This window comes from Heloderma suspectum, chromosome 3 (assembly GCF_057233095.1).
Source record: "Heloderma suspectum isolate Gila_16-S chromosome 3, 16-S_ref, whole genome shotgun sequence".
Lineage (NCBI taxonomy): Eukaryota > Metazoa > Chordata > Lepidosauria > Squamata > Helodermatidae > Heloderma > Heloderma suspectum.
In genome coordinates, this window is record NC_139460.1 from 131,158,461 (window position 1) to 131,275,576 (window position 117,116).

Below are 117,116 nucleotides of genomic sequence, written 5' to 3' on the forward strand. Positions count from 1 at the left end.
GAGTAGTTTTCTTACCATCCTCCAACATGTCTCCATGCCAATCGCAACAATGAAGTACAATAGCATTTCTGTGATTTAAGTGTTATGATAAACTTGAGTTTGCCAGTTTACAGCTACCATGCCTTGTGTTTTCTAGCAGCTGCTGCTTTGTTTTGATTTTTTACCCAAATATACCTGTTCAGAATGTCAGCATTCTGTCATTCTTCTCTTTCCAGCACTTCAGCTTTTTTAAAAACCAAAGTCAATAAACAAAGCAGTAGTTCGGATTAGTAAACCTGGGTCCCTACTATGTTCCTAACGTTCTTTTATATTGCTTTCCATGCTCTAAATATTTTGTAACTACGTTTATTGCAGCCCGGAAGTGTTTCCCACATCTTTGTTAACAGCCTTCTGTGTAAACATAAAATCTGAACAACCACGTAGTTGCAGGAAATAAAGCAGTAGCAGAGCCAAGGAAAAGAAAAATGAGGATGTACTTTGTAAAATGTAAAAACACTAAACTTATGCCCCATACAAAGCTTCATGAAAGCTCCCCCCTTTTTACACACTTCTGTAAATATAAGCTGTATATCGTTTTTACATTTAACAAATAAAGGTTAATATTATCAAGGCAGTTTTACTAATATTAGATAGAAAGACAACAGGCCACTCTACTGCAGACAGAAAATAGATGGTTATATTCATACAGTGGGTAAGAAGTTAATATGTATAAGATTTGTTTTAACTAAAACTCAGATATTAAAAGTTAAAATAAATCTGTATTGAATAGGTTTTTTATATTTGCTTAGATTTAGGTTTTGTAATACAACAGTAAAACACAAAGAAAATTCAATGAATGCAACCCTTATTGACAGTAATGCAGGGATTTTAATTTGCAGATGTCAGAATAGTATGAGGGAATTTATATAATTAATCAATGTACTAATTTTATGCAAAGCATTGTAATAAAGATATTACTAACAGTAATCACTCAAAGGTCAAAAGCTCCTTTGGTGTCTTTTAAACATATACTCTTTTGCATATCCTGCAAAACCAGCAGTTACAATCATCAGTTTACATACTTTTCTTTCTCTAAATTTCAGTCAACTTCCATATAAACAATATGAAACAAGATACTTTCAAAATCTGTCAGGACAAACATGATGGGAACAATCCAGTCCTCTGCACATGCATGCACAGTTCTGGGCATATAGGAGGAAAGCAGTAGGAATCTTCTCTCATATGCATAGTTCTGCAAATATAAGAGATATGGAGAAGGACTGGATTGCCCCTTATATCCTCACAACAGGGCTATAAAGCCTTTAAAAATACTTTTAAATGTTCTATGTTTATGCTACATTAACTGCCCTTGTGCAATTCTTAGTGTAAAACTAGATTATCCTGTAGTGTTACATGAAAGCTTACAAACAAATATTCTGGACTAAGAAAGTGCTTATTTGATTCACTCTCATGTAGCCAAGAAGGCAAAAAAAGTTACCAATGAATATCTTGAGCTAATTAGAAAGCTCAGCTAGTAGAGTTTATATGCAGTCATCCTCTTGGCACTTGATCTATCTAAACAGGGATAAAGTTTAGAAAGATGTGAAATAAAAAAATCAAATAGAAATACTAAAATTTGTTTGCATAGTTAAAAATTCAGTGTACTCAAAGACCACTGATTGTTCTACAACAGAGTTTTAAAAGGAAATTCATATAATCCTTGAAGTTAAAGAATGCAGCATAAAGATTCTTTATGATATGCAAACACACACAACCACCCTAATTTCTTCAGGCCAAAGAATTACATCATAGAGGACTGTTACATTGAACTCCAAAAAAAAATTGAACAGAATTCCCAAAGTAATCAGGAAGCAGATCTAAAAAGAAACACGTCTTTGAATACTGCCACAAACTCTGGTCAAGGATGTTTCAAGTATCAGCAGGGCATGCAGCTGATTAACCAACATCATTCCCAAATCTGCTAAAAGTACGGTTTAGGAACAACACAGGTATCCACTGTTGGGAAATTAGTGTCCTTTTTTTAAATAAAAAGTTTCTTCCTTATCATGCAACATAGTGATATTGATTAGGGTTATCTTTGTCTCTTTCCATATAGTCTCTGTCTATGAGAGATTCGATCCGCTTTTTCAAATCTCCAGGCTGTAAAAAGAGAATACATTAGCATTGTGTTTAGCAATGCAAGGACAAAGAAAAGAAAATACAATATACATACAGCAAATCTCTGAAAATGATACCATAATTATTCTGTGACCATAGAAACTCTACCATGGCTGTGTAACCCAATTTCTATTAAATATGGCTTTATTTATTGTTTTTCTTTGAGGGGAGGGAAGGTAAAAATATTAATATTTCACTCACCTTTACTGGAAATTTTAGCTGATTATATAACTCTGAAACAAGAAGATTATGACCAAGTGTCTTCCTCATCTTCATTATTCGTACTATGGCAGCATCAATCTGATACTGTCTATCCTGAAACACCCTTTCAGTTGTGCTGACTTGTTCCTCGACCTAAAGAGCAAGAACAGAAGATCTGCATCCCTCTTTCTCTCTCACACGTGTGCTTGTGCTCATACACATATACACACACCTTGCTGTTGGTTAGTTATAATACGGCTGTATATGGCCAAAGGACTTGATCCTCCAAAGCAAAAATCACATGGAAAAGTCACAAGGTGGCAATTTCATCTTGTATAAACTGAGTTATCCTGACAACGTTTAGACACTGTGTAAATATTTCATAGCAGCTGCATAACAGCAGAGCTGATCCATATGAAGTAGACATACTATGAGCCAAATTACATTTTAAGAAGTGTAAAGATGAGATTTTAGATAACAGATGTCCAACATGCTGCATTCATGACAAATGTATCCAGAGAAACAAAAATGTACTAAGGTGCAAAAAAGGGTGCCTGGTTGCATCAAAAAGGTAGAAATCAGGAGTACTATTCACATGCTGGAGGAGTCCACTGTTACGGAAAAGTTAGACCCCCATATTTAGAATTTTAAAAGTGCTGGCTTTGCCTGTAGTATCTGTTTGATGGAACCCTAAATGTCTCTGTGCATTACTGCATTCTTATTGTTCCTTGGGATATATCTGTTGTGAATACAGCATGTTGGACATCCATTGTAGTAACTGTCTTAAGTTGAAACTGTACTGTTTCAATTTTCAAGCAGAATTTCCATGTTTTATGAAGAAATATTTATCCTACAAATCACCATTGTGGTTTAAGTGTGATGTAACACAGTTTGTAGGAGAAATACTTCTTCATTCACAAAAGGTGGAAATTCTGTTTGAAAACTGAAACACCACAATTTCAACTCAGCCAAGAGACACTGATAAGCAAGCCACCTTAGCCCTATACAAAGAGTATGTCAAGGAGAGGTCAGTATTTAATACATACGGTTTCCTTCATCTGGATTTGATTGATTTTTATTCTGAACAACTTATGCTTGAAATCACCATTAAAGGTGAATTTGTCACCATCTTCTACATCCTTGCTTCTTGGACTTTTATTCAGTACTCTTGCTTTACCACAGGCTAAAGACTGCAAGGTTCTTTTTAATTCACTGTCCTCTGCAAAAAAAGGTAAAACAGCGAAACACAGTGGAAATACATTTATGATTATTAATGATCATAGGAGAATACAAATAAAAAGCACAGGCTGAGAGAAGTATTATATAACTACCAGGCATACACTGTCGAGATGGGGCCAAGTAGAGATTGTTCCAGTTCAGGCCCAAAATTTTGTCATCAATCATAGAACAATCCTATGATCCCTGGGACAGCATCCCAGGGACCACAGGATTGTTTGTAAAATCCTTCCAAGGCCAGAGACAGCATTTCAACCTTGGAAGAAGGAGCCAGGGATCCAACCTTCTCCCCTGCCCTCTTGCAGCCAGCATGGGAGAACCGCACTTGCTGCCTCATCAGAAACTTAACCTTGGAGATGGGGAAAATGGAGCATTCTGGTTGGCAGGAAGGGGAGGAGACCAGAGAGGCTAGGATACGACTTATCCTGAGCCTCTTCTAGCTTCCTTCCCTCCCCCTCCAAAGTGACCTTGCTAGATGAGTTAAAAGCCCAACTAGCAAAATCTGCAGGGCAGGAGGATGGGGATGCGAAGATCACCTGTGCTGCTCCTGCTGCCCTGCATTGGATGCTTGGATGCCTCAGGACTTCTGATCACTGAGGATGGAATCAACAGGATTGTGCCCTTACTCACTTAGGACAGGCTAACAATATCCAGAGTGAATAGCTAGGTTACAAACTGCTTCTGTCTTCTGCCATAGTGCTGTGCTTCTGGCTTTTAAGGCCAGAAGAAAGAAGAGACACAAGTGCAACTACCATAGCATTTTGCTGCATTCCTTCACTTAGGGAAACACAGCAACCCTACCATGGCTGCAAGTGCCTCCCCCTGCCCCTGTTCTCTTCTGCAGTTAAGGCTAGAAAAGAAGAGAGGAAGGAAGGAAGGACGGAAGGAAGGAAGGAAATGCCTCGGTGCAATGCTGCACCGCTCCAACTAGGGATACATTCATGTCAGGGTCATACTTTCAAAGCCACGAGACACACGTGTGTACTCACAAACTCCTACATACCTATAAGAGTGGCCATTTTAATTTCTTCAAAACTGAATTCATCTTCTTCATTGAACATTAGAAGCACTAATGTTTGAAAAAGTGATACCTGAAATTCCTTCTTCCCCTAAAATGGCAAAAACACCACAATACAATATATGCATATATACACAAACATACACATTTGCTTGACTGTGATAATCTTGTTCTCCTCTATGCTGTGCCAAGAACCAAAAGCCATGTGACACATACAAGATATCTAACAATCTGCAGTGAGATAGAATAAGTGAATTTAAGAGGATACTATAGCATCAGTGTTATATCTTCACATACAATGCTAAAGAAATGGGGGGGGGAGACTTAAAGCTCAAGCAAGACACAGGGTTGTATCCAGTTGTGTCATTCTGCTAGCACAAATGATGCTGTGCTAGTGGAAACCAAGTTCTAAACTACGTGCAAGGGGAGAATCCAACCAAATTTCTGCTTGCGCAACTGCTTGCAGATCTTGAACTTACTAAGTGGTCTGCTAGCACCTGTGCAACTGCTTGTGCATCAGGAAAAGGCAGCGGAGTTCCACTAGTGCCGCAGTTACTTCCGCTAATTATACTTCAGATTTAGGCCACAGTTCTACTTAGTAATGAAGGTCTTATTAAGAACTGTTGCCTTTTTCCCTCTTTCTCTTTTCCTTTTGTGTCATGTGTTTAGATTGTAAGGCTGAGGTCAGGGGCTTTCTTGTCTTGTTTTGTATTGATCTCTAAGCCTTTTCAGCTGAAGGGCAGGGTAAAAATACTTTTAAATAAATAAATAAATAAGGCTCAAACTGGGGCTAAATTTAACTCCTTCAAATTCTGATTGTTTAAAATAAATTCATATTACCATTTCTGAAATGGTAAACATAAGGGTCCCCTTCATGGATCACTGCCTTGTGGCAAAGGGGCTTACGTAACTCAGTGAAGCCATAAGCTATGCTGTGCAGGGCCACCCAAGACGGACAGGTCATGGCAGAGAGTTCTGACAAAATGTGGTCCACTGGAGAAGGAAATGGCAACCCACTCCAGTATTCTTGCCAAGAAAACCCCATGGAACGTATCACAAGGCTAAAAGAGATGACGCCGGAAGATGAGCCCTCAGGTCGGAAGGTGTCCAATATACTACTGGGGAAGAGCAGAGGGAATTTCCAAGTAGCGCCAGAAAGAGTGAAGCGGCTGGGCCAAAGCTGAAAGGACACTCAGCTGTGGATGTGTCTGGTGGTGAAAAGAAAATCCGATGCTGTAAAGAACAATATTGTTTAGGAACCTGGAATGTCAGATCAATGAATCAAGGTAAGCTGGAGGTGGTCAAACATGAGATGGCAAGATTGAACATCGACATCTTGGGAATCAGCGAACTAAAATGGACAGGCATGGGCGAATTTAATTCAGGTGACCATCATATCTACTACTGTGGGCAAGAATCCCTTAGAAGAAATGGAGTAGCACTCATAGTCAACAAAAGGGTGGGAAAAGCAGTACTGGGGTACAATCTCAAAAACGATAGAATAATCTCAGTACGAATCCAAGGCAAACCATTCAACATCACAGTAATTCAAGTCTATGCCCCAACCACTGAGGCCGAAGAAGCTGAGGTTGATTGGTTCTATGAAGACCTACAACACCTTCTAGAACTAACACCAAAAAAAGATGTACTTTTCATCATAGAGGCTTGGAATGCTAAAGTAGGAAGTCAAGAAATCACCGGGATAACAGGCAAGCATGGCCTTGGTGTACAAAATGAAGCAGGACAAAGGCTAATAGAGTTTTGCCAAGAGAACACGCTGATCATAGCAAACACTCTTTTCCAACAGCACAAGAGGTGACTCTACACATGGACATCACCAGATGGTCAATATCGAAATCAGATTGATTATGTCCTTTGCAGCCAAAGATGGAGAAGCTCTATACAGTCAGTAAAAACAAGACCTGGAGCTGACTGTGGCTCAGATCATGAGCTTCTTGTTGCAAAATTCTGGCTTAAATTGAAGAACATAGGGAAAACCACTAAACCATTCAGGTATGACCTAAATCATATCCCTGATGAATATACAGTAGAGGTGAGGAATAGATTTAAGGGATTAGACCTGATAGACAGAGTGCCTGAGGAACTATGGACAGAGGTCCGTAACATTGTTCAGGAGGTAGCAACTCAATCCATTCCGAAGAAAAAGAAATGCAAGAAAGCCAAGTGGCTGTCTGATGAGGCTTTACAAGTAGCTGAGGAAAGAAGGGAAGTGAAAAGCAAGGGAGAAAGGGGAAGATATATCCAACTGAATGCAGAGTTCCAGAGAATAGCAAGAGAGACAAGAAGGCCTTCTTAAATGAACAATGCAAAGAAATCAAGGAAAACAACAGAATGGGAAAGACTAGAGATCTCTTCAAGAAAATCGGAGATATCAAGGGAACGTTTTGTGCAAAGACGGGCATGATAAAGGACAAAAAAGGCAGGGACATAACAGAAACAGATGTTAAGACGAAGTGGAAAGAATACGCAGAAGAACTATAAAGGAAAGATCTTAATGTCCCTGATAGCCATGATAGTGCTATCATTGATCATAGTGATAGTGCATGATAGTGCGGTCATTGATCTTGAGCTGGACATCCTAGAAGGTGAAGTCAAGTGGGCCTTAGGAAGCATTACTAACAACAAAGCTAGCGGAGATGACAGTCTTCCAGCTGAGCTATTTAAAATCCTAAAAGATGATGCTGTTAAAGTGCTGCACTCAATATGCCAACATATTTGGAACACTCAGCAATGGCCACAAGACTGGAAAAGGTCAGTTTACATTCCAATTCCAAAGAAGGGCAACGCCAAAGAGTGTTCAAACTACCGTACAATTGTGCTCATTTCACATGCCAGCAAGGTGATGCTCAAAATCCTACAAGCTAGGCTTCAGCAGTATGTGAACCGAGAACTACCAGAAGATGGGTTTCGAAGGGGCAGAGGAACCAGAGATCAAATCGCCAACATTCGCTGGATCATGGAGAAAGCAAGAGAATTCCAGAAAAACGTCTACTTCTGCTTCATTGACTACGCTAAAGCCTTTGATTGTGTGGATCACAATAAACTGTGGCAAATTCTGAAAGAGATGGGAGTACCAGACCACCTTACCTGTCTCCTGAGAAACCTGTACGAGAGTCAAGAAGCAACAGTAAGAACCAGACATGGAACAACCAATTGGTTCCAAATTGGGAAAGGAGTACGACAAGGCTGCATATTGTCGCCCTGCTTATTTAACTTATATGCAGAATACATCATGAGAATCGTCAGGTTGGATGAATCACAGCTCGGAATTAAGATTGCCGGGAGAATTATCAACAACCTCAGATACGCAGACGATACCACCCTAATGGCAGAAAGCGAAGAAGATCTAAAGAGCCTCTTGTTGAGGGTGAAAGTGGAGAGGGCCAAAGCTGGTTTGAAACTCAACATTTAAAAAACTAAGATCATGGCATCTGGCCCCATCACTTCCTGGCATATAGAAGGGGAAGAAATGGAAGCAGTGACAGATTTTACTTTCTTGGACTCCAAGATCACCGCAGATGGTGATTGCAGCCATGAAATTAAAAGATGCTTGCTCCTTGGGAGGAAAGCTATGGCAAACCTAGACAGCATAGTAAGAAGCAGAAACATCACCTTGCTGCCAAAGTCCGTCTAATCAAAGCTATGGTTTTCCCAGTAGTAACGTATGGCTGTGAGCGCTGGACTATAAGGAAGGCTGAGCGCCGAAGAATTGATGCTTTCGAACTGTGGTGCTGGAGAAGACCCTTACGAGTCCCCTGGACTGCAAGGAGATCAAATCAGTCAATCCTAAAGAAAATCAACCCTGAGTGCTCATTGGAAGGACAGATACTGAAGCTCCAATATTTTGGCCACCTAATGCGAAGAGAAAAGTCACTGGAAAAGACCCTGATGCTGGGAAAGACTGAAGGCAAAAGGAGAAGGGGACGGCAGAGGATGAGATGGCTAGATAGCATCACCGATGCAATGAATATGAAGTTGAGCACACTCCGGGAGAGAGCGGAGGACAGGAAGGCCTGGCGTGCTATGGTCCATGGGGTCACGAAGAGTCGGACACGACTTAACGACTGAACAACAACAACAAACATAAGGGTGGCATTCTTCCTCAGAATTCAGAGGCTCAAATGCTCTTGTGAAGTAAGCCCATGTGGCAAGAACGAGTGACCACACCCTAAAACCACACTAGAAATAAGCAGTTTTTAAGATACATAACTTGTAATCTTTGCTGGGACCATTTTTGCATACACATTTGTTGCATAAACACAGAGTGAATGTCATATCTGCTAGAGCGGCATATTCCAAATCCAAATTGGTAATTAGGTTCTACAGTCCACAGAGAAGATACTGCTGCTAGTGGGGGTTTGAAGATAAATAGAGGGATGAGCTGCCTTTTCCCCTTTCTTGATAAATCCCTCACACCATTCTAGGCCCCTGTTTGTGGGAGAGATCGTTTTAAACCTACAGACTTAAGACTTCTCCACTGATCTGAGTGGTTTGTCACTGATGTATGAGACTGTAGGACTCGGACAAAAAGCATACTTATACTAAAAAATGTTCAGTTTTAAACACAGAATTATTTGATCACATCAAACCTGAGAAAGCCGCTTTTGTTCATGCAATTCTCTGGTCACAGTATAACAGAAGTAAAATAGACTACAGAAAGGAAATAAATAATTCAGGATCCCCAAAAGCTTTTTTGAAGCTACAATTTCCCAGTCATCTTATTGCTATGTGAATCTTTAAGACTAAAAGTTTAGATGTCTTTCAAATGCAGTTACTGATCTAAAATACCAAGTAAAGATAAATGGAAAGCTATATTAGTATTTCAGTTATTTTATACTTTTGTAATATTGCATACATTTGCAATGTAAGTTATTCATCATGTTGAACTATATCTTGTTTTAAAAACATCAAGAGTTCTTTCCATCCACTCTTTAAAGAACATAAACAGCTTGTAACCTCACTGTGTTTATACTTCAATTCAGCAAGATCCCTGTTTTCTCCTAGATGGCTAACTTGGGAGTTGATGTTATAATACATAACATCATAATAATACATGTATTATTGCCAGTTAAATGTGGTGATGGCTTGCCAACAAGCAAGGTCCAACCAATTGGTCCTATTCAGCAAGACTAATTGGTGATGAGAGCATACCTTGCTTCAGAACTTTTTTCCTATGTGGTGTGCTTGAGCGGACAGAACGGACAGGAAGTGGCTCAGTTTGCACGTAACAACAACCTGTGGATTGTTTAAACATGGGTTGCTGGAGCTGCGCAGGATCAAGCAAATGCTCTGCCTCCCACCTTCTTGCTTCTTGCGTTTTGCATCCAGTTTCATCAACAACCCTGGGTTGTTTGATGCAATGTGCAAACCCCAAAATCTGGGCTGCTGATGAACAAACAACCCAGAGTTTGAAACATGGTTTGTTGTTGGGTTAAAACTCTGGGTTCTTTGTCCTTCAACAACCCAGAGTTCTGCATCTGCAGATCGCATCAAACACCTCAGGAACAGGGCATTCCTGGGTAGTTGATGAAAGCGGATGCAAAGTGAAAGCAGCAAGCACCTGGGAGACAGCACAATTGCTTGCTCCAGCATGGCCCTACCAATTTCATGGGTTAAACAACCCATGAACCGGTGTTACGTGCAAACCAGGTCAATGACTGTTGTGGTAGGTCTGCACGTAGTAGCAAATACTATCTATACACTGAAACATTGCCTGAGCTATGAATAAGAATTTAACTATTTCTGCTGTGACTTGCACTCTGTGGACTCACTGGTCTTCAGTGCACGTGCTTGTGGCCCTCTAGGTGTTTCAGCTTATAAGTCCCATCATCCCTTACCACTGGTTATGCCGGCTAGAGCTGATGAGAACTGTAAGCCAAAACATCTGGAGGGCCACACTGCTACTTTAGGCAGTGAGCTAATGGAATACAATTTTCAGATTTCTGGTTATGTAAATCCACCCATATCGACTTGGAATGGGCTGGGCTTTTCCCAGCCTTTTTGGAGAATTCCTGAAGTGTTTAAAAATGTTCCCCTTGTTCACTTCCTGTTGTTGGCCATTGTATATTTCCAGATAAAGATATCCTATACAAAATATACCTCATGTTGCACCAAGCATAAAGCTAGTTAAGTTGCCAAGCCAGTGTTCAACTGAATGCAGATCCAGTTCTGCTCCATTCACTTTCATACAGATGTCTTGAGCTTTTTCTGCTCTTAGGCTGCAATCCTAGGCCCTTGTACCTGGGAGTAAACCCCATGGAACTCACTTCTGAGTGGACATGTATAGGATTGCCCTGTAACTGTGTAAAATAGAGATTCCAAATTCATATAGAAACTAGTTTGGAAACAGCCCTCAGCTTAACTCTGGGAACTATGTTTTTTTATTCCTATTGAGAAGAAACAAAGTTCAGGTCAGCAGAAACAGCATATAATACAAGTACATATTAGAAGCGGCCTTTAGCTTTAGCTTTAAGTGCTACTTTCCCTCTTCCCGTAGCCCCAACAAGTCAGTAAGTATGGGAAAGGAGGGACACTGATACAGATGAGAGGGCTGGCATTAGGAACAAAGGTAAAATTTGGCTTGGGGATTTCCAAAATCCTCCACCCCCATTTCCAAAATTATTTTCCACTCCAATTTATAAACAGAATCCCAGAGGATATTGATCCAGTTCAGATAATACTCTCCTTTACCTGCTCCCTATATGCACAGGGCAGGAGCAAGATCCTGGACATCTATGCATGGTATAATATTTGAATACAATGTACATAAATAAAATCCAACGCATGTAGGCCCACATCACATGGCTGATTTCTTCCCAAATCTATGAATGGATTGCAAGATTTGGACTTCCACACATTGAAGGTTACATGTCTATACTCCATTCAAGTGTTACTCCAATGCACAAGCAAAATGGGCAAGCCCATGGGCAAACAGGCACAATCTCATTCCACCGCTATGCATAGGCAAAACATAAGGAGGAGTATCACTTGAACCAGGTTATTCTTCATGAAGACTCTGCTAGTAGATTTTTACTTCAACAGCAGCACTGAAGTCAGAGTCTACAGTATAATCTCCATAATTTGGACTGGTAAATAATCTCATAGAATGACGCCTAAAGCATGCCTGATACTTATCACATAGCTGGTGACTAGCTTTCTGCAGTTTCAGCACATGGCCTTTTTGAGCCCAATTTTATAATCATTGCCCACCTATGAAAGTGTGTACTTTGCAGATTGTGGTGCAGGAGTTTACTGACAAGTCAACACCAGAAAATCCTTTTGGTCCCCAGGAGAGTGAATTCCTTGTATGTAAGGCAATGAACAAGTTTATATGGTTTATCTAGATAGATATACTGGCTATCTATTATGGAATATGAATATCTATATTTGAATTGTTTTATGGTCTTTTCTGAAAGATATTTTAGCTTTTCAAAAATTCCGTGTAGGAAAGGGACTCCTCCGTACAATGACAGAAGTTATCAACTTGTCTAATTAGGTAAGTAGTTTGAAAATCTAGCAAGTTACATAGTTTAGGGTACAATCCTATGCATGTTTAGAGAGAAAAATCCTACAACTTCTAGCATTCCCCAGCTAGCATGGCTGGCAGAGGAATATTGAGAATTGTAGGACTTTTTTCTGTCTAAACATAAACCTTTCTATTCCAAGGTGGTAGCTAAATCACTAGACTACATCTTTTCAAAAATAATCTAAATGTAGCAAATATTAAGCACACCTCTTTAAACTCCGCTTTCAGGACAGCATGTCCTAAACTAGTCTGCCACTGAAGTTTTCGACCACTGTGCTTTCCAAGATAAAATGTTTTAAATACTTCTTGAAGTTTAACCATCTGTAATAATATAAGGAAAGGAGAGAGAAATAAATACCATCAAATGCACAGACACTCACATCAATCTAAGGCTTAGGCTTTTCCCAGCCTCTCAGCACCTTTATGCTAAAATCTATATGGCCTAAAAGCTACATACAAGTAGTATTTAGAAGTAGTGTTGCTCTGGTAAAGTAGTTTCTCAACAAGCAAACTAGGCAACCAAACACTGCATTGTAACCAATAAGCAGAATGCAAATCTGTACAATTTGCATTATTGTTCACATTGTAGGATTTGAGCTGGATTCAATACTCTGTCCTTTTATATTGTATTTTCTGTTGTATTTTTGTGGTTTTAATTTTGTGAACTGCCCAGAGAGCTTTGGTTATTGGGCAGTACAAAAATGAAATAAATAAATGAATAAATAAGACCACAGGAGGTCTCGAGTTTCTGTCTGAGTTTGGAAAGAGTACAGATACATTGCCTTTACTTATACAGGTAATCCAGGTTTTTTAATTTGGCCTGAAACATTCTCCAGATCAGATACGAATGGGTTCTACTGGGTGAAGAGAAGCGAATTAAGTATAGTGAAGAGACATATTTGGTCAAAGGAACTCTATACTTCATGCAGAGCAGATTCAGCAAAAATACACACTACACATTACTCTCTGGGATGAGTGTATTTATTTATTTCTCTTTGAGACTGTCCTATAACCAGAGTTCTCTGGTGGTGTATCACTTCAGACTGCACAACGTCTGTGTGCATGTATCGTGGGGAGACTGGATGTTTGCATACTTCCCTGTGGCAAAAAGCTTCATGTTTCAAAAAGGGTTTCTCCCTAATTCAATAGCTTTCCACATACAGGGAGTTTCTGACATGGGAGTACATTCAAGTATGCATCCCCTCCATCTGAAATCTTAAGTCCCACATTCCTGGAAAGAATTACCATATGTATCTGCTGCACTACTGAGTCAGTTCTATGAGGTGGGACCGAATGACATCTACAGACGGCACAGTCTTCATTCAGCAAATAAAACTAAACCTTTATGGGAAAGTGCCTGTCCCTTAGGACATGCTTGCAAGGCTGAAGAAGTTATCAAAGGGGTGAAACACTTCTGAAAATCACCAAGATATGCAGTGCTCTGGCTTGCATATGTGGGACTGCAGAACCGTAGCTTGAGGGGTCCCAACATTTTAGGTCTTCTTGAACACTTACCTCTGGAGGTAAAAGGACATCCATAGGCATATAAGTTGGCCAGTATCCCATAGTAAGTATATTTACTGTCAAATCTATATTGCCTGGGTCACTTTGATTCTGCATATACTAAGATATAAAGAAACAAATGGATTTGAAATGATGCTAATATGTAAAGTTAAAAATAAAATCATAATACAACTGATAGTTATTTTCTACATAAAGATCAATTTTATCTAGTGAATCAATTTCTATGTAATAGTTATAGCAAAATCAATAATCTAAAAAAGCAACTGGGTGAAATACATCAACTAGTATTTAACAACCATCAAATCCAGTGGCACATGCCGTTGTTTAAGGCAGGGATGGGCAACTTCACAAGCTTGGGGAGCCACACTGGATGCCCAGAACTTTCTGGGAGCCTCACTGCTCCCCCATCACAGCAGGGGGAAGTACTCTCTGCTACCCAGTTTTGCATTTTCATCTACTGAAGAACATACTGAAGAACAACATTCCAAAATAATTCTGAATTGACTGTTCAAGAACTTACTCCCAGAATTATAATCTTTGCATTTATTTCAAAATCAAAGAATGTAATATATCTATACAACATTTTCTAAGAGAACCACCAGTAACAGCATTTCAAAACCCTGTTAATAAATCAGAATATCCTTGTCCCAGTTAAGATGAATGCAACTGACTGGCAACGTCTTGTGGCAGCACATCACATACGTTGATTATGTGTTGTGTACTTTCTTTGCACATAATCTACTAACAATAAAAGACGATTAGACTAATTAACGGAGGATATGTCTATCAATGGCTGTTAGTCAAGAGAAATGGGACCTGCCACATGGCTCCAGGCAACCTAGAACAGGAGCCTCAACTGCCATTCAGGCCTCTTGCTGTGGAGTGAATTTTAGCAGTGGGGACGGGATAAAGGACACCTCCCTCCCATGCCTATCCTAGTAAGATATAGTGCTAGAGGGTTGCTAAAGCTAAAGCGGAGTATTTTATAGCACTGCAGTCCTCAACATGGTACCCTTGAGACCCACCAGGCTCCCTGTCCCTCCTGATTTTTAGAATTTTTAAATGATTTTTAAAAAACCTAGGAGGCTGGCACACTGCAAAGTGATGCGCCAACCTTGAGCACCATCTTTACTTCCAAGAATGCCTCTGGGTCCCACATGAACCAAAAGGGATTCTTAGAAAATGAAAATGGTGGGCAGCTGCAGCCCAGCACTGCATTTGAGACACTCTCAGAAAAAAGAAAGGCAAGCTGCAGAAAAGTAACCTGTAGGGCTAGGCGTTTTGCACTGGGGGGTGGGTGGGATGTTTTGCCTGGGGGAGTGTGTTTTGCCCACTTTTTGCTTGTTTTGTCTTGGTGAGTACTGCGCGTTACCCAAATTGTTCATCTGTTTGGGTATGGTGTGTGCTTTGATCATGTATATTTTCCTGGATTTTTTGTTTTTGGTGTGTGTTTTGCTGTGTGTGTGTGTTGCCTGGTTGTTGTTTTTCTGCCTATATACTGAGGAAGCCCCATCCATTTTGCTGTGGAAAAGGAAATGCAGCCTGGCATAAAAACAGAGCATTTGCTACTGAGATAATATCTTTGCTGCTGAAAATTCACTGTACTATCCCAACCAAAGTTAAAACGTACCTGTTTAAACTGAACCATAATGTCTTTGGAAAGTTCCATATCCTTAAACATTCCTTCCAGTTTACTAGTGAAAGCAGCACCACATTCTATTATATAAACAAAAACAGAGAGATACCATGTATGCAGTGATTTTGGCTGCCATTTAGACACACAGTGAAGCCACCAAACACTTCAGAAGCATCCAAAAACAAACAATAAGATGTAAATATTTAACATTCTTTTTTAAACATGGGCATTTTTATCAGATTCTAGATTTAAGTGAGATTCTCCTAGCAGATATGGGAAAATAGTGATCTATATGAGGATCTCTGGGAGAGGGAGTAGAGTACAGATGGTGGAGAATTCGGTGGCAGTGGTGGGGTCAGGGCACCCTGAGGGTGGGGGCTGCAGGTTATGACCCCTGATATTAATGATTTCAATGTAGAATTCAAGGAAGAATATTTGCAAATGCTTACCATGCTTAAGCTTAGATAACATAGATTTCTCAGCATCTACTGAAGCACTTTTTCCAACTAGCAGTCTTTTGGCCAAATCTTTTTTATAAAATGCTTCAAACACATCTTTACCTGTATGGATAATATTGAGGGAAACGGGGAGGAGACACACCAAAGCACATACAGTGAAACTTGAAGGTTATTTTCTTTTTAACTACAACGTAAAAACATCATAAAAAGAAATTTGGCAGGAAAGTGTACATATGATGATTTTAAACTCTGAAATAATTTTTAAAATGTACTGGAATACTTTTTTCTCCCTTCCTGATATTTTGAAGTAGCTCCCACCAGGCCTTGGTTTATGTCTTTAAATGCTCTCTTCCTGTCTGACTGTGACAATCACAGACGTATACTTTGCTCTTCCTTCAAACAGTGCTTCCTTTCCTATCTTATATAAAAGGGACCAAATACTTTTTCCAGAAATGCATTCTTATGTACACCTTCCCAGCCTTCTATAAACCTTTCCTTAGTGTCCATGTAAATGGTCCTTTGAAACACATTTAGGTTATATAGGCCCTACAATTTATTTATTCAGTACCTTTAATCCAGGGTTTCATGACCATATACACAAATTAAAACACATAAACCAATGATAAAAGCATACAAACTCCTCAGCAGATAAAAGCAAAATTAAAAATCAAGGCGTTTAAAATGTTTAAGACAGCAAAATGTTTTAAAACGCCCGGATAAATAAAAAAGCTTTTCCTGGAACCTAAAAGACAGCAAAGTTGGTGCTAGGCATGCCTTGCGGAGGAAGGCATTCAGGAGAATCCTTAGTATTGGCATTCCATTGTTGGGGCGCCACTACCAATACTAGGTATACTTCTGAAAGTTAATCCACCCACATCAATGCAGAAAAATGAATTCTATCAGGTAGGCTAGAATTAGGTGGTCTGAGAATAACTGTTTTAGACCAGAGATGGGCAACATGGCCCCTGCAGCCCCACGGTACACCCCTCCAAAATTTGGGGGACCCCCCCAAATTTAAAATCATTAAAAAAAACCAAAATGGTGTCCAGAGCAAGCTAATTTTGACCCTTTGGGTGTTTGGATGCCATTTTGTTTTTTAGTTTTATCCCCCCCCCCCGCCCCACTGGAGGGTGCAGCCCTTGTGGGGTCCTGTGGGTGGGGGGAATGGCCTCCAGACCTCCTGAAGTTGCTCACCCTTGATTTAGACACTATGGCTTGCAACCAAAGAGCCTCTAGCACCTTTCAGTGGAAGACGCATCTGTCACCAAAAGGTGAGGGAGAGGGACTCCCCAATTCCCACCAATGCTCTGTGCCAGCTACAGCCAAGGCCACATTCCATTCCATGTAGGTGGGTCCTTGGATTCTCAGAAACAGCTTTTTGGTAGGCTCAAAGGGCTGCAGTGGGTAAGGGTCCCCAGAAAGCCTCCCTGTGTGAACAGGATTCTGCTTGCAACTTGTTGGAGATAACTCTTTCCTTAAAAGGAAGCAAACTACTCTCCAGTGAGCTTTCATGTGAGTGACAGTCAGTGGTCTTTGTCATAACCTTATTTCCCTACTGCTTTTCTATATACATTATGCTCAAAGTGGTTCACAGCACAGCAGGACAAAGAATGACAACAAACACCACCAGAAAAAAAAAACCCCAACCCCTCCATCAAACTCTATCTTACTATCTGTAATAATGTCAGGGTGGACACTGAGCCCATAGAATCTCAGAGTAGTTCTGATTCTGAGGAAGAGGAGTCGCTCCTGGGAGAGGAGCACGCTCCTCTTTCCCAGGGCCAACAGCTGACGGAGATTCCTCCCACCAGCATTCCTAGCTTAGATAGCAGTCCTGGGAGTGACAGAGCGTGGGAAGCAGACTTGATGGACGTGCAACACCGACGCAGAGAGCGACGCCAAATGGAGGGCGCAGAAAGGAGGCGTAGTGCCCGGTTGGCGCGCAAACAACGGCTGCACCCAGAGGATCCAAGGGAAAAGGGGAGGGACTCTCCCTAGTCCTTAAGTTCAGGGGTCTGCCAGTAATTCCCTTTCAAATGGGGACCAACTGTTCCAACGTAGGGCATAGGTACTCTGCTGCTCATATCTAGTTGTTAACAGTAGAGTTGTTAAGTTGTAAAAGAGGAATAAAGCTTTGAAAATAATCCATTTGTCTGTGTCTGGACTTGGCTACTGGATTAGACTGAGAGAGGCCTCCAAGGAGCCCTTGACAGCTAAAAACAATTCAATAAGATTCATAATACTACACTAAGCAACAGCAAGATCAAAATATTAAAAATAATGAATAATTAAATTAATAGCAGCCCAGGGAGCCTTCTTGAAAAGCTACAGAGCAAGGTGGGACTAATCCTCTGTCCCAGGTACAGGGCAGGATGGGAAAGACTGGGTTTTTCCAGACAAGGCTTTTATGATGCTATCACCCTGCCTCATTTGCAGAAGTTGTGTGTGTGTGTGTGGGGGGGGGGGGGGCTCCAGACTTTGTTGCGTTTTACTCATAACTCTCCTGTGTTTTTGCACCATTTCTTCCGCAGGAAATCCATTAAGGCAAAAAAGATGACATAAGCTGTACAATGCTTTGTGATCACTAGCCCTAGGAGCCCTCTGTTTGCCACTCTCTTGACAAAGGCCGCTTCCAAAGGGAAGACTACTAGCACTCTATAATTGTTGCTTTTCTGCTGAAAGCTACAAGCAGAATTGCAAGGGACTATCCACGCATTGAAGGGTGTAGCACTTTTTTGTGTATAGATTCTGCTATGATTTGTCCACATCACTAGAACCGGTCATTGCTGTGTGGGCGAGAAATGGACAATTCTACCTCCTCTTCTTCCTCCCTTTCTATCGCAATTGCAGGCTCTGAATCAGATTGGCTCTGCTGTTCTAATTTTTTTAAAACGAAGACCGAGATGTATGCTGCCCCCTCCCCACTCTCCCAGTGTACATTGCTGTGATCAGTTGCAGAGTGAGCCATGCAGGTAGAAAGTGGCAGTTCAAGGGAGCAATTTCTTTGTTGTTACAAGACACCAGGACTTCCTGCAGCACTCAGTCCAAGAGGTTTGAAAAACAGTGTGAAGAGTCTCAAAGCTGAGTGTTTCTGCCTCTCCCTGTCTTCTCCAGAATCTCTGAAAGTTGCAAGAGGTTGGACTGCTTTTCAGAGAAGTAGATTCCCCCTTCTCAGCGACACAATCTCTCGCTGCTTTCTAATGACACTGGTGAGCCAAGAAGCATTTATCCTCTTGCTGTTAGAAAGCCTCGGTGCTGCCACCCCCTCCGATTATTAAGCACTAGTAGCCCCAAGTGTTTTTGAAAACAGTTTTTATAGTACTTCGTAACTCTGTTTCATTGGAGTTGTGATCAGATAACAGCTATTTTTAAAAAAACCAAAGAGCATTATAGAATGATAGGAAGTCATTAGTTACTTTGCCTGTTAGGGATGTTAAGGCCAACTCATTCTGGGAGTTAACAAGTTCAGGAAGTAATGAATTAAGGGGCTGTTAATGTTGACAGCCAAGAACCAGAAGCAAAGCTGCTTTTGATCAACCAAATGCATTAATTTTTTTTAAAAGAGTAAGGAAATGATTTACAAGGATTAACACAGATAAAAGGCAAAACACTTTTGGGAAAAGCATGTATGTTGGAAATGAACTACAACCAACAGAGAAAGGAGGGGACTCCTCAACATGTCATCCACCTTCCCCAGGGATGGCAACTCTCACTGGAAACTAATTGCATATTTTCCTGTTCACATCTGCTGAGAAATTGTGCTGCTATTCTGCTCTTTCCCTCCTTAACAGATTTTCTTCAGGAAAAAGACAGAAGGGCACTAGAAAAACATGGGAGAATGGCTGTGTTATGTGGATCCCCCATTAAATGTGAGTGAACGGGGCATGGCAATTTCACTACAAATGCCTTGTCTGGAAGCACCCAAGATGGTAAAAGATAACAGCAGAGCTCTCTGCTCTGGAGGCAGTAGTCTAGTAGCAGAACAGTGAGCCCCTTTGAAGAGCTGTGGTGGTTGGTTGGTTATTTATTTATTTGTTTTATTTACATTTCTATACCGCCTAATAGCTGAAGCTCTCTCGGTGGTTCACAACTGTGTAGGCAAGGAAATTTCCCAAGCTTTTAGGGAAATAGATTTTTTCACACGATCTCCAGCTGGATGTGGTATTTCTGTAAATGCTGGTGTTGGGAGTCATTGCTCTTGAAATGTGAGGCCTGGGAGTTGAGCACCATCCTTATTCACTCTGTTCCCAGCGGCCAAATGGGTAGGGATGTCAAGCTTACAGGCAGTGAGACATCTGCAGGCAGAATCTTTCTAACTAAAGAATCACGTGACCAGGAGGAATGAATCATGGCATGTTTCCTCCCAAGTAAACTCTGCTGAGCCCGCTGTTTCAATTAAGTCTCAGCAACAAAGTCACTGAGAGACACCACGTGCCTGCTACTCAGTGACTTCCAGTAAAGTTTTACACAATTTAAACTTTTCAACACAATGAAGATTTGACTAAAAAAACAATCAAACCCACAAGCATTTTGTTAATTCAGAACTTGGCTCTCCAAGTCTTTTCCTGCAAGCCCCTTTGCACAAACATAACTTGATAATTTCTATGGGCCACATATATCATGCCTTCGGTATAGTGGCTAAAAATTCAGTAGTGCAGAAAAGTATGCCATCCTTTACACAGTTGCTTAAAAAGTGACTTCTTACCATGAATAAATCTGAATATTATCATTATTTTGTCAAGGATTCTTTCCAATTCTTCATCTGTTGCTTCTTTATTGCCAGCTCTTAACTTTGAGTCCACATGCTTTGCTAAAAATGTTAAAAATAAAAAGGTTAAAACTAATCCTGAAATAAGCGATTTGGTCTTCCACATAGTAAATTAGTTATAAAGCACCAAAAGCTATGTTAGGTGCTTTACAAACATTGAAAGAAATCACTCCATGCCAAAAGCTTATAATCTAATAAAGATATGACACCTGAAGAAAGTTTGGGGGTGGCGGGGTGCGGGACAGCAATGCCAACTTAATAACCAAAGTTTAAAAATCAGCAGTGGTGGTTTTCCAACTGCGGTTCTGCACACGGACAGGTCAGTTTAATTGACTTCAATGACATGTATGCAGCCTGTGTACAGGATTGCATTGTCTACAGGGTTTTAAAAGCTCAAATTAGTATTTGACTCATGGGGAGAAGAAACTCAATGCAAGGAGGAGAGAAGCTAGAAGAAAAAGATGGGCTTGCAAAAACACTTAATGGAAGCATGACCAATATTTATGGCCAAAGAGCTCCAGAGATATATGAGAGATGATGGAGAAGAAATACAAAGCTTGGACAGAAGCAAGAGAAATAGTGATGGTGAAGAGATAAAAGAGAAATAGAATAATATAATACACCTAACTTGTTTAAATAGTAAGAATGAACAGTTTGAAATTTATACATGGATGTACAGCTGGCCAATAGAGAGAACAATAAGGAGATATGACATAAGCTACTTAGAGTAGACCCATTGAAATGAATGAGACTTACGTTAGTTATGACTAACTTGTCCCACTTATTTCAATGGGTCTGCTTTTAGTGGGTCTTATGTTGGATTTTACCCCATGTGCATGTATCACTGGGCAAACAAGGGAGCTATCCTATGGCCATCTAGTCAGCAGCTGGACGGCCACAGGATACGTCGGTTCCATGAGAACCGACCTTCCACCCCTCCTGCACTGCTTCACAGGCAGCTCAGAATGGCTCCGCGCTTGGAAAAGGAGCATGGAGCGGTGACAACGGGGTGCTCCAGGGCAGGGAAGGCGGAAATGCTGGTACGACACATCCTATGTGTTGTCGAGCAGCCACTTCCCCCACTCTGTCTTCCAACGGCTAGACAGCCGAAATCAGCTGTCTAGCCACAAATGCAGGGCAGCTAAAGCGCAGAGGGGACAATCCCCTCCACGCATCTCCTGCCCTGCATTGGATATGCAGTCGCTTCCGAGTTTGGAGGCAGCCACCTTTCCCCATAGGATTGTGCCCTAAGCAAATTTATTACCATGATAAAAACAATTGTCACATAAATGGGTAATTAACTGGTGGCCCAGAATGAGACACAGCATGCACACTGATGTTAGAATTCTTAAGGAAAGTGTGTGTATGTCTTTTCTCCCCTCAGCTGAACCCTCTCTCTTCTCCCCATTTTTTTTAGCTCTAGTTAAATCCACTGCTGTTGGGAATGCAAGCTATCTGGCCTTCTATGTTACTATGGCCGGTCAATATATAGAAGAAAGCTATCTTGTCTCTCCGTTGCGCTAGGGGTCAATGGGGCAACCTTTATGGTTTGCTATGGTGTTGTTTAGATGTGTACGTGGTGGGATGTTTTTTGGCTTCTCTCAGGACCACTTATTTCGATGCCTCTGTTCTCTCCTTTTCTCTTTCACCTCACTATACCCAATAACAAGCAGCACAACCTAAATTGCCTCTGCCTCTTTTAAGTTTCCTTAAATAGTATGGCATCATAACAGCACTGTTATTTCCATGTAATTTTCTAAGCAAATGGCACTGCAGTCAGTCAGAATAAGAGCAAGCACAGATGCACAAATAGCAGAAACAAATATGCCTCTAAGTATGCAGTGAACCTCCTTATCAGAGCACACACACAGAAGTACATATATGTGTGGAACAGATACTGTATTGCTGTACTCTGGCATATTTAGCAATGCAACCCTATCACTATGGGGTTTAGAAATAATATTTTTACAGAAAAGTATTGATACCTATCAGTTCTGCTGGTTTATTTGGCCTTTTGTTGATAAATGTTTCAAAAGATTCCTTCATCAAGTTTATACATTTCTCATTTTTCTGAAAACACACTTCTATGATATGATCCACTTTGTCCTTAAAATCTAGCAGCTCTTGCACCATATCCTTGTCTTTTTCAGGATTTACCACTATTGATGTCCCAAAGTTCTGCAAAACAAACACTTTTGATAATCAAATATGTCAGTAGTACTTACCTCTCTTATCTCCTAATATTCCCCGCTCTTGAAGAGTTTTAGTGATAATAAAAAATAGTTCATCACAGTTGCTTTAAAGCAACTGAAACATTAAGGGCACCAAAATATGAACGGCATCATATTTTAAAACAAAATTAAACAAACACTGAAATGGACTAAGAACAGCCAATGAAAGCTTTTCTACCAAGCGATGCTAAATAAATAAATACACAATAGGACTGGTTTGGACTTGCATTACAAAAATGAGCCTACTTTCTCCCAGGGCTCATGCACTCCTCCCTCCTCTGATGCGGCTGTGAGATCAGAAGCTTCTGGTTCCAACTAAATGCAGTTTAGCATGTCATCGAAACCCTAAATTGTGGTTAATCTTAACTCTGGTTAGTGGGCACAGATCAGCTGGCTTGTTTGCACTAGCCATAGTTAAGATTAACCACAATCTAAGGCAAAGGTGGACAACTTTGGGTGGTCTGGGGGCCAATTTTTATTCTTGGATCCTGCTGGGTACTGCATTCCCACTGCTGTGCCACTGAAATTTGGCAGCATAGCAGTAGCCACCAAAGTGCAGCACAAACTTCTATGGAGACTCAAAATGGCCATATATAGCTTGAAAACAAGAGAAATTAGGCACAGTCTCCATAGTGGTTTCTTTAGCCACCGCTGCATCACTGAATTTTGGCAGTGCAGGGGCTGCACTTGAGACCATTGAGCCCGCAGCCCACACGCTGCTAACCCCAGGTTTACAGTACAAACAACACACTAAACTGCGGTCAATCAGGAATGGAAACTTCCAATCTCCTCCTGTCCAACTGCACCAGAGAAGAGGGAAACACACAAACCTGGGTAGCGGGGATGGGGTGGAAGCTAGGCTCCTTCTCGTAATGCTAAACATTGGTTTAGCTTTATGTCTAAACACAGCCATAAATTAGTAAACAAACAATAATATGAATTGTGATAATATGTACAAGGAATATTAAGAATAACAGTACTCTTTGGAGAACTTCTAAACAAACCTTTAATTGCTACAGGCCTTTAATTGCTACAGACCTTTAAATTCCCAGATGGTGAATCCCTGCTTTGTAGATCTTTCTATTCTCTTGAATGAGAAGGGAAATGCACACAAGGGCCACATGTATCACGTTACGCAAATGCATCTTAAATAATTAGAACATCTAGGAATAAATCATCTAGACTCTGCTACTGAATAATAAGTATTACAAGTGGGACTTGAAACAAAATGTTGCAGTTTATACTCATCTCCTAGCAGGAATGCTCCTGTTTAGGGTCCCTGCCAGCTGGCCATGCCTAAGTACAGGATACTAAAAGCTGAAAGGAGCTGAAGCAGGGCATACCACTCCCCCCCGCCCTCCCATAACCTTTCCATTTTTCTTTTCCAGTTAACACTCAGCATTCTGTTGCTACTGAGCATGAGCCCTAAACAACTTAGGACCAGGTTACCTGAAAGATTGTCTCCCCTTATATAGACCCGTTGGACCACAACAATCTCCAGGGGAGGCCTTGCTGTCTGTGCCACACCTTGCAGAGTCCCATCTGGCAATAACATAGCAATGGGCCTTCTCTGTGGTAGCACCCCCCCTCTGGAATAACTTCCCCTCTGTGATATGCCAGGCACTGATGATCATGTGCTTTTGACAGTTACTAAAAACTTTCCCCAACCTTTAACTTATCTTAACAGTTATGCTTTTGATGATGTATTGTTTTGTAACATGTTGTGAACGGCTTTGAGATTTTTAAAGTGGAAAGCAGTATATAAATGCTCAAAAATAATAAATAATCAATCAATCAATCAATCGTCATGGGCACTGCTTGGGCGGTGTCCTCCTAGGTTTTGTTTTTAAAGAAAATATTGCTTGTACTTCTACAAAACTCAAGGTCCCCCCAAGTATGCCGATACCTCCCACATTTCGCTTCCGTTTCTGTCAGCGCTCACCACCTGAGTCCAAATCGGAGAGAGTAGTACAAATTAAAACAATTCTGGACAAAGGTGACCTTTGTTATGTTGCCTTCACACTTATTGCATCAACTCCACCAGTTTCTAATCTTGTACCTAGATTAATCTTGCACCTAGACCAATCTAGCAATGGGAACTCCAACTTCCTTTTTTTAAACTTTATTTTTATTTAATTTTAAAGACATTACCATTTAAAGGTTTAAAGTTTACCCAGCATTGTTTTATGTTTAATTATATGATTAAAGCTGCATTTTAAAATTACCCTTTCCCAAGTTTTATTTATTTATTGAATTCCTTAATCGCCCATCTGGCCGGTCACCCGGCCACTCTGGGCGATATACAGCAATACAATTTTAAAACAATAAAATTCTACTTTAAAACATCATATTTCTAAAAATACCCTAAGCCACCCCAAATGCCTGCCTGAACAACCACGTTTTTAATGTGTGGCGGAAGCTCATTAAAGAGGGGGCATGGCGGAGTTCCCTAGGGAGGGAGTTCCACAGAGTGGGGGCCACCACAGAGCAGGCCCTCTCCCTTGTCCTCAACAGCCTAGCTGTCCTGGCTGATGGGACAGAGAGAAGGCCATCTGAGGCTGATCTTGTTAAGCGGCCTGTCTGGTGTTACTGGAGGCGCTCCTTAAGACAGGCTGGCCCGGAACCATATAGGGTTTTAAAGGTCAAAACTAACACCTTGAATTTGGCCCGGAAAACAACTGGTAACCAGTGCAACTCCTTTAGCACCAGAGTGAAGTGATCACGCTGGTGGCTGCCTTTATCAGGTGAGCCACTGTGTTCTGTACCAGCTGCAGCTTCCAAACCGTCTTCAAGGGTAACCCCACGTAGAGCGCATTACAGTAGTCTAGATGAGAGAAGACCAGGGCATGTACTACCGACGGGAGCAGATGGTCGGGAAGGTAGGGGTGCAGCCGCCGTATCAGATGGAGTTGGTATAGCGCTGTCCGGCTCACAGCTGACACCTGAGCCTCCATGGACAGCTGGGAGTCTAAAATGACCCCCAGGCTGCGGACCTGGTCTTTCAAGGGTAGCTGTACCCCAATCAACACCAGGTCGACATCCCCCAACCTCCCACCAAAAGTACCTCGGTCTTGTCAGGGTTCAGCTTCAGCTTATTCCTCCCCATCCAGCCACTCACCGTCTCCAGACATTTGGACAGGGATTCTATGGCTAACCTTGGTGAAGATTTAAACGAGAGGTAGAGCTGCGTGTCATCCGCATATTGATGACACCACACCCCAAACCTCCTGATGATAGCCCCCAGCGGCTTCACATAGATGTTAAATAGCATCGGGAAGACGATGGAAGCCTGTGGCACCCCACAAGTGAGCAGCCACAGGCCCGAAACCTCCTCTTCCAGTGCTACCCTCTGGTACCTGCCAGAGAAGAAGGACCAGAACCACCGTGATACGGTGTCTCCAATGCCCAACCCCTCCAGGTGGTCCAGGAGGATACCGTGGTCAACGGTATCAAAAGCCTCTGAGAGGTCGAGGAGAACAAGGAAGGAGCATTCGCCCCTATCCAGAGCCCTCCTCATATCATCCACCAAGGCGACCAAGGCCGTTTCTGTCCCATGCCCAGGCCTGAAGCCCGACTGAAATGGATCTAGATAACTGGCTTCTTCCAAGTGTGCCTTCAAATGCATCGCCACCACCCGCTCAATCACCTTGCCCCAAAATTGCAGATTCGAAACTGGGCGAAAGCTGTTCAAAACTTGGGGATCCAAGGAAGGCTTTAAAAGCGGTCTTATCACTGCCTCCTGAGAGTTATGGCATCACTCCCTCCTCAAGGGAGGCGTTCACCACCACCCTGATCCCCTCACCCAGCCTCTCTCTGCAGCTCATAATGAGCCAAGATGGGCAGGGATCAAGTAAGCAGGTGGTCGGCCTTACAGATGAAAGCACCTTGTCCATCAGAAGGAAGAAGCTGGAACCGATCCCACAAAATCAGTTTGCCACAGGCCGCCTCTCGCTCGCTAACTGTATCCATGGCACACAGAATAACACTCCTAATTTAATGAATTTTATCCTCAAAGTGCCTTGCCAAGGCCTCTCAGGAGGCCTTAGAATGTTCCAGCGGTTCCAGAGCAACTGGACCGACCAGGCTCCAGACCACCTGGAACAGCCTTCTGAGACAGCACTCTGCAGATGCGATGGGGCAGCATAATATTCCTTTTTTGCTGCCTTCATTGCCACGTGATAGGCTGAAGATACAGCTCTAGCCCGTGTCTGATTGTCTTTGGAGCGAGACTTCTGCCACCGGTGCTCTAGCCGTCTTACCTCCTGTTTCAGAGCTCGTAACTGCGGATTAAGCCATGGTGCAGTCCGAGCCCTGTTCAGGGGGACAGGGCATTTCGGAGCCACCCGATCTTATGCCCCAGTGATTGCGGCATTCCACCCACCCACCAGGGTCTCAACCAAGTGGCCGTTTGCATGTTCCAGAGAATCCCCAAGCACGTTCAGGAATCCATTCGGATCCATAAGATGCCTGGGGCGGACTACTTTAATGGGTCCTCCACCCCTGCGGAGGGGTTGTGGAACCGAGAAGTCCAATGTCACGATAGTGATCTGACCATGACAAGGGGGTAGTAGATATACCCCCGACTTCCAGATCACTCCCCACTTCTCCAGAAACAAACACAAGGTCTAGCACATGACCAGCTACATGGGTGGGCCCAGTTGGAATAGGGTGCAGCTCCCAGGAAGCCATGGTCTCCATGCAGTCCTGAGGTGCCCCTGTGAGGATGGCCTTTGAATGTACATTGAAGTCCCCCAACACCAATAAGTTAGGGGACTGTACACGCACATCGGAGACCACCTCAAGCACCTCGGCCAGGGAGTCAGTCGTGCAGCGGGGTGGGCAGTACATGAGCAGAATCCCCAGACTGCCCTTCGGGCCCAACCTCCAGTACAAGTTTTAAGTGATCCACTTTAAAATTATTTTAAAGTATTGTTGTTGCTGCTTTTAATTTTTTTATTGTTTTTGGATATGTGTCTTATCACTGGTTTGTTTTTATTACGTATGTTGCCCTGAGAGCTTCAGCTATAGGTGATTCATAAGCTGGATGAAAAGTAACACCAATAGCACTCTCCCCCCGGCAATAATCTTCTTTACATTAAGATGAGGACATAAACCTAGGAGTAACTGATTGTCAGTGTGCTGAGCCTTTCCTAAAGAGTGATTCTTTTCTCATGTTAGCGATTCTTCTGCTCTTCTACTATCAATAGTTCTGTAATTCCAGCCAAACAGGAAAAAGCCCTGAACCTCTCCAGTGGGTCCAACAATACTCCATACTGTTCTCCAGAGTTGTTTTAGTTATATGGAAGTGAGTCAGATCTTTCTCACACAGATCCTCTCTAGGAAGCTGAGCCATATTTCAAATGTCCCAAATATTTTTTTTCTAAATTGAAAATTACACTGATTTCTTAAACAGACAGCTAACTGCTCCTCCCTGACCACTCCCATGGTTCTCCCATGGTTTGTATTCCCCCCCAATGTGTAAGGCAGCCCTCCTGAGGCTAGGCTGCATGCAATTTGGGTGTGTCTTCCTCTAGCCGTTGACTCTACTAGTAGGTGGCTAGTAATCAAATGGTTTCTGTTGCTTAATGCAAGGAGATTTTCAAAATATTGCAAAATCCAGTAGCCAGAATTCAAAGATGGAATGTTCCTTTTCTCACCCCAAAGTAAATTTTTCCACATGTGAAGTACAACACTATTTTCAGCTCTGTCTTGACAGTAGGCCAAAAGTAGGGATGTGTGTACAAGCAAAACTCAAGTTCATCGAAGTTCTCCAGATTCCACCTCAAAGCTCATTCCATGTTGTGTTGGTATCAGATTACGATATTTGTTTCTCTCTTTCCACATATTTTGTACATATTCTTGTGCATATTTTCCCAACTGTGCACATCTTTGAAATGTACACATTCTTCTCCCACCGATTTCTGTGCATTTTTGAAAAGTATGCATCTTTTCATGCACATTTTTGAAATGCACGCATGCTGCCAGATGCATTTTTTTGGTCTGCAAATCAGATTGCAACCTTGGAAATGTACAGACTTTTGATTTCAGATTGTGTTCCGTGTTTAGTCTGGAAGGTGCAAACTGGGTAAATCCCGATCAAAAATGAACTGAAATGAATTTCTCATACGTCCCTAGACAAAAGGCAGGCTATGACACAATTATGTAACAGACATGACTGTTGCTCAATAGTAGGGAAATGGGAAGTGGTCAGTAGTTTATCAAACTTCAAGGACCTAAAACTATATATACATCTACCCTGTTTTGAATTAGGTATGCCCGATTTCTGATTTGATTAAAAAGGGCTTTGAGGTTATGAACCTGTTCAAATTTTTAAGATACTAAGGATGCAACCCTATGTTTAGACAGAAAAAAGTCCTACAACTCTCAGCATTCCTCAGCAAGCCATGCTAAACATGCATAGGATTGCATCCTAAGTATTCTAGATCAATACTAAGCTATTCACTTCCAACTAACTTTTAACTCTGCAAGAAAACAAAACAAGACAAATTTTAAATACCTTGATGTATTCACTCCACGACTGCAGAAGGAGCTGTTGCCCACTTTTTACACGGCTGAAAAGCTGGCACATCTGGGTGAGGTCTGCAATTCTGTTTTCATCAAGCAGATTATTAAGTCCTAAAGTAAGAAAAACATAATAAAAGAGTGGTAGTATTAGAAAAAAAGAGCAGAGCCTTCCCACAAGTTTAATCAACAGAAGCTCTACATAATAGTTGCTGTAAACATGTAGACTTTGCTTTGTATTGAAAAGAAGAATAAACATATGACTGACAAATTCTCTCCTGAACCAGTGCTTGGACTCGGTAATGGGCTGGATAAGGGCCGATAAACTGAAACTTAATCCAGACAAGACAGAAGTTCTGTTAGTAGGTGGTTTATCTGTCTGGTTAGGTGGCATTCAACCTGCTCTAAATGGGGTTGCCCTCCCCCAAGAAGGAGCAAGTTCGTAATATGGGGGTGCTCATAAATCCAGCTCCATCATGAGGCCCAAGAGGCCTCAGTGGCATGAAGTGCCTTTTACCAGCTTTGGCTAATACACCAGTTATGACCCTACCTGGACAGAGATAGTTTGGCTACAGTTATCCATTCACTGCTCTCATCTGGATTACTGCAATGCATTATATAAGGGGCTGCCTCTGAAGATGGTCCAGAAACTTCAGTTAGTGCAAAACAGAGCAACGAGGCTCCTTACAGGAATGGGCCATTGCAAATATATTACTCAAGTGCTGCATCAACTGCACAGGTTGCCAGTCAGCTTCTGGGCCCAATTCAAAGTTGACCTTTCAAGCCTTAAGTGGCTTAGGACCAGTCTACTTGCCTTCTCCCAAATGTTCCTGCCCGATTGCTAAGATCATTTTCAGAGGCTCTTCTCTGGGTGCTGCTGCCCATGATGGTGGCTACCAGGGAAAGAGCCTTCTCTCTAGTAGCCCCCCATCTGTGGAAGGCCCTACACAGGGAGACCCGCCTGGTGTCTTCACTGCATATGTTTAGAAGCTAGGTTAAGACTTGGCTCTTCCAGCAGCCATTTAATTTCTAATCTGGTGCTCTGATTATTAAGATGGCTCTTTAATATTTTAATATTTTCATTGTTGCATGTATTGTTTTGGTTGTTATTTTGTTACTAGTCTTTTCCCCCTTTTTTTAATGATTGTAGGCCTGAGCACATCTCCCAGTTGGGTGGTATATAAATGTAATATATAAAATAATATTTTGGATGGAGAAACATGATGTAAATTTTCTTAGACAAAACACTTTGCATTAAGACCTGGGTTATTCAAGCCATTTTTAAAAAGACTAACAGCTTGAATCAATTAAAAGGTGTTATTCTTTCAATATGTTCTGTGCCTTTGAGCAGCATTTTAACTTTTCTATGCTATTCTTGGTAGCTATTCCAAATTGACAGTCTGACAGATGTCTGACAGATGTTCTGATAATAGCATCACCTATTTAAGGAGGAAAGGGGTTTCAGAAGTGGATTACTGACTGGATAAAGAAAAAAGACAACCACCAACAATCCCTACTTCCCAAGCACCAACAAAAGCAGTTGTGAAGATATGCCATGATCGGAACAGCCATGATCAGATTTCTTTTGTTTTAAGATAAAAGTCAAGGACACTGGCCTGGATAGGCTTTTGGTTTTATCCCATTTTTGTGTGAACTGCCCAGAGAGCTTGGGCTATTGGGAGTATAGAAAATAAATGAGTAAGTAAGTAAGGAAGGAAGGAAGAAAGATAAGGGAGTGACAGTTCTGTTAAAGGCTGTAACTCAAACTTTATGCCAGTGTTCCCAAACCTGGTGTCCTCCATATGTTTTGGACTTCAACTCCCACCAGACCCAGCCACCATGACCAATGGTCAGGAATGCTAGGATCGTAATCCAAAGCATCTGGAGGGCACCAGGTCGGAGAAAGTTGTTCTATGCTTTATTTTAAAATTGCGAAGGAATGACGTGTAGGGGTATGATAAGTAGGGGAATTATAAATTTTCTTACAGGGCAATCCTACCTTGAATTTCAGAGTGCTCAGACATCGGAAACATTGATATATCCTAAAACAGCCTACCAGACTCATGCTGACAGGGGGGAAGTAAGAGAGGAGCAGCATTGTCCCTTCCTTCCTGTTTAGCCTATTTCCCTCCCATTGCAAGCAATGGGAAGGAAATTATTTATGCAAGCTCCAGGGCTGGCATAAATTCTCTCCTGTGTTGGGGGCATGGCTGGGGATTCTGCAGCTCCAACACCTCCCCCAATCCACGCCATGCCCCCAATCCACACCCTAATCTCTCTCAATGTTTTAGCTCCAGCATCGGGAAGTGGTTGTTGTTGTTGTTCAGTCGTATCCGACTCTTCGTGACCCCATGGACCATAGCACGCCAGGCCTTCCTGTCCTCCGCTCTCTCCCGGAGTGTGCTCAAGTTCATATTCATTGCATCAGTGATGCTATCTAGCCATCTCATCCTCTGCCGTCCCCTTCTCCTTTTGCCTTCAGTCTTTCCCAGCATCAGGGTCTTTTCCAGAGAGTTTTCTCTTCGCATTAGGTGGCCAAAATATTTGAGCTTCAGCTTCAGTATCTGTCCTTCCAATGAGCACTCAGGGTTGATTTCCTTTAGGATGGACTGATTTGACCTCCTTGCAGTCCAGGGGACTCATAAGAGTCTTCTCCAGCACCACAGTTCGAAAGCATCAATTCTTCGGCGCTCAGCCTTCCTTATAGTCCAGCTCTCACAGCCATATGTTACTACTGGGAAAACCATAGCTTTGATTAGATGGACCTTTGTTGGCAAGGTGATGTCTCTGCTTCTTACTATGCTGTCTAGGTTTGCCATAGCTTTCCTCCCAAGGAGCAAGCGTCTTTTAATTTCATGGCTACAGTCACCGTCTGCGGTGATCTTGGAGCCCAAGAAAGTAAAATCTGTCACTGCTTCCATTTCTTCCCCTTCTATATGCCAGGAAGCGATGGGGCCAGATGCCATGATCTTAGTTTTTTTAATGTTGAGTTTCAAACCAGCTTTGGCACTCTCCTCTTTCACCCTCAACAAGAGGCTCTTTAGATCCTCTTCGCTTTCTGCCATTAGGGTGGTATCGTCTGCGTATCTGAGGTTGTTGATAATTCTCCCAGCAATCTTAATTCCGACCTGTGATTCATCCAACCCGGCATTTCTCATGATGTACTCTGCATATAAGTTAAATAAGCAGGGCGACAATATGCAGCCTTGTCGTACTCCTTTCCCAATTTTGAACCAATCGATTGTTCCATGTCTGGTTCTTACTGTTGCTTCTTGACCCTCGTACAGGTTTCTCAGGAGACAGGTAAGGTGGTCTGGTACCCCCATCTCTTTCAGAATTTGCCACAGTTTGTTGTGATCCACACAATCAAAGGCTTTAGCGTAGTCAATGAAGCAGAAGTAGACGTTTTTCTGGAATTCTCTTGCTTTCTCCAGGATCCAGCGAACGTTGGCGATTTGATCTCTAGTTCCTCTGCCTCTTCGAAACCCAGCTTGTATTTCCGGTAGTTCTCGGTTCACATACTGCTGAAGCCTAGCTTGTAGAATTTTGAGCATCACCTTGTTGGCATGTGAAATGAGCGCAATTGTGCGGTAGTTTGAACACTCTTTGGCGTTGCCCTTCTTTGGAATTGGAATGTAAACTGACCTTTTCCAGTCTTGCAGCCATTGTTGAGTGTTCCAAATGTGTTGGCATATTGAGTGCAGCACTTTAACAGCATCAACTTTTAGGATTTTAAATAGCTCGGCTGGAATACTGTCATCTCCGCTAGCTTTGTTGTTACTAATGCTTCCTAAGGCCCACTTGACTTCACTCTTGAGGATGTCCGGCTCAAGTTCAGTGACCGCACTATCATGGCTATCAGGGACATTCAGATCTTTCCTGTATAGTTCTTCTGTGTATTCCTGCACCTCTTCTTAATCTCATCTGCTTCTGTTAGGTCCCTGCCTTCTTTGTCCTTTATCATGCCCATCTTTGCACAAAACGTTCCCTTGAGATCTCCAATTTTTTTGAAGAGATCTCTAGTATTTCCCATTCTGTTGTTTTCCTCGATTTCTTTGCATTGTTCATTTAAGAAGGCCTTCTTGTCTCTCCTTGCTATTCTCTGGAACTCTGCATTCAGTTGGGTATATCTTCCCCTTTCTCCCTTGCTTTTCGCTTCCCTTCTTTCTTCAGCTACTTGTAAAGCCTCATCAGACAGCCACTTGGCTTTCTTGCCTTTCTTTTTCTTTGGGCTGGATTGAGTTGCTGCCTCCTGAACAATGTTACGGACCTCCATCCATAGTTCCTCAGGCACTCTGTCTATCAGGTCTAATCCCTTAAATCTATTCCTCACCTCCATTGTATATTCATCAGGGATATGATTTAGGTCATACCTGAATGGTTTAGTGGTTTTCCCTACGTTCTTCAATTTAAGCTGAAATTTTGCAACAAGAAGCTCATGATCTGAGCCAAAGTCAGCTCCAGGTCTTGTTTTTACTGACTGCATAGAGCTTCTCCATCTTTGACTGCAAAGGACATAATCAATCTGATTTCGATATTGACCATCTGGTGATGTCCATGTGTAGAGTCGTCTCTTGTGCTGTTGGAAAAGAGTGTTTGCTATGATCAGCATGTTCTCTTGGCAAAACTCTATTAGCTTTTTCCTGCTTCATTTTGTACACCAAGGCCATGCCTGCCTGTTATCCCAGTGATTTCTTGACTTCCTACTTTAGCATTCCAATCCCCTATGGGAAGAGGACATCTTTTTTTGGTGTTAGTTCTAGAAGATGTTGTAGGTCTTCATAGAACCGATCAACCTCAGCTTCTTTGGCCTCAGTGGTTGGGGCATAGACTTGAATTGCTGTGATGTTGAATGGTTTGCCTTGGATTCATACTGAGATCATTCTATCGTTTTTGAGATTGTACCCCAGTGCTGGTTTTCCTACCCTTTTGTTGACTATGAGTGCTACTCCATTTCTTCTAAGGGATTCTTGCCCACAGTAGTAGATATGATGGTCACCTGAATTAAATTCGCCCATGCCTGTCCATTTTAGTTCGCTGATTCCCAAGATGTCGATGTTCAATCTTGCCATCTCATGTTTGACCACCTCCAGCTTACCTTGATTCATTGATCTGACATTCCAGGTTCCTAAACAATATTGTTCTTTACAGCATCGGATTTTCTTTTCACCACCAGACACATCCACAACTGAGTGTCCTTTCGGCTTTGGCCCAGCCGCTTCACTCTTTCTGGCGCTACTGGGAAATTCCCTCTGCTCTTCCCCAGTAGTATATTGGACACCTTCCGACCTGAGGGGCTCATCTTCCGGCGTCATATCTTTTAGCCTTGTGGTACGTTCCATGGGGTTTTCTTGGCAAGAATACTGGAGTGGGTTGCCATTTCCTTCTCCAGTGGACCACATTTTGTCAGAATTCTCTGCCGTGACCTGTCCGTCTTGGGTGGCCCTGCATGGCATAGCTTATGGCTTCACTGAGTTACGCAAGCCCCTTCGCCACAACAAGGCAGTGATCCATGAAGGGAGGGAAGTGGTACACAACTTTAGATGAGGCCTGGGAGGGGGATCTGACCTTTCTCTCCACCCATGGAGCGGAAAATCCAATATATGTATGGCCCCTGGGATGCCCTTCCGGGCACCACAGAATTGCAGCCTTAAAAGTGCAGGAGAGCACATACCTGTTAGTTGGATTAAAGGTATGAAAACTGTGATGAATTATATAGAAGCTGTGTTACACATTAGGCATTGGGTTGGTAGAATTCTGGACTGTACCACTTGAGATTGCAAGAGTGTGTTTGTGTGTGTGATTTCCGGATTTTACTCCAACATAAAAATCTTTCTGCATGTAATAAACTATCACATCATGGAGAAAGGTTTAGTGTAGCCCTTTCCCTGATGTGCTAGCCATCTATATGCAGGAAGCTTTTTATATGGGGAAGCATTCAAAAATACGTCCCCCTCTACCCTCATTCTAAAGTGGAATTGTCTGTAATTATATCCGATGTTAATTATTGCCACTATGGTATACTATGCACTTTTAATTTATTAAGCAATAAAACATACTTTTAATTACATTTTACACATATTTATCTGTAAGCCCTAATATTTATCTGTTGAAAACAGGGGGGCTTACATCCAAACACATATACGATCTGGCTGTGAATGTTTTATAATCAGTTTGCAGCAACAATCATAAGGTGAATCAAGTAACCAAAATTTTCCTAGTTCTAACACTGTAAATACATATGCCCACATTTTCTTTTCCACTGAAGTTGTGAAATGCATTCCCTGAGCATTGCTGTCATCTAACTAGCTAGCCTAAACACCAATTCTTCCCCAGACCATATATTTAACTTTTATATGTCTGATTTGGGAACGCAACTGATTTTAACAATATATCTTCATTTCAAAATATACAACTCAGATTTATCTAACTCTGACTTGTATACTTTGAACTTTTGTTAATTATTAGATATCTAAATTAGCAAAATTCATTAGGTAGTGGATTTTACTTTGACGATTACCATAGAAATTAAAACTTCTAGTCCTGACAGACATTTGAAAATGGCCTTCTAGTGCAGGTTTTCACATTTCGCACATTATACAGCAGTTATATGAAGACGCCAAGCCACATTTTATTAGCATCTCAGTATTACGTATTAATGGGACTGCGGTGGCTTAGTGGTTAAGATGCTGAACTGCAGACTGGAAGGTCGGCAGGTCAGCAGTTCGAGACCCGAGTGCTGCGTGATGGAGTGAGCTCCCGTCTTCAGTCCCAGCTTCTGCCAACCTAGCAGTTTGAAAGCAAGAAATTGCAAGTAGATAAATAGGTACCGCCTCGGCGGGAAAGGTAACAGCGTTCCGTGCACCTTGGTGTTCAGTCATGCCGGCCACATGACCACGGAAGCGTCTTCGGACAGCGCTGGCTCTTCGGCTTAGAAACGGGGACGAGCACCGCACCCTAGAGTCGGACATGACTGGTTGGGGACACCTTTACCTTTTTATTACGTATTAATAGCATGGAACATCCATGTTACTTCTTTCCATATTCAGTACTGCTTCCAAAAGGCCAAAGTCCATTTAGGTTCCTTACTTTTCTTAAATTCAATAAGTACTTGATACATTATGGAATTTATATTCGGAGTTTTCATTAGAAACTAGTTTAACAGGTATTCTTTAGTCTTAGTTAATGCTAGCATGTATAGCACATTAAGCAGCATACTCATTTTTCTTCCTTAATTAATTAGTTCTATGACTAAGAATTGGAAGGAAAAAAATAGTACTGATGTATGGGAAAAATTAAATTGAAAATTAGTAGTACCCATTCCTATACATTTTTTTATTCAGAAGTAACTCCCACAAAATTCAGTGGTGCTTACTCCTAAGGAAGTGTCCATATTATTCTGGGCTTACAGTGCAAATCTATACACATCTGCTCAGAGATAAGGCCCAATAAGTTCAATGGGACTTACTTCCAGGTAAGCATGCACAGGGGTGCAGCTTTAGTCTCTAATTAGCAGTAGCCATTACAAAAACTGCCTAGAATAGACAGATAGTGATGCATTTTTTAAAAAATGGATTTATTTGAGATATTAATCTCAAATAAATTATGTTAAAAATATTAATCTCCTTCTCAAAGGAGAAGATGCAGATAAGAGCGTGCTCTACTAAATAAGATAAAAAATACAGGATTAGTATTGACTAAGCAAGCACAGACAAGTCTGTCTTGCACGATCTTTTATTCTTTAGCCATCTGACCAACCACAGCACACAAATGCTTCCCAAAAAGGGCAGACATAAGAAATTGCACAATCAGAATAGTCTTAAAACTATTGCCCCCCCGCCCCTCAATAGATTCACACACATCTATCAGTGGCAATGGTAAGAATACAAGAAAAATTGTTCATGTATATGCCCTGAAATGTATATGCTTTTCAAACTGATTACAGCACATAGGATGTTTTAAGTGGTTTACAACGTACTCAGGATCAAACAAACAAAAAAAGATTATGTAAATCAGTACATACAAGACTTACTGTTTTATTTTACTTCTTTAGTGCAAATGTAGGTGAGTTTAGTGGAAAAACCTGTCTAGCAGCATGGGACTGTGAAAAGCAGAACTAAAATAGTAAATATAAATGTATACACCATTTCTAAGAATGTATTCAAGAAATTTTGGATCTATATGGTCAGATTACACTAAAAAAGGATGGCCTGCTCCCAATCTCTAAATCCAGGTTCCTTCCAAATGCAAAGTGACACTCTTTCCCTATTTTATAATGGTTTTGAATTTACAGCATCCACATGGATTGGTTGTGGAAATTTACACCGTACCAGGGCTGTTCATCACAGAAACATATATGTGTGAAAGAGCCACTACACAAACTTGTTTGATGCCATTTACATACTGATATGGTCTATTATATCTCAGTGAAGCCATAAGCTATGCCGTGCAGGGCCACCCAAGACGGACAGGTCATGGCAGAGAGTTCTGACAAAATGTGGTCCACTGGAGAAGGAAATGGCAACCCACTCCAGTATTCTTGCCAAGAAAACCCCATGGAACGTATCACAAGGCTATAAGATACAACGCTGGAAGATGAGCCCCTCGGGTCAGAAGGTGTCCAATATACTACTGGGGAAGAGCAGAGGGAATTTCCAAGTAGCACCAGAAAGAGTGAAGCGGCTGGGCCAAAGCTGAAAGGACACTCAGCTGTGGACGTGTCTGGTGGTGAAAAGAAAATCCAATGCAACTATGTCTCGATTTTTAATTTTTTTGACAGTTGGGGTCTGATTTTTATTGGGATCTCAGTGCACAGGAAGGGGCGGTTTAAGCGTTCCCTCTTCAGATATAATTTTACTGATAATTGGCAAACCATTCAACATCACAGCAATTCAAGTCTATGCCCCAACCACTGAGGCCGAAGAAGCTGAGGTTCATCGGTTCTATGAAGACCTGCAACACCGTCACATTGTTCAGGAGGCAGCAACTCAATCCATCCCAAAGAAAAAGAAATGCAAGAAAGCCAAGTGGCTGTCTGATGAGGCTTTACAAGTCGCTGAGGAAAGAAGGGAAGCGAAAAGCAAGGGAGAAAGGGGGAGATATATCCAACTGAATGCAGAGTTCCAGAGAATAGCAAGGAGGGACAAGAAGGCCTTCTTAAATGAACAATGCAAAGAAATCGAGGAAAACAACAGAATGGGAAAGACTAGAGATCTCTTCAAGAAAATCGGAGATCTCAAGGGAATGTTTTGTGCAAAGATGGGCATGATAAAGGACAAAGAAGGCAGGGACCTAACAGAAGCAGATGAGATTAAGAAGAGGTGGAAAGAATACGCAGAAGAACTATACAGGAAAGATCTGAATGTCCCTGATAGCCATGATAGTGCAGTCACTGAACTTGAGCTGGACATCCTCGAGAGTGAAGTCAAGTGGGCCTTAGGAAGCATTAGTAACAACAAAGCTAGCGGAGATTACAGTATTCCAGCTGAGCTATTTAAAATCCTAAAAGATGATGCTGTTAAAGTGCTGCACTCAATATGCCAACACATTTGGAACACTCAACAATGGCTGCAAGACTGGAAAAGGTCAGTTTACATTCCAATTCCAAAGAAGGGCAACGCCAAAGACTGTTCAAACTACCGTACAATTGCGCTCATTTCACATGCCAACAAGGTGATGCTCAAAATCCTACAAGCTAGGCTTCAGCAGTATGTGAACCGAGAACTACCGGAAATACAAGCTGGGTTTCGAAGAGGCAGAGGAACTAGAGATCAAATCGCCAACGTTCGCTGGATCCTGGAGAAAGCAAGAGAATTCCAGAAAAACGTCTACTTCTGCTTCATTGACTACGCTAAAGCCTTTGATTGTGTGGATCACAACAAACTGTGGCAAATTCTGAAAGAGATGGGGGTACCAGACGAAGGAGATCTAAAGAGCCTCTTGTTGAGGGTGAAAGAGGAGAGTGCCAAAGCTGGTTTGAAACTCAACATTAAAAAAAACTAATATCATGGCATCTGGCCCCATCACTTCCTGGCACATGGAAGGGGAAGAAATGGAAGCAGTGACAGATTTTATTTTCTTGGGCTCCAAGATCACCACAGACGGTGACTGTAGCCATGAAATTAAAAGACGCTTGCTCCTTGGGAGGAAAGCTATGGCAAACCTAGACAGCATAGTAAGAAGCAGAGACATTACCTTGCCAACAAAGGTCTATCTAATCAAAGCTATGGTTTTCCCAGTAGTAACATATGGCTGTGAGAGCTGGACTACAAGGAAGGCTGAGCGCCGAAGAATTGATGCTTTCAAACTGTGGTGCGGGAGAAGACTCTTACGAGTCCCCTGGACTGCAAGGAGGTCAAATCAGTCAATTCTAAAGGAAATCAACCCTGAGTGCTCATTGGAAGGACCGATACTGAAGCTGAAGCTCAAATATTTTGGCCACCTAATGCGAAGAGAAAACTCTCTGGAAAAGAACCTGATGCTGGGAAAGACTGAAAGCAAAAGCAGAAGGGGATGGCAGAGGATGAGATGGCTAGATAGCATCACTGATGCAATGAATATGGACTTGAGCACGCTCAGGGAGAGAGCGGAGGACAGGAAGGCCTGGCGTGCTATGGTCCATGGGGTCACGAAGTGTCGGACATGACTGAACGACTGAACAACAACAACAAATGGTCTATTAGAGTAGATAATTATATGTGGGAGATTTATGCCAGTGTGTTTCGTATTGCAACAAAAAGGCTAAAAGCAGAAGTTCTCTACAAAAAAGCAAGGCCATTTCGGTAGAGAATAGGTTCCAAATATGAAGATGTTCTGTTAAAACAATGTACACAAGACTTCAGTGCACTGTAGAAGGGGATGGCAAAGAACGAGAAAGTCACAGACATCCTCGATATCTTACTATAACTAAGCCACAGTATATGTACCTGAAATACTAACACATTTGTTGCTCATTTATCCCAGCCTCTGTTTCCCTTGTGTCTATTTTTAGATTGTAAGCCTCTTGGAGTAGGGACCTGACAAACTTGTTCTCTGTAACTGCCATGCACATTATGGCACTATAAAAACACAGAAAACAGAAACACTTTTATAGAGTATATAATCATGCACACACACACACAGAACACAAACAGAAATGGTGTGCAAATGACCCCAAATATTTTAGGAGACCACTGGCATAATGTCAAACTACTACTGCTATTCTACATTTGCTTAATGACAACAGTTTCGCAAATGGGAGGGTGCTCCAGATTATAGCCCTTAGCAGCTGCCATTCATTAAAGAAGCACATTCATGGGAAAGTTAAAGTTTAGCTCTTTTTGTCTTATACAAAATTGGACAGGTTTGTGACCACTGTTACTGCTTGATCTGCTGATTCTATTTATTTATTAAATTTATTAATCGCCCATCTGGCTGGTCACCCAGCCACTCTGGGCGATGTACAACAATAAAAACAGTTTATACAATAAAATTCAACATTAAAAACATCACATTTCTAAAATTACCCTAGCCCACCCCAAATGCCTGCCTGAACATCCATGTTTTTAATGCATGGCAGAAGCTCATTAAAGAGTGGGCATGGCGGAGTTCACTAGGGAGGAAGTTCCACAGAGTGGGGGCCACCACAGAGAAGGCCCTGTCCCTCGTCCTCACCAGCCTAGCTGTCCTGGCTGACGGGACAGAGAGAAGGCCATCCAAGGCTGATCTTGTTGAGCGGCCTATCTGGTGTTGCTGGAGGCGCTCCTTGAGATCGGCTGGGCCTAATATAGGGTTTTGAAGGTCAAAACCAACACCTTGAATTTGGTTTGGAAAACCAGTGCAGCTCCTTCAGCACTGGAGTGATGTGATCTCGCTGGCGGCTGCCTTTAATCAGGCGAGCCGCCGTGTTCTGTACAAGCTGCAGCTTCCGAACCATCTTCAAGGGGAACCCCACCTCACAGGAGGCCTTAGAATGCTCCAGCAGTTCCGGAGCAACTGGACCGACCAGGCTCTGGACCACTTGGAACAGCCTCCTGCGACAGCACTCTGCAGACGCGATACAGGCAGCATAATATTCCTTTTTTGCTGCCTTCACCGCCAGGTGACAGCCTGAAGGTACAGCTTTAGCCCGTGTCTGATCGCCTTTGGAGTGAGACTTCCGCCACCTCCTGTTTCAGAGCTCGTAACTGCGGATTGAACCATGGTGCAGACCGAGCCCTGTTCAGGGGGAGAGGGCATTTCGGAGCCACCCAATCTAATGCCCCAGTGATTGCAGCATTCCACCCACCCACCAGGGTCTCGACCGAGTGGCCGCTGGCGTGCTCCAGAGAATCCCCAAACGTGTTCAGGAATCCATTCGGATCCATAAGACGCCTGGGGCAGACTATTTTAATGGGTCCTCCACCCCTGCGGAGGGGTTGTGGAACCGAGAAGTCCAATGTCACCAGATAGTGAACTGACCATGACAAGGGGGTGGTGGATATACCCCCGACTTCCAGATCACTCCCCACTTTTCCAGAAACAAACACAAGGTCTAGTGCATGACCGGCTACATGGGTGGGCCCAGTTGGAATATGGTACAGCTCCCAGGAAGCCATGGTCTCCATGCAGTCCCAAGGTGCGCCTGTGAGGACGGCCCCCGAATGTATGCTGAAGTCCCCGAACACCAACAAGTTAGGGGACTGCACACGCACATCAGAGACCACCTCAAGCACCTCGGCCAGGGAGTCAGTCATGCAGCGGGGTGGATGGTACACGAGTAGAATCCCCAGACTGCCCTTCGGGCCCAATCTCCAGTACATGCACTCAGCAACCTTGGTCTCCTGGAGAGGGGGTCTGGTGAAGACCAAGGACTCTCGATAGATAACAGCCACTCCCCCTCCCCGATCCCCAGCCCTTGGCTGCTGTGCATACAAAAATCCGGCTGGACACATGGCTACAAGGGTTGGAGCAGCGGCCTTGGCCAGCCAGGTCTCCGTAATACATGCCAGGTCTGCACCCTCATCCAGGATCATGTCATGGATGAGGGAGGTTTTCTGGGTAACAGACCTGGCATTGCAGAGCAGCAAAGGAAGATGAGAAGATGGAGTCACGCCCCCCCCAGCCAACCTTTGGCTCTGGACAGGCCTGGAGCAGGGGACAGATACTACACATCTCCCCCTTGTTCCCCTTACCTGGCGTGGCCTGCCCCTAGCGCTCTGCCAGCACCTGCCGCCCAGCCTCGGTATGTTCTGGCCCCCAACACTCCCCCCACTGCCTCCATCAGGTGGACACATGCCCCCTCGCTCCCGCCTATCAGGCAGGCTACCCACCCCTAAAAACACAACAGACTCCCCCCAAAATTTAAAAACAATTTAAAATCCCCTTTAAAAATACTGCCAGGCAGGAGTCCACGGTGGTGATGGTGGTGGCGGCGGCAGCAGCAGGCACACCTCTTCCCCGGTGGTGGTGACTTCTCCTGCAGGCCCTGGCTCTCCCAGGCCACCTCAGCCAACCAGCTTATGTAGCCCCTCCAGGAAGGGGCAGGTGGAACAGTCAGCACAGCTGGCTCAGTACCTGGGGGTCTCCCTCTACCCAGATGAACCTATAAATCATTCCCACGCAGCATTTTACATATTCTATGGATCAGGCAAATTCAGTTCATATGAATATGTGACATAGCATTCCTGATGATTAATGCCTTCATCTGCCCCTTTCCAGGCTGCTCTTTCCTAGCCCTAACCATGGGTTTCATCACACAAAGCTTTTATCCTGGGATTGAGATTTTTCCTTCACTGAAGTTTGCGGGCTCTTTACATGACGCCATGAACCTGCCATGACCCTCCTGCCCTAAATGCCCTTTGTTCCGTTTTTAAATAGATCACAGATAATGAGCTATCAAATTACCCCTTTGTGTTCCGCTTCAGTTTCCTCCATGAAAAGACTTAAAGCAGCAGGAAGAGGAGCGAGATCAATGAAAGATAATGGAAGACTCAGATATGGGGTGGGGGGGGGGGGAGCTCATGTAAAGGGAGTCAGTGGTGATCCTGCATTTAAAACGGAAGCAGAAAGCCCCGTTTTAAATGCAGGATTTTAGGCTGGTGTAAAAATGCCCCATGTTGTAGGAATTGATAAGCACCTCCTATCACAAAAGTTGCAAGACTTCTGTATCCTTATCCAACAACCCACTCAAATATAATAGTGCTGGATTTGAAGTTAGAATGTTGCTTGAGAGAAGCATCTAGATTCATACAATCATGTCCTTGTGCGGGCAGCCAGGCCTGCTGGTCCCGGTGTGCACATGGCTGGTCCTGCCAGCCCTGGCACATGCATGACCCCTACCACTGGTGGCTGCAATGTAGCACTTCCAGGCGCTTCCGGTTTCTGCTCGTTTTGAGGCTTGCCCCTGAAGTGCTACATCACAGCTGCCAGAGGCAGGGGCCTCGCGCGCACCAGGGTTGGCCACATATGCAAAGTCATGATTGGATCCTGCCCACAGACCCTAGGTTCTAGAAGCCAGATTTTAGAATTTCTCCTAGGATGTTGCTTCTTTTTATTGCTTCGTTTATTCCATGCTATGTTGCCTCCTTAACAAAAATTGCAAGGTTTTGGAATAGAAAACTAGCAAAGACGTTCATAAAGGAGGACTTGAATTCCTTAACATATTTATTAAGTTAGAATGCAGTTTATAGAGAACATTCTCTGTTAGTTCATGTCTCCTTTAAACCTTACCATTTTAGCTCATGCCCCCCTCAGACCTCACCATATTCTGAAGTGAACACACAGCTTTAGCAGGGATTCACCACCACAAAATGTGGAAGATTTCTGTTTCTTACACAACAGCCTGGCCCTAATGCAAATACCGCCCTAATGCTACTATCAGCCCTACTAGTTTTCTTACCAAGTTAGAATGTTGTTTCAGAGCAGCAGCTAGATTTTAACTCATGGGATACAAGCCAATCTCTGCTACAGCACTAAGAAAGTTGTCTCTCCTTTTCAGAAGAGACAAAATAAGCAGTTTTCAGAGCATCACCCATGATACAGTATTCCTGGCAATTTGTTTATATACAATGTTTGTGATTTTTAATGGATGATTTTTATGAAAAATGTGTACACATTTCTTAACTTTTATTGCTCTGAAAGGGGTTCATTTACACTGTTTGCAAATAATTGCATGGAGAATATTTATGGTCATTATGTTTTAGGAGCAGGATAAATATATATATAAAAGCAACATTTGTTACAATGGTTTTTCCAAGGCCAAAGAGGCAGCTGTACAATCTGTGTTCAATTTCCCATAAAATGCGAGCAGATTATGCAGCTGTTGGCTAAAAAAGCTAATTAGAAAAAAGTACCTTTTTGCAAAATAGCTGCTAAGTGTTCTCCTAACAGCTGCCTCTCCACACAAGCAATGAGTGGCTTCCTGTTTAAGGCAAGAAAAAGAACCTATCAATACCTGTACAGTTTAGGAGGAAGAGTCTTCCATAGGTGTGCAGGTTATACTCTTGGTTACATATCCAAGAGGGAAAAATGCACTATAATTTTAGACAGATATATACAAATCTTAGGTTTGTCACTTCTATGTTAAACTAAATCTGCAGAGGAATTAAAGTGTTAAGGAAACAACTTAGCCATAATTTATGTGGCATCACTATTCATTTTAATGGGGCTTATACACTAATCAAAAGGAAAACAACATTAATATATGAGAAACAAGGTACTTACTTTTGTTACATACTGATCTTAGAAGTATGTAGTGCTGAGACTGGTATAACTATAGACTCCATAGTATAGAGATATCCTAAAGGTTTGCAAGGCTGTTCTGTTATGATGTACATATCTCTAGTACCATTAAAATGGGTGTGCATATCAAAATGGAGCTTAATTGACCATTAAGATGAACAGAAGCAAGTGGACATCTGGCATACCAAAGGCTTGTGCTTATACTCTGCAGACTGCAGAGTATAACCAACGTGTGTGTGTGTGTGCGCGTGCATATCTGGAGATTCTCCTTGCCTGGGGATGGCCCCATTTTGCTGCCCTACTGATTGACATGAGACTTAGCTTTACCATTACAGGGAATAAATGGGAAACTCCAACAAAATATTACAGTATCCTCAGTAGCAGTATATCCCCAAACCCTTACAGGAGTACTTCGGACAGCTTGGAACAGGAACTTTGTAGTAGTGTTCAGGTCTTGGGGGGCGGTTTCAGGGGCAAAGGAAAAAAGAATGCCTTTTTTCTGTTCCATCCTCCTAAAACCTTTCCCTAATGTGCTATTTGGTACAAAAGGGCTCAGTTTAGGGCTGGCTACCAGCCTTGAACCTAAGTACTTTATTGCTATGAAGCAGTGGGATTTCTCTGGTGAATGGGAAAAGAAAAAAGTGTCCTTTTTCCTTTTGTTCCTTTCAGGAAGGGAATTTTAAAAAAAAAATCTCATGGCACATTCCCCTGCACAACGCTATTTCCAGGATATTAAATGCTGTTAGTTGTTCTAAGAGACCAATCTCTTATCTACTCAGCCCATTTTCCATTTTTCCCCCAACTGACACCTTCAAGATGCCATTGGCCCTCGAAGCCATTGAGCAAAAGTGGTTGGGACATGTTTCTTTTAATTTTCTTTTAATTTACAAACTAATATACGTACTTCTACATATTACACGAGTCTTAAGTATACAGAAACCATTATCTTATTTTGGGTTGGCCCCACTCACCACCAAACTGAGAGTCACCAGACGAGCCAAATTCAGTATCAGAAGGAGTGATGATATTCAAAACTTGTTTTAAATACTCAGAATTCATTAAAAATCTTTGGAGAAGTCATCCACATAACATCCACAAACATCAGAATGGGATTTAAGAACAGTAAAGTGCTAGTTTACAGCTACAGTAAGCCAAACTTCCTCCCATATCTTTCAAAACAATCTGAAAAGATCATCCTTATAGAGGCTATCATTAAAGTTAGCTTTTCATGTAACTATAAATGTATAAAAGATGGTTTCACCAATTTTCCTCTTGGATATCAAGAACGTAGTTTTCTATGGAACCATTTTTAAAGCAACAAGAAACAAAGGAAAGTAAAAAATATATAAAAGGAACTTACTGTGTGCTATGGTCTAGATACGTTACTACCCTATCTGCTTCTTCTTCTAAACGTTTGTTAACATGGTGAAGATATTCTGGGATCTGTCAAATGTAAAGATATATATTTGGAAGGGAATTCTGTATTACAAAAACACAGGTGTAGCATTTAAAAATATCAGCTCTTATGAGTCTAGACTACTAAACAGGAAAACAACATGCACCATGCTCTCATCTAACTTTACCTCATGTAATCATGTAACTAGTAGGCACTGATGACTCTGCTCATTTAGTTATTTACAGTAATTCTTACCCACCGTTTGTTCACAATAGACCCCCAAGATGGCTAACAACAACATAAGGAAAAGTGAAATGGTTAAAATGTAGGTGCTTTGCTATCAGTTGTGATTTTAGACATTTTGTTAGGAACCAAAGACAATTACTGTAGTAATGGAGTCTTCAAATACACAAAAAACAGTTTAACTCTAGCTAGGAACTCTCCCCACCCACCCACAAATGAATGTGAAGACAGAGGTTAACATCTGTATAGCGGGGGGGGGGGTGATGAAGAAGTGCCTACGCTGCATTCAGTCCAAACACACTTTGCAGCAGGCTGCGCACAGCCCTGATTAACTGGCATTCATGGTATCATCAAGAGACTTGTCTCTGGAGAAATTTTGCATTCAACCATGCTTCGTCAAGATTTGTATCTGCAACGACTTCAGCCTCTCTTCAGAGAGCTAGTACACATTTTATGTTTTTGAAAAGTACTCTTTACCACAGTATTGATGTGGGGGGGATATTTAAGGTCCCTAACAGAAGTACATATAAACAAAATTCTTATATATTTTTTATGCATTGTCATCATTTATTTTTGATATAATCCCTCAAATATCATAGAAAAATCTCTTATATATCCACAACAAGTATTTAATAACTTAGTTACCAAAGACAACTTAATACATTATAACCCTTCAGTTCATATGTGCATAGAAATTTAAGCAATTCTGCCAAATACACATCGCACTCAAGCGCATGCTATTCATATACGAGAGCAATTCCTACTATATTTTAACAGGAGATCAGGTTCCTTGAAATTACTTCAAGAGAAACTCAACTTCATACCTCTCTTTCTTGCATTAACCTTTGGCCTTCTGCAGTATATAAACGGTTTGTATCTTCCAAAAACCTTTGTTCAAATGAGCCTCTGTAAACCTATTTAAGAAAAATATTGATGTAGTTTATTAAATTTGTATCTAGGCACAGCAACGTGGCAGTAAAAGGTGAGATGTAATTTCTAAAGATTTTTTCACATACATCTTGTTTTATAATTGTTATCTTATTCATTCTCAAAACAACCCTATGATATAGGAAATATTTCTATTTACAGATAAAGAATTAATAGTGAAAAAATGTCACTTGGTTTTACACAATGTCTGGATTTGGACATAATGCATTTAGCATTACATGCCTGAGCCTTGGACTTGTATACTCCCTGTTCACCTCTACTCCTCCGATGCAGCTGCAAGAAGGAAACTGAAACCTTTCATTTCCGCTATCTATTAAGTGTGATTTGTTGTTATGTGCAAATCTGGAACTATGGTTAATCCTTACTAAACACTAAATCATAGTTTAGCCTTATGCTTGAATGCAGCCAATATGTTCAATAATAAAGCTGCAATCCTAGGTACACTTAACTGGGAGTAAGCCCCACTGAACTGTGTGGGGCTGATTTCTAGATGAACATGAATGTGATTAGGTGGCCCAAATAGAAGGGATTTCATTACAAACCCAATTACTTCCATTACCTCACTAGCAAGCACTACTGGAATAAAAACAATAACATGTTTTTAATGAATCCTAACTGCAGAATACTTTGTTAATGGTAGCTGATATAGACCAGTGGAAGGTCTATGATTATAAAAATACCCAAAAAAATCTGCTTCAGAAATAGGGAATAAGCAGTGAATATTCAAGAGGACTTTATATTTCTATCTCAAAACACTATCTTGGGGAGAATAAAAGAAAGTTCCCACCTTGGAGCAGGTCTTCTTAATTCAACATGTCATAAAATAAGGTAACAATTTTCTTGTAATAAGCACTGCTACAAATACCATGCCTTGGAAATCTGACTTTTCCATGAGCTGTTTGCTGAGCACTTGGGCTGGGAGGGAAAGCCTCATCTTTTTATTCTCATCCAGGAAAGCAGAACTATACAGCAGTATCATTCTTGCCTACCTCTAGTGTTGTACATAGAAAGCTTCTACACTTACTTGTAAATCAGACAGCATACTTAACAGACTTCGTAACAAGCTTCTATCCACAGCTTCACCATTCCGTTCTCGTTCAATCAACAGTAAAATCCCATCAATGGTTTTAGTTTGAACTAATTTATCACTAATAACATGGTTTCTAAAGAGTTCTAATCCCATATCCCTATAAAAATATAAAAGATTAATTGGAGTACAATTTGTATACGGCCTAGATACTTTTTTTTCAAAAGCTGTATATATTTACAAACATTGCATACATCTATTATGCTTGTGTTCCACAGAATGTCTTGGCTTCAAGTGTGTTCCAAAGTATAATTCAAGATAATTTCATAGACAGAAGCCAGTTTGGCTTGGGAACTGGTTACCTCAGTAATTGCCTATTCCTTTACACACTTTAACTGGCATTTACATTAGCTGGAATTCTGTACCTGCAATCTTAGGACTGGGAAGCCAATAGAAGGGGTGTAGCCAGCTGAAAAGGATAGGACTCCTATACCTTTAAGAGCTGTGTAGAAGCATGAATTTTAGAGGATGGAGATTATTATGCAAGTGCAAGAAAAACATCACCTGCTAAAATTCATTCTTTTGAACAGCTAAATAAACATACAGGAACTCTGATAACTTTGTATCTGGTATTCTCAGAGCCATCTTTGTAGTGGCATGAAGAACAATTAGACATCCTTATCAGTCTCGGCCCATAAGAATCCAATTTGCTGATCCTCAGAAAATGAAGCATGACCTTCCTATTTTTTAGGTTAGATTAATGCAGGGGAGAACAATCTCTAGCCCATGAGCTTAATCTGGCCCACAGATGTTCCCAATCTGGCCCATGGAGGTTTCAGCACCCTCTGTGAGCTCCTCCCTTTGCCCTGCCCCTGGCCTGGAGACGTCTAGAGGAAGTGGGGAGAAGAATCCCCACGTTATCTCCAATCTGTAATCAAAGATAACAAGACGACTCCCCTGTGAGCCACTCGCCTTCCCAATGGGAGGCCAAGCAGCATGAAGGTGAATCCATTCTCTCATCAGAAGTTAGAGATAACAAGGAGATTCCCCTGAGCCATTTCTGCAAGTGTCTGCCGAGTTCCTTCCCGCACCCGTCACGGCTCAATTGGGATGCGAGCAGCATGGAAAGAAGGTGCCCAACCCAGCTAGCACTTGCAGGAGCACTGCAGCTTAGCAAGCTCCTGCAAGCGCCAGCTAAGTCCTTTCTCTGTGCCTCTCTCTGCACGGAAGAAAGAAAACAAGAACAAAAAATGGGTGAAGCCAGATGATGTCATGGGAGGGGACAGAACTCGTGGCACGGCCCTTCCCCCATAACGTTATCTGAGCTGGCGGTTTGGTCCAGCCCCTGGACCAAATGTGTTTGCCTGCCCCTGGCCTAATGTTAGTTAACTGCTAAGGACCTCTGTGGGTATAGCTTTTTCAAATTTGAGTTTTGGTTTTAATCTAATCGAACCTATCTATATATTAGATATATCTAGCATATCTATGTGACTCAGATACTGTACCTACCATATAGAAGGTAGCATTGAATTCTGAAGTACATAGGTACGATCCAAAAACAAAAAAATGCTTCTAATCATGATCTGCAAACAAAAATTAAAGATAGAATAAACCTTCTCTGTTTATCTTTTACCACATCCATATGTAATATACATTTCCTGATTGTCTATCTTCCACCAATACCCAGATAATTATTCATTTAGAATGCATCCTTAAATTGTTTGTCCTTTGCAGTAAACCTACAGTCAAGTAGTTTTCCCAAGGATAAAAATCTTCAAGTACTACTTTACATATGTTTATCTGCACACAAGAATTGTAAGGTGTTCTCTTATATATGGTTTCTATAGCCAGATAGTGGTAACCATTTACTCTGGAAATCAGTAAAATAGGCCAGCGCAGATGTAATGCTTGCTGACTTTAATCATGATTAGGGGATTAGTGGTGGGCTATGAGATCACATGGTCACTCCCTGCAGCCCCTTAATCTTAGTTAACTTTATTAATTGTATTAATAAAGCAAGTTTAACACAAATCTAGAAAAAACAATAGTGAGTCTTGACAGCCTTAAAGACAAATAGATTTATTGTAGCATATGTTTTTGTAGACTAGTATCTACTTCATCAGATGCTATCCTCAGCTGGCATGCATATATCACATACATACACATAAGGAGAGAGAATATTAAGTAGTGGGGCCAAATGGCCATGAAATGTGGAAGCACAATCTGTGAAAATCCATTTAAAGCTTAAATGTATATACAATAATTCTCAATAGTAGCAACTGGTGATAACTACTTCTGTTATATTATTTAACACCTGTGGTGTGACAGGAAACCATTGGATGGATTTGGATGTCAAATGGATGGATTTGGGAATGAGATGCAGCTAACCTTAGGTTTGTATCCTTTTCCCTCTCCAATTCTCCAGCCCCAAGGACAATTTCAGAAGCTTTCACTTCAGTTTTCTATTCAACACAGCTTGCCATGCCATCCGAACCCAGACAATGGGCAGGTTCACACGACACGACAACCCACCCTGCGACTAAGCTACACAGTGTGAGTTCTTTTTGGAACAACCCACGGTGTGACCAACAGACGACTGGGCTCACTGTGGGTTGTTCTCCCTCTTCTTCCCCCTCGGACCTCCAGCCAGTATCCCAGTGTCCTTCACGGCAGAACCTGTCTTGTCTGCCCATCCTGTCCCCCTCCCCCCTCCAATTGCAACCCCCTTTTGTTCCCTGGCTATTTTTTTTAGGCTTCTGAAATTTGCGCAAATGGGACTATAGTATATATATTTTAATTATTTTTTCAGCCCTGGGTATTTGCACAAATGTGTTTGTAATTTTTTTTTTTGTTCTGGTCAGTCCTTTGGAGGTGTGAAAGTGCACACTTAGGATGACACATATGTATAGACTTGCATATACTTGTCAATGCCCTTGTATGTTTCAGCTGTCAAAGGGAATGAAGTGTACTAGGAAACATAAACGGAAACTGACAAGACAGGACTGCATATAGGTTAATTAGCACACAGTTTACAGTGACAGGTCGGAAAAGTAAGTGCACCAAAAAGGGGGTGGGGAAAAGATTGGCCACTTATCAAGGTGAACTTCTGGGTTTAAAGTGTTGAACTGAAACTTGTCAGTGTCCTGCTTCCGTTCAACACTTTCCCGAGTTCCCAGCTACTCCAGAACTTACCCCCCACACACACACACCATTTCTGAGACTCCCATTCGAAGCAGTTACTCCAGTGGTTACTGCAAATGGGATACTGGGGATTCCTCCCACCAAGGTCGGAGATAGCACTCTGACTTTGGAAGAGGGAGTCTGAGATCTGACCTCCCTCCACCACCCCCCTTGCAGCCGGCATGGGAAGAACTGCATTGGCTGGCCTCCAAGTTTGGAAAAGCAACCTAGGAGAGGTGGAAAAGGGGCATTTCAGTGGGCGAGGAAGGAGGAAGACCGGAAAGTTTGGGGGCTTCCGATCAAAGGCACAATCAACAGGTTTGTGCTTTAAACATTATAAGTTGTAATGTAAATGTAAACATATCACTGCCCAGACCCTAAGATTATTTTCAGAGGCCCTCTGCCAGGTGCCCCCACCTAATAAAGTGAGGCAGATGGCTACTAAGGAGAGGGCCTTTTCGGTTGCGGCAACCTGGTTGTGGAATGCCCTTTTGAGAGCCTAGTGCCTACATTGTGGTCTTTTTAGTGCCAGGTGAAGACTTTTTATTTATTCTCCCAGGCATTTTAGTCCTTCAGGGTTTTTTTTCTTTTAAATGCAGTACTGTATTTTTAGATCTTTATACCGCTGCTGCTTTTTAGTTTGGTATTATATTGTAGTTTTAAACATTTAGAACTTTTATATCCTGTTTTATCATGTTGTATTTTATGATTTTAACTTCTGTGAACCACCCAGAGAGCTCCAGCTATTGAGCAATATAGAAATGTAATAAATAATAAATAAATGGCAAGGTAAGTCATGTCTTCTGATTCTTAATGGAGGCTTCCTATTGAACCCAGGAACTAACGAGTCATGCTAAGTGCTGGAATCCAGGCAATGCCATTCTATATCTCACAAGGATCATCCATGGTACGAATGATGTTCTACACTTATATAATCTATATTGCCTGTACTCAGCAATGTGTTTAGTTCTAAAATTATTAACTAAATTATTCTACCAATCAAATGACATGGACACTTCCTACTTCTTCTCATGAAGAAACACTATTTGCCCAGAGACTATCATCCCTTACTTTTGTTACATAAACAAAGTTCTATATATGTTCATATGGAAGTAGGCCTCACTTTTTTTTTTTAAAGGGACTTGTTTCCAAATAAATGGGCATAGTATTGAAGTCTTGGTGTTAAAGTAAGCGATCTTGCTCAGTATCCTTGCATATGTGCAGAGAGCTCCAAATATTTTTTTTTCTGTTCTCTTTAAGAACAGAAACATGTTATGTTTTGCAGAAACATAATTCTGCAGTACAAAGGGGTTGTGGGCTGCATGGCCGCAGGTTTTGAATTAGGCTCCTAGAATGTATAAAGACTATTTAGCTGCAAACAAATACGTTTTCAATTGTTATAACAAGTTAGCATGGCTGCTTTTCAGGAAACATGAATTTGAAATGGGAAACTTAATTTAAATGGTACTGATTAAAAAAAACACTCCACCCTGAACTGTTACAAAATTGAAGCTTGTGTGCACTCATTTTAATTGTTAAAAAAAATTACCATACTCAAAAGTGATAGATAATAAAAGCTAAGGCTGTTAATACATTTTCTTGATCCAAAGTCCAACAAGAAAGAGAACACAGCTAGTTTCCACAGTTTGTGCAACTAACCTGAAAAAATTGAGAGCGCTACAGCAAATCATCCACCAGCAAGAGTACACCTTTAACAATTACTAATTTTAAAATCCAAACACAAGGCAATGATGCCTTTAGTTCCTATCACAAAGGCCCTCAGAACAAATGAGCAATGTTGGTGATTTGCTACATATTCTTATATCCAATTCAATGATAAAAAAAACCTGCCAGTTTAATTAAGAGCTATCTCATGTTGGCTCAAGCTGCGCAAAGCCAGGAAAACAGCTAAGGCTGATGCTTTGACAGACGTGCCTCATGATCAGTAACGATCTTGTGCAATGTCACAAATTGTTCATGCTTACAACATATCCCCCATGCAACCACTTTTTCTTGGCCTTTCAGGCCCAAATCCAGATGGGGAGGATGGAGTGCTTGGGACCAGCACAGATGGCCTTATGACACATCTAACCCTTACTGTATTGCTAGAGGAATCCTCCACTGAGCGGAACCATGCCCATTGCTTTTTTATCATTGAATTTCCCTGGTTTTTAAAAAGGAAATGCAGAGATGGCCTTTCCATGAAACAGGTTGAAGCCCCTGCCTCAGGCGGCAAATCCCAAAGGGCGGCAAACTACACCCCTAGGAGAACTGCATGCCCCACCCAGCGCTCCAGAAAGCTGTGCTGGCCACACTCCTGGAGTGCCACCCACCTGGCTCCTCAAGCACAGCATGGGGTGGTACAGCTGTCTGGGAAGCCCCACCAGCTACTTAGAAGAGAGAGTGGCCAGCGTGGCTCTCCAGAGAGCCCAGCCCAAAAGTCTTGCTGTGAGGGATCCTTCCTCAGAACAAAGCATTGGCAGGAGGCGGCTCTGGAGATTGCCTGTGCTATCGTGGCACAGGCAGTCTCCAGGACCACCTCCCCGCCAATGTCTCACAGCAAGGCATCAAAAGAGAGGCCTGTGACAATGTCCTGAAAAAACACACAAAACACAAACAAGTCGTTAACTAGGTAGATGTGTACATGTAGATGAATATATGTCTCCCTCTATGTTCAAAAAGGCTTACTTCTGAGTAATTTTGCACAGGATTCTAGCATAGCCTTTTCTTTTCCCTGTCTTCATGAGTGATCTGTCAGGCAGAATGACTCCCACAGCCCTGAAAATTACCTCACTCTTGTCTTAGTTTCCTGCTACCCATTCCCCATTGTCAGAATGTGGTCGGGAGAACTACACTGGGCAAACCTGACTTATGTCAAGCATCACGATTTTAAAATCTCAGGGATAATTTCCCCAGACAGAGGAGGCTCTACTTCGCAGACAGTCAACCTCCAGATGTAGAGGGCAACAAGAACAGCAAAGGAGGGGAGGGGAGCTAGTGGACTCACTCCTACTCCCACTCCTAGTGTAGAATGTACACACAAACAAAATGACTGAATAGCACTAGATTCCCACAACCATCTTAATGAGAATACGTAGGGTGTGAACACATGTTCAATATAATGTGTGAATACCCTGGGTGTGAGAAAGGATCCTTGCACATCCTTTTTTCTTTCTTTCTTTTTTTACCACACGGAATAAAACACCAAATATTGGGGCCTTCATATTATCTCCCTGTCTTCCGCAAGACAGCACATGGGCCCCAATCCCCATATTTCTTTTAAGAAAGGAAGATCAAGGTCCTTGTGCTGCATTTCTGGTTTCAGAAAGGTGATGCGAGGCCCTGAGCTACTGCTTCCTCCACCTGTGCATTCCAAAATGCCCACAGCCCCAGCAAATTTCCTGAAGGTTAAGATGTTACTTTACTTTAAAGATGTAGCTAGGTTTTTTTCCTTTTTCACTCAAAAGTAAGTGCATGGGAACTAATATAGATCGGGACCCGGATGGGGGGTAGGGGGCTTCAACCATGTGCTCTGCAACTGCAATTTACATACAATGGGATGCCTTTTTGGCAATGCAAATTGGAGGCACGGGGGGGGGGGGGGGGCTGAACCAGATTGGGACCCTAAACAGGAGAGGGAGAAAGGGGTAAAGTCCCCCTAAGTGCCCCCCCCATACTAGGATCCTGATCTGAATAGTAACTTGTAGCCTGACCTTCTGAAGTCAAATTCCATAACAAAAAGGATAGGCATTGAACATAGAATACCATAGATTTTCTCTGCAAAACTCCTTGAAAACACTGAAGTACCGGCAGCATTCTAGCTTCGGAGGGTGTGTTTCCACCAGTGATTTACTCCAAGCCGGCTGTGTGTTGAGGTCGTTAGGGATACATGACATCGTGGCCATCCAGCAGGCACCCCGGAGCTTATCAGGGAAAACCTGGATTTCCTGAGACTTCTTAAAGTCTGATTCTTTTCCTCAAGTCGACTTCTCTATGGTATATTTGCTGTGTGCCCCAACCCCCGCACTGACCTCGGGTATGCTAGGCCTGCCCAGAGGTGTGCCTTTCACCATGACCTGGGTCAACGGGTGTTTCCTGTGTGTTTCTTCAGAAGTAACTCCGATTGTGGTCAATGAGGCTTGCCCTCTGAATGCCCACATCAGTACTTACAGAGATCCTCCTCAATTGAAATGGCACAGTTTGAAGTCCAATTCCCTAAGTGAGGTTAAGCACGATCTCAAGGCTCCGATTCTCCATTGTTTTCTTTACTGCCTTAGGAAGTAACTAATTCACAGCTTCTTATAGAGATCCTGCGCAGTATCTGGTTAGAAAGGGGGCTGGTTTCCCATCCCTGTGTTCTCCCTCACCCCTCTTTCCCAGCACAGGCATATGTGTGTCTACTCAGAAGTAACACCCATTGTGTTCAATGAGGCTCGTTGGGAGGCTTTACAAATGCGCACCAGAGGAAGTAACTACTATGCACCTTCCTTATGGAGTGGGGGGGAGGGGGCTCTCTTACTGGTTGAGCAGCCCTTGCCACTCAGATAATGTTGACTCCAAACCCTACCCCTCATCCTACCCAGAAGGAAGTGATGTGAACTCACTTAGAATGGTGTGATATGGAGTCCTGCCCAGACCAAAAGCGGCTCCTACAAAAATGTGGGTGAGCCACTCCTCCCTTCTTCTTCTGTTGTCCTGGAAATAGGGCCAGAATGAAACTGACAATGCATGACATACCTTTGCCAGCAGTTGCTGCCACAGGCTATAATGGGGAATGAAAATCTTAACAACTGTTGAACCACTGCTCAGAACTTCACCAAGCCAATGAAAGGCATATCTCCTCAACAAGCCTGAATGATTTACATCAGTAGTTTCCAACAAAATTTGAAAGAAATATATGATATGTCATGCCAAAGACTGGAGTGAAAAGGGTAAATGTGTCAATTTTAGCACATTTTAATTTGCTGTACCTGTGGCAATTTTTATCAGACTGATAAGACATTTTTCACAATTGTAGACCTCATTGTACAGATCACAGATGTCAAGTTTCAAGTTATTAACTCAAGAGGTGTCATTTTTATAAGAAACCGGTTTGGGGGTTATAATGACAGAATCTTTTGCTTGTTACTCACCTTAACTAAAGGGGCACACTTGTGCCCCTTTAATAAGGGAACTAAAAAACTGGAATAATTAATATTATTACAACTGCAATCCTAAATACTAGAGCAGGGGTCCCCAACCCCCGGGCCGTGGCCTGTTAGGGAACGGGCCGCAGTAGGGGTGTGGGAACCCCCCCTTACCTTGGGTCCGCGGGGGGGAGGCGATCCGTCCCTCCCCCCTCCCCCGGAATCCTCGCCGGCCCTGGACAGCTCCGCTGCACAGTGAGTCCGCAGAGTTGCCAGCTGGCTCCGGCCCTGTTCTTTGCAGTAATAGCCTATTACTGCAAAGAACAGGGACGCAAATGGAGTCTGCTATGCGGACACCATTTGTGTCCCAGTGGTCGGAAGTCCTCCCCTGGCTGGAGCCAGCTGGCAGCTCCGCAGTGAGTCCAGGCCGGGGGGGAGGGACGGATCGCCCCGTCCCCAGTGGACCCAAGGTAAGGGGGGTTCCCACACCCCTACTGCAGCCTGGTCCCATCCCCCCCCCTCGGTCTGTGGAAAAATGGTCTTCCATGGACTGGTCCCTGGTCCCAAAAAGGTTGGGGACTGCTGTACTACAGAATAAGCCGAATTAAACATACAGGGATTTAATTATTTGTTTTAAATATATATAAGCTGTCTTTATGGAGAAAGTCCACCCAAGATATGTCTGAATAAACATGCTTAGGATTGTGCTGTTCGCCGACATTCCAGATCTTTCAAGGCTACTAATTTTTTTTTAAAAATATGCAAAATGAAACTTGAGAAACAAGCAGGAGGGTGATCAGGGAGAAGAGATCAGGACACCTCTCCTGCTAGCCTAACCCTCAACTCTGAAAAAAGTGTCCTAAAGAAGGAGTTTGTTCTTCTACACATAAACATTTGCAGTGTTCAACAGCACTGTATTGAGACGTGATTTCTGTGTTCTTACACAAATAGCTAGGGCATAAACACATACTACTAATTCCAAAAGAGATTGTGTGGATGCCAGACAAGTGGACTATACACAAAAGTGGCATCCCTTATTTCTGCCAAGAGCTGCACAACCATTGACTCATAGTGCTTCACAAACTCAATCCACTGTTCTCTAACACACTGTGCCAAGGACCAGCAGGCTTTTCCCAGTACAGCTTCAGTTTCAGCAGCTGTGGCATTCTTTTCCCATTTCTTGTCTGCATAAGTCACAATAACCTTCCACATATCATGCAAGTCACCAACCTGTGATTGCATTTATCATTTTCTCAGCATGTAAAGCTCTGTTTGTACAGCATTTCAGTTATCATGCACACAGTTTTAGGATTAGGTGGTCCAACTGCATGTCATTGCCTTGCCATAAATTTCTATGAAGTCTTTGCACTGTTCTCTGACCCTTTCAGGTAGCACAGAACATAACATCTCCATTGTATCCCACCCCTTCTTCCTCTGACTTACTGTTTTTCAGAAGTCTGGTCATCTCTTCCTCTATAACTTCATAGAAAGATTCTGCTTGACTTAGTTATTCTCAATTGGTTCTACCTTTATTACATACTACATAGATGGCTTTAGCCTGCTCTACAGTCCAGAAAGGCAGAGCATTCAAAAAAGATCAGAATCCAACTGTGTAACAAATATCCTATGGCTCTATATGCATCAACACCTGGATAGCCAACGCCAAAAATTCAGAGATATAACCCTTACACCAGGGGTGGGCAACTTGTGGTCCTCCAGATATTTTGGCCTACAATCCCTATCTGCCCTAGCCAGCATAGGCAATGATGAGAGATGATGGGAATTGGAGGCCAAGACATCTGGAGGGCCAGAAGTTGTCCACCCCTACCTTATATTGATCAACCATCAACTCTTGTGAACCAAGACAATGAAGGATTCCTCAAAGAATGAATTGTTCTTCACCGTTTTCTGAAGTTACGTTACTAGCTCTTTACACATTTCCACTCCCCTGTTGCTTGGGATTGCCCAGAGGGTAAAGGAAAAGTCCTGAAGAGAGATGCCACTTCAGAGAAGCCTAGCTCAGAAGTCTTGTTAGACTGAAGCTGCTTCTGCAGTTTTATTGCTGCCAAGTGCTTCTGAAGTGACTACTACAATCAAGCACCTCAATGATCATACCCAGAATGCTTGGCAAGAGTGAGCATCCATTACCTCCTTGCAGTGAGATTACTTGGCCTTCCTCAGGGAAACGTACTTGCCTTATTCATACAGGCATGGATTTCTCTGTGTGTGACATCATTATAAGTTATTTAAACAAGGTTAGCCAACTCCAACTTTTCATTGTAAGCTTGAATCAGGAAAATGTTCTGCAAGATGATACAGCAAATGTCTGACACTAACCCTCAGGACCTTTTGTTCAATCCTTCTGCCGTAAGAGTTTTTTTGTTCAATCCTTCTTTTAAGCTCTGCCATCTCCAACACCTACTAAATTACTTATCTCTATTATCACACTCATTTACTTCCAAGTCCTAATTATTTCAATGGAATTTACTTCTAAGCTAGCAGGTCATAGGCCTGGTTAACAGGCACAAAGCTTCAAAACAGCAGTGTCAGACTGGGCACCATTTTCTTGTTTGTATGCAAAGGAAAAGAGTGAAAAACGTTCATAGTATGATCCAAGTATTTTCCAGGTCTGAATTAAAACTCAAGAGTACACTTCTACCTTGAGCCAGGAAATAAATTTCTACAGTCTCTTTGCCCCTCTAAGACTTCTTTCCCTTTCTTTTTCTGTTCCTAGCAGCAGGTTATCTTCTAGGTTTTAGCAGAAAAGCTCATCCTTTCCCTTAAATTGTCCTTGGATTGTAAAGAGGCCCCCCTCTTGATTCTAGAAACTAACCAGTGGCTTTAAAAAAATAATGATGAGGTTATCCAATGTATCCAACATCCTACCACATGTCAGCCTTGAATACAGTCCCTTCCTGCAGCCTTGTCAAAGCATTACTGCTTGAGTAGAAGCAACTTTATATAATTCAAACACTTAAGGAAACTTCACACATTCCCCATAGTCAAATAGCTAGTTCCTAATAAGCTGTAGCAAGGTGAAATTAAGCTTTGAAGCCAGCCTGCTGAAGCCTACACCACAGTGTTATGTAGCCACTTATTTGTTGCACAAAGTAACAGCTCAAGCACTCTTGGCTTAGAAAAGCCTGTTTTCTTTTAACCCCTCCCCCTCAAACAGGGATGCAATCCAACTAGGAAAGTGAGTAAGCTGAAGCTTCAACATCTTTGAACTAAATGCATCTCTTCTGCAACGCACAGAGAACACCTCCTTTACCCATTCAATCTCACTAAAGGCTTTCTTCATAAGCAGCTGCTTAATTTTGTTGGAACCCGGGGATATATCCCTTTTATAGTAACTGTACTGAACTAAGGAAGAGCTTTTCCTGTGCCTAAAGCTATAGAATCTTGTCAAAAGGCTACAACGGTCAATGCTGATTTAGCAGTGTCCTATAAGAGTATAACTGGCTTCCGTTTAATTTCTGTAAGACATTTTCAAATTATATATGTAGTTAATTTAGCAATTAATAATAGTTAAATTGAAGGAATTGTAGCCTGTGTTCTGATATTTGTGTACTTGTCTGTGTATTTAACTTGAACGGGTCTAAATGACTGTAATAAAGACTATTTGATTTGAGTTAATTTAGCAGAGAATCAAAAGTCAAGCCAAGTAAATGCTTCTCCAGTTCTCCTCAGTTAACCATGTCCTTTTCCTTGACTTTATTAACTGAAGACTACAGAACCAAGTTACCACTAGTCACGTCTTAGAAATTCTTAGGAAAATGCATTATGAACTTCACCTAACTTACCATTTGTCTGCAGTGATCTTGCCAGCATTTGTTTATTTTCTTTAAAAACAGAAGGCTATCAAGAGAATCTGTGCTGCAAAAGTTAAGGAAAGCTATCTGACTATTTCTGAGTCAAGATATCTGTGGTTACATTTGTTCAGAAGAGGCACTCCAGAAAAGTTAGGATTGTAGCTTGAATTCTAGCTATAATTTCTGAAAGGAATTAATGCCTCAAATTAGGACAAGGAATACTTAGATTTCCACTGTAATGCCCACATCAAGTCTTTAAGACAGGGTTCAGCAACTTCCACTGGTCCAGGGAAATCTTTGTGAAAATCTCATATAGACTATGGGTTGTATCCAATGATGCCATTCTGCTGGTGCAAAGCTTCTACCATTTGTGGAAACCCTGTTTTTAGCCTTGGGCAAGTGTCAAACCTAATACTTTGATAGTACTTGTGCACAAGGCATTACACAAGCCATTGTACAAGCTGTTCTGCAAATCACTGCACAAGACATTCTAAAACCCATTACGACTTCAGCAGATTATTTGTTGCTTGTGTTAGTTGTGCAAGTTCTGATAGTTCTTGTAATTTTTCCACTAGCATAATGTTGGATAAAACCCAGAACTAGCAAGCAACACCTAGTCTAATGAAGTCATAATGAGTTGTGCAATGTCTTGTGCAACAATTTGCAGAATGGCTTGTGAAATGCCTTGCACACTGCTTGTACAAGATCTTGTGCAAGCAGACTCAAAGTATTTGATTTGAAATGAGTGCAAGGATAAAAACAGGGCTTGCACAAGATATAGAAGCTTTGCACTAGCAGAATAACGCTAGTGGGTACAATCCATTATCCCTTATGCAGAAGATGATCTCCTGACATCAATATATATTTAATCTGAAATCAATGCTTCACAATGAAAACATGCCAACATACTACAAACCTAGACCATAAACAGACTTCTACATTTTACAATAGCCTAACTTTTAAATATAGTAAGTCAAACCTTGAGATTTTGAGGATATATATTCTTTGTGTAGTAATTTTACTTTGCAGATATTACATTCTTTAGGGTGCAATCCTACCGAGATAGACGGTCACCTCCAACTTCTTCTGAAGTTGGAGGCAACCAGCTATCCAATGCTGGGCAGCTGAAGCACGGAAGAGAGGATTCCGTCTGTAGGCTGGCTGCCCTGCAGTTTTCCTTAGATGCCTTATTTTGGGCATCTAAGTGCAGCTTCAGGGATGGGGCAGGAATCGGGCTGAAGACCACATAGGAAGCTGTCTAAAACAGCTTCCGTGGTTTCCTCCCCTTCCCGCCCCTGGGAATGCCCCCTTTTCACCCTGTCCGTGCTCCGTGTAATGAGCACAGACAGGCATGCAGGGCAGCCACTGTGGTTCTCTCTGCCGCAGCTACAAGGCAAAGGAGGCAGGGAGCATGGTTTCTCAGTTATGAGCTCGGAGCGCTATCTATGAGCTTGAAGCTGGGAAAATAAAAAATCCTATCTCCCCCGAACACTATCTAGGGGACATAGGATTGCTCTCTTATTACCACTGATACTATTAATACAGTTTGCTGGTTTTTTGAATATAAAGAAGGATATTCTCTAAACTGCAGTATTTGTGTTTTCACATGATCTTCACAGACTTGTCTTAGCTGTCTGTACAGGGTAGGTGATGCTTTATAAGAACAGACATTTTCAACAGCCTAGGGAAAAACACACACAAAAAAAGTTCAACAAAGTCAAAGCATCCTATATAAATTATAATGCCAAAGGGTAAGCAACTTCTATAAAGAAAGGCAGCCTTCAGGATAAACCTTTCATGTCAACGTCCAAAATCTTTATTTTATATTCAAATAAAATTAGTACATTAGATCAACATTTCTCCAAAACTACCATTTTAGCAGAAACTTGTAATGAAAGTTTCTACTTCAATTTTAACTGCTGGTACCTCTTTTCTGCAGATGGCAAAAAAAAAGCCAAGAGTAGGAGAGAAAATACTAGAGAAAATTCAGGAAAACAGAACACATTGGAAGGCAGTAAATCTGACTGTGTGAATGAAACACAGTGCAAACTCCAAGGTTTTCAGAAGTACAAAAAAATAGCACAAAAAAACCCTAAGTGGGGGAAAAAGCCCAAAGCAGCCAAATGAGGACTAAGCATGTTCAGGAGCCACAAAATCCTTACTAACTCTTGCAAGGGGAAAATGGGGGTGGAGGAACAGTATGGGTGGCTGGCACTTTGAACAGGTGCATTCCACACTGTAACACTTGGTTGCAGATTCCATCTGTATATTCATAAATATATCAGAACACAATACTCTTGTCATTTAAGAAAAGATACTGTCAATTTTGAGCTACTCATCAGAAGCACAGACTACATAAAAAGCACATCATGTGATAAAACTGTTCCTGGACTGTTCCACTTAATACTGCAGGTGGGGTATAGCATGACCAAATGCACCCTCCTATGAAAACGTCTTTGTATATAGATAAAGAGGTGTCAGGGAGAAGGGTTTTACCTCGACTTTGCCCTGAAATGCCAGGTTTTAACATGCAGCCCCCTGCCTACAGTCTGAAGTGTCTGAATTGTCCAGCAGTAGTTTTTCTATATGATCTGCTATTTGTTTAAACTAACACATATATTCCTAAACCAGTGTAACTAAAATATCCATCTTGTTCACATAATTTTTTAAAATTAACTTGTAATTCTTACTTGGTAGAGTTCTTCAAGATTATATTTAATGGATGTACTACTCTGTATCGCTCTGACTGCTTCATGAAGCTTCTGCCATGTGTCCCGAGTGTAATTATCAGCCAAAGTGGGTCTCTCTGCATTAATGGACAAAGAACAAATGAAAAAATTATACATTCTATCCAAACTTTTTATTTCAAAACGAATAATGAACATTCAAGTGTTGTTTTTAAATAAAGAATATTATGCTTTCATTAGAGGGCTGGGAACATCTGCAACAGACAACATAAGGAAAGTAAAATTAAAATCTAATATTAGAATACAATCTGGTGAATAAAAAGATCACATACCCTTTTAATGTCATATAAATTAGGACAATTCCATAGAAGGATGCACTGAACTGTGTAAAAATCCACCACATAGCAATCTTCAACCACCACTTTGATTATATGCAGGAAAGGGTAGTTAATAGGTGTAAATGATTAAGTACCCTTACCCGCATTAAAAGTATTCTGCACTACTGTATCACAATCTTTCACAAAGGCTTCAGACGTATGCATACTTACTTGCTTACTTGGAAATAAGTCCCATTAAAGGATTTACTTCCAAATAAACATGCATAGGGTTAGGCCAGCCTCCTCCAAAGGCTGGTGCCCTCCACATGTGTTGGATGGCAACTCCCATAATTTCCAGGCAGCATGGCCATTGGGAATTGCAGCCCAACACATCTGGAGGGCACCCGGTTGGGGAACACTGGATTAGGCTGTACATGTAGTTCAAGGGATAAGTGTAGTTTGTACTTTATCCCATTTCCTGTCACTTGACTCACTGTGATTGTCTCACTAAAGAGATACTAGCCACCCAAAGCTACTTTGGACCAGCATTTCATGATGTCTTTTACATCAGCTCCTTTATTGTTGGTCTCTTTTTTCTTATTTAAAAACATTTAAGTTGGTTTTGTGCATCTACATCCATTCATCACAGCTAATCCATTTCTTCAGCTGATTTCAATATGTGAGGAGATAGTGTGTGTTCAGACTATGCCCAGTCTTGGCTACTTCAAGCCCTCCCATTTTTTAATACCACAAAAGTGTGGATTTGCCAGTAGGTGCAAAAAATGTAACGGCTCATATTTAGCATTATTTTTTAAAAAGCCAATAATCCCCACGGAACGAAGCACACATGAACTAAGAACACAAAATGTTTATTATTTAAACAAGGCATAAACAAAGGCTGGAATCCTATGCACATTTATTTGAGAATAAGTCTCACTGAACACTCTGAGATTTCTACCTGAGGACATGTTCATAGGATTGCCTTAAACATATAATAATTGTTGGTGGAGATAGACCCTAAATAATCATGAATATATGTATATTCCTGAATTTGTTCTCCATTTCTATGTGCCAAAAGGGGAGAGAAGACTAACAACTTTTAGACAAATAAGTGATGTCCTATCAAAGTTATGAAATAACCTGGTTCAGAGGAGTGAAATCTGTCATTTGGAGATTTTTAACTGGAGGTAGAAACGGAACAGGTGTTTAAGCATGTAAGCTTTAGATTAAACAGATTGGTTGCTCCTTTGCACATTTTAACTACTTCATTCTTTTGGGTGATGCTTGAGAATTCTAATTTGTTAATGACGGAAAGTATGAAACCACTGGGCCATAGTTAAACTGAATTAACAAGTAGCAAAGTAACTGTACACGTGTGACTGTCCATAACAGTTGTCTGTGACTTAGTGGAGTATAAACAAAAACAATTCATCACAATATCAAGCAGCAGATGAGCCAAAACTACTACTGTGGTAACAGCAACATAATCTAATTTTACTCCAAGAGGGGAAAGAACTACAGAGAGGCTCAGTAGTCACCAAAAGCTCCGATATGAGCCTTCCTGAAATTTGTATTTGTCATCTGATGCTGTTATATGTTTCATCTCCTAAACAGATGAGGTTAATGAGTACTATAGACAGGTCTGTTTCTGTAGCAGCACCCAGGTTGTGGAATTCCCTTCACAGGGAGGTTGGGTTCACGTCTTCTTTAATATCCTTGAAATGGCTGGTGAAGATGATAATGCTCCTCAATGCTTTTAATGGCTAATGTTGTTCTGCAGTTTATTGGTGGTCTGTTTTTATTGTAACCTAGTTTTTCTGGTTTGCCTACATTCATTTTTTTGTACTTTGAATGCTGCATTTTTATTCTTTCTATTATTTTCTATGTACATCACATGGACCACTCATCAAGCAGAGGAGTGATCCAAAAATATACTAAATAAATAAATAAAGTGAGGAAAGGGCAGTGAATGTCACCTCTCAGCACGCAGAGAAGCCTATGCTCCTGATTGGCTGCCAGATCTGACCTAGACAAAATGCCAGGCACCTTCTCTTCCATTGCTGCATGTCAGGCAAGGAGACACCTTGGTCTGCCTAACGCAGAGCAACCAAAACAACATAACACAGTGTGTGTGTGTGTGTGGGGGGGGTGTATTTACACCACTCCTTTGCATTCAGGCATATTTATAAGTGAGCACATACCATTTCAGGTACCAGATAAACTCTGTAAAAATTAGGAACACTCTTGGACTTGTGGCTACTCAAATAAGTCGACAGCATTGTGTTCAATGGAAGATGTGAGCCTCCAGAATACAGATACAGAGAAGGCTGTTTTCACAAATCAGTTTTAGCATTTTGTGTGTGTCTGTAATTCCTCTGAGGTAAAACCTATATTCTAGAATGTGATTAGTGTATATTTAGCTTGAAAAGAGCTAAATATTTCATTTTGTGTATCTGCCATTAATAATCAGAATAATGGCATACTCAAAAGCACTTTTAATGTTACCTATGAAAATGTTCTAAGCCTGCCTGGGGTGGCATTCAAAAGATCACACCCTGTTACTACACATGGGTTATATCTAATATTAGCCCTACTTAAAGTAAACCTACTGAAATGAATGCGCCTTGAGCTAGTCATGACTAACTTAACTTCAATGGGCCTACTCTAAGTAGGACTAACAATGGACACAACCCATGAATTCTTATGGAACACCACCTCATGGGTCTATACTTATTAGAAGTCAAGCTTCACACATAATAACACAGTGAGAACATTGGGGCAAAAATGTATGTTTTCACCCATAACCACCTGAAGTATGACTAAGGATGTAATCTTAGGCACACTCACCCAAGAATAAGCCCCACTGAGTGTACAGAGACATGCATCGTCTTCTACTGTAAAGCAACTTGTATAAAGATGCAAGGGGTAACCCATCCACATTGTGATCTTGACTTTCTAAGATTCCCAGATGCAAAGCAGGACAGTGCGATTATACTTTTAAATATTGTGCAGAAGACACCATTTTGGCAGATCTCTGTAACTTGTCATCATGCAGGCAGGGCAAGAAAAGGGTGCACCAGTAAAAAAAATCCCTCTTCGACACAACTTTTAGATGTACAAAAGCCCTGTCTGTCTTCCTTTACATCTGTACACATCTAGATACATCTGTGGGGGAAGGAATATTTGAAAGCGATCCATTAGTGAGCTATTAAAGAGTGAGGAGCAAAACTACGGATCTGTCTCAACTGAGGCACATTCCTTTTTAAAACCAGATGGGACAGGAGACTAACATTTTTTCTATCCCTTTTCTCACACATCCTGCACTCCAACCCTCTCTTCCACACCCACCTCTGAAGTTCTTGATCACTATTTTCTTGGAAGTGCCCCCTCCGCCAGCACCAGCAGCAGCAGCTCCAGAGCCAGCCGCCCCGCTCCGGGCTCCGGCTACAGCTGCCAGGGAAGCGGGCTTGGTGAGCCCGTTGGTGTGGCCCACCAAGGCCGACAAGTGCTGCTTCTTCTGGGTCTCGCCGGCCATGTTCGCCCCAGAAACGGGGGGCGGGGAGACTTCCGTAGGCCCCGTCCCCTCCCCTCCTCGCAGGTTTAGATGAGGCAAAAAGAGGGGGAAATGCTTTTAAAAGGGGGGGATCTTCGCTGCGAATGGGACGGCGTCGTCACGCCGAGAGGGGAGCCGCATCTTGCTGTCCCGGAGACTTGGGAAGGTCCACGATGCGCTTGAGGACGGCAAGGCAAGCAAGCGAAGTGTCCCGACCGGCGGGTGAAAAGGCCGAAGCAGCGCCCCTTCCACGACCACAGGACTCCGGGCGGAAAAATCTAAGCAGAGAAGGAGGAGCCGCCGCCCCCTTCTCTACGTCGCCTCACAAAATGGCTTCTTCCCGGTCAGCCTGGCGTAGCCAAGGCCGGAGCTGTTCCACCACGGCGAGACAGTCGAAAAAGCGAGCGAGGGTTGCGTCTTTCCAGGCAACCGGCAGGCGGGCACCTTCCTCGCTGCCTTAGGGGAGGGCTGTCTCTGCCTCCTGCCGCGGGGCTCAAATGGGGGCAAGGCAGGGCGGAAGCAACTGGCAAAGGAGTTCAGCTGGTGCCCTAACCCTGGCAGAGGGACCAGACGGATCCTCGGCAGGCTAAGGCTGCGATCCTTCGTGGACCCCGGAGTAAGGTCCGCAGAACTCGGTGGGGCTTGCTTCTGAGGCGACGCGCAATAGGACTGCGCCGTTCAAGACGAACAGGCGTATTCACAATTGTGGCATCAGTCGCCGTGCACTCCTGGGTCCACTTCATCACGTGAATCAACGGTTCATGCTTTTGGCGAAGTGGGCTCAACTCCAGGAGAACATGCCACAATGAATCTGTAAGTCTCGAAGGGACCTAATAAAGATATTGACCAACTATGGAATTTGGATTTTTTCCCCCATGGACTAGCACAGCTACCTTTGTTTTGTCTCTCTGTGTGTGTCTACAACGCGCGCGCGCTCACACACACACAGCTACCCCACCCCTTGGAACTGAAATTTGCTGAACTGCATGCAAGCCTACTGAAGTCTATAGGGCTTGCCATCGTAGGCACACTTACTTGAGAGCAAGGCCTATTGAACTCAGTGAGACTTGAGAAACATGCATAGGATCACATTGCTTTTAGCCAATTGCTTTTGCAAAAACGACACATAAAATGATAGCTGTAGGTTGTAGTTAAAAGGATTAGCGTAGGAAACTCTCCAGACTAATCAAGGGTTTATACATATTTCTTTTGCTCTAGACCCTTTTGGGGGACTTTGATTTAGCTACTGCAATTCCACTGCACGAAATTATATATAGATGATAGGCTGAATCCAGATTTAGTTATACTTAGCGTATACCTATTGAAATCAACGGGACTTCAGTCAGTCATGACTAACTTAATCCCAATTGGCTTCAAAGGTTCTAAAGCATCTCTAAGTCTGGATCCAACAAATTATTTGTCATTTTATATGTACATGTAAAATGAAATGTAATTTTAAATGTTAATGCCTAGGACTTAGACCAAAACAGCAAATGAAACAGAGCAGCATGAATTTGACACCATCCATCCTGTCGTTTACATCCTGTTACCCACACAGGAAGTATGGGTACACTAACAGACCAAAAACTCAAATAGGACCCCTTCAACCCTAAGCCAGTGGCGGCGGCTAATTGGCTGTGACCACTGGTCACAACTCCGCCCCCGTTCGAGGACTACGCTGTAGATTCTACGGTAAAGAGCCAGCAGAGGCCACGCCCACTTCGTTGAGCTCGCGAGGAGTCGTTTCGCAGATTGTATTGAGGGGTATATCACGTGGTGGGGCGGGTAGGCGGAGCTTCGAGGTGGAGACGGCCAATCCGCGAAGGAGCGGGCGTTCTGTCAGCTGAAAGGAAGTTCCTTTTTTTTTCTTTTTTCATCCTTCCGCCCGCTTGGTCCTGAACCTTCTTATGGACCGAAGCGGGCCTAGGAGTGGCGTGCTTGGGGAGTCGGGTTAACGGTAGGGAGACCCAAAGGGAATCAAGGGGGTGGGGCGGAACCTAGGGGGTCGTTGTGCGCATGCTCGGTGCGTAGCATGGCCGTCCTGTGATACGTTGCTGGTCGAGCTTACCTGTCGACGCTGAAACACGGGATGTGTTTTCTTTTCAAAGCTTCTACCGCAAAAAATAGTATTTAAGGAGCTAGAAGGCTCTTTAAAATGCTTCTGAGCATGTGCAGAGTGCCTCCTCCGCTGAGTAGCTCCATTCCACTCTAAGACTTTGTGGCCAGAGCTGCCAGGGCTGAAAGCTTAGTGCGCAATCCTATGCATGTTTAGACAGAGAAAAGGCCAATGCGTAGGATTGCGCCCTTAGTCTAGTATCTAGGCAGGTCTGTTTTTTTCGGAAGTCTTTCCGGAAAAAGAGGGAGGTTGTGTTGTGCTTTGCCTGTTTTTTGCAATTAATCACTGCCAGATAAAGGACAGTTGAGAGTCTGTGCCTGATCGGTATCAATCCACTGATTTGGTGTAGAAATAGACTTCCGTAGTCAAATGGCCATGGAACTTCTCTGATCAAGGTCTGACATCTGCCAAGAAAAGGAAGAGGCAAAGGAGTTTTGTGCTACCACAGTGCATCTGGCCCCATCACTTCCTGGCATATAGAAGGGGAAGAAATGGAAGCAGTGACCGATTTTATTTTCTTGGGCTCCAAGATCACCGCAGACGGTGACTGTAGCCATGAAATTAAAAGACGCTTGCTCCTTGGGAGGAAAGCTATGGCAAACCTAGACAGCACAGTAAGAAGCAGAGACATCACCTTGCCGACAGAGGTCCGTCTAATCAAAGCTATGGTTTTCCCAGTAGTAATGTATGGCCATGAGAGCTGGACTATAAGGAAGGCTGAGCGCCGAAGAATCGATGCTTTCGAACTGTGCTGCTGGCGAAGACTCTTACGAGTCCCTTGGACTGCAAGGAGGTCAAATCAGTCCATCCTAAAGGAAATCCACCCTGCCTGCTCATTGGAAGGACAGATACTGAAGCTGAAGCTCAAATACTTTGGCCACCTAATGCAAAGAGAAAGCTCCCTGGAAAAGACCCTGATGCTGGGAAAGACTGAAGGGAAAAGGAGAAGGGGATGGCAGAGGATGAGATCACCGATGCCATGAATATGCACTTGAGCACACTCCGGGAGAGAGAGGAGGACAGGAAGGCCTGGCTTGCGACGGTCCATGGGGTCACGAAGAGTCGGACATGACTTAACGACTCAACAACAACAATAATGGGGTTTACTCCCTTATAAGTACATTTAGGGTTGCACCCTTAGACATACCTGACTCAAATTACAGAGATTTGATTCAAATCCCATCATAGAAACCAAACCAATGTGCTAAGTACTACTTATATAGGAAGCTTGGTCTTTTGGCAGTGGCATCTAATAAGCCCAGAGCAGGGCTGGACAGAAAGTAAATTTCCAGATGTTTTGGACTTGAACTCCCGGCATTCCTGACCATTGGCCATGCTGGCAGGGCCTGCTTGGAGCTGAAGTCCAAATCATGTGGATCTATATATTCTGCCCACCCCTACTCTAGAGTATTCTCAAATGTATGTTTCCATACTGCTCTTCAGGCATTTTTCTCACTCCTTCTATATGGGGGGGGAGCACACATTAATAATGTGTACTTGTTTTTCTACTCTTATTTTAATCAGACGTTCCAGGGCTCCTTTAAGCAAAACCTGGAGCAGATATTTTTCCACAATTGCCACTAGTGTAGCAGCTGCTGTTCACACTACTATCTGATGGTACAGGCCAGTGACACACACACACAATTCTGCACACAACTTTATGCTGTTCAAAGTAGGGTTTCTCAAGGGCTCAAAATGATTGCAGAATAGCTGCTAAATAAAGCGCTCTACATGTGCTGTCAGTGGGTATACAACAACCTATGTGGATGTAGGAAGAAGACATGCCACATCATGGCCTTGTAGGCCCCTTCCAGCCCTACTATTCTATGATTCTATGATCATTTCTTTGCAAGACACCTATAAAACAGGTGTTGTACAATTATTTTAAAACAGAACAATAATATTGTAAAACAAAAACAAGATCTAAAACACCAGCATATAATAGGGATTATAATAGCAATTAGAAGGCCTGGGAAAACAAGAAAGTCTTAAGCCTAGTGAGGAAAAGAAAACAATGTTAGTTCAAATTTCCTTGGGGAGAGTGTTCCATAACCCAGAGGTCACAAAGCTCGAGTATTCTCCTTCTGACCTTCAGAATGAGGGAGCATTTGGGGAAGGGCCTCCATAGCTGACCGTAAGGTGCAGGAAGGCATCTATAGGAGGAGGCTTTTCATGAGATACCAATGTCCCAATCTGTGAAGAGTTTTATAGGTTAAACAAACAACCCTAACTCTTTGAATTGGGCTTGGAAATGAACTAGGAGCCTGTGCACACAAGACTGTAATATGTTCATACCACCTAGTCCCAGATAAAACTCTTACTGCCATATTTTGCACCATCTTTACTCTCGGGGCCATCTTCAAAGATGACCTCACATACAGCACATTGTATTAGACCAAACAGGAGGTTACCAGAGCATGGATCACTGCAGCCAAGTTATCCATTTCCAGATAGGGTCGTAGCTGGATACTAGCCTAAGCATGTAAAAGGCACTCCATGCCACAGAGGTCACTTGAGCCTGTAATGACAGTGATGGATCCAAGACCATGCCCAAACTATGAACCTGGTCCTTTAGGGGAAATGCAAAATAGGTTGAATCCAACTCACCTGGACTGAGGAAACACCTATCAACAGTACCTCTGTCTCACCTAGCTCTGAAGAGAAAGAGTTCCCAAACACCCACACTCCAGATCCCCATCTCTTTGAAGGTGATAGTCTCCAGTATAACAAATTGTCATTTATATATTTGCATAATTTATATGCTGCACCTTCAACATAAACGTATGATCCCAGAGCAGCTAACAAGGTAGTGAGAAATAAAATATAATTATTATAATACCAAATAATGACGATGCAAACAAATTAATAAAGCAAGAGTCATTCAAATAGACAGTAAAATCAAACTGCTCTAAGTTAAAAATGGTAACTTTAGCAGTTACTGAAAGCCTGTAAAAACAGAACTGTAGTTGCCTGCACCTAAATGGTAGTGGAGGTTTCAGGTGGACCTCCCTGGGGACATTCTAAAGGTGGGGAGCCACCACTGGAAAGCCTCCCCAGTTACAACTCACCTCACTTTAGGAGGCATGAGCACCTCGAGAAGGGCCTCAGATGACAATCTCAGTGAATGAGCAGCTTGATGTGGGAGGACTTCTCCAAGGTGATCCAACAAATATTGGTCCTAAGCCATGTAGGGCTTGAAAGGCTAAGACCATCACTTTGAATTGAGCTTGGAAACTTAGTGGGTGCCAGCTGAGTTGTTTCAATACAGGCAAGTTATGATCTCTTTGCCTAATCCATTTTGCTAATCTAGCTGCAGTGTTCTGGACTAACAACAGTTTCCGAACTGTTTTACAAAGACAGCCTAATTATTGTGTATATTTTTTGTGTCACTACAGTTGTGATCAATAGTGTTACTATTGTTATTTTTTTCAGAATAAAGTGTTTACTTGCTTTCAAACAGCACCCTTTCAATGGCACACATCAGTATAAACCAATATTTGCAGCAGGTAAGTGATAGATGTAATTTTATTAATTTATCAGCTGCTATAGTTGATTCATTATGATGCCTTTGTGCAACAGATCTTCAAAAACTGAAAATGTTCCATTGAAAAGACACTGAAATAGCAGGAACATTGAATCTTCAATAGTTTTTTGAAATTACCTGTTAAAAATAGCACTGTTTTATTGACAAACTTTCACTGAAGCTACAGTATATTAGATCATGTTGCTATGTCCATTATATCTACAACTTTTAAACATAAGCTTAAAAAAGATTTAAAAGTTTTAAAAGTTTTGAAAATGTAATTCCTAAACTGCCTATATATTTTTTTTAATCCAGGGAATCACATTTCTTCTGAGTGATTTAATTTCTTTCTCACTCTCAAATTAATTATTCCTCATTTTTTTTTTTAAAAAAGAGAGCTGGTAGAGGATACCACTTAACTCTTCTTTAAATCATAAGCAAATTACTTACGAATTGGAAGGCTCCATTTAAATTTTAGTCCAGCCAGGTAGGGAGCAATCCTATGGCTGCTAGTCAGTGGCTAGATGGCCATAGCACACACTGGTTTCCGGGAACCGACCTCAAGCCCACACTCCAAGGTTGGTTCCCTGAAAACCGACCTTCCTCCACCCTCCACTCCCGCACTGCCTCGCAGGTAGCTGAGAATGGCCCCGTGCAGCCCCGTGCTTGCAAGAGGAGCGCAGAGCAGTGAAAACAGGGTGTTCTGGGGTGGGGAAGGCGGAAATGCCCGTACGACACATCCAATGTGTTGCCTGGCAGGTGCTTCCCCCACTCCGCCTTCCCGCGGCTAGACAGCCAAAATTAGCTGTCTAGCTTCAAGTGCAGGGCAGCTGAAGCGCAGAGTGGATGATCCCCTCCGTGCTTCTCCTGCCCTCCATTGGATAGGCGGTTGCCTCTGAGTTTGGAGGCAGCCACCTATCCAAATAGGATTGCTCCCTCCATCTTAAATCAGCTGTTACCCCTCAGCCAAGTCCTTCCGTCTGCAATTATACTGGCTTACTTTACAAGGTTTTTGTATTGTATGCTGGGATAGGTATAGATCTTTGATTAGCTGTAACCTGTACTTAGTTGCCTAATAAATGAATGAATAAATGAATGAATGAAAGTATAGATCTTTGACCACTGAAAATAAGACTAAGTATTATTTTATGATTATTACATTTTAAATTATCTATTTTTCATTTGAAAGAAACTGATTGACTGGGTGCAAAATTACTTCAAATACTTACCCACCTTACCCTCATTAAAATCTTTCACTGGTCACTGGCCTCTTTTAGTTGCCAAGGATACAACCTAGTACTGAGGTCCCAGGTAGAATAGAATACCAAATTCCCTTGTAGTGATGCTGGGAGGTTTCCTGACCCTTTCCATCAAGGTGGCAATAGTCAAAACAAAGAAGGAGTATGAGAACATTTCTTATTGCTTCTTTAGTAATTTGTTCCATAATATTTGTGTATTTTTTCTGTCACAGGTATTAGAATCTATTGACAGCAGGGATGGACTGTTTTGTGCAGAATTAGTTTCATTTAAACATCCTCATGTTGCAAATCCTAGACTTCAGGTAGGAGAGTTGGGCTGCAATCCTCTGCATAACTACCTGAAAGTACATCCAGTTGCACTGAATGGAGCTTACATCTGAGGGCAATATCCAACCGTGTTTGTTTGTATCCTTCCCCATCCCCTCCTTCCATTTTGTTTGTATCCTTCCCCACCCTCTCCTTCCTCTTTACTTCCCTAGAAACCTTTTTCCTTGATATTTCTGTTTGTGAAGTTTTATATCACATAGTTTGTAAAATACAAAGACCTAATCCATTAGTCTGAGTTGATACACCATACATTAAAACCCCATATTTAGGCTGGAACTGTAAACACAATTGTTTTACACTCCCTTACTAGGGAGTAAACCCTACTGAACACAATGAGGCTTACTGTAGTGCTAATGTGTGAAAATATTTCATATTTACATTAAGGGAGCTTCAATGTTTGCCTGTATTTGTATTGACAAGGAAAAGGACAATTTCTGTATTAGCCAGTTCCAACGTAATAGCCAGTTCCAAATATATTGTACCATATTTGTTATCAACACCAGGCCAAATGGTTGCCCTAGCGGGGGTTACTTCAACACCTGCCCTCTATTCATCCAGCTTTTGAATACCTTATTTTTTAAATTGCATTTGTAGCTAATTTCATTTGCACTCATTTCCACTCATGGATCTGATCACAATTACTCACACGCACACCATTCATTGAATGGGCACTGAGGGTTGTAAATTTTCTCATGAATAATAATAATAAAAGAATTATTAACACAGTGCTGGCCACACAGGTCAGTGTTGCCAGCTTTATAAGCAAAGAACTGTCTCTGCTATTGGTTTGAGCTGTTGAATAGATAGTTGAGTCAATAGCCCAGGACAAGTACCTAGGTAGTCAGTCACCTGCCCATAAATCTGAGCCTCTTTGTTATATTCCTTTACGCATCACATTTTCTATTGCATTTATTTTATAATTAGCTTTCATCTCCGGAAGAAAAATGTCAACAAGTGCTGGAACCACCCTATGATGAAATGTTTGCTGCTCACTTAAGGTAAAAATGGTTGGGATGACAGTTTGATCTTTTTATAGATTCAAGTTGCAATTATATGTGTATTTATTTGGGAGGAAGCCCAACTGAACATAGTGAGGCTTACTTCCAAATATACATGAATGGGATTGCAGTCTGAGGGACGAGATGTTTCAACAGTTCTGAATGAACTGAATGAATGGATTTAAGTGCCTTACAATAATTTGGTTTTGGATCATTATTTTTATTTTGGCTCCTACTGCATAGAAATAAAATATCTGTAACATGTCTGGACCAATACTACACAAGAAATAAATTAATTGCTGATTTCTTTAGATCAGTGTTGTTAGAAAGGTGCACAACATGTCTGATATCTACAACTGTATTCCATTCTAACTGTATTTCACCCAACTGTTGAATGCTATTATTCTTTTACTGTTGTTTTAAAGTTGTGTTTTTAATGTATTTAATTATTTTAAGTAAGGTTTTTTTCATTTTAAATGTTAGTTCCCATTATTGTTAGCCGCCTTGAGTGCCATTTCCTTGGTGAAAAGGCAGGGTATAATATAAATCAAATCAATAAATAAATGCTTGTCAAGACTGGGGGGTTCATCGTACCAGGCAGACTACATCTATAATGAAATAACGGCAGAGCAGAAATCAAACACATTCTAAACAGCTTTGTGAGAGTTGTATTAAAAACAGAAAACTGTTAAGGCAACCTGTGTGTGTGTGTGTGTGTGTGTGTGCGTGCGCGTGCGCACGCGCGTTTGGTATATTTTAAAAGATACATGAACGAACTACAAAATAAACAATGGTAAATATAGCAAGCAATGATTTTATAACCAGAAAAACTGTGAGAGGAGTTTGATGTCCCAATGTTATATATAAAATGCAGCCTGATCCTGTCTATGTATGTTTACTTGAAAATAAGTTCCAGTGTCTTCAGTGGGGCTTGCTCCCTGGTTAGTTTGCATAGGATTGCAGCCTAAAAGGTATAAGCTTAGAAAGTGAAGTATTTAAAATATATCAGACTCTGATATTCTACAACTGCTCAAATATCTGTTTTGGGCAGATTAACATAACAAATGTTTTTGCTACTCAAGAACTGTGATGTTTTAGGTTGCAACCTTAAACACGCATACTAGGGAGTAAGTACCATTGAACACAATGGGGTTAATTGCCGAGTAAATATGCATAGCACTGCACTGTTAATCTAGCTCAGCCTTCCCCAATGTTGTGCTCTCCAGATGTATTGGATTATGCCCATGATGCCTAGGGATGATGGGAGTTGTATTCTGACCCACCTGGAGAGCACCAGGTTGTGGAAGGCTGAGCTAGCCAAAGAAAATACTTTAAAACTTGGTTGTTGGACATTATCTCATGGTTCTTAATATGTTTGTCTCTTCTCTTGCTAGATGTACTTACGCAGTTGCCAACCACGACTTTGTAGAGGCTTACAAATGCCAGACAGTTATAGTACAATATCCTTTACCATTGGCTCCATTCAAAGTCTGCCATGGAATTCTGAGCTCACAGTATTCAGCACGGGCTAAGGAATGAGCAACCTCTGTGTAGAAAGCTAGCTGGGCTGTTGGTTCCATTGCCTGGGGAGGATAATCCAGCAATGTGCTTGAACATAAGAGCATGGAGAGGCTCTGGGCTTTTTAGATCACTGGACAATGGCTGTACAAAGTTTGCAGCTGGCTTTAAGGTACCTGCAGGATTATCACCCTTGCATTCCCCCAATTGTGCTATTTGGTAGTGAGTGGCATCTGTGGCATGCAGTACCTTTCATCAGCTTCAGTTGGTGTGGTAGCTGCAGCCCCTTCTGGACAGACAGAGCCTGGCTACTCTCATCCATGTCCTGGTAACATCTATATTTAACTACTGTAATACGTTGTGCATGAGGCTCCCCGATCACTATTGGCATTATTGTTGGTCTTTGGTTTCGTAAGGCATGACTATGCTATTAATTTCTATGCATGGTATTATATATAACAGTATATCAAATTTCCCTAAACCTTACACATCTTTCCTGAGAGCTTTTCAAGCACACAAAGAAGAAAACTGGTGAGTATCTGGTTAACATACTACAGAAATAAATAAATTGTTCTGATGAAAAATATGCCACTGTTTAATTTGGCATAAGCATTTCACCTATAGGTAAATGCCATTTCTTCCCTTTATGTTGAAGTGCCATTACATTAAGAGGTATCTCTAAATCATGGGTGGAGAACATCAGGCCCAGGGGCTAAATTCGGAAGTATAAATTCCTTTATGCTTCCCCTAATAACCAGCCCCTCTCCCTCGACCATCAATTGTTTAGTGATTTCCCAATTTTTCTGCAGTTCCTTCCCCATTCTGCAAGTTGAACTACCTCTCATAAGGCTTAGTTACTAGCAGTAAGAGGTTTAAGCTACAACATGCTGGCATTTTTAGTATTTTGGCCCCGCCCCATTTGCCTTTGGCCCCACTCTACTCGCAGTATCCGACCCTCGGGCTGGAAGAGGTTCAGCATCGCTGCCCTATATGTTTTATCTTAAGTTGTGTTGCTGTACTTAAACCTACTTCTAGATTTGGAATAGGTCGTTTGGACAATTAACTGTATGTCACATTTGTTTTTCCAGGGCTTTGCCTATTATGTACGCAGTAGCACTTGATCTTCGAATTTTTGCTAACAGTGTAAGTAGTATCTTTAGGGGTGAAGTTCCTAGGTGCCAAGGAGGTGACTCGAGATGGAAGAGTGCCTGAATGGGACTGGGGAAACCTTGAGGGTTGTCTGTGCTCTTCCTGAAATATGCCTCATTTTGAGAGCTGTCTGTCAATCAATCTCTATGCACACACACATGGTTATGTTGTGTCCTGCCATGTACAATGGGGGCTGACTCAAGAACATCCCAAATATATCTTATTTGGGATGATAAATGAATCGTCTGTCAGAACCTCCAAAATCAACCAGGATTACCAGATCGTCAACAATTCATTCAAGGAACGTTCTGTCATATAACTGGACGTATATCTCATTGAAACTTTGGCGAGTGCTTTCTCTAAATTATGGGATTTGAGAAAGACCAAGTGTTTTCTTTGTGGTTTATTATATGCAACTCCTTTACTTTTTTACCAGGGGTGGAACTGGCTTTATGTCAGTAAGACATTGGTTGTACTTGTGAGTGAGCATAGCAAGCTCCTCTAAATAAAAATAATTCCAGGGTGTAAAAAAAAATGGCTAAGAACAGATGGTAGTTCATACTAGCTATCGATGATAAGATAATCAACTTTTCAGAGCTATTGGGAGTCTTATTTGCGAAGGAAGTAAGATGTGCATTGCTTCTACAAAGCAAATAATTGTTCCTGGCAAAATAAGCTAGCTAGCTTGCTTGCTTGCTTGTTTGTTTGATTATTTATTCATTCATTCATTTCATTTCTATACTGCCCAATAGCTGAAGCTCTCTGGGCGCTTCACAAAATTACCTACCTACAGAGCAGTCATTCTGAAGCAAACTAATGGGGGGGGGGGTAGAATAAGGGGCAGCTACCATGTGTACAAGGAAGCTGAAGGTGCCTCATGCTCTGGTCAAAATGTTCAGCCATATTGACCAGATTTTATCACCAGGCTCATGTTTGGTTTTCTACTGGCATGACCCTAGCCTGTATGGAAAAGAGGTTTCAATCCATGCTTTCAATACTGTGTTTGAGAGCCAGACTACTTATTGATTGGAAGAAGAAGAGAAAGGGCTTGTGTATGATTGTGTGTCTTGGTTGTTTTATGTCACAATAGGCTGACCAACAGCTGGCAAAGAAAGGCAAAGGCAAAGTTGGTGACATGTTGGAAAAAGCAGCAGAACTCCTGATGAGCTGTTTCCGAGTCTGTGCCAGTGACACGTGAGTGAATACTCCCTTCTGGATCTCAGATTAAATCATTTAGAAGTGTAGATTACTTTTCTAATTTGTAAAGTACAGTGGTGTAACACTCTTTCAATACGCAAGTGTGTGTTTATATACACACACTAGAGAGAGAGAGAGAGAGAGCGCAAGATGGAGAGATTGTGAGATTGCTAATACCTTCTGAAAAACTGGAGGGATTTCTGTGTTTCTTCAGAAAGGTAGTTAATCATCCTCATTCAAGGCAGGGTGGTAAAATAATATATAACATATTTGCTGTCCTTTAATGGCATCCCAAAACCTGCTGACTGAGGCAGCCCTGTAAATTAAGGCAAATGTATAAAACTTTAGATTTACAAATAATTAACGCATTTGTTCATTAGTATTAAAATTGCTAATACATAATGATTCATTTAAAGCTGCAATCCTATACCCACTTACATGGGAATAGGCCCTGTTGAACTCAATGATACTTAGCATCTGAATAGACCTTACAATTGTGTTGTAAGTTGGTATGGCCTTAGCATGTAGGTGGTGGCTTGATCTGGAAGAACTCTTGTTTGAAAATGTGAATCAAAGGCCTATTAAAAGAAGGGCTTTTTCTTAGAAATTTCATTCTGATGCATTTCTACTGTTTGTTATAGTCGAGCTGGCATTGACGATTCCAAAAAGTGGGGCATGTTATTCCTGGTGAATCAGCTGTTTAAAATCTATTTTAAGGTATGATTTACAAGGCTTGTCTTCTTGATTTCATACTCCCCAATCAAGACTGTTGTTGCGTGTACATTTCCATCTACTAACACCACTGTTTTTTCCAGATCAACAAGCTTCATCTGTGCAAACCACTCATTAGAGCAATTGATAGCTCAAATCTTAAAGATGAATATAGCATGGCACAGAGGGTCACATATAGGTATTACGTTGGACGGAAGGCTATGTTTGATAGCGATTTTAAACAAGGTACTTTTGGAAGATTTTTAAAATATAATTTTTAAACTGGGAGGCTGGCATGTTGGAAAGCAAAGTGCTGCCCTCCTGCACCATCTTTATTTGGGTTGAAAAAAAATAGTTTTTGTGTTTTGGAGCTCAGACTGCCACCTCTGTCATGTACTTAGGTTCTTGAACAAGTTACTTTTCTTTTGTTTCATCAGTTTGCCTTCTGGGAAATGAGTGTTTGCATGACTGGCCATGCCCACCATGTTAGCCATTTTATGAATGGGCAAGTTCCTCCCCACCTAGCAGCCATTTTGTGAGAGTGCCCACAACATTTTTAAAATTCCAAATGTGCCTACCAACCAAGAAAGGTTGGGGACCCCTGTTTGCATTGAACCAAAGGGTATGGAAAAAAAGGAAGTGGATGGTTGTGTTTCAAATCAGACCAGAGCCAATGTTGTCTATTGAAAAGAAGTGGGATAGTGTTAGGTCCATCTGAAAAGGAGTGGGATGGCATCCCACCCCATGTCAAGCACTGACTGTTTTTGAAGTGTGTCAGAATCTATCGCATTCACAAATAGCTCAGTACCTGACAAACACTGGGATTTAGAGGTTTGTTGCCATTTAGGAAAGTTGATGTAACAGAATTGAGTATGACTGTGGAGAGCAGTGCTATTAAACTTGACTGTTTGTACAAATCACTCTCCAATATCATCATTAATATTCTCCCTGGTATGTGTCGATGGTGGGGGAGCTGAAATCAGCTGATTTTATTTCCGCACGAATATGTGGGAAACTGTTAAATATGGGACAAAAATATGGGACCTTTGAAAACATTGCTTTGACGTGATTATACTAAAAACAGTTTTGTTGGTTGTCATCACCCCATATATGCTGATGGCATCTGCTACCATCCATGGTAGTCATCCTCTTTCTGTGTTTGCAGCTGAAGAGTATCTGTCTTTTGCCTTTGAGCACTGTCACCGCTCCAGCCAGAAAAACAAAAGGATGATTTTGATTTATTTGCTGCCAGTGAAAATGTTACTGGTGAGTAGCATCTGAACGTATTGGGATTTCTACCCTGGCACTTCCTAATGTGGAGAGCAGGGCCTGTATTTACCAAGAAGTTCAGACAATTGAACAGCGCAAGTATGGGCTGTGGCAGGCCTGTACAACTTGTGACCCACCAAGCTGAATGTACCTTACCATCCCGTGTACTCTCTCCTGCCATGTGCTTGGTAACCCTTCTGCATTTGTAGCTTCCAGGTGGGCAGCAAAGACAAGAGGTGTATGACCTGGTGTGCTGCTATACACAGCTGATGTACTGTGTTTGGCTTGGCAAATCACAAACAGTGTAGGCCTGAGTCAGTGATGAAACTTGCAAAACTCCTGAGTTGGAACTCTGTTGAGAACCAGTCAGGAACCAAGGACGGGGTTCTCCATGAGGCAGGATTCCCTGCTTTAGGGAGCCAAACCACTACAGGGAACAGGGCAATGCTGCTCTGCTGCCTCCTGTCTGGAGCACCACGTACAAACACACCCTTCAGGTGCTTCCAGACAGAGGCCTCCCGGCACTGCCAGTCAAAAGACATAGTGCAGCTATTCCATCTCCTCCTCCTCAACAGATTTTCTGTGGTAAGAACAAAGTTGGAAGAAGCTGTGGTAAAACGTGGGAGGGTTAAATGGTGATGACAGTGATGTCTGGACCCCCTGTAAACATCTGAATGAGGCAGGGTAATTGCACGATAAAAGCCTAATTTGGAAATGCCCTTTCTTTCTGGAGTCCAGCTTGGGCAGAATGTAATTGAGACCGTCGGTGCCCCCTGTGGTACTAGCAAACTGGTGGCTGGTATAATGGGGATTCTCAGAGCAGCTATAGTATTTTCATAAGAGGATTTGACTACATATCTATTTAATCTTGTCATTACATTTCAAATGGTGCTTTGATTTCAGGGCCATATGCCAATGATCCAACTTTTAAAAAAATATGACCTCATGCAGTTCGCAGAAGTCACAAAGGCTGTGAGGTAGGTCTCATTTATCGAGCTGCGTGCTTTTCATCCCACTAGTTTAGGAAAATGTGTAACAATATTTATTTCACAAAGTAGAACAGGTAATTACTGAACATCACTTCAGCACTAATGGGGCTCCCAAGACAGAGCCAGCTGCTTGAGCATTGCACAAGAACAACTGAGCTGATGGGCCAGTTTTGTTGCTTGCACAGTTGGGCCAGGGGGTTGACAGGGTGGGACTGGGAAGAGCAAAGCAAGATCTTGGGACTGAACATAGGTGCAGTTATTGCAGCCACATTAGCACCAAGCTGCGAACTCCACAAAAATCACATGCCTTGATGGATTGCATCTCTTTAGACTGCAGGTGAGGAGGAGGAGGATTATACCTTTCTGTGCCTAGAGAACTACCGTGTCAGGGAAAATCCAGAAAAAACATAGTCCTTCCTCTCCCCACTTCTGCCACCCCTGTCCTGAGTATTATACATTGTAGAAGGACATAGTGTGTCATTTCCTTGGAACAAAACTTTTTAAAGGTTGGTTTTTATTCTTCTAGTGAAGGGAACCTTCTTTTACTGAATGATGCTCTGGCAAAACATGAGACATTCTTCATTCGCTGTGGTATCTTCCTTATCCTTGAGAAGTTGAAAATCATCACCTACAGGAATCTCTTCAAGAAAGTGTAAGAACAGTATCATTCATATTGTCTGAAAAGGCAGTCTGTGATAAATATGTGGTTAGGGTTATGATGTTATTAATAATTTGAAGAGTTAGATATATCCTTGGCTGAAATTATGTTATCTCCTTCGTTCTTTTCCTGTAAGGAGCATGGCATGTGCTGTGAAAATACAGATTTCCAGTGGCTGAATAATTAAGCTTAAGTTTTTCGTAGGGAGCCATCAGTTCCTTTCATCCTTAAGTATTATGTTAGTTAGGAACCATTATGTTCCTAACTAGAATATATTGCTAATCAAAAATGTGTATTGTCCTACCCTCACGGCTGGATTCAAACCTGAGCCCACCAGAGATGTGCCAGAGAGACCTGGAAGCAAGTGCTTAAAATGTAATAGCCATGTCTAGTTTTCAACACTGTTACTAGATTGAGGCATACGTATCTGCTGAGATTGGCCTAAAGATCTGGGGTGGGTGGGAGGTCCTGCCACTCTCCTTTACTAGTAGTTTGACCCCAAAAAGGAAGACTCTGTGACGGGGGACAGACAGACTCTTGACTTTTTCTCTCTGAACTCTGTCTCTCATCTTGCTGGCAAAGGAAGATTTAGCCAGGGTGCCATGTGTCTGATGGAGAATGCTGGCAGGAGGTTCTGCGTGCTGCCACAGACAGTTAACTGAGTGTGAACAAATCCTGCCTAAGTCGGGTGAGGGGCAACAAGTGAAGTGAATCACGCTGACATGTGTCTTTTGTTTTCTGTCTAATCATTTGTACTGCTTCTTAAGTCAAATACTACTTTTCTAAATGGTTTTGACCGAGGTTATTCTGGAATAGCTGGCATATACACATTGCTTTGCCCCCAAAGCTGTCCATAGAAATTCTGTTTCTGTTCCATCTGTGAAATGAGCTAAGGATGAATGCTGGTAGTTGAGCTCCAGATTTTAGGGGTTAATTCAAATTCATTTGCCCCGTAATTGTTCACCTGTACCAGGGATGGGCAACTGCGGGAGGTCCAAGGGCCATTTTTGCCTCCCGGACCCCCTGCGGGCCATGCACACACACACACACACACACACACACACCCTTTGCAGCTGCCATTAAAAAACCCATAAATAAATACATAAATGGCATCCATAGCCACTACAGACGCCTTTCTTTTTCCCAGAAAAAGATATATTTTTAAACCATTGGGGCAGGGGTGAAAGGAGCTGAAGCTGGGGCTGCTTTCTACCTGCTGCCCACCTGTGGCCTGTATATTGAATGGGTCACATCCAGTTCTGAGTCTGAGCTGAGGAGAGAAAATTTAGCTGGAGTGGACTGGTCTTGTAATGGGGTCCACGTATGGTTTCCCCAGAGATGTTTTTGTGCTTTCCCATTCACAGTAGTATTAACTGACAGAGAATAAAGATGGTGGAACCCAGTTTGTATTTAAACTATAATGCGCTGGAGTAACTGAAATGTGCTTTTTCTTCGTTCAGGTATTTGTTACTGAAAACTCACCAGCTGTCTCTAGATGCCTTTCTAGTTGCCCTGAAATTCATGAAAGTCGATGATGTTGATATTGATGAAGTCCAGTGCATTCTAGCTAACCTCATATACATGGTAAGTATTGCAGTTCATTGCTATGCCCTGGATAAAATCACTCTGCAAAAATACTTTGTTGGTTATTGTAGGAGGCTTACCCCAGTATACAATCACCGAATCTAGATTCCGTTAACAGATACTGGTACTTTATTTGTATAGTCAGTAACATATGGCACCCTGTCTTTATAAGACAACAAACTCGTAAAGACTTAATGCATGTTTAGTGCAAATGGCCTGTAAATCAATGTTAAAATATCATGCAAGTGCAGTGCAATTCATAGAGTGTTGGACTTGCACATTGGGAAGTCAGAATTCAGATCCCTTCCCTTCTATAAACCTCTGATAAGACCCTTTCTCCCAGCCTGAAAAATGGGAACAATAGTGACTGTGAACAGACAATATGCTCTTGTAGCTGTGTTTTTACAGTTCTTTTTTATCTTGTGTAAGCTGCCTTGGGGATTTTTTTAATGAAATGCAGCATATAAAACTTAAATGTGGTGGATGAAGCTTCTTTGGTCAATGCTCAAAGAGTGGGAATAAATCTGTCTGCTGCTTGGGCTTAGATTATGGAAATATATACACTGGAACGGTCTCTTAAGCCCCCCCACCCCAAGTCATACAAAAAGTGTGCATTTTCCCAGTTTACATGTTGCCAATGGAGCAGGTATCACCACCATAACAACATAGCCGGCCACACAATCATATAGCGTTGTCAGCCCTAATCATAGGAGTGTAAAACATACATGATATCAGAGCGATGCAGCAGCAATCATGGAGTCAATGACAATATATCACTCAAGGTAATGTGTAAACTGGGCCTTACAATAGATGTAAAAGCAATTCCCTTGCCTCCTTATAACTCTTAATGACAGTACATGGACATTTTGTTAGCAGGGGTTTTGTTTTCTACCTGAATGGCGGTATAAAAAGTTGTCTGTTATCTTTTACAGCAGCCTTCCCCAACCGGATGCCTTCTAGATGTGTTGTACTACAACTCCCAGTATCCCCCAGCCAGCCATGCTTTACAGGCACTTCATATTACCCACTTTCTTCACTCATAGAAAATGAAACGTTTTCAGTTTTTCTGTCTTTACATCCACTATCAGGTACCCTTGTCCCTCCCACCTGTATATGCCTCATCTGATAGTGGACAAAAAGACAGAAAAACTGAAAACGTTTCATTCTCCCTTTTTTTTTTAATCTGTATTTATTTTATTTTTTATAAATGAAATAAACAATACCAACAACATAGTCAAAATCTACAGTTTCCAACATTACAGTATTCTGGGGAAGAAAAAGAAAAAAGGAGGGAAGCAAAAGAAGAATAGAAAAAAAGAAAAAAAAGGGGGGGAGATTATATCTAAGCTTCAGTGAAAGCAAACCAAATATCCAAATATAAGTCCAATTGCAAATTATACCTATACAGCACTCTTCCAAATATTGCAAATATTATCAGATCTTCAATCCACTGCTCCATAAACTGTGAGCCTTGTCTTTCAATGTTATAAACTCAGCCTTATAGCAAATAAACGGGAGCAAACAATCCATTTCCATTAACCATATATTACCATTACATTGACACATATTAGTAAACATTAAAAGTTTAACCAACAAGAAATAATCATAATAATAATCCCATAATAATGATAGTAATACTAATATTAATGATAATTAAAAAAGGGGGAAAGGAGAAGAAAAAGAAGAAATTTAAGAGAAGGATAAAAAATAAAAAGTAAAAAATAAAAACAAACTATTTAAGTAATATATCTAAACATGTATTTAAATGTGTACATTCACCTACACACATACAATATAACACACAAAGGAGAAAGAAAACAAAAATATGCAAATATTTAATCTGGCAAACTTCCCACACATCCTATCAGCTAAACCCCAAACAAGACTTCAGAGGAACAGTAAAAATGGCTAAATTCCAACTCAGGAGGCTGGGAAAGTTGGCTCTCTTGTTTTAATGTTAGCACCAATGAGAAATGGTTCAGCCGTGTCAAGATTTAAAAACTTTTTCATTTGGCCTTCAAAAAGAATGCAAAATGTAGCAGGATATTTAATATATTGCAAGTTATTTTGCTTTGCCAAACTTCTCACTTTGGTGAATTGCCTTCTTCTGTCAGCAATTTCTTTAGTATAATCAGGAAAGATCATAATCTTGTCATTTGCTGGTCCCCACCTCAGCTTACCTCGTTTTCTTGGCAGAAGCAGAAGATAATTTTTTTGTAGAAACTCGTGAAAACTGCACAACAACAGTCCCAGAAGTCCCTTTAGTGCCACGTATTGAGCCAGGAACACAATATGCATGCTCAATATTCAGTAAAAAATCAGATGGCAAAATAACTCCACAATAGCTCATGCAAAAGTTTATCCACAAATTTAGCCAAACATACATCAGCATGTCTTTAATACCTAGAATACGAAGGTTAGCTCTGCGTGTAAAAGCCTCCAATTGGGAAATTTGACCAGACAAAGTATTGTGTGAAGGCTGCATAGCAGATTCATGAGCAATAACTTGATCTTTGAGCACATTAACCTTCATTTCCATCTTTTGAAGAGAGATATTAATTAAATCCACAGCCCCTTGGAGGGCAGTGATTGAGTCCTGGATTGTTTCAAGCTTCTTTGACTGCACTGATAGCTGAGAAGACATAGTTTTTATCAAAGTGAGCAACTCCTCTTCACCTCTGGCCTTTCTAGAAACCTTTGCCGGGGGAGTGGTTGGGGGGTAGGTGGCGTTCCCAGACCTTTTGTTTTCCCCTTTGATACTGCCATCCTCCACTTCCAAAAGCACAACAAGCAAGTATAGTTGCAGAAACAGAAAAGACAAACGTTTAATTAGATTTACGTGCCAGTCCCCAGATATTGCTGGTAGTTTAAGTTCACAAATATTTTTTGGAGCTCGTCAGTCTTGTAGTCTCCTAATTGCTAGGAGTTTCAGACAGCATTCAGTAGGTGATACTCCGGCCACTGACCTTAGATTGCAGCCCTTCTGCTGTGCCGCAAAAGCCGCTGTTATTCCAAGATTTCAACCGGATGGTACTGTAAGATTCCCCTTTTAATTCCAGGGGAATTTAAAAAGGTTTCTCAACCTTTTCATAGCTGTTTGAGATAAGTAACCCGCGGAGCTCCGCAGGTCACTTCCAAGACGACATGGCTCCGACCACAAAACGTTTCATTCTCTGAGTGAAGAAGGTGGGCAATATGAAGTGCCTGTAAAGCAGCCTTCCCCAACTGGGTGCCTGATCTATGCAACCCACAAATCAGACCATCTCACATTAAAACCAAGACCACATGGAAATAATTGCTTTTATACACATGGTGGTATTACTGAAATCTCATGCACACTAGGAGCACCGCACCTGGCTGAATATATATGTAAATCTAGCAAATGTGTATAAATAGTTCCAAATTTACAACAGTAATGTTTGTGGGATTTTTTTTCTATGTCAGGGTCACATTAAAGGCTATATATCACATCAGCATCAGAAGCTTGTTGTCAGCAAGCAAAATCCATTCCCTCCACTCTCTACTGTCTGTTGAATCCAGCGTGACCAAGATGGAGGTGATGCTGCAGGTGAACACAGGTTGCCATTGGGGCAGCCTTCTTCTCAGGATCGAACTGGCCATGTGTTTCACCCAAACCTATTGGAGTACTTATTAGTAAGTGTTTAAGAACTCTACAACACAAAACATAACGGCTTGGATCTAGCATTTTCTCCTGCTGGCAGGAGCACTCCATGAGTAGAGTTCCACTCAGAAAGCTCTGGCCGGTGGTGATGGCGGTGGTGGAAGTGATCTTTGTTGATTTTGACCCTCACCTTGCAGTCCCTAATGCCACCTTCAACAGTGGTCCCCAAACACTCTGGAGCAGATTTTCATTGTGGGTCAGGTGGAGGTTCAGTCACTTCAAGGGGAGAGGGAATCGGCAAAGATTGCCTCTTCCCTTGTTCCCCCTGAAGAAATGCTTCGCTGAATCTGAAACCTGTGGATAGAAGGAGCCCTTCTGTCTACAGGGGGTAGATCCTGGATCCAACCCAATGACTCCATTCAGAAACCTGCAATGAACATAATCTTTTAAAAGTTATATCTTCTGTTGAATGCCCCTTGTTAAGTGTTGGCTCATAAATGTTACTGAAGTTGGCACTGTCAAATGTAATTCATACTGGTGTCTTTGTATCCTTATATTACAGGATTATTTCATGAATAACAGTAAACATTTATCTTGTAGCATGTGTGTTTAATTAAAACTATATGAAGGGGATAGAAAATAATATTCAAGGCAAATCAGGAGGATGTAAACTTTTTTTAAGTTTGGAATTTTAGAAAACTTTTTTGTGAGACTTGACTTCATTCAAGTTCATTTGTAAGACCTCCACACCATCTTGGGAGTTCTGTTCATCATCTTTTGAAATGATTGTCTGCAGTACTCAAATACAGTGAATTTACAAAGAAATAAGAGTGTACGTGGATTGTTTACTTTGTAGTAAAAATGTTGCTTGGCTCCATTATGTTAAGTGTTCCTACTTCTTTCTGCAGTACACATACTAGAGTCACAAAAACAATGTTGATAATTTCCACTGAAGACAATACAAGGACAATTAAGATGAATTTTTTTGTCATATATTTGAAAATATAATAAGATTTAGACTGCATTCTTAACCATCCCTGAGGCTGGAATTGGTACACAAGGTAGAGGTGTACGCTGGTGAACATATGGCAGATCTGTCTTGGAAGTGCTGCTTGAAATCCCATCAGACAAACACGCCCTCCTTGTATATTAAACTTGTGTCAATTACAGCCAAAAAACTCAAAGGGCAACAACAATTACAAAGATTTCACTATGTAGAATTTAGCAATTAACACTGTGTATTGTTCTTTGAGTGCATCTTGGGCTAAATGGAGCAACTTCACTGGAAAAGACATTTCTCATCCTTTAAAAAAATTTTTTTCACACAGTTCTGTGAAAATCAGACCAACTTGTACCAGGTAAATAAAGCAACATTTTTTAAAAGTGGAAGTTGATGGTGAGTTCTGTTAATGAAAAGCATGGAAGAGGAGGGGGGCGGGGAGCTTTATTTTAGCAGTTAAACATACAAAATATTTACAACCACAACTTGTACTTGAATACATGTAAATGCTGGACTTTGCCGTTCTCCCTATTCCTTTGCCACTACCTTTGATTAGCCCATTGTTTGTTTAAACCACATCATGTACCTTGAAGTTTTGGTGAAGATTAGTGTTTCCCACTGACTTGCTTCCGTTGCCCATGGTTCTAAAATGCCCGTCAGAAACCAAGTGCCTTTGTAATCAATGGCACTAAAACTTCCTCCAGCTGGCAGGTCACCAGCTCCCTCATGAGTATAGCCACAGAATTCCCTTGTGATCAGACTTCGGTTGAGTTTTTGTTTGCATTCGTTTTCACTGAGGTATGAAACTGGTAGCTCTGCTAGTGAATCCATTGATTGGTTTGCAACCACTTTCCAGCCACTGAGAGTGGCTGTCAGTTTTGAAATCAACACATGCTCTGCAAAATCCCTCTCTGGAATGCATATGGGTAGGTGATAGCTGTTGCAGTCAATGTGCCATCCAAGTTCAAGCAATGCCAGGTTGTTCTCACCAGTGGTCACGTCGTAGCGGATGTGTATATTTCCCTGTTTCACCTGTATTTCTTGTCTAGCGCTGTGCAGGCTGTTGATTCCTGTGTAGATAATGGTGTACTCATTGATGCAATAGCATTTGTTTTAAACTAATCATATTGATTGTGCAAATTGTTACAAAAACTATTCTGCCAATGTCATTTAAATTGTCAGTGCCACAGAATAGAGAGGGAGTAATTTCTCGATAAGCTTTAAGTGCCTTAATACATGTGCTGTATTGTTTGTTCCCAAATCCACCTGGACTTTCAGGAACCCCTTTTTGGGTGGGAAGAGGGAACCATTGATATGGAACTGACAGGCATTTAGGAGTATGTACTTCCTTTCCCACCCTTTGGGATCTATGAGTTATATCCAATAGGAATCATCAGCCAGTGGAATGGACACATGCCAGAATGGATTCCTCCTGTTGCCCCCCAAATCTGCTCTGGAATGTTGGAGGACTTCCAGATCTGACACAAGGAGGAGAAGAAGGGAAAGTTCCATTGTGTGAGCGGAAGTCTGCTCATGGGACGTTGTGTGGTAGCCCTGTTCTTCTAGGGCAGAACAAAGGAACGCTAAGGGTATACGTCCAGGCCTGGCCCTGCCATATAGCAAGGTGAAGTGACTTGCTTCAGGCAGCGCTGTGCAGTGGGAGGAGACGAAGGAAGAATTTGTGATTGAATGATGCTGCAAGATGGTGTTCCTTTGTGAGCCCCATTACTGGCAGTAAGAGCTTTAAGCTAAAATGCACTGATATTTTTTGTATTTTGGCCCTGCACCTTTTGTCTTTGGCCCCTAAATGTTTTTCCAAAATGGAATTCGGCCCTCAGGCTGAAGGCGGTTCTGCACCCCTGGTGCAATGAATGGAAGTTGTACAAAAGCACCATGGTACTCTCTTGCATGTACAGGAGACCTGCTGAGAGGATGGGTCATAGTAGTGCTAATTGCTTTATGTGCAATTTAGGAGCTTTCAAATCTGCAAAACAGATAAATTGTCACTTGGCTACGTACCAATCTCAACGGTGATCGGAGCCATCAGGGCACATTCAGCTGTAGTCAGTACAAAATTAGTTTTCAGTAGAACACCTCCACAGAACCCTTCTCCATCCGAGTTTAGGAGCAGGACCTTGGAAGCAAAACAAAACCACATATGTGTTGCTCTTATTTAACATGTTGAGTCCAACAGGGCTATTACTCAAACTATACCTTTGATTTAAGCCAAACATTTTGGTTAACTTCAGACTGGACAACGGCTTAAAACTAGTTTGTGAGGAAAGAACATGGACAGCTGGAGATGGATGGATGGATGGATGGATGAAAAGCAGTATAGAAATCCACTGAAAGAAAGAAATATCTCTGATGCCACAGAGTCTTAAATAGCCCGAAGTTGCCCCACTTAAGGTGCCAAGGAAAGGAAAGGAAAGGAAAGGTTCCTGCTGTGCAAGCACCAAGTCATTACTGACTCCTAGAGGGACGCCACTTGCGCTGGCGTTTTCATGGCAGACTATAGTGGGGTGGTTTGCCATTGCCTTCCCCAGTCATGACTACCTTTCCCCCAGCAAGCTGGGTACTCATTTTACCGACCTCGGAAGGATGGAAGGCTGAGTCGACCTGAGCCAGCTACCTGGGACCCAGCTTCAGGTCCCAGGTAGCCTGAACTCAGGTCGTGGGGAGAGTTTCGGTTGCAATACTGCCGTCTACCACTGCGCCACACGAAGCTCTAAGGTGCCTAGGAATAGGCTTCAGTTCCAGCAATGCCAATCTCCATTTCACTCAAGACAGCCAGTCCAGACTAGGATTATGCTCAACACTGATAATGCATCTCTTTCAAATACCTGCCAAGGGAAGTCTCCATTGATCTTTTCAGTTGCATTCAGCTGTGGTGGTAAGTGATCCTCAAGTCTGCCACAGGCACACTGGTCTAATGATGGCAAATAAAAACACATGTATTCTGTGGGTGGCTTCTATTAATAACTGTCATTCATTCCAGGCTTTTGAGGGCCCTTGGGCAAGACACCCTCAATGGGCCCCCTCCCTCAGTGAGTCTACCTTTTCACCATCATTGACCTGGTTCAGATGACACAACATGGCTCATCGTGGGTTGTTTAATCACAATGAGCCGTGGTGTCCATGGGCACAAGTTGCATACCCATCCCCTGCTTGGGGTCATTGTGTTGTGTGAACTTGGCAAGTGTGGGTTATTTGAGGATTGGATATGCAAAATGGTGGCAGTGGACACCCCACACGCACCGCAGCCTGTCGTGGACTGTCGTACGAACTGGCCCATTGTCACCAGCTGCTGTTGCTCCTCATCCTCTTTCTCATCATTGTTACCACTTGTTTGCTTAATAGGCAGAGAGCCAGCGAGCAAGTAGGCAATAGCATCTGATCCTCCTCACTACCACCACTACACTGTTGTCTGGGTCAGAGCAAAAGGCAAGTGAACAAGAAGGTTGCAATGATGAAGAAAAGGGGCAAGTCCAGGAGACTCTTGTCAGTGGGCCCCTGCTACAGTGTGGGCCTTCAGCAGGTACCCAACTCTGCCTACCCTTGACACCGGCCCCGCATTCATTTTTATTAAGATAAGCAACTTTTTCTTTTAAAAAATGAAATCCAGTTCTTGGCTGATAAATGCAGGCATCCTTTCTTCCAGTTTTGCTAGTGTATTCGCGCAGTGGTTCTGTAACATCATTGGCATTAGGTACCTCATGAATTAGGTATTCATACAATGAACGATTTTGCATTGAAACAGAGGCCTGGGGCTTTACATCCAATCTAAGTGAATTTAAAAGCAACATGTATACTTAAGAGATTTAGGAATTGCATCTTTTTACTTTCTCCTATCTCAAGTCAATGGCTGCCATTCACTCCTATGTGGAAAAGGTGTTCCACTTCGCAACAACACTTCAGTGTGTGTGTGTGTGTGTGGGGGGGGAACATGCCTATTACCCCTAATGGTTGGTGATCCAGCCTCCACGAAAAAGCCTATTGCGTGGTTGTGCATGCAAATATGTTTGATAGGTACAGAGTGCATTATATATCACACAGGACCAAAACAGACATTACTTTAAAGTCAAAGCTAGCAACGATGTCTTTTTTTCATTTTTACTGTAGAGTAGGGACAGGGGGCGTCATCTGCATTGGATCAATGCAAGGGTAGGGAAGGCCTCCTGTGACTAGTCTACAGTAGAAATGAAAAAAAAAATGTAGCTGCTGGATACGGATTTAAAGTCTGTTTTGGCCCACACAGACAGCAAGGGATCCCTGCAAAATACAGTCTCTTCTCTCTACATATACTCCACTCCATCATTATCACAGACATTTTGCCAGTAGTAACCATAATATTTATCATAGAAAGTATCATAAAAAGTATCATAGAATCATAGGGTTGGCCTACAAGACCATTGAGTCCAACCCCCTGCTCAGTGCAGGAAGCCTGATTCCCAGGAGATCTCCCATCCAAGTACTAACCAGGGCTGACCCTACTTTCCCCTAAGTCTTAGGATCCAAGATCTCACACACAAGCAATATGCCTGTAATCTTTATCGCAATCCAGTAAGGTAGGCTAGTATCCTTATTTTATGGATGGGGAAGAATGAGTGAGAGACCGAGTCTTGCTAAGGGTTTATGGCTAATGAGATATGAACTGGGGATGACTTCAATCATGGCTTATTTGCTTAATTACTACACTACACCAGTCTATATATTCTCTTCTGAAATCAAATCCCCCCCCCCCCCCGCGCCCTCTCTTTACCTTGTGGAATGCATGCTTTATTGTCTTTCCCAAGTTCATAGCCCTTGGAGCATGAACAACGATAAGACGCCAGTTCTGGATAGCAGAAGTGATGACAACCCTCATTCCTTTCATGGCGACACTCATTTTTAGCTACACGGACACAATTTTAATAGGAGACAAGCGTTAAAAACGAAATCAAGAATAAACTGAAGTTACCTTGCACCAATTAACCTGGGCTTCATTTCTCTAATTGTTTGTTGCTTTTTTGATAATTGTCCATATTTTCAACAGTTATAGGCTTATCCATTTGCAATGCCTTATTTTTGTGTGATGTGTATAGTGCCTACAGCTCCCATTGCTGGTATTTTTCCCCATCAGACTGAAGCTGTGATCCAGAGACGTGTGAGTTGGATCCAGACATAGTCTTATTTAGATTTCAGTGGGACTTCTCTATGTATGCTTAAGTTAGGATCCAGTCCCATGCATTAAGTCAGATTTCACTTTTGGCTATGGAAGTCAAGAGCTATGGGCAGGCAACAGTGGGAAAACCCCAGGCACCCCGGTGGGTGCAATACTCACTTGCTGGATTGAAACTAGAGGCAACAATGAGAACACTCAAACTGTAGCCAACTAATTTGTGCATTGTTGCAATTTTCAGTTCAAGTATGAACACTATATGTTGTAAAAACAGGGGTTCTCAATCCCTGGGCCATGGACCGGTACCGGTCCGTGGCCTGCTGGGAACCGGGCCGCAGTAGGGGTGTGCGAAACCCCCTTACCTTGGGTCCCCGGGGGGGGGGGGATCTTTACGTAGCCTGTTACTGCAAAGAACAGGGCCCAAGCGGCCGCAAGTCCACCAGCAAACCCCCCCCCCCCCGGTCTGTGGAAAAATTGTCTTCCACGAGACCAGTCCCTGGTGCCAAAAAGGTTTGGGACCACTGTTGTAAAAGAGAACAACCACAATTGGTAACAGATTTAAAGCTAAGAAAATGAAGTCATTCACACATGCATCATTCACATGTAGAATAATTGCCTTATCCTGATAGAGGAAGGGTGGAGGGGATTTTTCTCTAGCCCTCCTTCCCCCTGTAGACTTATTTAGCTCCCCAAAATCTGCTCTGGAAGTTTGGGAGACCCTCTGGAACAGTGTGGGAAGTAGTGAGGGGGACTGCAGGGGAAAGGGCAAACTGATGAAAATCCCCTCCCCTCTCACTGCTCCAGTAGGAACCTCCACTGGATCTCAGCCCCACCATTAGCAGAAGGGCAACTCTGGATCCAACCTCGTATCTCTTCGCTGGCCAAACACCAAGGATTAAAAAAGGGTGGTGTCTGCTAACACTGTCTGCTGCTTACAAACTTTCCTACGGCACTTCGCTATTGTTGGAAGACAGAAAGCTAAACTAGCTAGATGGACTACTGGTCTGCTGAAAAAAGGAGATGTATAGTGTTTCCTTTACAGTCTTCTAGGAACTAATACAATGTTGAAAAAGAAAATATTGCCTTTTACCAAAAGCACAGTTGGTTCCTTCAAAGCCATCTCTACAGTTGCATGTGTAACTGCGAATAGTATCTGTGCACACACCATTATGCAGGCAGGGGGTTGAGGAACACTGCATACCTCCTGAAGGGGAAAAAGTGCTAGTAAGTACATGTAGGCTTGTATTAACAAGAGGTCCTCTTCTGGTTTTCATCACGTGCTCTTCTGCTTATCTGTATGCAACGACTGAATTATTGTTATATCAGGAAGCTTACGAATCCCATTGACTTGAATTAGTGATGATGTCAAACATTGCAACAATCAAGTTATCTGTTCCAGAGAAGAAGACAGCACCTTACAAGCACCTGCCTCTAAACTGCTTAAAATTCCCCCTCCCACCCACTTGCTTGCTGCAGCGGAAGGGGAGAGAACTAAGGGCCAAAACAGACATTGCTTTAAATCCGTATCTAGCAACTACAACTTCTTCCATTTTTTATTCTAGAGTAGGCACAGGGCCCCTTAATCTGGATTGGGACCATAGCATGAGGACAGGAGGGCTGCTTTTAAGATCTGGCTCCCCCCCCATGCCACCTACTCTAGAGTAAAAATGAAAACAAGATATAGCTGCTAGATACAGATTCGAAGTAATGTCCGTTTTGGCTCTCACTCTCCCCTTTTCCCCTCTAACTTGTGGCAAGCTACTGTGGCTGCAAGCCAGGTGTGAGGAATTCTGGGAAAGGTAGGTTTCACAGCATGACTCACAGACTATAGCCCTATTCAGACGACCTTCTTACCGTGAGCATCTCTACACCAGCTTAAAATCCCACATTTAAAATGGGGCTTTCTGCTTCCGTTTTAAGTGAAGGATCCCAACGGACTCCCTTTACACGTGCTTCCTTTCCCCCCTCCCCTTTCCCCCTCCTTCTCCCCCATAGCTGAGTCTTCCATTATCTTTCATTGATCTTGCTCCTCTTCTTGCAGCTTTTCCTTTTTCACGGTGGGGACTCAAGCGGAACACAAGTGGGCGAATTTAATAGGGCTTCTTCCCCCTGTCCTGCGCTGCCTTGCTCCACACTCAGAAGAGGAGCGCAGAGCGGCAAAAACGGGACATTTCAGGGGGCGTTCCAGGGTGGGGAAGGTGGAAATGCCAGTCCAACACATCCTATGTGTCATCAGACAGCTGCCTCCCCTGCTCCGCCTTCCCATGGCTAGACTGCCGAAATTGGCTGTCTAGCTGCAAATGCAGGGTGGCTGAAGAGCAGAGGGGATGATCCCCTCCATGCTTCTCCTACCCTGGATAGGCAGTCTCAACAGCAGGATAAAACCTCTGTGTGAAGAAGCCCTATTAAAGCCCAGGCTCCCAAACTTACTCACAGAAGTTTGCAGGCCTTTTAGATGACGTTGTGAACCTCCAGGGCATCTTCTGCACTAAAAGACCCTTATTCCATTGTTTAAAAGATCAGAGATAATGAGCTATTAAATTGCAGGATTTTAGGATGGTGTAGAGATGCTCTAGCTCATGATCTCTGATCTATTTAACAGTGGAATAAAGGTCATTTAGTGCAGGAGACCCCCTGGAGGTTAATGGTGTCCTCTAAAGGGCCCACAAACTTCTCTGAGTGAGCAATCTCAATAGCAGGATAAAAGCTCCATGTGAAGAAGCCCCATGTGGAAGAAATGCGTGAGGAAAAGGAGTGCCCCAGCCCCGCCTCTCTACTGTCACATCATCACCCTCTACTCATGGAGGGCAACTGTCTGAAGAGGAGAGCCTCCTGTATCCATTGAGTCTCTCCATGCAATTAAGAACCCTCAGGGAAATCAGGGTTCTTAATTGCGTGGAAATCCCCCATGGATACAGGAGGCTCTCTTCTTCACAAAGTCACCCTCGCTGCGTACAGAGCAATGACCATGACATCAGAGGTGGCCAGGACTAAGGCACTCCCCCCTTCGCATGTTTAAAGGACATGCTTAGAGAAAACCTGAACAGGGCTTCTATTTCCCAGCACTTCTGGCATCTGGCTCACAGTTGTAGCAGCATGCCAATTGCCGGATGTGTTTTTACACAATTGGGCATGGAATAAACCAAGCTATTTGCTAGGGCCAGCCCAAGATATATAGCACCCCCCTTCACATGCAGAAGCTGACTGTGTTACACTAACGCTGGAACCAGGATTGAATCCTCCACCCCACCTGAGAGCAACAGACTTGTTTGAATGGCGCAGAACAGACCATATGGCACACACAGTCCTATCCTCCAAGAAAGGCGAATGCCCCAAGATGTTCAGGAAGAATGACTAGGGCGGGGCTGCTACTGCTGCGCTGCCCTCCAGCACTGGTCATCTGAGGCAGTTGCCTCATTCTGTCTAATGGTAAAGCCAGCCCTGGGTTGTTGTTTTTTTGCCAAGTTTGAAGGATATAAGTAAGTTTTCCAAGCCCAATTATCTCTTTCAAAGAAGGGAAAGGGGGTGAGATAGTGGCTCCCAACTGAGCCATGGATTTAAGGAGCACTCCCCCATCACCTTTCCCCAGTTGAGAAAAGCAAAGGTAGAACAGAGCCAGCTCTGGACTGAACCATCACCTGAAGGAGCTGCTCCTCAAGAGGACAGTTCAGTGGGCTTTGTCCATTGCTCACCTTCCCTGACTGGGTATGGCGAGGGGCAGGCAAAACCGGCTCCACAGTCTTGCCTTTTAGACTGTGGCCCCACCCACTGTTGACATGTGACCGCCACCATGCTTTTCCAGAGCCAATTTGTCGCTTGAGCCCAAAGAGGTTCCCCACCCCGTCACAGTATGTACTCTATTGTGGACAGTATAAGGAACCACTCCAACAAAGACCATCATGTTAACTACAATACGAACATCCACAGTTCTGAAATGATAAATGTAAAGTCTACTTACCAAAATAACCATTCCAAAACTGATCCTGGAAAAAAAATTATAATTGTTTTGTTTTCAATGGATGATTTAAAAAAAAGTTTGCTAATAACACGTTGTTATAGGATTACTATTTGAGTGTTCTGACAGAGTCTGGGATTGGACATAAAATGGCTAGGGGGGCCAGAATATCTGCTTAAAATTCCTTAATAGCAGGGTGGGGAACAATTACATATGGAAGGCAATAGGTTCCCTACCCCTGCTATAGTATATATATACTAGAGATACTTTACTAACGTATTCCCGCTACTCACTCATCCACTTGCTCACAAAAAGGAGAGTAAGGAGACACATGAAACTGGTATATAAAATTAAAGGTGTGGAAAAAGAGGATAGAGATTGATCATATTATAATATTAGAACCTGGGGTCAACCTCTCTTATAATATTAGAACCTGGGGTCATCCCATGAAGCTGAATGGCGGGAGATTCAGGACAGATAAAAGGGAATATTTCCTCATACTGCACATAGTTTAACTATGGAATTCGCTACCACTGGATGTTTTGATGGCAGTGAATCTGGAAGGTTTTAAAAGAGGGTTAGATAAATTGATGAAGGAGAAGGCTCTCAGTCAGGCTTGCTATATGCTACCTCTGGGATCAGTGGCAGTATGCTTATGTACACCAGTTGCTGAGGAACATGAGGGCGCGGGGAGCTATTACACTCATGTCCTACTTATGGGCTTCCCACATAGGATTGTGTCCTTAGAGGCAGGGATGTAAGAAGGGGAGACTTCCATCCCTTGCCTACCTCTTACCCCTGCCAAGAAAGTTCTCATTCCAGCTCCCTAGTATAAGTGGAATTGCTGGGGTGCTGATACCATGGCCTTCCATTGTACTAGCAGCCTGTTTATGAACTGTGTGAAGCTAGCACAAAAGTGCTTAGTTGGGATAAAATACATTTAGGATTGAGGTGTAAACTGCCTTAAAGCAAAGTGTATCAACTTCAGGTATTGCAATGGCACTGACACCTTTTTCTGTTTTATCTACTTGCAATGATTGAGTAACATACCTGGAATCCAGATGTCATGCCACAGTTTATGATTTTGCAGTGCAGGAGTCATTGCACCTCTAGGTTCACTGAATTCACTGTTAATTCAGCAAATCTTACGATTTGGGCCATGCATTGATTTAAATGCCAGCACTGTGGCTTGACTAATATGTATGGAAAAGTCAGACAAGAATACATACGGTTTTTTCTGTGTCTTCAAATGCTTCTCTTGCCTCTTCATATGAACACCTTTCTTCAAGACATTCTCTTTCCAGATTACCTTGGAAGATCTCTTCAACAATTATGGTACCGGCACGCTTTGATCTTGCAATGACGTTATTTGCATCGTTGGCTGATAGGAACACTGAAGTGGAGGATGGGTGAGAAATCAGATTTATCCATACCCCACATGGGTCCAGCCTCTAATGCATGGAAGGGCTAGCACAGAGTTCAGTAGAACCTTGGTCCTAATTCTCTTGGTGTGTTGGCATCACAGCATGTCTGGCCATTACAAAGAAACAGAGATCTATATAACTTGCACTGCAAGAGAAAGAGGTTGGATGGGGATATAGCAGGAGAATGTACGAGAAGAAGAATGTTACCTCCAGTATCAGAGGCAGTACACCAGTTGGTGGGGAACATGAGTGGGAGGGTGCTGATGAGCTTGTGTCTTGTTTGTGGGTTCCTGGTCAACAGCTGGTTGGCCACTGTGTGAACAGAATGCTGGACTAGATGGACCCTTGGTCTGATCCAGCATGGCTCTTCTTATGTTCTTAAGAATTACTTATTTCACAGTATGCAAATTTGTAAGATGCACAAATGACAACCCTTGATTGACCACTTAATCCTTCTGTAAGGATGTATGCAGCTTGCATGTCAGCATACAATATACAACACATCTTGAATCAATAGCAAATCTTATTAAAGCAGTACCATTCTGCTAACTGAGAAGGGGGCGAAGAATTGACTGGCACTTCACTTCCTGGTACTGTGTTTCGAACTAATGTGTGCTTCTGTCATCCTAAACACTCCAGGGACAACGTGATGTTAAATGTGGCTCTGCACTTAATGTGCTTGGGATTGATATTGAGATTGTAAGTCTGTCTGTATGTACGTATTTCTAAGAGTTAGTGTTAATCTTCAGGATCCCTCCACTTGGTCATACAAGATACATTTACAAGTGGAGTAAGGGATGCATCTTGTCTCTAGTGCGCAGTTGGCCATTTTCAGGATAGGGAGGTTTATTATTAACTTAGTGTCAGGCAATTATGTTTTTCTAGAATATCTATTTTAAAAATTTATTTTGAGACATGTATGTTCTGCCTTTCTTCTTAGGAGCTAAAGGCCTCCCCATTTTGTGAGGTAGGTTAGGCAGAGAACTAGTGACCGGCCCAGGTTCATCCAGTGAGACATGGGAGGCATCTGCTGGTTCTCCTCAGGCAGCAAGATGTCTTGGGCCAGCCCTGGCTGTGTGTGTGTATGTGTCCTGTTCGGCTGTTGTGTCTGAGTGAGTCAGTCTGTGTCTCTCTTGAGTGATTGTATGAGTGTGAGAGTTTGTGTGTGTCTATGTGCTTATATGCTGTAAAAGGGGAAGCTTGTGCTTGTATTTGGATACTCTATCATGGACACAATATTGGTCTTTCCAGGAAAGCATGGAAGATGATGTCCACTAAAACATATAGTAAATAATGTTTTTGCATTATAGTTGTACATAAACTAGCTTTCTTTGACTGCCACTGCATGCACAAATGTGTGTGAGTTCAGTACTGGAGGCAGAGTGGACTACAGATAGCTACCCTCAGGGCCCATCATGGCCTTGATCCAGCCCTGGGAAAGTTCAGCTCCCCTCATCCGATACACTTCCACTGGTAAAAATACTGCCCACCCCACTTCTCTCTCTCTCTCTCTCTCTCTCTCTCACACACACACACACACACAGACACACTATATACATGAACAGTGCAGATACAGGAACAATAAACATGACCAGTTCCATCATGTCTGGGACTCAAAGCAACAGTATACATGGTTTTCCTAACTAAACCAAGATTATCTCTGTACAGGAAAACCATCATATATGAAGCAGCCCACCTCTCTTTGTGATTAATCCCACATGGAAAGACACAGTGAAATAGCAGGGTAAGTAGCAGTATAGGTAAGAAGGCATCTACATTTGTAGTAAACTACACACTACAGTGTGCAGCTGAACCTCACCATTTTGTCTACTTTAGTGTAAGGTAGTCACTGCACACAGTTAGGGGAGGTTTAAATCTTTCCACCCATCCACTCCCCCCACACACATACCCCTCCATGGGAACTAAAAAAAAAAGAGAAAAATCATTCCATCAGTTACAGCTTCTTTAAAAATGAAAAGCTCTCTACATGAAAATCTATACACTTATCAATTACATTTTCAAAGTGGTGTGTGTGTGTTCCTGTTCAACATATTTGATATGATAATGTCTTGCAAATACTGTTTTCCTCATATTCCTCAGTTAACACATTTTGCAAATGGGCTGCAATCCTATACATACCTACCTGAGAGTAAGTCCTATTGAACTCAGTGGGCCTGACCTGTGAGTAGACATGTATAGGATTGCCCTGTCATTTTACCTTGAAGCACTAAGAGGAATGTTAAGCCTTTAAAAAGTGGTCTCTTAAATTAGTTAAGTGGCAGCAATAATTATTTCTAGGTGTCACCTCTATTCAGGTATAGCTTGCCCCTTTCTTCTTTTCTGATTTATTTTTGCACTCCTCAGTATATAAGCTAGTTTTATGTACATCACAGAGTACTGCCTTTGTGGGTCAGAGAAACTAAGTTTCCAACTAAACATTAACTAAAGATCTTAAGGAAGAATTGTTTGGGGTGGGAGGGTTAACTCTCAAAGGCACCCATTACTGACAAGTCACAAATGCCCCCTATGTTCTCATTTGTTTTTTGAAAATTAACATAAAGTCAAATTATTACTGTGTGGACAAAACACCATACCTGTCAGGTCTCCCTGATGAAAAACGAAGGCAAACAAGAGAAACTGTATTGTCCAGTGCTGAGTTCCCATTTTTGTTCCCTTGGAATAGTTAGCTGAATTTTGCCTGCTTAGCAGTTGTTCTTTGGTAGAGTTACTGGATAACTAAAGTTTAAAGTTCAGAAACCCATTTTAAAAAAGAAGAAAACAGAGGGGCAATGAGAGGACCTAGTGTCAACAACTGGAGACTTTTTGGTGGCGGGAGGGCGGAGAAAGGTTTCCCAATTGTCAGCTGTGGTAATAGAAAGATAAGGGGCTAAAACAACTTATCTTCCATTTCAGAAAGTGTGATTCTGACCTTGATTGTAAACATTGCACAGCCTTGTTAGATAGGATACTATACAGAAGAGCACTACTCAAAACCTAGAAAATGTTATTGAATCCTGAAGCCAATTGATGAGGATGAAAGCAACTAAACACTGTTTTCTGGCTTTATGAACAGGATTGTTGCTATTAATGTTCAATCAAGAGCCAGGATGGCATATTTTGTCATCTCTGGATTGCTCAACACATGATTACTCACAGGTGAATGTCATCAGTGGCCCAGAATTACAATCCTTTGCAGAGCAGCATCTCCAGAAGTGTGAAAGAGGGATACAAAACATTTTAGACCAGCTGTTTCCCTGTTGGCTCCATCACTTCTTCTAATACCAAACTTGGTGGTCTCATGAAAGTACTGGGAGGTACTTTTCAGATGGCCATATTGCTGGATCTATCAGCTTTACCGATGGCTCATTCTCCAGAGAGTGGGTGTTCATATGCAAATTTCCAAGTATGCTGGCTACAGAATCGGACTCAAAGAGTGCTTATCCACGGTACCTTCTCAAACTGGGGAGAGGTAACGAGTGGGGTACCGCAGGGCTCAGTCCTGGGCCAAGTGCTCTTCAACATTTTTATTAATGACTTGGAGGAGGAGGTGCAGGGAATGCTGATAAAATTTGCAGGTGACACAAAATTGGGCGGGATAGCTAATACTCTGGAAGACAGAAACAAAATTCAAAGTGATCTGGATAGACTGGAGCGCTGGGCAGAAAACAACAGAATGACATTTAATAGGGATAAATGCCAAGTTCTGCACCTAGGAAAAAGAAGCCAAATGCACAGTTACAAGATGGGGGATACGTGGCACAACAACACTACAAGCGAGAAGGATCTTGGAATTGTTGTCAATCACAAGCTGAATATGAGCCAATAATGCGATGTGGCTGCAAAAAAAGCAAATGCTATCTATCTATCTATCTATCTATCTATCTATTGAATTTATTGATCGCCCATCTGGCTGGTCACCCAGCCACTCTGGGCGATGTACAGCGTATAATAAAACAGTTTAAAATAATAAAATTCTACAATAAAAACGTTTTCTAAAATACCCTAACCCACCCCAAATGCCTGCCTGAACAACCACATTTTTAATGCACGGCGGAAGCTCATTAAAGAGGGGGCATGGCACAGTTCCCTAGCTAGAGAGTTCCACAGATTTGAGGCCAACGCAGAGAAGGCCCTTTCCCTCGTCCCCACCAGTCTAGTTGTCCTGTCTGATGGGACAGAGAGAAGGCCATCCGAGGCTGATCTTGTTAAGCGGCCTGTCTGGTGTTGCTGGAGGTACTCCTTAAGATAGGCTGGGTTGGAACCATATAGGGTTTTAAAAGTCAAAACCAACACCTTGAATTTGGCCCGGAAAACAACTGGTAACAAGTACAGCTTTTTCAGCACCGGAGTGATGTGATGTCGCCGGCAGCTGCCTTTAATCAGGCGAGCCACCGCGTTCTGTACCAGCTGCAGCTTCCAAACCGTCTTCAAGGGTAACCCCACGTACAGCGCATTACAGTAGTCTAAACGAGAGGAGACCAGGGCATGTACTACCGATGGGAGCAGATGGTCAGGAAGGAAGGGGCGCAGCCGCCGTATCAGATGGAGTTGATACAGCACTGCCTGGCTCACAGCTGACACCTGAGCCTCCATGGACAGCTGGGAGTCCAAAATGACCCCCAGGCTGCGGACCTGGTCTTTCAAGGGTAGCCGTACCCCATTCAACACCAGGTCAACATCCCCCAGCCTCCTCTTGTCTCCCACCAAAAGTACCTCGGTCTTGTCAGGGTTCAGCTTCAGCTTATTCCTCCCCATCCAGCCACTCACCGTCTCCAGACATTTGGACAGGGATTCTACGGCCAACCTTGGTGAAGATTTGAACGAGAGGTAGAGCTGCACGTCATCTGCATATTGATGACACCGCACCCCAAACCCCCTGATGATAGCCCCCAGCGGCTTCACATAGATGTTAAATAGCATCGGGGAGAGGATGGAACCCTGTGGCACCCCACAAGTGAATGGCCACGGGTCTGTAACCTCCTCTCCCAGTGCTACCCTCTGGTACCTGCTGGAGAGGAAGGACTGGAACCACCGCAATATGGTGTCTCCAATGCCCAACCCCTCCAGGTGGTCCAGGAGGATACCGTGGTCAATGGTATCAAAAGCTGCTGAGAGGTCAAGGAGAACAAGGAAGGAGCATTCACCCCTATCCAGAGCCCTCCTCATATCATCCACCAAGGCGACCAAGGCCATTTCTGTCCCATGTCCAAGCCAGAAGCCCGACTGAAATGGGTCTAGATAATCAGTTTCTTCCAAGTGTGCCTTCAACTGCATCGCCACCACCCGCTCAATCACCTTGCCCCAAAATGGCAGATTTGAGACTGGGCAAAAGTTGTTCAGAACTTGAGGATCCAAGGAGGGCTTCTTTAAGAGCGGTCTTATCACTGCCTCCTTGAGGGCTGATGGCATCACTCCCTCCTCAAGGGAGCTGTTCACCACCGCCCTGATCCCCTCACCCAGTCTCTCTCTACAGCCCATAATGAGCCAAGATGGGCAAGGATCAAGTAAGCAGGTGGTTGGCCTTACAGATGAAAGCACCTTGTCCACTTTATCAGAAGGAAGAAGCTGGATCCGATCCCGCAAAACCGGTTTGCCACAGGCCACCTCTTGCTCACTAACTGTATCCACAGCATGCAGAGTAACACTCCTAATCTGATCAATTTTATCTGCAAAGTGCCTTGCCAAGGCCTCACAGGAGGCCTTAGAATGCTCCAGTGGTTCCGGAGCCACAGGACCGACCAGGCTCCAGACCACTTGGAACAGCCTCCTGGGACAGGACTCTGCAGACGCAATAGAGGCAGCATAATATTCCTTTTTTGCTGCCTTCACCACCACATGATAGGCTGAAGATACAGCTCTAGCCCGTGTCTGATCATCTTTGGAGCGAGACTTCCACCACCAGCGCTCTAGCCATCTCACCTCCTGTTTCAGAGCTCGTAACCACAGATTGAACCATGGTGCAGTCTGAGCCCTGTTCACGAGGAGAGGGCGTTTCGCAGCTGCATTTTGGGCTGCATTAATAGAAGCATAGCTTCCAAATCCCGGGAAGTACTAGTTCCCCTCTACTCAGCACTGGTTAGGCCTCATCTGGAGTACTGTGTCCAGTTCTGGGCGCCACACTTTAAGAAGGATGCAGACACACTGGAGAAGGTTCAGAGGAGGGCTACAAAGATGATCAGGGGACTGGAAACAAAGCCCTATGAACATAAATTGAAAGAACTGGGCATGTTTAGCCTTGAGGAGAGAAGTCTGAGGGGAGATATGATCGTGCTCTTCAAGTACTTGAAAGGTTGTCACAGAGAAGAAGGCCAGGATCTCTTCTTGATCATCCCAGAGCGCAGGACACGGAATAATGGGCTCAAGTTACAGGAAGCCAGATTCCGGCTGAACATCAGGAAAAACTTCCTGACTCTTAGAGCAATACGACAATGGAACCCATTCCCTAGGGAGGTGGTGGGCTCTCCCACACTGGAGGCATTCAAGACGAGGCTGGACAGCCATCTGTCAGGGATGCTCTGACTTGGATTCCTGCATTGAGCAGGGGGTTTGACTCAATGGCCTTGTAGGCCCCTTCCAACCCTACTATTCTATGATTCTATGTTACACTATGTGGACACAGCAGACCAAAACTGACTCCATGTTGCGGCAAGTATTGTAAGACCCGTCACCTGCCCTTCTGCAGCAGCAGCTGAAAGTTGATTTGGTTCTGTAAACAGATAAGTACATAGATACAATGTGAACCACACACTAGCACTTACTTACAGTGACCTGGATTGCACAACACAACAACCCACCATGGCTGATCACACATGGTGGGTTGTTGTGTTATGCCAACCCAGAGTAGTTTCTGCAGGGTGGCTTATTTTTTCACAAACAAGCCACTCTGAGAATCCATGGCTTATTTTAGGGTTCTTGACAGTAGTGTAGTGGCAAATTCAGAAGTGCAGGGTCCTTTCGTGACAGTCACAGCCAAGCCCCCACACAGCCACACCCCCTTCTAAGATTGTACAACCTTGTAAGATATGTGTCCTTCAACTGGGATTCAAAAACAGTGCAGATGAGAGTGAGGCAGTAGTATTTCCATTGGATATCTGAGAAAAAATGCAGGGGTGTTAATCCTTTTCACCTACTCACTCATTCATTCAAACACAAACATTTTAGGTTCTCAAAATATGATGCTCTATGGAAGCTTCACCCTCTCAACTCAGCCCTCATGGACAGATCCCTTCTCATTTAAACAGCCCCCTTGCACACTCCCTTAGCACCCCAACATTACCCATTAGCCTTTCCTAAGCTCCTTCATTATATCTCTCCCATCCCTCAACAGAAACGTCCAACTGAACCACACACACACACACACCTTCTTTCTCCTCTCCCCCCAGCTGATTTTTTCTGTTTCCCTTCCCTCCACCAGGGTTTGTTTGCCCAGATACACGCCAACCTTGTACCAAAAAGTGTAGCTGACAGAGCAGGTTGCATTTGGGCAGAGAATGAACAGTGCAATCCAATGGGTCTTTATTTGGAATTAAATTTACATAGATCTTGGGAAGGCAGCTAAGGCTGCAGTCCTATGCACACTTACCTGGGAGAAAGCCCAATTGGCACTTGAACATAGTGGGACTGACTTCTGGACATGCATAGGATTGTGTGATCAATCCTAAAAACTGGCACAAACCAGCCACCGGCCCTGCCCCATAAGTAAATAATGGTGGCAGCACCCCCCCCCCCCACTGCCATGGCCAGCAGCAGTAGCAGCAGTCCTGAACGGGTGGTCGGTGTTGCAGGAGACGAGGGCAGCACAGAGCAGGGACGGGTGGAGAAGCCAAGAGCTGAGAAGGAGAAGGGGCGGGGGAGGCTGCAGAGCTCCCTCAGGTGGCTCCCTCTCTCATTCACTCCCTTTGTCCCTGCGTAGTAGACGAGAGGCAGCCAAGAGGCAGCCACCAGCACTCCCACTGCTCCCTCCTCCTTCCCTAGCAGACTGCGACCTGGCTGGGGGCTGGCTTAAAAAAAAGTGCAGAGCGAAGCCCTGGTGCAACCTGCCACCACTACACCGCTGGTTGTTGATATCCATGGTAGCTTGTTGTGTTGTCAGAAGCTGGCAGGGCAACCTTGTTGTGGGTTGTCAGGAGCAGCTATAGAGCTGGCTGGCCAAAGTGGCAAAAAATGAGGTAGGGGCTGAGGAAACAAGGAGTTCTGCCGCAAAGGCATCTGGGATACATGCCAGAGCCAGTCGGAGGACTGAGGGGAATGAGGGGCGGGGAAAACAAACCATGACAATCTTGATCATATGTCAGGTTAGTAAGCAACCAAGCAACCCATGGTGGCTTATTTGCAGGGTGGCTTAGTGTGATGTGTGAACCCTCCCATTGTCAGGCCGTGGTATGGATCTTTTGGGCTCCATCTATTGAGCTAGGAATGAAGCTACCCTTATTCCCTAGTCCCAAAGAGATTGCATGGAAATAAATCCAAGTGAAATTATTGCAACATGCTCTACATAATGGGTTTAGGATTGGAGTGCTTAAGAGTATAATTATTGTAGATTTATGTAACATTTGCATAGAGAGTGTGGCAGTCAAGAGTTAAAGTTGATGCGGTCTATTGTAAAACCTTGGACATGAACTCTTAGTTTTATTCTATTCAACCAAAAGCTCTGATCCCTTAAGGAAGGAAAAGTGCTAACATTTTTGGATAGTGTGTGTGTGTGTGTTTGTATATCTATATCTATATCTAATCTATCTATATCTCCTTTACTCACTTTCCTGTCCTTCCTTTGTGGTCTCTGCCACTGCCAAAATTTGATTGGGAGCGCCTTGCAGCGAGGACCTATATCTTTTGGTTTTGTTATTCTGTAAAATGTTACTTATGTCGATGCTTCCATATAAATCAATCAAATCATAGCATAGGTTCTCTCTGCATTCATGTAATGTGGCCACAAGGGGGAGGGAATGCACACAGTGTAAGGCCTCATCTGATGTCTGGCTGGACTAGTTTTCTACTGGGCTATATAGGATGGGGTAGTGTGGGTTACTTACTACAGAACAGGGCTGTAATTCCTTGATCACCATCAGGGAGCCCACATTACTTTTTGGATCTACTTTTTGCTTGAATCTAAACACATGCATTGGATTTAATAAACATTAGCCAATTTGCGTGATTTCTAATGGAAAGGTGATGTGTGTTTGTGGGTGTAGTTATATGGTGTTAATAGCATCTACCTAGTAGTAACGGGGCCAGGTGGTGGTGATGTTCATGGGAAGTAAAACTCCCTTCATACGACTAATTATAGGTGAAAACATTTTATCATGATCAGGTTTGGGGGTGGGTAGGACTGATGGGGCAGGCGGCCTTATAGAAAGTGCAAGCCATATTATAAGAAGATCTGCACAACTTTACCACTTCCCACCCCTTTCCGTGGCAGTTAAGGTCTCAGAACTGATTTGTCCAACAGTATTTTGGCAGGTACCTCCAACATTTTATTCAGCGCTCTCTCTCTCTCTCTCTCTCTCTCTCTCTCTCTCTCTCTCTCTCTGTGTAGAGCTAATAATAATAATAATAAGAAGAAGAAGTTTAGGGCACAATCCTATGCATGTTTAGGCAGGGAAAAAGTCCTACAATTCCCAGCTGGGTGTTGTAGGATTTTTTTTCTGTCTAAAACATGCATGTTCTCTCTAAACATGTACAGGATTGCACCCTTAGTTAGCTACTATCTATTAGTTAGGAAATGAAAAGTTACATCAGATTTTGAGTCATGGCTCAGCAACCGTGACACCACATTGCATGACCTAAATTAGACATACTCAGGAGTCCTTTCTGTTTCAGATTTTTGTTTGCTTCCTCAAACTGTAAAAGTGCCAAGTTATGTCTTCCTGGCTCACTGAGCAGATGTTTAAATGTATAAAAACGAAGAAGGATGCAAGGCTAAACATAGACAGAATATAAAAGCAGGGCTCACAAAACTCTGAGCCCATCTTCACTGCATAACCATCAGAGGAGCACAACAGCTTGTCAGCCTTGCCCCTCCAGACTATTAAATTGACAAGGCATACCTCCTCGTAATAAATGTTTTTGCCTGTAAAACATCAGAAACTCCCAATATAGGTTTCCACTTCTTATGTGTATTGCAAACACTATTTTCCTCATCTCCTGTGATTTTGCAGCTGATTTTACTCAAATAGAAGGATAGTTTAATCATTTAAAGTCTGGTCTCTCGACAAAAGAAGCTCTGAAGAGACAGCAAGAATTATTTCTGGTTGATGCATATATTAATGAATCCATAGCATCCCCCTTTTTCTGATTTATGTTTTACTTCGGTATTAACAATGACAGACTCAAACTAAAATACTGATTGGGTTGTATCCAATGGTATCTCTCTGCTGAGGGAAGGCTGTTTAGGGTTCCATCAGCAGAATGGGTAGAGGGGAAACTGTTGTTGATTCCCTCTCACTTGCTGCAGCTTCCTGGGCCTCCTCAAATCTGGTGCAGAGGGTTGGAATGACATGGAAAGCTGCGGGGGGGGGGGGAGCACCAAAAATTACCTCCCTCCCCATTCCACCAATGGAACCCTCACCTGGATCAAAGAGCCGTCCCTCAAGGACACCACTGGACATAGCTCTTTGTCTTTGCCAGAGAGATGAACTCGGGTTTCAGCTAAGCATTAGCTAAGGATGTCTATTTTTTTTTAACTTTTAAGGATGCAATCCTATGCATGTTTGGACAGAAAAAAGTTGGCTGGGGAATGCTGGGAGTTGTAGGACTTTTTTCTGTCTAAACATGCATAGGATTGCACCCTAAACCTCTCAAGGCATAGATCACTGTCAAGTAGTTTATTTCCCCCATGTTCTCATTAGTTTTTTAAAAAATCAACATTGAGTAAAATGTTGATTTTACTTCCTGATTAAAAAAAACAAAAGCGAACAAGAAAAACCATATTGCCCCATTGTGAGTTTCCATTTTTGCTCCCCTGGAAAGATCCTTCATGATCTGTATTTTGCCTGCAAAACAGTTGTTCCTTTGGTCAGGTTACAAATAGTAAGGTTACTAAATGATTAAAGTTTAAAGTTCAAGAACCGATAAGAAAATGGAGGGGCAATGACAGGACATAAGTCAACAACTGCAAACTTTTGCGTGTCCCAAAAGGACCCAGTCTATGATCGTTGTACCCTGGTGGGCTGTGCTGTTTCCACAGAGCCCTAATCACGTTATTCTCTTGATGGCTAGGTGGAGCCTTTTTGGAATGGGTTGGGTCTGCTTACCCTGTCTGTTTTCCCACCTCCTCCTGTTTCTGATTCCCCCTTCCCTAGCCCTCTCTGCCCAGCTGAAGTTTCTCGCTCTGGCCAGTCTCCTCCTTGCCTTCCCAGCCCTTTTGTTTTGCTTTAGAGAAGGAGGGAAAAATCAAAGCACTGTGTCTGGAGCATCCCCCCCCCCTTAAACCTTCCTTGTTTCCCCTAAAAAGGAGATTGAAACCACAATTGTGCAATAACAAAGGGGCAAAAAATCAAGCTCTGTGTCTGGAGCATCCCACCTTGTTGCCCCTGAAAAGGGGATTTAATGCGTAATTGTGCATTAATGAAGTGGTGAAAAATCAAAGCACTGTGTCTGGAGCATCCCCCACCCCTTTAAACTTTCTTTCTTGCCCCTAAAATGGGTGCTTATGTGTGCATCTTTTCATCTCCACCTAACTGCTCCCTCCAGGATCATCTCCCCCTCTCCTTCACACAACTTCAGTGTTCCCACCTCCTCGGCTGTGTTTCCAGGACAACAGAAGAATAAGCTATTGGATGAGTATGGGATTTTAAAAAGGCTTTCCCCTTCTCCCCCCTTTTCTCCTTTACCCTGAAAGTCCAGATGCACCTGCAGTTCAGGAGGAAGCCTCATTGAGTATAATGGGAGTTACTTCTGAGTAGACACACATATGCTTGTGCTGGGAAGGGGAGAGGGAGAACACAAAGAGGGAAACTAGCCCTCATTTTAACCCAGAGGACCTCATTGACCACAATGGGAGTTACTTCTGACAAGATAGTAATGGGTTTGTTGTGGGAAAGAGAGCAAAACCAGCCCCCATTTTAATGCACAAGATCTCTGTTTGGAAGCTGTGAAGGAGTTACGTCCTAAGGCAATGGAACGAAGCTTCGAGATCAGGAATCGTATTTCAAGAACTGAGGGCTTTGATATGGGCTGTGTCACTTGAGGGGCTTCTCTGTCATTTCTGTGGTCATTGAGAGGGCAAGCCTCATTCAGCACAATGGGAGAAAACACCCCTTGACTAGGGTCATGGGCTGTGTTCTACTGCTTATTTTCAGTGATGTTTTAAAAGTTGGTCCCTCGGCATCCTGCTCCAAAATGGCAATGAAACTTCTGGAAAACAGGGAGGGAAATGGTTGGGTCACTGAGGTCAGAACGACACACCCACAAAGGCCGGGCTATACGCCCCATGGGCAGGGCTAAGACAGTGATCCCAGTGTGATTGTGGTCAGTAATGGAGCCGCCATAACCGGGAAAAGTTGGACTATTAGCAGTCTCAGAAGAAACGGTTTTTCAGCGATAATATGTGACACTGGGGCTGAATGGCCATGACATCATGGAACCACAGAGACCCCACGGCGCAGGCAGGTTGGAGTAAAGTGCTGGTGGAAACATAGCCCAGGACTCTTCCATATGACAGATGCAGATGAAAGCAGCACCACAGCCTATACATTTTGTTTTTGGTTCACAGGCCATCAACTGTAGAATCAAGCTGTTCAGTAGGGTCCCTTGTTGAAGTTGGAAGAATCCCTGAATTAGCATATTCCTGGGACCGCTTACTAGAAGTTCTAGTTTTCCTTAAGTCGCCCATGCTAATTACATAGGAGTAGTCATAAGTACACATCTGTAAACAGGGAAACACCATTATTTGCCCATACTGAGAATTAACAATTGGTGCTATCCAAGATGTGATTAGCTTGCAATAATCCTGAGGTCTGTGGAGAGTTCATATCCTTCTCCTTATCCTGAGGGTCACTTGGTCAACTGCATTAGATGCATTACTAGTTGCTCCAGCTTTACTGCTGAAATTAAATCCCCCTAAATTACACAAAAACTAATAGCCACAACCACATACTAGGTTAAAGAAAAGGTAGATTGTTATATATTCAGGGGGACAGATCCAACTGGAATAGCAAGTAAAATTGCCAGCTTCTAAGCTCATAGCTACCCAATTCCAGCATGCATTTTCTCAGTAACTAAGCCAAAAAGACCATGGCATTAATGTGAGGTGAGATAAATTATGTTTGAATCCAACTCATTTCAAGAACACACAGGTTTAATTAACAAGAAATTGTATTTATTAACAAACACAAGGAATAAAGAATAAAATGGTTCTTTTAGCTTTATATACTTGGTCCAGCAGACAGAGTAGGCAAGTAAGTCATATCTTGTTGGTATACAGAAGGAGTGGAAATCAGCAATCTGAAGCCCCTCTCTGCTCCTCACAGAAGAGCCAGCATGGAACCCAGGAGCATAGCTTCTGCTAACTCTAGATTGTGTAGACGCTTGATAAAGGATGTAGCTGCTTAATTTTGGGAAGCTTGGCTGCAAAGCTGATGAAAGGGAATAACCCACTTTAGGACGGTTTTCTAGCTTAGGAAACTAGCAGGTCAAATTTGACATTTCAGGACAAGTCTAGGCATTGCATATATAGTCTACGAAATGAAAGAAAGATCAACAAATGGTATCCACATTCTGCTTCAGCCAGTAGGAATGGTGGCAGGTTAGCCACAGCAGCTGACTTTTCTTTTCTTCTTTTCTTGGCAAAGTGGCACATCTTTTCAATGTGTGGCATGCTGAACCACTTTGCTGAAAAGGTGGCTTCAGCAGAACAACACAGTAGCACCACCATCACCACCACTACATTAACATGTCTTTGTGGACTGGACATTATTTCATTTTAGGTTATTTGAATGAATACAGAAAAACTAGAGAGTAGTATACAGTTCTAGCACATGAAAGCTTTAATCCAATGCATACTTCCTTGGGCATAACATCTGACCCAGTCTACATGCACATTTATTACCCATTGGATAACTCAGACTAGATGTGTTCCATCACAGTGGCTTTCTGTTGCAGAGATCAAGGGCATTTCTACATGCGGTTTTAATCCTGCACTGGGGCTTCTGCTTCCAGATTCTTGAGGGATTAAGCTCTGCTCCTTACATGTGCTTTTCCCCTGTTTTTTTTTCTTTCTCTGCCAATCTATAGATTTCATTATACAGCCACTAGATGGCACTGTGGTATAGCAGAATTGCGCAAATACTCTGAGCATTTCATAGCACCATTCAGGATATACCAGGCTTTCCTTGATCAAAAAAAGCCTGCGATAATGGTTGCAAACCACAGGAGAGGCTTTGGAGGATGAAAACATCATGTAATAGACCTGCAGACTACCATGAGTGAGTAATCATGAGCACAAAATAAAAGCCTCATGTATGTTGTTGTTGTTCAGTCGTTCAGTCGTGTCCGACTCTTCATGACCCCATGGACCATAGCACGCCAGGCCTTCTTGTCCTGCGCTCTCTCCCGGAGTGTGCTCAAATTCATATTCATTGCATCGGTGATGCTATCTAGCCATCTCATCCTCTGCCGCCCCCTTCTCCTTTTGCCTTCAGTTTTTCCCAGCATCAGGGTCTTTTCCAGAGAGTTTTCTCTTCACATTAGGTGGCCAAAATATTGGAGCTTCAGCTTCAGTATCTGTCCTTCCAATGAGCACTCAGGGTTGATTTCCTTTAGGATGGACTGATTTGACCTCCTTGCAGTCCAGGGGACTCGTAAGAGTCTTCTCCAGCACCACAGTTCAAAAGCATCAATTCTTTGGTGCTCAGCCTTCCTTATAGTCCAGCCCTCACAGCCATACATTACTACTGGGAAAACCATAGCTTTGATTAGACGGACCTTTGTCGGCAAGGTGATGTCTCTGCTTCTTACTATGCTGTCTAGGTTGGCCATAGCTTTCCTCCCAAGGAGCAAGCGTCTTTTAATTTCATGGCTACAGTCACCGTCTGTGGTGATCTTAGAGCCCAAGAAAGTAAAATCTGTCACTGCTTCCATTTCTTCCCCTTCTATATGCCAGGAAGTGATGGTGCCAGATGCCATGATCGTAGTTTTTTTAATGTTGAGTTTCAAACCAGCTTTTGCACTCTCCACTTTCACCCTCAACAAGAGGCTCTTTAGATCCTCTTTGCTTTCTGCCATTAGGGTGGTATCATCTGCGTATCTGAGGTTGTTGATAATTCTCCCAGCAATCATAATTCTGACCTGTGATTCATCCAACCCGGCGTTTCTCATGATGTACTCTGCATATAAGACAAATAAGCAGGGCGACAATATGCAGCCTTGTCATACTCCTTTCCCAATTTTGAACCAATCGGTTGTTCCATGTCCGGTTCTTACTGTTGTTTCTTGACCCTCATACAGGTTTCTCAGAAGACAGGTAAGGTGGTCTGGTACTCCCATCTCTTTAAGAATTTGCCAGAGTTTGGGGTACAATCCCTGGGGTACAATCTCAAAAACAATAGAATGATCTCAGTACGAATCCAAGGCAAACCATTCAAATCACAGTAATTCAAGTCTATGCCCCAACCACTGATGCTGAAGAAGCTGAGGTTGATCGGTTCTATGAAGACCTACAACACCTTCTAGAACTAACACCAAAAAAAGATGTCCTTTTCATCATAGGGGATTGGAATGCTAAAGTAGGAAGTCAAGAAATCACCAGGATAACAGGCAAGCATGGCCTTGGTGTACAAAATGAAGCAGGACAAAGGCTAATAGAGTTTTGCCAAGAGAACACGCTGATCATAGCAAACACTCTTTTCCTACAGCACAAGAGATGACTCTACACATGGACATCACCAGATGGTCAATATCGAAATCAGATTGATTATGTCCTTTGCAGCCAAAGATGGAGAAGCTCTATACAGTCAGTCAAAACAAGACCTGGAGCTGACTGTGGCTCAAATCATGAGCTTCTTGTTGCAAAATTTTGGCTTAAGTTGAAGAACGTAGGGAAAACCACTAAACCATACAGGTATGACCTAAATCATATCCCTTATGAATATACAGTGAAGGTGAGGAATAGATTTCAGGGATTAGACCTGATAGACAGTGCCTGAGGAACTATGGACGGAGGTCCATAACATTGTTCAGGAGGCAGCAACTCAATCCATCCCAAAGAAAAAGAAAGGCAAGAAAGCCAAGTGGCTGTCTGATGAGGCTTTACAAGTAGCTGAGGAAGGAAGGGAAGCGAAAAGCAAGGGAGAAGGGGAAGATATATCCAACTGAATGCAGAGTTCCAGAGAATAGCAAGGAGAGACAAGAAGGCCTTCTTAAATGAACAATGCAAAGAAATCGAGAAAAGCAACAGAATGGGAAAGACTAGAGATCTCTTCAAGAAAATTGGAGATCTCAAGGGAACGTTTTGTGCAAAGACGGGCACGATAAAGGACAAAGAAGGCAGGGACCTAACAGAAGCAGATGAGATTAAGAAGAGGTGGAAAGAATACACAGAAGAACTATACAGGAAAGATCTGAATGTCCCTGATAGCCATGATAGTGCGGTCACTGAACTTGAGCTGGACATCCTCGAGAGTGAAGTCAAGTGGGCCTTAGGAAGCATTAGTAACAACAAAGCTAGCGGAGATGACAGTATTCCAGCTGAGCTATTTAAAATCCTAAAAGATGATGCTGTTAAAGTGCTGCACTCAATATGCCAACACATTTGGAACACTCAAGAGTGGCCACAAGACTGGAAAAGGTCAGCTTACATTCCAATTCCGAAGAAGGGCAACACCAAAGAGTGTTCAAACTATCGCACAATTGCCCTCATTTCACATGCCAGCAAGGTGATGCTCATAATCCTACAAGCTAGGCTTCAGCAGTATGCGAACCAAGAACTACCGGCAGTACAAGCAGGGTTTCGAAGAGGCAGAGGAACTAGAGATCAAATCGCCAACATTCGCTGGATCATGGAGAAAGCAAGAGAATTCCAGAAAAACGTCTATTTCTGCTTCATTGACTATGCTATAGCCTTTGATTGTGTGGATCACAACAAACTCTGGCAAATTCTTAAAGTGATGGGAGTACCAGACCACCTTACCTGTCTCCTGAGAAACCTGTACGAGGGTCAAGAAGCAACAGTAAGAACCAGACATGGAACAACTGAGTGGTTCAAAATTGGGAAAGGAGTACGACAAGGCTGCATATTGTCACCCTGCTTATTTAACTTATATGCAGAGTACATCATGAGAAATGCCGGGTTGGATGAATCACAGGTCAGAATTAAGATTGTGTAATCATGTGTAAGAGAGAAAGGGTGCACACGCCAGCCTGGACCTCCCAGTTT

The 117,116-nt window shown here is 42.6% G+C and overlaps 3 protein-coding genes and 1 pseudogene across 4 annotated transcripts; 1 reads left to right on the forward strand and 3 right to left on the reverse strand.

Moving 5' to 3' along the window:
• Positions 1 to 241: 241 nt before the first annotated feature.
• CUL4A (cullin 4A) lies at positions 242 to 68,131 on the reverse strand. Its single transcript, XM_084844572.1, has 20 exons — positions 67,081 to 68,131; positions 63,419 to 63,534; positions 62,305 to 62,409; positions 60,720 to 60,788; positions 50,120 to 50,193; positions 48,608 to 48,770; positions 47,460 to 47,549; positions 46,357 to 46,439; positions 44,609 to 44,676; positions 29,293 to 29,411; positions 22,530 to 22,722; positions 20,482 to 20,586; positions 15,768 to 15,878; positions 15,313 to 15,398; positions 13,674 to 13,781; positions 12,366 to 12,479; positions 4,598 to 4,703; positions 3,405 to 3,577; positions 2,359 to 2,511; positions 242 to 2,139 (listed from the first exon to the last, which is right to left on the reverse strand). The coding sequence occupies exons 1-20, from the start codon at positions 67,265 to 67,267 to the stop codon at positions 2,044 to 2,046; spliced, it is 2,319 nt and encodes a 772-aa protein (XP_084700698.1). The 5' UTR covers positions 67,268 to 68,131; the 3' UTR covers positions 242 to 2,043.
• On the reverse strand, positions 57,798 to 59,325 carry LOC146350248 (prosaposin-like; annotated as a pseudogene).
• A 953-nt stretch (positions 68,132 to 69,084) lies between the features above and the next one.
• PCID2 (PCI domain containing 2) lies at positions 69,085 to 89,592 on the forward strand. 2 transcript variants are annotated; one of them, XM_084844576.1, is made up of 15 exons: positions 69,085 to 69,242; positions 72,834 to 72,907; positions 74,396 to 74,485; positions 75,435 to 75,508; positions 76,903 to 76,968; positions 77,516 to 77,557; positions 78,115 to 78,169; positions 79,266 to 79,369; positions 80,014 to 80,089; positions 80,188 to 80,329; positions 81,249 to 81,349; positions 82,256 to 82,329; positions 82,868 to 82,993; positions 84,460 to 84,583; positions 88,028 to 89,592. In XM_084844576.1, exons 2-15 carry the CDS (start codon positions 72,872 to 72,874, stop codon positions 88,115 to 88,117), a joined length of 1,200 nt encoding a protein of 399 aa, XP_084700702.1. In that variant the 5' UTR covers positions 69,085 to 69,242; positions 72,834 to 72,871; the 3' UTR covers positions 88,118 to 89,592. The 2 variants fall into 2 exon arrangements, with proteins under 2 accessions (XP_084700702.1, XP_084700703.1); XM_084844577.1 differs by lacking the exon at positions 69,085 to 69,242 and adding an exon at positions 69,649 to 72,109.
• PROZ (protein Z, vitamin K dependent plasma glycoprotein) lies at positions 88,798 to 102,445 on the reverse strand. Its single transcript, XM_084844575.1, has 8 exons — positions 102,340 to 102,445; positions 99,551 to 99,714; positions 98,325 to 98,349; positions 95,457 to 95,570; positions 93,968 to 94,099; positions 92,049 to 92,134; positions 91,225 to 91,339; positions 88,798 to 90,275 (listed from the first exon to the last, which is right to left on the reverse strand). The coding sequence occupies exons 1-8, from the start codon at positions 102,407 to 102,409 to the stop codon at positions 89,758 to 89,760; spliced, it is 1,224 nt and encodes a 407-aa protein (XP_084700701.1). The 5' UTR covers positions 102,410 to 102,445; the 3' UTR covers positions 88,798 to 89,757.
• Positions 102,446 to 117,116: the final 14,671 nt, after the last annotated feature.

Excerpts from the sequence above, each read along its gene's own strand:
- CUL4A (XM_084844572.1), bottom strand. The coding sequence starts at position 67,267 with ATGGCCGGCGAGACCCAGAAGAAGCAGCACTTGTCGGCCTTGGTGGGC. Across the intron at positions 15,399-15,767 it reads GTTATCTAAGCTTAAGCATG|AATGTGGTGCTGCTTTCACT; the intron begins GTAAGCATTTGC and ends TTTATATAATAG. Across the intron at positions 2,512-3,404 it reads AAATCCAGATGAAGGAAACC|GTCGAGGAACAAGTCAGCAC; the intron begins GTATGTATTAAA and ends CTTGCTCTTTAG.
- PCID2 (XM_084844576.1), top strand. The coding sequence starts at position 72,872 with ATGGCACACATCAGTATAAACCAATATTTGCAGCAG. Across the intron at positions 78,170-79,265 it reads TTCGAATTTTTGCTAACAGT|GCTGACCAACAGCTGGCAAA; the intron begins GTAAGTAGTATC and ends ATGTCACAATAG. Across the intron at positions 80,090-80,187 it reads TGTTTAAAATCTATTTTAAG|ATCAACAAGCTTCATCTGTG; the intron begins GTATGATTTACA and ends TGTTTTTTCCAG.
- PROZ (XM_084844575.1), bottom strand. The coding sequence starts at position 102,409 with ATGGGAACTCAGCACTGGACAATACAGTTTCTCTTGTTTGCCTTCGTT. Across the intron at positions 94,100-95,456 it reads AGGAACCAACTGTGCTTTTG|CTAAAAATGAGTGTCGCCAT; the intron begins GTAAAAGGCAAT and ends GTGTCCGTGTAG. Across the intron at positions 90,276-91,224 it reads TCCGATCACCGTTGAGATTG|GAATCAACAGCCTGCACAGC; the intron begins GTACGTAGCCAA and ends TTATCTACACAG.